The following is a 125,752-nucleotide window of genomic DNA, read 5'->3' as shown; positions in this document are numbered from 1 at the left end:
CACTTACTAAACATCAATTTAGTCTTAAATATTAATGGCATGATGATGAACACATCACCGTAGTTGTTTCTTCACATTCTGTTCATAATGTTAGTTCATAAAGTTTCAAACTAAAATTCAGGCTATACATTACAAATAGCCCCTGTAATTGCCAATTATAAACGTTACTAGCACGACTCTGTTGGTCTGTTTTGGGTTTTTTTTACCAGTGGGGAAGCATGCAGAGCACTTGCAAAATAGTGGTTACCTGAAGTAACTCCATCATAATGAGTATGCATCACCTTCTAACTGCATGCCTAACTGGCCCCTTGTTTTCATTTTGTTTGCTGAGTTTTATGTGAGCCAAGCGGCAGGCGTGCAACACTTACCACCACCTGATTGGACAGAGTGCATTGATCTGTCTCAGGGTGCTGAGGCCTTGGTAAGGTCTAACTAATTAAAGCCCATTCGATTCCTGTGCAGTACTCATAAACAACCAGGAGAGTGAGCGCACGCCCAAAAACCTTACTCTGGACAACCACTATTCTGTTGCAATGTGGCACACTTTACCATGTGAGGTTTCAGTGTTGTGTGTGTCCTTAAACTGCTGGATTCAGGTTGTAACAGTATGGTGTGAGTAAAGAAAACATGTTTGGATGTGACAAATTATGGAGTAAATCAAACCAGGATGCAGCCTCATTATGTTGAGATGAAATTCCATTTCACATATTCATGCTGATACATTTTGCAGCAAAGAGACATGCAAAAAATACAGATAACCCAAAGTCCAGCATATTTTCAAGGAACAATGGTATCCTTTTTTGCCAGCAGGGGTCCCTCTTGACTACAACCTAATCAAGCCTCAAGGAGAAAAGACATGATCCACACAGGATGTCTGTTCCTGCTTAAGTTTCATTGACAACATTAATTGGGGATTAACACACAGCTAAGTGGAGATTTAGATGTTACTCAGCCTGAAATCATGTAGGTTCAGTAAATACATCATGATTTCTTATTTATTGATGTCTTCATCTTTCCCCACTGACTCTTATACTCCCTCTGCTGCAACGGCCTAATTTTGTATCTGTTTTTATCTCATAAACTCTATATGCATTGATGTGTAGCTCAAGGCCCGTGTCTGATATCTAGTTATTACCCTGGCTCGGTCTGTCTTTGCAGATGTTGCACAATGTGAGGGTGTAGACTGCAGCAGTGTAATTGAAGCAATGAATCTAAGTCCTTGTTAAAGTCTCATTGCCTTTTCTTTTGTCACCCGCTCTCAGCTTTTGTTGAGATGTCTCATGTTGTGATGAATATAAGTTATGATTAGCCTGAATAAAGCCTTATTAAAGCCCTTAAATCACTCTCACAATACTGCATTATGTTTGCCCGCAGTGGCTGCTCTCACAATCAACAGAACAGTGGTGCCATGGGCTGTAAAATTTGTAAGAAAGTGTGGTCATGCTGACTTCTCTGGTTCTTGATACTTAGATGCAAATTTCCATTATTGAAAAGATTATCATCTCTTAATATACAGTATGTCTCATTGTATATAATACAGCTACTGTTTATGTAATACATACAATAACACAGCTCACATTGTGAAAAGCTGTTCAAAGTTAGTGGCATATGCTTTCAAGAATGCCATTTTAGTATTTAGAAAAACAAATGCAATGGAAACAAATGGGGAAATAATTATTAAAATAAATGCAAATATAAAATAAAAATGAATCAATTAAATGAGTCAGTATAGTTCAATACATAAATAAATAAATAAATAGGGTTTTTTTATATTAAAAAGAAAAATTTTCTAAGCATAACTCTTATTCATCTCACGTGTTCAATGCAAATTAAGTGGGCATGGTTATCTCATGACGTCCATGCCAACTACCTTAAAACTTTTTAAAAAAAAGATAAGAAGAAGACTTAAAATTTCTGGAGGGTGGAAGAAGAATAGGCTAACGTTCGCTACATGATTATCGTTCATTATTTATGATGTCAGACTCTGTGTGAAGCATTTCAGATTCATTGAGAGAGGCTGCATTCTGCCTTGATGGGATGGTTACGCAGCAGCCACCATCTTAAGATGCTAAAATGGGCACCCCAGACCCAAGAACCCCGTTCCAAGGTAGGGAACGTTAGCTTAGTTCAGATAATCCAAAGCAAGCTTACTGGTGGTTTAATGTAATGTATTATTCAGTATGGTTGACAAAATTTAAGAAATGAATCCGTGAAAACGTGATCCAGTTCTGTTACAAGAGAGTGGGAACATGTCCTGGCTAATCACCGAGTCATTGTGGTAGCATTAACACTACTTTAACTAGCGCCATGTTGAAGGTCACGTTACCCCAGAGACTTCCAGTGAGCTCACTCTGTCCATAGACACTAATGAAGTAAGGTTTAAAACAATTTAAAAAATAATTTCAATGGGGGTTTTGTGAAAATACACATATGCCTCTTAAGTAAATAATATGAATCAACAACAATAAAAGTTTGAGCAAATCCATTCACGGAGAAAGGGCAAAGGTTATAAATAATCTTTATTATAATCCTTGGAGCAGCGTTCAGTATACAGAACTTGCATTTTTTCAGTTGAGGAACCGTTAATTAAACTGTAAATGATAAACAAATTATATCAGACCAAAATGAAAAAAAAAGAACAATCCGTGTTAAACAGCCTTCAATTCCATTAATGATTTTCAGACATTTGTAGCTTTCTGTAGGGATAGCCTGATTACTATTGTTACCATGCATGATAGGGTGCATTGAAGTCAGGTGGCTTATCATTACAAACAGGTGAAATAGTGACACGATAAATGAAAGTGTCAAGGAGTGAAAAAACATTTGGATGCAAATGTAACGCTCATCAGCTGCATCCTGCACAATCACTTATTACACATGATTAGATTTGATTAAGGTTAAATTATTTAGTATCTCCACTGAGGCCAAATCCTATCAGCCGGTAGTGATCACTTTTCTGACCTTGAAGGGCTGCTGGAAAATTAATCTTAAGAAACATGATTGAAAATACATAATCAGGATTATCCAGCGGGTGGAATGTGTACAAACATGGTGGATGTCTTTTTCAGAGCTCTTTCTTTGGTCAGATTTTCTAAATTTGACACCACAATCTCACGGAAAAGCGCACCCACCATATTTCACATTTTGATGCAGAGAAGGATGATTTGTTTTGTTCTTTGGTACCACAGGCTGTTAGACCTCAGGCCTGGACTGGCTAATGACTTTGACGCTGCTAATTATCCCTGCTTTGTTCCAGGGTTGGAGCCGTTTCCTTTTCTGCAGTTAGGTTTTTTTTTTTGTTTTATAACCGTGGGCCTGCTACCAACGCATGGCTTTTGATATGATTTAGGGAAGGTTGCTGTGTTGGCGCTTAAACTGACTTTATGCAATATTTTCCCCATGCTACACATTTTCCTGCGCTAACTCGAGAACCAATTATCTTGACGGGGTCTGACTTTAAAAATGGCAACATCTGCCCAGTGGCTGTAGCTTATCCAGCACCCATCTACAGTACACTTTACTGGTAGTTTTCTGCTTCTGTCCCTCTAATTAGATCTTAAAGAGGGTCATCTCATAAACATGTCCACCAAAGTAGCCTGTGTTACAGAACAGAAGCAGCAACAGAAGATCTAAAATAAAAAATATTAAAAAAAACAAAAAAAAAGGAAGCAGCGTCACATTTTCTCTTCGTTAAAACCTTTGTATGGTTATTGCACATAATAAAACATGAAGACTTAAATCTCAATATAAAACATATAAACTGACTGATAATACAGCAGTGGGAGGTATAACAATTAAACATCACAATGTTGACTATTGCTATTAATGACAGAATCCAAACCTCCGTCAGTGATTATTGATCTGCTCTCTGATCCACTTTGTTCCTAAAGAGACCGTCAATCTCTTCAGCTACATTAGAATAATACATTTGGTTAACTGTTGCCTTCTTCCATCCGGCACATTTCGCACCTGTTACGCTTTCCCTCCTGATCCTTTCTTTTTTTATCTACACTGGTGACGCACTCGCTTCCAGATCGTCTAAAAATGTTCAGCAGAAAGCAGAGGATTTGCATCTCCTCAAACATGGCCGGATACATACACTTGGATGAGGAAACAAAAATCGTTACGCTTTACGCTGAAATTTAATATGTCATACATTTCATTCCTAAAGTGAACATGCAACATTCGGTTGCTGTTTTCCTGTTATACTTTCAGGCAGCGCTCATCACATAGATATAAAAAAATAAAATTAAATACAAATAAATAAAAAGAGGATAAACATACATTGAAAAGTGCAAATGTACATTTGTTTACAGCATGACATATTCACTGTACAATCATTGATTATATACTCACATTATTTTATGCATTATAATAAGGATTACTAAGTAGCATAGTTTGAGTAAGAAATATTTCATAGCAAGTCTATTGGAAAATATTTGCATTGCCCTGTGACAAGGAGAGGCTCTTCTATACATTGCCAAGGGGGAATGTGTGTGTTTGCTTGTGTGTGTGTTTGTGTGTGTATGTCTATGTGCACATGTACCTGTATGTGTGTGTGTGCGAACCAGCATTGACGTAAGGTGTATGTGCAAACAATTAAGCAGAAGAAAACTCAAATCATTCTAGTTCAGAGGCACAAAAACTGCCCAGCCTGCATTTCAAGTATCTAGCATTGTTTTAGAGAACACACATCTGTCAGACGTCAGCAAAGCAGAGAGAAAGAGAAGGAGAGAGAAAAAGGGATATTTCCTTTCGTAGCTCAGGGAGGAGGCAGCTAAAGAGTGGAAACGAGCAGTTCAAACGATTGTGTCAAAAGAGCGACACACCGATTAGACAAACATCCCTTTCTTCGAACCACAGAATGGGCTATTGCACTTTACCTAAAACACTCTTGTTGCAACCGGGATGATTAAGACAGCCCACAGCATCAGGCTGTAAACTGCAGTCATGCTTGCTTTAACACTGTGCTCCCTGTTCACTGAATGCTTCCTCGGTTATGGCAGAAACAAACAGTGTATAATTGGGAGCAAGTAAGGAGTCAAAGGCCCTAAGTCTTTGACACTCTGCTCGATATTTTACAAACATTTAAGTATTTTCTGAACCTTCTACCAGCTTCAATGTTCGGGCAGAGGGCCTGTGAAAGTGATCCACACTGCAGAGAGTCATCCGCTGGCAGTCGATTCGTTAAGGTCGTATTCCGTTAAGAAAAGCCATCGTGTTTAGCGTCTGTGTAAGAATACCTCATGAGATGATCCTACAGGAGAGCGAGCACAAACATTTTCTGCACTTTTTCTGATGGAAATAAGAGGGTATCCATCTTGAAATCTTGTTCCTGTGGCATCTTGATGGGTGATGTCCAATTCTGATGTGAACCTTTTTAGGCGCTGGATTGAGAAGCTACAAGTTATTGGACACTCCTGCACCAAGATGGTTATTATGGCTCCGCATAACCCGCGGAGACTTTCTTGAGGTTCTTGGAAATCAGTACAAATCCAAAGGTCTCACTTTAAAGAAACATGCTTTCTGTTACTGTTGGGTATTCTGTTTCTGTTTAGTGCAGATAAACAATCTTGTTGAAGGAAATGGTGATCTGAAAGAAACTACTAACCTGGAGGACAACTGATAAAGAGCAGGGGGTGGAACAACACTCCATAGTCTAAACTTTCCTTTTCAAAGATAATATTATACTGTACAGTTTGCGTAATGGTGCAGCACAGCTTTCTGATGATTTCACGTGCTGGCCTTGTGTATGTCTTTGTACATGTGTGTGAAGTGGAGACAGAGAAAGACAGAGAAAGAGAATGTTTGCTTACGATCTCACACTGCCGGGATATGTGCGAGCGTCCTGATCCATCAGTGGTTGCCTTCCGGACATCTTAACGCTCTGACTTGACTTTGTAGCGCAGGACTAGGTAGGTAGCCAGTCTGAGGATCAAGAAGAAGACGCCCAGCACCATGAAGTCCACGTAGAGCTTCGCATCTTCCACGTCCAGCAGCTGCAGGACCTCCTCTGGCTTTTGGAACTTACACACCAGGCCACTCACGCACTCCAGCTCCGACCGGTTCATCCCGTAGATAGAGAGGATCACCCCCTCAAAGCCGTATCTGAAAGGGGACACCTCATGAACCCAGGCTCATTTAAAGAGACTCTTTACAGATCAGAGACAGCCGACAAAGATCAATAGCCAAAGTTAATTTAGCAAAAGTCTAAAGTAGCTGAAAGTACCTGACATAGGAAACATAAGAGCTCCACTGCAGGTATTTGGGAATGGTGTCAAAGTTGACGAAGAAGCCAGAGAAGAGGAGCACAGGTATGGCTGTGACTGGACCCACGAAGGTTGCCACCTGTGAAACAAATGTACAGTATTCAATAAAAAAACCCAAAAAACTGGCTTAATGTCATACTTGCGATGAGAAAAAGTAAAAATAATCATATCTTCTTTTTTATTAATCGTTTTCATCCTCCTGGTGCCAACATGACTCTCAATGCAACTCCAACACGACTGATGTAGCCTCGAGCATTAGCTTCACGCCAAATTGAGGAGCGAGCTACTGATGTTCTGATAAGTTCACACCTTTCTCACACACAAGTGTTGGACAAGTTAGGGTCAGTACGTAAAAGTAGAATATAATCACTGGGATTAGTAATTGCATTCTAATTATTGATTTCAAAATCAAAATCTCTCACACTGCTTGTTCCTGATCACATTACTCTAACACATTACTAATTCCGCAGTATTTTAAAAACGTGAAGGTGTGAAAATAGGCGATTCCCTCCTTTGAGTGAAGGGAGACGGAGATGAGTTTGTCTTTTCTGTTTTTTTCCTGTTCAGCCCATCGGGAAGAGGCTCTGAGTGAGGAACACACTGGTCTCCCATAACTGGTCTTATTTCCGCACTTATTTCGCTGTGCCAGCCTGGGGAAAGGAGCACGCCAAACTGCATCTCCCAGTCAGCAATGTTTAAATTACAGGTAGCTGTGAAGTAAACTTCTGTTTGTGAGAGCTCTCGTTGTTATAATGTACTCGGGTTCACTGTAACGTTAAAAAAACAAAGTTTTTGGGTCCACGTCACACTGATTGGCAGCATATATCCAACCAGCAGGCACAGTTTGTCCCTCCGGCTAGCAGCAACATGATAGTTGGCTGCGAGCCACCCTCGGGCAAGGCAGCAGGGTGCTTGTTCTTCATCTGGTGCAACAGAACGCTACGGTACTTAACTAAACAGTAGCATTACATATTTTAACTTACATTTGATCACAGTGAGCTTCTTTTTGCGTGCTTCACTATTTACCTCAGACTGCTCTAGCAAAGCTGCTAGCAGACAGTGTGTCTATATGGCACAAATTAACTTATAGACCAACATGCATAACCGGTCAAAAATATTCTCTGTGGTTAACCCCTGACATCCCTAGCAGTAACACTTCTTAAACTCAGATGACGAGCAGAGAGAAACCTCTTCATATTTCAGCAGATGAATGTGAAAACTTCTGTCAAACTCTGCATGTACAGTATGGTTTTCTGCACAGTGAAGGTCACACGCTTAAGTGAAGTATCAAAAAGCAAAACACATTTTTTAAGAGGAGGGAGACTTTAAGGTTGCCTACCTGCAGAGACGTAGATGCAGCACCTATAAGCAGACCTAAGGATTGGGCCACCAGAGCCGTGGACGTGGACAAGGCCATAAAGAGCAGGTAGCGACCGGCTTCTGGAGGCTGTTCAGTCATCCAGTACACTATACTACAATACATGATTGGACAAATCACCTGTAAAAGAAATTTTGAGTTTGTTATTTGAAATAAATTGCATGCCTAAACCACTGTGTGCTCAATCATTTGCTCAATTATACCTGGAACGGTACGTCCGCCATGGTTTTGGCCAAATAATAAGCCTTCAGGCTGTACCAGTAGTTGAGATGTTCCCTTATAAACACAGCCATCTCCAGAGGAACTGTGAAACAACTGCAGCGTTAGAAAAAAGTTCCACTTCCACAGAAAAACAACACAGCAAATCAATGTTTCCAAACTCTCACTAGACATCTTACAGGTTAGGATGGTGGGCATCAGGGCAGCAAACATGAGGAACAACATGGAGAAAAAGAGGAAGCCAGTGTTGTTGAATACTTTGCTGGCATCATTTCCAATTTTGAGATAAAGCAGACCAATCAGCACTCCAATACACAGATGGGACATCACCCTGAGGTGGGTCAGCACCTTGAAAACAGACAAAACAAACATCAACACATCTCAAAAGCCATTAATTGCTACCAATAATCAAATTAAACCTATTTTTCACACTAGCTGGTGGCCATCACAGCAGGAATTGTTTGTAGGATTTTTTATTTTTTTTTACCGTGTCCCTGCATATCGTAACAAAGGTCCTTTTGAAGAGGATGCAGAACTGTGTGGTTGTACTGGTGGCAAAGCTGTGTTTCTCAAGTGTTCCTGTGTCCTGTGGAGATAATCAGTGAGGACAAGGACTCAGTCATAGATACCAATACAAGACGAGCAAAAACAAGAAATCACAACTCTTTCACTGGTCTAAACAGTGATTAGAACGTGTTTTGTGTGTGAGTTTATATTATATAATGTAAGAAATGAATTCAAATGTCCCCTGATCCTCAAGAGAACAATGGTGTCAGTATAGAAACATGTTTTATTGCCCATGCTATGCACAAAGTGGGTTTTTTGGCCAGTATGGAAGAGGTATGAGTGAGAAATAATTACATTTTTTAGTGGAAGCTGAGAAGTCAATGCAAAGTGTCAGGCAATATCCAATAATAATAGCAATAATAATGAAGACATGGACTTATATAAGAACAGAAAACACCATAATCTCTTCGTCTATGGTAAAGGTTACTGGCTGATGCCTACACAGATAAACCCAGAAGAGGATAGAAAGGGCAACAGAGAAAATCAATAAACTGATAAAATGTTTAAAGAGTATGAAGGGCAGAACTGCACCATGTAGGAGTAATGGTGGAGAGAGCGCCTGGTGGTTTACATTTACAGTTTTAGTATTTAGCTGATGCTCTTATCAAAAGCGGCTCATGAGGCTGAGAAAGAGAGAGTGAGAGGAAGCTGAGGAGACGGATCGATCGAGTGGAGGACAGGAGGAAGAGTTTGGGGGAAAAGAAGAAATAATGTGGACACTGGACAGGAAAGGGTAACACAAGTCACAAAATTTGGGGATTTTCTATGTACATTTGCTCAAAATGAACGCAACCAACAAGAAGAAGAACATTTCTATCACACTGTGGCACTGTAGTTTAGAAATATATCCCCTTTTTTTATATGTGAATGAGTAGGTCGCTTATTGTTTAGTGTGAGCAGTTAATAACCCAGAACCAATGCAGGGAACGAAGAAATCTTTGAGACCAGTAAGTATAGGTGTGGTGCTATAGTGAGAGAGGCTGTTATTACTCACACTGTGGCATTGAGAGGGACAGGAAGAGTCACTTTTATCTCTGGAGTTCTTCTTGCTCTCCTCTGAGCACAGTCCGCCCTGGACGGCCTCAAACAGCACTGGATTCAGATCCCCATACTCCCCTGACGCCACCTCAATGACTGGGGACAGAGAGGACAAGCGTGTAAGAACAAAAACACCAGACACACACATGCATTCCCTTGTACTAAAGGACTTGCGTGACTCACTGAAATCAGCAGGATTGTGATACGTCGGGCAGTGGAGGCCCAGGTTCTTCAGATAAGGGATGAGGTAAGGGACTGTGCCCTTGTATATACACTGACCCTGACTGAGGATGTACAGCTGGTGGAAGAACACAGGTACAGAGTAATCAACGTAGTTTCCAACACACCGGCTCTCTGAATTATATATGAACAACTGACAAAACAACAGGCCTGGGTATCGACTTGTCAGCTGGATAAAATGAATCATGCTAACCTGCAGCGCCCTGGCCTGAGCAGCGGCTAATGGAAGGCTGGACGTGTCCAGCACTTTAAGCACTCAAGTTACCTTATCAAACATCTCAAAGAGCTTGGCACTGGGCTGATGAATGGTGCAGATGATTGTCCGTCCTCCCTGAGCCAGAGACTTCATGAGGGAGACAACCTGGAAGCAGGACGCGCTGTCCAGACCACTGGAACGAGACAAAACCAGAGAGGCCGTTACACTATTTAATCCAAATGTCTGTTGGGATTACACCGATTCAATCTAGGTGAGACATATCCTACCTGGTGGGCTCATCAAAGAACATGACAGGAGGATTGTTGACCAGCTCGAGCGCGATGGCCAGTCTTTTACATTGACCTCCAGAGAGACAGCTGGTGCGTGTCTGAGCACATTCCAGGAGACCCAGAGCGGTCAGGATCTCATCCACCTGAGGAACAAACAGGGACGGATGATGACGCACGCCACCGACAATACAGTTGGAAGACATGAACCAAATCTTCTATCATGTGTGACCCCATATTTATATTTTGTATTGTGTTGTGATGTAGAATACTTCCAAGGAGGACCTGGCTGCAGACAAAATGGTGGCAACAATGATCCTGTGACATCATGTGCTCTGCTCTTATCTTTTTTTGTGCCGTCTGTTTTCTTCATGGTTAAAGTGGAGTGATATTTGGAACAGGTACAATTTAATCTCTAAAGTTAAATTTGTCTTAATTGTAAGAAGGTTTTAAAACTGTGGTTCTTTTCTATTTTTGTTAGTTCATGTAAATCAAAATCTAAAATATTTGTGTTTAAAAATGTAGCTTGGACTGGCATTAGACATCTTTTTACCTAATTTTGAAGTAAATACTGATTGCACAGTGTCATGGCTGTAGAAAAAAAATGGCACCATCCATGATTATACTGGTTCCCTGTAAGCCTCCCTTTGACTCCCAGAAAAACAAAGGTTGAATTACGGCACAAAGGGGTCATTGTTTTCCCAGGTTATGATGGAACAACTGGAATAACTGTTGAAACTCTCCCCGCTGATGGAGGAGGCAAAGAAGGTGACGAGGGAGAGTGATACAAACCGAAGTAAAATAAGAGTGAACGATGGAGAGCGCTCCGGTGTTGAGTCTATTCCCCCATGTGTGTTTCCCCGCACCAGCAGGACCAAAACCAGCATTCTTTCTACTAAATCAGTGAGTTACAAAACAAAACCTGCCTACTTGTTGATACAACAGGGATTTTTGCTCTGCCGTTTAACAGCGCCTAGATCAGGGTTACCTACTCTGTGAAGTGTGGTCTTTTTCGTTTTCTGGAGGCATTCAGCAATGACCCTTCCTTCATTTTTAAGTTCCCTGTATACGGTTAATCCCTGTGTTTGACATCCGCCATTTTGTCTGCAGCCTGCTTCTCTTGGAGTAGGTGAGAGGAGATAATGGTTATTTTTTGGAAGCCTTGATTTACCTAATCCAGTGAAGGTACATTATTACACTGATGCAAAAATATTCTAAATTCAATATTACCATCAAACAGTCCTGCTCATTAATATGCATTAATAACCCGATATGACTGATAAGATATTCAAAGGGTAATCACTGTGGTATACATATTGTAGTATGGAATATCTTTATCTCAAAATAAATGCAGCACATATCACCGTAATGTAGTCAATATATTCAGACTTACGAGTTCTTTTTTGACCTGAATGCTCTCATTTAGTTTCAAATTGGCAGAAACCTGAAAGGCAGACAGAAGTCAGCACATTATTATTGAACATTAGGATTTAATGAGGTTCTGAGTTTTTTTATTTTCTTTTAAAGGTGACCTCACCATCATGGCCTCCCTCGTAGTGAGGTGAGGCAGCAGCATGTCATCCTGCATGATGTAGCAGGACATCTTCCTGAAGGTCCTCAGATCCCTCGGTCGACCGTTGACCATGATCTGGCCCTTCATGCCCGTCTCCCTGTTTCCCAACAGAAAACGAAATTATACTACAGCAAGTGTGGTCTCATAAATAAGTAAGAGGATTAAGATGTTTAGGAACAAACATCTCACCTGTAACCTGCCAGAATATTCATCAGAGTGGATTTCCCGGCTCCAGAAGGCCCCATGATACCAATCAGCTCTCTGCTGTTGAATCTTCCCGACAGACACTTGAGGAGGGCTTTGTAACCTGACAGAGAGACAAAGCTTTTACTTGTACTGCTGTAATTGGTCTGGAAATGTTCTTATCGATCATTCTCATTTTACTGCAAAGTTTACTTTATGAAGGAGCTTTAATTTAATTTATAATGTTCACTATACTAGCCCATTTACAAGACTCACGTTAATCCTCATGCTGTCTGCAAAATATTTCAAACATGTATCCACTAGTAGTAATATTCAGTAACAGTAATCTTCTCATTTTCACATCAAGGAGACAAAGAGAGGGCATAACTGGTCAAAAGCAAAGTAAAAAAAGACAAAAACATGACAAACACATGGTTAAGGGAGGCTTAAAACATGTTTCTGTATGTTGTACCGCCCTCACACATAACAGGGGAGAACAGGTTATCAGTTGAGAGATGTTTATTTCTACACAGTGTTATTGCATAGATTTTTAAAATTAATTGCAGAAAAAGTCAGATATAAAAGCTTAATAGGGACTGCAACTAAAATGTGGGCTGACACAATGTGTTGTATTTTTAGTCCTGATCCGTCTGCTTAACAATTATGATTCTGCTAGCTTGTATCACACCTTTATAAACTCCTGACAGTGAGAAAGTGGAACAGGTTGTACAGCAGTTCTGGCTCACTTTAATGGCTGGTTTCACTGAGCCCTGAAGCTCAGTTCACTGACTCTCAAAGTGTTTCTATGGATGGTTCTACAGATAAAGAGCCTAATTTCACTCCAGCAGGGTAAATCACAGGCTACTGAATCTGAGCTGGCAGTATTGTGGATCAGAAGTGGCCAAGCAGATGTGTTGTTACATATATAAACATCATCCTTATTGGCAGGCTTCACTGACCACAGCCTCCATTTTAAAATGAAGAAGGTGAGGTTCGCCCAGGGCGTCATGCAAACTAGGACCTCCACTGACCACAGGCATTACTCCACTGCAGCAGTAGTGGTGTGGCCTGCTAATGAAGATGTCTCGGGTTTTTTCATGACGCATTCCCTAACCTTTGGAGGCACAGTGGAAACAGTGAAACAATAGCTTTTAGACCTGACGTAGATGCTGAAAGCTTCCAGTTATGGAAAGTTAAAGAGGTCTGTAAAGTCATGCCCTGTTGTCACCCAGGCTCCCTCGCCTCACCCATTTCTCCAGTGTCTTCAGGGATGCTGCTTCCTGTCTCAAGCTGTGTAAGCAGGGTCTCAGCAGACCCCTCACTCTAAGAGTAAAGGAGCTTAATGGCAGTGTTATTACACCAGACAGCCTCCACTCAGACAGAGGAGCAGCCTGCTGTCAGTAAAGCAACCCTGCTCGGCCATGTGGTGCATACTGATGAGCTAACCCGGTGCTGTAGGTCGCGCATAACAATAGTGTTATCTGTGCGAGGCTGCAGGCGCAGAGTATGTAGCTGACCACACTGTCACAAAGACACACTGACTTAAAAGGTTGGTTCTGGTTTTTGTGAAGGAGTGTTGTCTGAGTTACTCATTCATGCTCAGTGTATTACATACAGTAGATGGCGGTCAGCTTGTCCCCGGTGGAACATGGAGGAGCAGACAGGAGTACCGCCATGGAAGCGGTGTACTGCCGTGGATGGGGTCAGCGGCTACACATACTGTATTTTGACCACCTAAAATAGGGCCCACCTTAAAAAATCAATATCAGGTTAAGTGTACTCTATATTTAGAATACCTCGCCATCAGCCCTCTTCCACAGGGAACTAAGCTCTCTTCAAAGCCACCAGACTCCTTTCACAAAAACAGTGATTTTACCTCGCAGATCAGGGGAGCTGCTTGACTGCCTCGATCGGCTAGTTTGCCTGTGTTACTGCGTGACTTTGGTGTTTTAACACATTATTTCAGATCTGAACAAACCCTTTAACAGTATGTGATAGTATACACTCAGCGATTCCAACCTGATCTCAGAGGTAATTTCAAAGTAATTGTTGAATAAATTATTATGAGTCATGTTTGAGGTGGGGTCCTAACACGCCTCAGATTGGAGCCCATGGTACTAATGACAGCTGTGTTGTGACACCAGGAAACCAGTATCATCTGAAGAATAGTCCTCACACTTCACATCAGTGTTGCTGCTGTACTAAAATCTTATCTTTATTCTCTGATTTCATTCTCATCTTACAGTAGTTGACATCACAAACTCTGTATCTATCCTTAGTTAACTATATGTTAACATACATAGCCAGGCAGTGGCTGCACTGTTCAATGAAAAAATGTGTTTGACCAACAGAATACTGTTTATATTCAGTTTCATCATGTGCAAACTATAGATACAATTTATGTTTAGAAGGGTACTCTGCTGATGTAGCATTTCACTTCTATAACATCGGTTGACGTTATGTGATGTGTGTACAATGTAAACTGTAGTAAGAGAACGTCTTTTTTAATCCATGTATTCATGTTTCTAGTCAAAACCTGGTGCCTGCAGTACCCACAATGCAAGGTGACCACAGACAGTTTGGCAGGAGTTCTGGGTATGTTATGCTACTAGTGGCTAATGTAACCTCAAGCACAGATGAGGAGCGGACTACAGAGGTCAGGTAAGCTCATTTGTTTCTTACTCCACACCTGCAGATTTTCTTCATTTTTAAACTTTAAACATTTTTACTTCCATGTCAAAACCTGGTACCTACATTACCCACAATGCAACATGACCACAGACAGTTTGGCAGGAGATTTAGGTATGTTATGCTACCAGTGGCTAATGTCGCCTCAAGCAGAGATATGTGACGTCACTTGAGGGAATGTATTCAATTTGCTGCCTCGTCTGGGGCCACAAAAAGCTGTAGACAGCTTTTTCTCACATTTGCAGTATTACTCCCCGAGTCCTGTAAACAGATTTTTTAAGTTAATTTGAGCTAAATACAATCACTTTAATCAACTCTGTTCAAGCTTATTTGAGTTATTATCGCAAATGTTCCACAGCCTTTAAGAAAGAAACTAGTCTTTCTGTTGGCATATAATTAAGGTAATTTGGTCAAGCTGTGAAATTGCACACACTGAAAAATTTCAAATGAAGGAAACAAAATGAAGCAAAAAGATCTTTTTCTAATGGTCCACTCCCCTCACACCAGGACATTTAGTAGATAACATACTCAGAAACTGCTACCATTCTTCAGATGACAAACATGTAGTACATCACTTTCACTTTTGCTGTCTGACCATGTAGTCTCTCTGGATTAAAAAAAGGATAAATAAGCATTTACAAGACTGCTAAAGAAAATGACAAAATCTCAGTATCTCAGTCTAAGCAGCACAGAGACCATCAAGTAAAGGGTGTAATTTTATCCGTGAGATTATTATTGACACTCCTCGTTATCCTAACAAACTCACATCATCGATGCAGGTGCAAAGGCGCCATTGCAGTAAATAACAAAACACAGAGCAGAAAACACTTAGAGGCGTGTAAACATATTCCTGCTCTCCCTCCCTCCCTCCCTCTTCCTGTCCTTCCCCCTACGCAGCAGGTCTAGTGTTTCACCAGGAGAATACCTCAACAGGAGGAGAATACCCTCAACATGAAAGCAGGCCACAGCAGCATCATCCGAACAGGGATAAATGTCTGCCCCTGGCCCAGAAGAGCCTACGATAACAAACAGAGAGCAGCTCGTACATCAGCTAACCCTCCTGAACCCTTTTACAATAACAGAAACGACTCTACATTTATTGCATTCGCACTGTCTTTCTCTTAATCTCTTCCTGTTCGTTGCAGACATTTTAAGGAATGACTCATAAGTAGTGTGTCAGTGACTCAAACGCTAAAAAGACATTAAATTATAAATGACATCATGGGTTCAAGACTCATGGCTCATGCTGTACATCATCTTTTACCCCCTATCTCCTCTCTACCAGCTGTTTAATTGCATATAATTCAGCAAACATGACATGAAATGATGTGCTTTTTCTAAGGAGAAGTAATCACTGACTGCAAAACCACACATCTTAACAACAGCCCTGAGCTGTGTGTGATTACACCTGTTTTACAGCTTTGATCAGCTAGACAGGGACTGCAGAGAATCGTCTCTTAGCTTAGCTTGTTAAATGAGACGCAAACACGGACAAGCCCCTCAGCATATGTCAAATATGCACTGATATGAATTTAGGTGTGGCTGGTTTTTATGTGAGTGGCAGAGGCAGAGATGAATATGACGGTAGGTTCACTGGGACTAAAATGGCAGGTGAGCAATCTTTCTGAAATGCGCCGCTTAATTAGTAATAGCTGAGACACTTCCTGTTCACACATCATCAGCCTGATGAGCCAAGGCAGACACCCTGAAGAGACAACATACAAACAAAAGGAGAAACCACACGTTGATTTTGATTCGAGGCTACTAAAGGAGAAACGTGCGCGTCATCGGAGCAGCAAACAAAATCTCCTTTACTGACCGCCGCTCCTCAAGAACACTCTCCGTACATTTTCCAACGGAACAACAAACACTTCTCTGCCAGGCTTTCGTAATGCACATCAATATTACACAAGACGACCTGCAATGCATCATATAGGTCCTCTCCTAAGGATACTGTATGGAGAATGTAAATAAAAGATTCCTCTGTGGTCCCCTGCCCTGCTGAATATAAAGAACATGTAAAACAGATCGGTTTGCTGAAGGTGGTTCAGTTGACAAGCATGGATGACCAACGGTTGAGTTGGAGGCTGATCATTAATAAGGGTGCTGAGTTTAAACGCTGTCCATATTTCATGAGCAGATCAATCGTGGACCTGACTGACTCACTGCCACCGCCTATCGTCAGACAACACAGGGAAAAGAGAGGCGAGCAGTGTGCCAACCTGCGGGTGTAAATTATTTACTATGTCTAAACTCTGCTGAGCGCAGCAAAGCTTACAGTCACACTGCTCCCTATGACATGGTGGGAGTCTGCAAGTGTGTATGTGTGTGTGTCCGTGAGGGCCGGGCTCGGCTGGGCTACATGTGTCAGAACAATGGAGCAAAGCAAAAGAGGCAGCCTAACACTGAGGAGAAAAATGTTTTCCTTAAATGTCAACGAAGGCTTTTGAAGGCCTCCCTTGAAATTTCTGCACTCTAGATATTGATCGTCATGGGTGGTGCTGGCTCGCTCATCCATCACGGTTACTATGTGAACTGAGCGTGCAGTACCTCTCCTTCTCCACCAGGGACCCTCGCGAATGGTGTACGAGAGCTCATTGAACTCCAGGTCCACAGCAGAGCGGCGTGGGAGGTGGGAGAAGCGCTGAGCCTCAGTGATGTGGTTCTCCACTTTCTTCAAGTGGGTGAGCAGTGGGGCCTCCTGAGGCGCTCCGCCGGGGAGTTTGGTCTCCTCCATGGGGATGCTGACCGTGCCCTGCTCCAGTGTCCTCTCAGCCATGCTGAAAGGCTGCAAAGGAGGACAGAAATGTTAAGTTGTTCAGGTTTATCTCTTTTCTCTTGCTTCAAAGTAAGAAGGTGCACTCCTGCCTCAGATCAGTACATTTTCATATATGAAGAATCTCAGATTAAAGCAACATTATGTAACTTTTTACATTAAAATAACAGCTTCGAAATCATTTTGATGGTATAGTGTCTTGTAATAGGGTGAATGATGTCTCATCCACTTGTTTCTGCACTATGTAACTTCAGTAAGAGGGGAGGATCACAGTGTTACATACACGTTTACTTCAACATATGAGTTTTCAACACATAACATTGTTATGACGTGATGAGTTTGTTTGTAATGAGCACCTACACATTGTATTTACGACAGCGGTGTTGCACTCAGAGACCGTGAGGGCGCAAATTGCACAGAATGCCAGTTTCTACATAATGTTGCTTTAATTTTCACCTGAGAAGAAAAAAAACATTAAAGCAAAGTCAGGGATCCAGACTAACTTCTAACAGCTGGTAGCACTGGTGTGCCTCACCCTGTCATTGAGGTGCACCAGCACATAATTTAGGTGCCCCAATAAGCACATAACGCATAGATGACTGTGAACAGGAAGGTGTACATAAATGTTTTTCTTCATTTAAATCACAGCACGCGCAATAAGAAATTGCAATAACCTCAACTGTTTAAAAATAATAAAAAAGTGCTGATGTTTTAGGTGCTTGACAAACTCAAATAACTCTTATCGGGGTGTAATAAAAAACAATAACTGATTTAAAAAAGTTTATACTTTGTGTTAAGACTATAGTGTTTTCCCTTGTCTTACTGGGATCTATGTGTAGTCCTTGTGGATTTGCTTTTTGGATTTTATTTTGGTTTTATTGTTTTTTTCAGGCGCACCGGTGCAACCAATATTTATGTTTAGTTGCACCAGACAGATTCTGAGGCGCGTGTGCAACCAAAACTGTCGCACCCTGGAGCCCTGAAAGTAAATCATTTCTTCCCAGTTCTGAAACTAAAATTGGCCAATAAACAAGACAAATATGAATTGATTGGTTTTGATTCCTTTGTTTTCTAGTTGATTGACTGACTAATGGCCTCCATAAAAGAAAAATGTTGCCTCAGCAGATGCAGTCACCAGAATAAAATGTTGCCATTGTGCGTTTCCGCAAACTACAGATATGTTTCCATTTGCACTCTTCATATGTTTCATATCAACATCTGTGAGGTGATCAGATTACACGTATCTGAGCTGAGTTTCTCATCTGGAGGAGTGGGTGGCGATGGTAATTTTGTTTAACGAGATGACAAACCCAGGTATTTTAAGCCAAAACGTGAATTTTGTTTTTTCTTTAACCCAAACCGAGTGTTTTTTGTGCCTAAGCCTCACCAGACCTTAAAGGGTAACTCCACCAATTTTACACATTAAAGTGTGTTTAGAGATCTTGGGGAGTACTGCTGCATGTGTGGAAAAAAGGAGTATAAAGCCTTCTGTGGCTCCAGAGGAAGCTGCATGTAATCTGATAAATTGTCTTCATTGAAGTGAAGGCACCAGATTTTAAAAGGAAGACGAATGCGTGGGATGAAGAGGTGATGTCTCTGGTTCTGCTGTTCTGATTCTGATCATTTGTTTTTTAACTGTCCATAATGAGTCCAACAGTGTTGTAGGAGTACAATGCAGACCAGCGGACTGCTTTGTAAACCTGACGCCAACATTTCCCACAATGCACTTTAATCACTGATTGACATCACTGGAGGAAATTTCTCATATTACATGCAGCTTTACTCAGGCCATTGGTTGATTTTAGGATGGCTGCCGACACCATCCTAAAAACTAGGTGCTGCACATGATCTGATTACAGTTTATTGTATGGAGTGGCTGGTTGAGGGGAATGAGATTCTGAGTGTGAGGAGTCGGGATCTGGTTTCAGTCCTGCAGCGCGCTCATACTGCTGATTCACATAAATTTCCTCCGAGACTCAAGTGTCTGTTAAAACCATGTAGTGGCTGCTGATCCATTAGCTTTCCGATAATGTGAAAGTGAAGCAACACATTGTCTCCATGATATCATCATGCTGGACATGTCGGGACATCTTCAGAATCATGTTACTATTTCATTAGGGGTAAAAGTCAGCAGTTATTTGAGAAAACAGATCTAAATGAAGTGAATTAAGAGGATTATGAGATGAGATTCAAATGAGTTTCCATAAATGAATCAGGTGACCTACTTTAGATGTAATAATGAAGAGACATGTAATTATCAGCTCAGAGTTTATAGATGGTCATGATTAAATGCTGCAAGAAAACTAATGGGATGTGTATTTTAGTGTAAAAAAAACCCCAGCTAATTCTGTCAAAGCAGTAACAAGAAACTGCCTAGTTTATGTACATGCAGGCCTCAAATTGGCACAAAATTCACTGGGGCTGCTCAAGCGAAATAAAAGATGTAAGCAACACATGGCGACACACAAATATACACGCATAAACAGTCTGTTTGGCTCTCCTAATCATGAGTGGACACATAATCCCCGTATCAGAACATCCACTGCTGCCATGCAGTCCGGTAGGACTACTTCCCTGCTCCAGTCTACTGACCTATGGAGGATATTTCACTACATACTATAGTAAAATATCCTCATGTGAAGAGGACCAGTGAAGAACATTGAGCATGACTTCTATTGACCGTCCTCCCATTAGTGAATTTTCCATTACCAGCCTGCATATAAGCTCTGTGAAAACACTGACAGGCTTTAATGGCCTCTTAGTCAGATGAAGGCCTGCATGATCTGTCATAGGCAGGACACGTGAGCCACACACACAGAGAGAGGTAGTAAAAGTCTCCAGAAGGGATGAGATACGGTTATTAAATGTATTTGATGTGGCTTTGCAGTGGTGTGGTGGATCTGTGCTCTGCAGTGACTTGTTGTCAGTGCCAGCTCTCCAAAAAAAAAAAAAAAAGCACCTGTTACCAACAAACTGATGACAAGAGTGGAAACATGAGGAAAATGACAGAGCAGTGGTGAGACATGACCTTTTTTTTTTGTTTAAGGTAGGTGAGTCATAAATGAGCCTGCTCTGAGGACACATCAACACTAACTCTGGCTTTTAGCCTGTGATGCATTGCACACGCACACGCACACGCACACACGCATTGCACATACTTATTATGGTGTGTTGAAACGACCAGGTGAGCAGCCCTGGCTCTCCTCTCTGGGGGTGAGAGCAACAGTGCTCAGTTGATGCCTTCAGACGAGACAGCACAATCCCTCCACATCAGCAGCTCCCCCAGAAGAAAAAAAAGAAAAAGAACAGAAACAGAGAAAAAACACAAGATGCTCACTGTGCGCCACAGTCCTGGAAAAATCCGGATCGGTTGAGCCGCTGTGTCCTCCTCATCAATATCTCTCGGGGTGCGGCGCACATCGTCCCGCATTCACAACAGCAGCAACTCCTGAGATTAAAATCATGTCCGGCCTCAAACTATGACTGCATCCCGGTGAATCGTCAGGGGGACGAGGCGCCTGTCATGGTTTTTTTATTTTCCCTCCCTCCTCGGTGCGATTATCCCTTTTACGAAATCCATCCGTCCCCAAGTCGCATCGAAATACTCACACACATCCTCGACAGTGGTGTAGATGGTAATCGTTCAGTATCAGTGCTGCAGATGCTTCAGCAGCAGCAGCAGCAGCTCGATGTAGCAGCCTCCGCTCCCCTCTCACCGGTTGGTGCGTCTGTGTGGTACGCACGCCGGTCTGGGATGCAGGGCGTTGCTAGAAGGATGCTACTGGAGGAGAAAACAGACTGTTTTTGGTTCTGATTGTTTCCTCCTAATCCTCATCCTGACCTCATGTTTTAGATGAATCAAATCTCACGTGAATGTAGATCATTTTTTGTAACAGACGCCTTTTTTTAAGGCTTATTACAGTGATTTAAGGCTGGGGGCCTAAAAAGTTTAAATTGACTTCACACTTAATTAAATGTATTCACATCATATTGTCTGCCACATCCTGTTTCAGTAAATTAGCCTCTCAGGTGCCAATTATATAAACCTTTTAAGTATTCCAGTTTCTATTCCGGCTCCTCTTTGTCTCTGGGGACTGAGAGAAATGGGAATAACCCAATGAAATTAGGATAAAGCTCCGTTAGGCGAGCTTTTTGTCCCTCATGATGCCCGATACAGGTGATCCATACGGGGCTCCACAGCTGTCAGTGCACCTCTGCTGACCGTGTGTGTGCGTAAACATGAGAGGTTGTTGGTGAGATTTGAGGCCCCGCTGTCTCTTTAAAGGCCGCACCTGCGCAGCTGCCCGGTGCTGATGCTGCAGTGCCCGGGTTATTTTCGGTAAAACTGCCGGGGTTACTCGCGTTCAAGCGGGCCCTACATGCCTTACATCACCCATGAGAGGGAATCGGGACCATTTTTAGCCAATCGCACCTGCCTCTTAATCAGACCAATTTAAAACGAGCTCTCTCTCTCCCTCTCCCTCTCTCTCGCGCGTCGTCGCCACATGAGCGATTTCAGCACAGCCACCCACCTCTCTGTTTCTGTGATCTGCCTCCTTATGGCTGCTAGTATTACCAGCCGGGATCACATTCATAGGTGATGATGATTCCGGCACCGATTGCAAAAGCTCACACATGTGATCAGGCCTGTTAATCAGGCTCAGGTTCGCTCTTTGTTGACATGTCAGCGTCCAGAATAAAGATGAATTCTGTGTTATGCATGGGCATTTTCAAGGCTGCACACAGTGGCGCTGCTTCAATCTGCTATTGTACTTCAAAGGCCAAATCCTGATTGCATAATGTATTATTAGCCTCGAGGAATGAGTGATGACCTTTCTCACATCCTCTGTAGAATAGTCCTAAGTTTGCACAGGTAAAGTGTAAAACCAACTCACCATTCTCATTCATGCCTTCTGAGAAAACCAGGAGGCAGGCCATTAATCAACTACATGATCATTAGGTCACTCCAGAGATAATAGTGTTTCTCCATTCATAAACCACACATTAGCAAGTGACTGATTGTGGCATGCAAACACTGGTGCTTTAGTTTCAGTGTGTGACTGTGGATATTTTAAGTCAACAAAGACGTCTTTGCAAAGTGAAACGCTGACTGCAGGGGTGAAAGTGTTCAAGGGCTCACAAATGAGGGTTAGGCACACTATAAGTACTGAGGGAACATCTGATGGGGATGCATTGTACAGGATGGCACGAAGAACAGCTTCTCTCCTCTCTGTGGGCCTTCTTCTGTTGGTGACACAAGGAGCTCTCACAAAGACAGGTGAATATTCAAGAAAATTTAAATTTGCAAGCTTAAATGACTCACTTTTTTGTCCTTGTATCATGCACAGCATTATTATAACTGAATATATTATGGTGTACAGATCGAGGGACTCTTCCCGTCAGACTGTCTGTGGAGAGTGACCTGACCAACATGACCCCTGAGTCCTATTCCAGCTCTGTGGTGGAGGGAGGCGTGCTGCTGGGCGCTCTGAGGAGACTGCAGGAGACACAGCACGACTTCAAGTAAGACCACCCATGACAACCCTGTTAATTTCCCTTCAAGATCATCGTTTATTCTTCAGCGTTGCTCCTCTTTTCCTCCTACATATTTAAGTTTATGATATAGCATGTGACATTTCATGTGAAAAAAGCCAATCACTTGTTAAAAAATATCCAGTTCAGGTGTGAAATCCTTTTCTTTTCACATGTTAATTTTTTTGTTAACATGTGAAAATAGCCAGTCATATGTGAACATGTGGAATTCACATGTGCAGAAGCAAATTTAATGTGATTTCATGTGAAATGTTTTGTTTCCACATATGGAAATTCTAGTCCACATGTGAAATAAAGACAATCACATGAATATATGTAACCCACATGTGAAACTGTAAATTTCACATGTCAAAATGTTTAATCATATGTGAAAAAAGCCCATCGCTTGTGAAAATGTACAGTTCACATGTGAAATTGTGATTTATTTATCTTTTGTACATGTTCAAAGAAAAATTTCACATGTGACATTTTCTCACGGGCAGGTTCACAGTGAAGGAGGACCCAGACTTCGGTCTGTTGCTGGAGAGTGTGAATGGAGTAGCTGGAAATGAGCGCGAGCAAACGTACTGGGAGATCCTGTCGAAGCGCTCAGGAGAGTACAGAAGGCTGGATGTGGGTGAGTATCCTCCATAGAGTTTCAATACAGCATATCTGAGGAAGACTTAATGAGCTGTAATGAGGCAGGGGAATTGACTGTCCTCTCACTTATTGCCTCTGGATGTCCTTCAGTGTGATTATTCTAAAATCTTGTTGTTGTGATGATATTAGTCACCCTTATCTTAATTATATTTGGTGTGATTTCTGCTGCTCATGAGCAGGCTGTTCAACTGTACAACCATAGTCAGTAATTTGGATTATTTGAGTTTGGATTAAAGAGGATCTATTAATAGATAACTGTCCCTTTTCACAGGAATTGGCTGCTACACACCTAAAGCGGATGAACAAATCCTGCTAAGGTTCACCACCTGGCCTCGACAGTGAAGAAGAAGAAGCAGTAACTCCTCGTGATCAGATGTAGCAGAGAATCAACCTTGATTTCATTTTTTCTGATTTGTGCATTTATGGCTGTCTGTGAGGTTTTCAAGTTCATGTAAAGTGCAAAGTGGTGCTGAATGTTGTGACAATAAACAAAACAGCAACATCTAGTGGCTTTGAAGAGCAATGTCATTTATCAAATCAAAGCTAGTGAGTCTGTGCATCAAATTCTATCAAACATATGAGCAAATAATCACATAGTGGCACTGGTTGAAAAATATATGCAACATTTATTTACACTGAGTTAGTTATAATTATTTGACTCAAATATATAGGCTACCAGGAATTAAAATACAAGAAATATGAGACCATAAGAGAAGAAATGTCACTGCCCATCACAATTATTGAATGCAGGAAGACTGAATAACACTGGGAGGTGAGCTGCAGAGCAACTGTTGTGAGTGGCATCGTTTTGCAGCTCATGACTACTTAAAGACTCAAGTCTGTTTAAGGAGACTGCTGCATATTCAGGCTTTTAATTGAGCTGGGAATAAAGCATAGAACATGAAAAATTGGGTGTCTGCAATGAGATTAGAGTGTGGTTGTTATGCCTTCAGAGATGGCAGCATAATCCATTCTTACAAATGCACCAGACATCATAATCACATTAATACAATCCATCTTTATAAAGATAAAGACTTGATTTTACAATGATTTTTTCACAATAAATGCTACAAGGTGTCACTGGCAATGGCCTCCTGGATACCCTTCCAGTAGACAAAACGTGGTGAAATGCAGCAGTTATTATCACATAATACATTTAAAAAAAAATCAAAATCAGGGTTTGTAACTAGTTCACTATAAACGTTTCACGACTTTCTGAATGCTGGTTCCCATTTCATTTATTTCGCCCCGCCTCTCAAACATCCCGAGTCAGCCACTGCAGAATGTGCACAGTCTACCACCTTTAAGAACAAGGTCTTCAGCACTCCTCGTGTTAACTGTGCTCCCTGACCAAAGCTGCTCCTTTGTAACAAGATTAAGGTTTCATCTCCTTACGGGACAGATGGACGAGGCAGAGGTGCTAATCTCTGCGGTTTCACTTCCCTCTCTCCTTGTCTTTATCTTTATTTCTTCAGTTCTCTTAGAGACACAAACATGTTTACAGACACACAGATGGGAGATATTCCTGGTAGGTGTAGTCTCTGATGTGAAAGCACTAAGTCCTTTCAACCTAACAGAGAATGTTGTCTGAGCTTCCAGATACTACAATCATTTGCTCCCCAAAATTAGCCTCTTATTAAAAACAGACCTCAACCACCTGCAAATTCATGTTCGACTTTTTATTTGAAGTATTACAAATAATTATTTGACCCAAGTTGACACAGCCTCTCAGGCTGTTTTAACTGAGTAAAATTCACTTCGCTTTTCTTTTGTTGACCCTCTCACCACATCACACAGATTGACTGAATTTAGCTTTGCTTATAATTCACTGCTGACTCAGAGGGATTTGAACCTCAGGCACTGAAATCTTCATGTCATTGTGTAAAACCTATATATAGAAACCAGGAAGACATTGTTGGCTTCAGTGCGCCAGAGAGATTAAATAAATGTCTTCAAACATCCTGATTTTGGTCCTCTGATTGGTCCACGCAATTGGATGAAGCAGCAAAAACATGCTGCGGTGTGTCTCCTCTTCATCCTGTGTCTCACTGTACAGTCCACATTTTCTTCATGTGTTAGACTGCAGATGCTATAAATCAAAAGACAAAAGTGTTCTTTGCATCGGATTCCACAAAGAAAAACCAATAACTCATGTTTAAAGCAATCAGTAACCACATTTAAGTGTATTTGCACTGAGACAACATTGCAACATGCTCACATATCATCAGTTCAAGTCCTTTCAGTTATTTATTCTTTCTGGTGCGGCGGGGAAGCGACTCACGACATGATAAAGCGCAGTCACAAATGCAGGGGACACACTGTGAGAAGAACCGCTTCCAGCCAGTATCCTTCTTCCTACAGTTGTCTATCCGAGAGCATCCTTGCTTGGGTGGGCCGAAGTAGCTTTTATATGCGCAGGTGGAGTTACACGTCCCATTGAGTTCCCTCTCACTGACCTCAATCCGCCCCCGCTGACACATTCCTGAAACGCAGGTAGAGAGAAATCGTGAGATGAGCTTTGAGGGTTCATAAGCATGGGCTGATTATGAGTCAACGGGCCCCTGGGCACAGACATCTAAAGGGCCCCCAAACCCTCTTTTACAGGAGCAAACCAAAACTCTACAAGACTCTTTGTAGCCATTTTGTGTCTCTTTATGGTAGATGTTTTCAGCTTTGTAATTGTTTTATGTCTCTTCATAGTGGTTTTTGTCTCTTTGTGGTAAGTGTGTGTCCCTTTCTAGTTGTTTTGTCTTTCTGTAGCAGTGTATGTCCTTTTGTGGTTGTTTTTATCTCTTTGTGGTAGGTGTTTCCCACTGTAGTTGTTTTGTATCCCTTTGTAGTTTTTTTGTCTCTTTGTGGTAAGTGTGTGTCCCTTTGAAGTTCTCTTGTGTCTCTTTGTGGTAGGTGTGTGTCCTGCTGTAGTCGCCTTGTGTCTCTTTGTACATGTTTTGTATCCCTTTGTAGTTGTTTTATGTCTCTTTATGCAAGTTGTAAAAGTTGTTTTGTCTCTTAGGTGTGTGTCCCTTTGTAGCTGTCTTGTGTCTTTTTGTGGACATTTGTAGTTGAAAAATTGACCTTCACAAAGATTCGTTAAAGGCTACTTCAAACAGACGCTCTGCGCCCAGTAGGCCTGTTCAGTCATCCATCTATGCTCATAAGAGATCACCAAACGTTTGTGTGGTCGGTGTTTACTCACGGAGGCAGAAAGGTTTCGGGGTCCAGAGGCCATTCTGCTGGCAAGTTCTGGTAGGGCTTCCCACCAGCATGAAGCCAGGGCGACAGGTGTACCTCACCACAGAGCCCACCCACCAGTCGTTACCAAACACTGCTCCATTATAGTCCACATCTGGCCTCCCACAGTTCACTGCCATGCAAAGGGAAGCAGATGCAAAGGCAAAGCACGACACAAAGCTGCACAGCAGGCTGATCAGATAGGGTGGGTTGAGAAAAGTCTCCTCATTCTTTAAGATAAACTATTCAAAACCCTCTTGGGTTGCTCTTGTTGTGGATGAAACTACCAAACACTATATTAAGTAATAAAATGAGCTCAACCTTAAATAGCAGTAAAATGTAAAACATACATTAATGCAGCACTAATATTAATCCTTAAACTTTAAAAGTAATCGTTAAATACTGGCAGGGACCGTTTCACTGCAAAATGAGCACTTTTACTTTCATATTTTATGTACATTTTGCAGATAATACCTACATACTTTTAATTTGAATTCAGGACTTATGCTTGTAGTGAAATTTTCACAGTGTGGTATTAATACTTTTACTTAAGTAGAGGATCTAAATACTTCTTCCACCACTGGTCTTACCTCTGCACAGGGACTTGTAGCCGATCCAGCAGCAGCTCGAATCTCCACAGCGATCTCTCCTCAGCTCCTGGTGCTGCGCTGTACAGCCTCCCATGCAAAGGGGCGCTGACCCGGACCAATAGATGTCATCTATGAAATCTGGTTCAGGAAGCCATTCTGTCTCAACTACAGTGAAACATTTTTATTAGCTTTGACATTCACCAGAACGGGAAAAATCACTAACACTCATATATAAAGAAACTGGAAATGTTCTCAGGCTTTAAGGCCCAGACTAAGAAAGATGTTGTTGTTATAGGGATCCATAAGAACTGTACCCAGTGCAAGTAGACGTATTGTACAGTACATGATTGAAAAATAACATTACACTGACATTGTAAGAGGTCTTACCACTACCTTCCACCTCTTCAAGCCATTCAGGAAACTGGGAAATGGCTCTTTGGAAGCACCCAAACAGCAGCAGCAGCAGCAGCAGTGGATATAACGTCATGGTGCCCATCTTCTGATGCAATCAGTGTCTGTGAAGAACTCCAGATGGATCTGTGAACTGAGTCTTGCAGTCCAGACACATTGTATACGTCATCATATTTGCAACAGACATGAAGCCATTAGAAAGTGTCCCAGCAGAGTTCACTGACTGCAGAGTGAAGAGGCAGAGAGCGTTAAGTAACACTTACACTAAGCTGTGTGTGTGCTGCCTAATCTGCTACACAAAGCTAATGCCACTACGTGCTGTGAGTAGACACACTGCTTTCGCATAGGTGTGTTATGATTAAAGTCATGAGAGCTTGCTATAAGATCAAGGCAAAAAGAGGGATGGGATCACGTTGTATTTGCAGGTGTAGGGTTAAGGGAAGCAGTTATTTGGTTGACTACGATTTACACTCAAAGCACAGATATTGTGCCTTTGAACAGAAGAATTTTTGGGCAAAAAATTATGATTCAATGGAGGAAAGTCTGCCTACATTTATTAGCTGGAATAATGGGGAGACAATATTTTAGTTTGATAAGCTAAGAACAGTTTGTCTCCTAAGAGGTCTATCGACACATTTTAGATAATGTCTGTTCTAGGAGAGCCTGTTATTGAGCTGCAGTAGAGCACTTATGCACAGCAGGGGGTGCCATAATGAAAGTACAGATAGTAGATAGAGATAGATGAAAATAAAAAGAAACATATTTCTCTTTATTACTTGTTTATAGTAATGATGCTGAATTTTGTCCAGCATTAAAAAGGACATTTACTGTGCAACATTAGAGACAAAAAAATTATAATATGATTTTTGAAACATTTTGTCAGTTTGTTTATTCAAGCATCAAAAAACACACTCTGAGCTGATGAGGTAGAGCCCTCTATGCTGGATTTTTCACAAATATAGTAATTAGTGACTATAAATGTAACACACCATTGTGATGGCTTCATGCTGATGTACTTCCGAAACAGAGAATGATCACCCTCTCTGCAGTGCAGCATTATTATCTGTCCAGCTGTCTGAAGATTTTACAGTATGAGATTCAAAGGAATTAATTGAAAATTATTTAAAAATACTGGCCAACAGGGCTTCAACACACAAATAAAAACACATTAAAACAGGTTTATTACCTAATATAGGCTGAATACAGATCATGATGGAGTACACATCCCTTCAGTCAGACGTATCATTTGTAGTACCTTCATATGTTTGCCATGAATCTGAAACGCCACAGCTGGTTACAGAATGTCTTGTCATGTGTAATTCTTGTAAGCAGGACTGATGCGGCAGTCAAACCACCTGCTGCTGAGCAGTATCCTGGAGCTGCTGCATGACAGAGTCGTCCCCTGCTTGTGACAAACCTCCAGTGAGAACGTACAACATGCTCTCCTCCTGACTGCCCTCCTCAGCGCTGACGGCGGTCTCCTCTGCCCTTTGCTCCTCCAGCAGCACCCCTCTCAGTTCCACCTGCAGCTCTGAAGGAGCTGCGCCCGAGGACTCTTCCCCCATCTCCTGGCCTTCAGTCTGGTCCTCATCCTCCTCGTCCGCTTGCCTGTTTTGTCTTTCCCTCATCAGCTGCTCTGTCAGTTCCACGCTCTCGTAGCGGATCAGCTGCAGCCGCAAGAAGCCGTCCTCGTGCTCCTTGTACCTGACACAGTGGTGAAGAGGCCATCAGTGCTGCAGCAACCCACACATCTCATAATCAGCACCACTAGATTGTTCGAAACTTACCTGAACCTGGGGTGTCCAGAGGGCCATTTGAATTGGTGCTTTTTGTGCAGATGAACAGTGAGGCTGTTGCCCCTGGTGAAGCACTTATCGCACACGTGGCACTTGTAGCGAGCAACAAAATTCCCCTGGTTATGGAAAGGAAACATTAGAGAACTATAAATGACATTAAATGAGCAGTAATTTAAAAAGAGTTCCTCTTTCACCTCGTGTTCTTTTTGGTGGTGAATCTTCATGGTGCCGATGGTACGGGAGGTGAAGCTGCAGCCGGGAGTATCGCAGTGGAACGCCGGCTCGCTGCTGTGGGTATCCAGGTGTTTGCGCAAGTCGATCAGATTCTTACACCTGCAAATAGAAAATCAAATGTGGGAGTATGAAGTAAACAATAACATAAAAGTAATGTTTAGTTTGATCTTGTTTCGCACTACTGTAGCTTCAGAGGATGCGATACCTGTATTCACAGTATTCACAGCTGTATGGCTTCTCGTTACTGTGGCGAAACTTGATGTGGTTGCGCAGTGAAGACGGCGATGGACAAGTCATGTCACACAGCGGGCATTTGTAGTGGCTCACTGTACCGACAAGACAAAGACAAACCAGTGACAGATTAACTCATCTGATAATACTGCAGAGCTGGACACCAAAGTGTATCACATGGTCAACTGGTCAAAAATAGACAACTTTTATTCATGCTTGTGTCAAGTCAAGAAATCCTGGTGAAATAATTTATTCTAGAGCTTGTCACTGTTGCTATAACAACACAGACATCTAGCACAGAGATTTCTTTGCTATACGAGTTGCACAGGGATGCAGGGGTCAGAAAGTTGAAGTTTACTATGTTTAGTGATGTTTATGGGTACATAAACATACCGCTGCAGAAGCTCAACTGGCAGTGTGTGTGGGTGTGAAGTATTTAAGGATTTATGGAAACACCAGCAGAAAAAAAGAACAACAAAACACAAAAATGCAAACAAAAGGACTGATTATAATAATAGATAGGGATTATTGCAGCTCTAGTGTCTACCTGGCCGACAGAATCTGAAAATATAAAGGCGTGTTTTGGAAAATGGTTGTTTGTAATACAAACTGTGCCTGGTTTTAACTTATTTGGCTCAAACATGCAAAAAGTGCAGTATGGTCTTTATAGTCCTCCCCAGTTCATGGGAATTAAGACTACTAACAGTGATGATGGCGATGGGACTGACCGTGGGTTCTCATGTGGTCTCTCAGCAGTCTTTCTGTGGCGAAACGTTTGGAACAGTGAGAACACTGGAACCTCTGACCTACAGCACAAATTCACACAAAGCAAGAATTACTAGGTGATACAACACGAACTTCACCGAAAAGTCACCAACACTGTTAATATCTTTTATGTTTTCACATAATTCCGACAGGTCTTTACCTTCCATGGCGTTCTGCCGTATGATGTGGTCAAACAGCTTGGTGTTGTTGGCGTACATCCCCCCACAGCCCGGACACGCCACCACCTTCTCCTGGGTGTGGCTGCGCAGGTGCTCCCGCAGCTTAGGACGCCCTTTAGCAGTGGCTTCACAATCTGCAGAGTGACAGAACCTCGACTCAATAACAATTTTACATTCTTAAGTACGGAGCCAAAAATATAATCAGCATTTATACTTCTCTGACAATTAATCAGTTGTGTGATCTTTAGTTACATTGATATTCTGACCTATAATCTTAATGGAAAATCATGTTAAATGACGCACCTTTCCACCCACAGCGGATTGGGAATTCACAGTCTCCTGCTGGTATATCCATGCACTGGCTGTGCATCTCCACATGCCGATAAAACCACTCTGGGTTTTCAAAAGGTTGTTGCTTTAACAAATAAAAGAAGAAATACATTAGGACAAAGACAAAGTTTAAATTCTACTTCACAGACACTCAAAGGAAGAAATCTTCCCGTTTATCTCAACTGTGTGCACGTGAAGGTTTAGTAGGCGGCCCTGTGCCAAGATTACCTCACATTTGTCCCAAAGGCAGATAAAATTGTCAGGGATTTCTGGGATGGTATTGCGGTTGTGATAGCCGATGGAGCAGGTGCCTAACTCCGGCTGGGCGTTAAGCACCTGCTGACCCAACTGCTTCAGCTTCGTATGGTAACAGTGAAAGAACAGATGTCTCCGCAGCTCTTCAGGACCCTCCAGAGAACAGAAACCACAGTCTCTCCAAAGACAGTTTCTCTCCGCTTGGAACAAAAAGGGAAGAGTTTGCATTAGTAGGCATCATTGTTTTTAGAGTTTCGCAATGCATTAATATTTCTTGTTTATCATCACTTATACAAAACTTATCAAATTAAATTAAATCAAATTAATTCATTTTGCCTTCAGTCCGGTCTTCAGCAAGTTTAACAGATGCTCAATTAAATGGAGGTCAGGCAAGTGAAGAAAATACGACTGTGTAGCCATGAAAACTCTTTACCCTCGGCCATTGTTTTTTTGCTTCAATAGGGCTGCAATTTCTATTGTTGATTAACCCGCCGAATATTTTCCCAATTAATCAATTAGTATTTGGTCTATAAAATGGCAGAAAATGTCCATGTGCTTCTCAAAACCCACAATGTCATCTTCAAAAGTCTTGTTTTGTCCACAACCCAAACATATTCAATTTACTGTCATAGAGGAGTAGAGAAACCAGAAAATATTCACATTTAAGAAGCCGAAATAAGATGTTTGAAAAACTTTTATGCACATTTTAGTGGACATTATCTGCTAAAGGGTGTACTCCTTTATTCAGATAAAATAGGGGATGCGCGATATGAATTTTTTTCCGCTGACGCCAATATTTACCTGCTTCTCATGGTCCATACAGATGAGATAACCGATAATTTCACTTTTTTTTTTATTTCAAAAAGAACTTCTAAACCTGTTGTAAGAAAGGATGAGATGTACTGAGCAAAAATGGATGATTTAGTATTTCATAGCTCTAACAAGATCCGTTAGGAACTCGTAGACTTTTTCCCACATATGTTTCGATTACATGGATGCTTCCATCTTTTTTTCATCCATCATTTTCTGTTAAAAGGGTTGTTTTTTTCTCAATATGGCAAGTTTTTCCTCACTCGAATCGAGGGTCTAAGGACAGAGGATGTCATTCACAGTACAGATTGTAAAGCCCACTGAGGCGATGTGATTGTGATTTTTGGCTGTATGAATAAAACTGACTTGATTTGACTTGTTCTCTGTGTTTATTGGCCAACACAAACCAACTTTAAGGAACAAATTAAATAAGGCATATTATATCATTTGTTGTCTACTGGAGTGCACAGATGTATTTTCAGTCAAGGAAAAACTGTTGTAAAAAATGTTTGTAAAATCTGGATATAAGTATTTCTGACACCTCGTCTAGTCAACACACACACACACACACACACACGCGCACACACATAAAATCTTTTCTTCCCTGAGCCATTTTGAATTTATGAAGTCATATCTCAAACAGACCAAGACATAAAAAGATAATGATCAATTGAAAGATAATGATCAATTGAAAGTGTGGTCAGGACTCTGAAGAGTAATACTTCTCACCTTCTGCTTCTTCCTCGTCCTCTTCAGCCGTGTTCAGAGCATTAAGGTGACCCTCCGCATGCTTACAAAAGTTCTCCATCCGACTGAACGACTCCTGACACGAACTCCACTCACACTCCAGCTTCAGCGCCTTCTTATGGATCCGTTTGTTGGGCGGCATCTCTCTGAGTCAGAGCAGGGCTAGTGTAGTGTGTTTTAGACAGGCTGAGACGATAAACGTCGCCCAGGTGTGACCATCACTGACAAACGGGAGGTGTTAGCTAACGACCAGTGTCTGTAAAACATTCAGCAGCTCCGACAGAGCTTCAAAAAAACATGAAAAGCGTCAAATTCTCACATGAAGAGGAGATTTAGTATCAAAACGTGGCTTTTAAAAGCGCTGACACATTGTAAACATAGGTTGTTTTGGCCAGTCACTAGGAACGCGGGCTGTGTGTAGCGCAGACGGCTCCCCAGAAAACACGCGTACTTCAACAGTTCCGTGTGTCACATGTTCCGCTTTAAAATCTCATTTTTACTTCAAGTTTTTGCCATTTCATTTTGGGATAATTAAAGGTGCACTATGTAGTTTTGGGCACGAAATTGTAAACAGAAGAGAAAGATCGTCATTGACTGATTTTTTTTATGCCTAAACAAACTATATAGACAAACTCTCTTTGTTTTCATGACTGTATAAACCGAATAAACAAACTGACCTTAAAGGACAACACAATTTCACACTGTTTTACTTTGTTTATATGTGGCGGACCCCGCCACCTTTCTAGCTTCCAACAGTGTTCTGGAGATCTTATTTTGCTCTGAGCACAGCTTGTTTATTCAGTTATGGAAATCATAAGTATTTCATTCAGTGCCATTAATCTTGTAAATATTCAAATTCGACTTTGAATTTCTTCGCCTAAACTACACAGTTTTCCTTTAAAGTTAAGTAGTACAGTGCAATTCTGAAGTACTCTTACTTAACATCAATATTTTCATTTTGTGCTACTTTATACTTCTTTTCCACTACATCTCATTGGCAAATGTGGTACAATTTACTCCACAACAGTTAATTTGCAGTTATGGTTACAGTTTATAGATGCGGATTTTACATACATCTGTTTATGCAGTGTTACAGATTCAAACACTATATAATACATAGGATTTCTGAGCCCCATACTGATGTCTAAGCATTTTAAAATCTGATAACAATATAAACCAATATTCAGTTTTCTTCTTTTTTGATAAACAAACATACCGCCAAGAATTTCTGATAAAAATCCTCATTGACTTTGGTTATTAGAGAAATGTGATCAAGATGTTATAGGATAAGTTAACACAAAAATTAAAATTCAGTCATTATGTACTCACCCTCATGCCGATGGAAAGGTTCATAGTCCAAACAAACATTACTGGAGCTTCACAGCAGAACAGTGTTGCAGCATTCTGCTAAACAACTGAAGTAAATGGGGACTTGTTTTAAAATGTAAAGAAAACAACCGAAAAAGACATGAAATGGCTCCATGCAACTTGTCTGGTGTAATTCAAGTCTCTCAAAGCCCAGAGATTTCAAATCGATTTGAAAAGACCTTAACGTGCGATTGCTTTTACCTCAGCTGCAACAGAGAAGAGTTTGGGTGGAAAAAACCTTTTGTAAAATCAATTTTAGATCTCTGGTCTTCCGGAGTCTTGGATTACGCCCGACAAACTGTATGGAGCCATTTTATGTTGTTTTTAGTTGTCTTAGTTGTCATCTACTTCAGTGGTTTTACAGAATGCTACAGCGCTGTTTTACATTGCAGCTCCAGAAATCTTTTAACATCTTGATCACATTTGTGTAATAGCCAAAGTCAATAAAGATTTTTATCAGGAATTCTTGTTGATATGTTTGTTTATCAAAGAAGAAGAAAACAACATTAACATAATCATTTTGCTGATAATACCCAAATAAGATTGTGAATGGAAGATTCTTATTTAAGAAACCTAATACTTCTTAAACCACTGCAAATAATAACGATGGCACATTATTATATTTGAATTAGCTTTTATTTCTCAATTTGAGCCTCTCGTCTCAACAGTAAACAGTTTCCCACTTGTACTTACATTCCTACATAAAATAGTCCAGTGCCTGTTGAGTTTCACATTGTCACGTCTGCTGAACCCTTGGGGGGGGGAAAATGCTTCATAAAAATACAGCTATGCATCCAATAATACCAAAGTAGTAACTCATCCCGTCACCTTCCATAGACCTTAATTAACTTTTACAAAGATCCAGACACTATAATCTCACTTCATCTTTTCTAATTTCCCCTCTATTTACCTGTCTCCACATAATTCTCTGTGACAGCCTTAAGACTGAAGCAAGCCTCCTTATGTTTCACTGCTATTCTTCACAATCGGTATTCTGTGTGCGTTTGTTCGGAGGTACAAAAAACAGAGAACTTTCCCACCCATGTTGCATGGATTGATTGGTATGAGTGAGGATGAAGTGTGAGTGGGTACATTTTTGCTTCAACAGCTGATTCAAACCACTTTGTGAATGTTTTTTAGGGCACTTCTAGATCCTTAAATCTGATATCAAATGGTCACAATTTAGTAGCAGTCAGCCACTGGTGCTGGGTGACCAGAAGACTGAAAGTCATTCCCTCTTACTGCATTTTCCTTTAAAAAACCAAGTATAAAAATATACTTTCAGGTTGGACACACGAGAGAATTAAGACTCAGTCACGTTTTCCTGCTTGCAATCACTGAATCCAGGAGAATAACCAACACTACAGCTGTCCGATCGTTAGCCATCTAAGCTTGTATATGAACATGTTTAAAGTGAATTATAGCTTTAAACCTTGCACCGTGTCTTTACTGCAGGTACAGTCAGAGGCAGGAAAGTTACAGTGAGGTAATGGACTCAGATGAAACATGAGCCTGCAGAATAGTTCCATAACAATATCATATTCTCTCCGTCAGTCGTTCCCTCCTCCGTCCTGGAGAGCTGTCTAGACGTCGTAGAAGAGACGCACCAGATGATAACGAATCCCGAAAGCCACTGCGCTGCCCATCACCTTAGAGAGACGCAGACATGAGCAGTGAGTGAAAATTCATATTTCCTACATTATTCAGGGTGTTTGGATACAGCAGGTGTTTTTTATTATACCTGTATGATGAGCATTATGACTGTGAGGTTTCTCTCATGGGTGGGACCGAGCAATTTCAGTACCAGATTTATTAAGGTCATGTTGTTGCATTCAATAAATTCATCATCTCCCTCCTGGCCTCTCCGCACCTCGAGCAGCTTCAATAACTCTGCCACCTGTTGAGGATTAAAGGCGTTATTGTTATCAGCCAATAAACATAGTTGGAGGCCTGCCACTGGTGTGTTTACCCAGCTAGACCAATCCTCACTCCATGCACTCATTTAATAGCTGACTTGGTACTAGTTGTCTGAAATTGCTGCCAACACATCTATTGTTTCAGGGATTCAAATAGTAATATAGTGAAGTGAAACAAAATGGCAATTCTGTCTGATTATCAGGATAATTAACACGGGAATTCAAATTCATCTGGTAAGAGACTTGTCTGTGTTTAGTCAAGACACAGAGAATCAACTCACATGCTAATTTATATTCAATTATGTCGATCACTTAATGGTCCCATATTGTAAAAAAGATTTCCATGTCTGTTTTTTAATTATAAAGCAGGTCTAGGCGCTACATAAATACAGCAAAAGTATCAGAATGCTCAATCCGCCCATATTCAGAAGCTGTAACTATAGCAACTATACAGCCACGCCACCAGTACAATCGGCTAAAACAGAGCATTCAGACAGAGGATGAATAGAGGTGCTGCAGCAATGTACAGTATGAGAAAAATAATGTCTTTGTTTTTACAGTAACACTTTATTTTACAGGTTGCGAACTTTGATGCTAAGTAGATGGTAGTTTCCATGTAATATATTTGAAATATCTTTTAAATTACCCCCAATTGCCACAATAATAACCTCAAAATGTATGAATTTATTTATGAAACATGATCTGATAATATCTGCTCTTTAATACATTTCCAGGAAACTTCCAACTAGTTTCTGCCAAACTTCTGCAGGTCAGAAAATGACATGGACAACGGTAAAAAAAAAAAAAAAAGTACTTCACTGACCTGCAAAAGTTAAACAGAAACTAGATGGAAATCAAATTAAAGAAAATTGCTATTTATTAACTGCTTGTTGGAAATTATTAATATTGGGGTAATTCTTAATACATGTTAAAGTAGTTATTGTGTTAATTTGGGGGCACTTTTAAAGAAATTTCAAATATTTTGCTTGGTAATAACCACCTACTCAACATGAAATTTGTGGACCAGCCAAATGTGTTTTTCTAGCACATTTTCTACTGTACACCCAAAATAAAAGTATGAACCTGAAAATGAACATAATATGGGACCTTTAATTGTTTAAGTATATAAGCGAGTTGAATTGCCAAAATATGTATAGTTCAAGTTTCTCCAATGCTAGCCGTTTGCTGCTTTCTCTGTTTTATATCATTTTAATTAAATATCTTTGTGTTTTTAACTGTTGGTCTGACAGAACAAGACATCGGAGGACATTACTCTGGCCTATGGGAAAATGTGACGGGCATATTGCACCATTTCCTGAATCTTTTTAGACAAATTGGTTGAGCGATCAGCAAAAAAAGAATACATAAGTGCAGGAGCTTTACCGTCAGAATGAGGTTTCCTAATTTCGAGAGGTCCTTTCTTTTGAATTTCGAGTAGCTCATCCCCAGTTTGCCTGTGTCTTGATTCAGCCTTTCATTAGCAGTGACATTGGGAGAAAGACAAAAGGAACAAAGATATAAATCACTATAAATGATTAATGAAAGATATCGCAAACAAAATTGAAGTCCATCGGCAGCAGGTTACCTGGGGAGCCGGTGTCTGGGACAGGGGATGACATGAAAAAGCTGAGGCAATGAGTAGATAAAGTTAACCACTTGAGGAATGAAGAACAGCAGCATTGTTTTGCTGAAATGTCCCAGGATGCCGACTACGGCAAACGTCATCCCAGCAAAGTAGCAGAAAGTGTCGCCCACGAACACAGATGAAGGGTACCTGTGACAAAACAGGTGGCAAGTTGACAGAATGAAGGGGCAATGATATATCATTTTTCCTAAAACTGCCTCAGGTATTAGGCTTAACTTACCAGTTATGGTAAAAAAGTGCTAATGTTGTAAAGAAGAATGGTATCATGAAGTAGAGGGAGAAAACATGGTCGTCACGGTAATCTCCTGACGGATTAGAAAACACAACAAACCAAATGTCAGTGTGATACAATAACTCCAAACCCATATCCACAAGATTCAGGACTTGCAGTGCAGAGGGTGTGATCTATAGTGCAGAGGGTGAGAAAGGAAACAAAGCACACACCACTGAGCTCCAGCAGATTGAAGACGATGATGGAGCCGGATATAAACAGGGCTTGACCTGACTCGATGCCATTGATGCCCGCTAGGATGTTGATGGCGTTTGTGCAGAACACTGCGAGCATTCCCATGTAGACGTAGTAGAGAATACCTGCAGAAGATCAGAAATAACAACATTAACAGGATGACTGAACATGAATGGAACAGGAGTGCCATTATTTTTCATTTTATCTAAATGTTATAATATTTAATGTATTATTTATGCATCCATTGTGAGTAGCATAAAGGATCACAACATAACTGGTTGATTCTTATTCAAAACAAATAAGGGGCAACATTTCACCACAACAACTAACTGCTGCTAACTGTAGCTACCGTTAGCTCAGTTAGCTGTGCAGCTAGCAGTCCAGGCTGAGGTCTTGGAGTATCAGGGGAGGGTTGGTGTTTACTTGCGACCAGGTATTTTAAAAAGGTTTAATTTAAAGCAGAGTGCGACAGGTCACAGGGTCAGAGTTTAGGGCATTATGGGTCATGTTTTGATGCCATGTGACGATGTCATGGGCCAGGAGCATTATGGGTAAGAACCAACATGGCAGCAGAGGGAAAACATACAGCTCCAAAATGATGCCTTTCATTTGTTTTGTATTTATGCATAATGTTTGTTAGTGTGCCTTCTAACAAGGTGTGTTTAATGTATTTATTGTCAACAGATCTTTCTGTTATGCTAATGTATTTGGGACTGCTTATCAGAATCAGAAATACGTTATTGATCCCTGAGGGGAAATTGCTTGCGTTACAGCTGCTCCCATTCAAGTCTTAGAAAATATGCAGAAAAATGAAAACTATATATAAGCAACAAAAAAAAAATAGAATAAAAATATAAGAAATGTACATTCTACTAGAAATATATCTATATATACAGTGTAATAAATAATGCTACAGTTGAAATATGGGTTATTGCACATTATTTGGTTTGTCAACTCAATACAAAATACAAAAGAGAGAAACAAAGTGTCCAGAGTCCTCCTATTGACTCAGAGTGTCTGACACTCAGAGCGAGGAGTTGAACAGTTTGATGGCCACAGGCAGGAATGATTTCCTGTGGCGCTCTGTGGTGCATCTTGGTGGGATCAGTCTAGTACTGAATGTACTCCTGTGGCTGACCACCACGTCATGGAGTGGATGGGAGCCATTGTCCAAGATGACATGCAACTTGGACAACATCCTCCTCTCTGACACCATCGTCAGATTATCAATGAACACTAGCCTGAGAGACTTTAACAATGACTGTGAGAAGCATGTTTTATGTATTTTGGTGTCTGCTGAGGAAACACAGAGAGAGAGAGAGAGCTAAAATAATATTTCAAAAGACATCTGTATGATGTGTGGCCATTATTTCATGGGACCTCTGTAGCTACACTGGTTGTATCATGATAATTAAATTGGATCTCATGTGTTTTTCCAAAGTTGTTTATGCATGTCCGTTAGCATAATGGACAGAAAAGCTTTCTTGTCCATAATTTAAGAAGACTCATATTTCAACTGCAACTTCAGTGGCTCCTGATTAAAAAATAGTAGAGAGATAGCAGATGAAACTCGTGTTGGAGAGATTATATGTCCCATCTGGCTTGGGAACATCTTGGGATCTCCCAGGAGAAGCTGAAGGATGTGACTGAGGTAGACAGTAGACTCACCCAGATCCAAGTGCAGACCCAGCAGGGCTCTGAAGGGTTTGGGCACCACGATGACCGTGTTGCCAAAGTTGGTGAAATAGACCATGAGCAGCGGCAGGGAAGCCATGGTGGGAAGCAGGAGCTTGTGCCTCCACCGCAGATTCAGCACATCATCAGCAAAGCCCAGGAAGATCATGCAACAGATGGCCAGGAGAGCACCAATCAGCTGTACAAACTGATCAACAATGAAACAACAACACAGAGAGTTAGGGCTGCAGATTTGAGAGAAACACACAAGTTAACTTCACATCAATGGGCCCACCTCATCATGTGGGAAGCCCGTGCACTGATCTCCCATAAAGCAGCTAAGGAAAGGCACTGGGATGAAGCAGAAGAGGATGATGAGGAAGACCGTCCCACTGATGACTCCCTGGGACTCTGGGCTGCACAGACGGATGACCAGGAAGAGAAACATTAGAGCAGGAAAACAGCAACATCTGACTCCCAAACTGGACATATATCACCTGTCACCAAACTGAAGAGTGCAATCACTGGGCAGATAAGCAAACAACTCACACTTCCTTTTTGGTTGTTTTGTTTAGGTCCATTCCGTACAGCCTGGCTGAGATGAAATGGTCCTTGAAAGCAGGAATGAGTTTCAGTGTGGCCATGCAGCCGAGAGCCGACATGAGGCCGTTGATCACCAGCGGCAGGACGGGAACTGGTGACATGTTTTCAGGCAATTTGGTGGCTCCGTGTCAAACAGAGCAAATCAGGTTTCTAGCTAATCTGACGTTGCCCCTTGAGGCAATCGATGAACGAGCTGTGTCTGTCCTCACTGGGGTAAAAACATGTCATATCGCTGTTTTAGAGCAAAATACATCTCCGAGAGTCCGCTGTCAAAGACGAATGAGTCCACACTTCACAGTGGTAGTCCATATCATCTTTCATTACGGGCTGTCGATGCTATTATCTGTTCACTGCCTGGTTGTCTTAACTCCACGTCTGTTATCAGTTTACCTGTTAAGTCCCGAGTGCTACGAGGAGGGTACACTTCCGGTTAAACTCTTCAAAATAAAACATTATTTAAAAACGTCTGCGATGCTTGTTTTTTGTTGGCTGGAATCTGAAAAAAAGGTTTAAATATTTTTTGTGAATGCACACATGTTGCTGTCTTTTACATAATATCACAATATTTGCTCTGTTTTTTCTAGACCGGTCTTTACATCGTTACTACTCACTTGACACACCAGTAAACAAACACCAGCTTCCGGTCACGGCCAATCCAATCCGCTTTGACACGGAAGTGACATCTTCTTCTGTGGTGCAGCAGCATGTACAGCTGCAACTGACTCCACTTTCACTTCAGGGCATTTCAAATCCTGGATCAAAAAGGTTATAATTGTAATATAAGAAACTATATAAGAAAAATAAAAACAAACAAATAAAACAAAACACAATTCAATTAGCCTAATAGACTAAGAATTATGTATTCTAAATATTATATTAAATATTTTAATATTGATGATAATATGTAGCCTACTCATTTTGTAAAAATGATATTGAAACTAGATGAGATGAGATGAGATGAGATGATGAGATGAGATATTGAAACTACAGACCATATAGTTTGCTCTACAGATAATCTAACATTTATTATTGTTTTGCAAAACAAAAATGATGAACTCTGTTGTCATGAAATCATCCCCCAGTTTATTTTCTTTCTTGAATAAATTCAGTTGTATTTAAAATCTTTAAAAACAAAATTTGTATGATACATTTTCTAAATTAGAGAACTGAGATAAAACTGTACATCCCCTTGTATGTTGTATCCCCTTGATATTTTTATTTTTTGTAATATTACATCTTTGTTCAGAACTTATCATTAAAAGCACTGAAATCAAATTGTCAAATCCTGTGTTATAATAATCATTATTGTGTAATTAGTGTATATAACTCTGTATTTTCTTACAGGCCTACACATTGAATGTTAATTGTAATTATTTAAGATAAATAAAAAATAAAAACAGGTACTGCAAAAGTTAAATCTAAATCTAAATCGTTAATACAACAGACAATATAAAATTTAAAACATGAGAAATAAATCTGTTTTTACAAAAAAAAAATTATGACGATTTGTTACGTCTTAAATCTTCTGCTTTTATTTTGAAGGCTCCACATTTCACTTCCTCCTCGGCGCTGCGGTCCTCCCCTGCAGCGCCACCTGCAGGTCTCTGCTGTTGTTTGTCAGATCATCATTGCACAGAGAGGTTGCGGAGGCAGCAGGGTCCGACCAGCGCAGATTTGAAACCTCTGGCAGTGTGTGAGGCACCGTGAGCAGCGGAGGGCTGACTGTCCTCGGACGGACGGACGGACGGACGGATGGATGACAGCAGACCGTCGACACGCCGCGTGTGAGGACTCGGAGATGGGACACGCTCGTTTGTTGTTGGCACCGCTGCGCATCGCCACGAAGCCAGCTTCATGTTACCGATGCGTTGCTTTCGATTACCTGCAGCCTGCAGCTCGGAGCGCTTCATAAGTTGAACGGTAGGTTGGTGTGAAGCTACGATTGATTATTTTGGAGTTTGGTGCGTTAACCTGCGCCGCACCGTCCTCTCTGCTAATGCATGATTCATTCTCAGACATCTACGCAACGTTAACGCAGGTTTTTAGTGCGTGAGCTTCTGCTTTATATCAACACAAGTGGTGATTAAAAACAAGAAAATGAAAGTTAATGCGGTCATAGCCAGCTTATTCCTCAGTTATAACTTGAATCGAGATGACTGACGCTGACTGCCGCCACTCACAGGCTGAAGGCAGCTGACCTGCTCTCACTGACAGTCCTGATATTTCCATCCGGACCTGGTGATATGAGAGGCTCCAGGAGACGCTGATGGAGCTCCAGGAGTTGGGCTGGCTGTGTCTGGTGGCTCTCTTCCTCGCCTCCTTGCTCATCGTGCTGGGATGGCTGCTCCAGTACTCGCTGACCCTACTGCGGCTGCGGAGAGCCAGGACGACAGGAGGGGACGACCCAGCCTGGCAGCAGCAGCAGCAGCAGCAGCAGCCCCACCACAGCCTGGCTGGAGGTGTGTGGGGCTTCCTGTTGAAGATCCGCGCAGGCCGGGATGGAGGACGTGCATCTGAGGCCGGGGTTAAAGGCTTGCTGACCTCCCTGTTCTCCTTCAAGTCCTTCAGGGAGCACTGGCAGAGAAGCTGGGTCAAAGCCCTGAATGAGCAGGCGTGCAGACATGGGGTGAGTTGTTAATCTGAGATCTTGTGCAGGAGGAGGTGTAGCTCAAATCATACTGCAAATGAGGAGCTGGATGTGTAGAGGAGCACGCCTAAGGTTACTCCACTAAGCAGAGGCATGAATAGTTAAAGGGCGGATGGAGTTGGTGTGCCCATGTGCGCTGCAAGTGTGTGCGTGGGCATGGAGGTGGAGGTGTGGGAGTTGGAGTGTCTAATCTGTGAGAGGATGGGGGGCAGAGGCTTGCGTAACAGCTCTGAATCAATGCACAGAAGAGCAGGAGAGGCAAGACCAGCCAGCGTAGCCACGGCATGAACACCCACACAACATAAAAATAGTCTGGTGCCCCCCCCTCAAGCCTGCAGGGGGGGAAATGAATGTGTTGGATCACAGTGGGAAGAGAACAGAGGAGTGGTTGTCTCACCTTTTCTCTTCTTGAGTTAACCAAATTGTGTTAACATTCGTTTAGTTAGTGGATGCAGCGGACAGTCGGTAGCCTGGCACGCGTTCAAGGCTCATTGTGAGTTCCTAAAGGTCTGCCTCCTTTTTAATAGTTCCTTTGATCTGTGTGAATCAAAGTGTGCCACACAGTCAGATGTCTCCTATGAGCACTGGAAGAGGAGATGGATCCCTGACTCCCCCCCCCCATGTAGGAACAATGTGTGTGTGTGTGTGTGTGTGTGTGTGTGTGTGTGTGTGTGTTGAATGAGAGATGAGTTGGCGGAGAGTTTAAAGGGGTCAGATCAATCCACGGCGTGAACGTGCACAACAGGCAGCTCTCCATCCTGATTCATAAAGGGTCATCCCCACCATGGCTGATTGAAAGCTCCCTCTCAGATGTTCAACACTTTTGGAGAAATACTCATTCAGGGGTGGTGCAAATAAATCTGTAACTCTGCCAACAAATAGACACAGACAGGAGTGAAATATGACATTAGAATAGCGGTTAATCATTAATCATTAATGTTCAGGGTTATTGTGTTGTGCAGCTCTCCGAATTAACGATTCCAAGCAACTGCGATTTAAAAATGATGTTTTCTGTTTTATCTGTTCATCAGTGGAACATAGGCCGCAGCATAACATCTTAGTTTGATTGTTTTACTCGTGATGCATGTAAAAATAGTTATTATCATAATTACGATTTCAACCATGCAACCCAGCTCCAAAAGTTAAAGGAGCAATTTGTAAAATATTATGAACTAACTTTATAAACAGAATGTGACGAAACAACAGTGTTGACGTTGCAGAGATGTCTACTGAAGTTAGCATGCTAATGAGCTAGAGGCGATGGTTTGTTCGCTATTTAGGCAAATAAGTAAACTAACAGACTCAAAAAATGTTAAGAAAGGAGATTTACACCTACTTTTCTTACTAAAAAGAAAAAGCCATGGCCAGCTGAGCTACTTGCTAACTGCAGCTAATTGCTATACAGCCAAAGATAGCTACATAGCAACGGCAAAGTCGAGCACAGTCTGACTTAATGGATGTAGACTGTTGGTATAAAGTGTCATTGGATGCCTATTTCCCCCTTCCTTCCGCTATCTGCGTGTACCATTGTCAAAATCCCCATTGCTACATGAAACAACAACAACAACAACCTCCAAGCTAGCAGGGCAAGTTGCTCTACAATAACCTGGTTGCTCACAACATGAACCAGCTAGCAGCTTTTACCTTTTCTTCTGCGGGGATTTAGCCATTTTTGGAGATATGTCTGGCTATGTGAGAGTAACTCCAGTGGATTTTACCCTTTGACAGAGCCAGGCTAGCTGTTTCCCTCTGTTTCCAGTCTTCATGCTAAGCTAAGCTAACTGTCTGCCATTCACTGAGTGTCTTATCTTAGTCTCTGCAGGAAAACAAGTAAGCGTATTTCCCCAACTGTCAAACTCTTCCTTTAAAGTTTGACAGTGTTCGTTCTTATTAAGAAGATACCTTCCATAGGAAAGGATAAGTGACAGGCTGAAAACATCACTGTCATGTATAGACTTTAATATATTCTGTATACAGCACTGACTGCTATTATTGGGGAGAACAAACTCACAGAGCTGTGAAGACTGTGGTTGCTTCATGTTCATGTTTCTTAATGTGAATCCTTCACGGTCTGAATTTCTGTACGTATGATCTGTGCATACCGCATGTGTTTTGGTATGCAGCGTTAAGCCCGCTGAGCCTCGATCTGTTTTCATCAAAGTCTTCATAGTTTTTTGTGCAGATAATAAGAGGTCAGAGAACAGAGCGGCGTGATTCCCTTGACCGACTTCTCTTTGATATGTGGTGGTGAATTGGAGTGTGCCAGCTTAGTTATCTTACAATGGCCTAATTAGTTGATCCATTGTGACCTTCGTGGCTCTCAGTTACCGAGAAAAACATTGGAGTGAACCTTGGGTGAACTTTGGAGTTATTTCAGTGGAGTTTCAAGTTAATTTGTATTTTGAAAAGCACAATGCAGAGCGGCTGCTATGGATACGAAACCTCGTACCTTAGTGGTTCTCTTTGGGTTTGATCTGTGATGACTGTGTGACCTTAAGGCGAGTACGAAGCTTCATGCCCAGCAGTGAGAAGGCATGTTTGTTGTAAGATCATTCTCCCGACTGAGTAATTGCGTCAGTGGAGGAGGAGATGGATACGAGCTGTCCGTGTCTGTGTGTCCATGTGGTGTTTAGTTTGTGAACGGAGAGCGTGAGCCAAAGCTTCCCGCACTCACCCATCACAATGAAATATCTGCTAGTCATTGTGTCTGCGTGCGGAGCAATCTGTTATTCCCGATGTGTCTGGGCCGCATGCAAATCACCCGTGAGTTTGTTAATGAAACTTTGGATGTGATCCTGAGATAACAAATCACAGGCATGTTTGTTTTAATAGATATACCTCGAGTACTCTGTCCGGGAGTGATTAAAGACACAGCGTCCTTGTCTTGTAATTTAAAGGGACACTATGTAGTTTTGGAGAAGAAATTCAAACTTGGTCTCCATATTGTCATTTTAATACCAGACAGATGCATCAAAAGCGAAAGGAAGTGTCAGTAACATGTTATCTAGTTCAACATATTTTCTGTCTTTTCCACTCCTCCCTGAAAACCTGACTGGAAAAACCTGCTGTGGCGAGTATTAAGTGACCACAGGCGAGTCACTTCGCCTTCGTTTCCTCTCACATACAGTAAGCACCTGCCACCTGCCAGGCATGTTGCTGTGGAAAACAGACACTAGAGCCACCGTCAAGACTACGTTCCCGAAGACTCACATTCTCCTCTAACCCGCATTTCATTAATTATGTTTCTGCATCAGGCCAAACATGAGCTTCCCTGGAGGAACGCCGGGCGATGGAGATACGGCTTCAGTGTCATCATGTGGGGATTAGCACCAATCCTTTATAGCATTAACCTAAGTACTTCTGTGGCATTTAAGATAGATGCTGACAGAGGTCTTTAAATAATTATGTTGAAATTTATCCAAATAAAGGCGAGTTGAATGAGCCCGCATGGAAAGTTGGAGCAGGATTCAGTACAACCTTTTTCCACTGCAGGGCCCATTATGTTATGCTTTTATAATGTTTATATTATGATGTTTTTCAGGAGCAACTGCAGCCAAACTGTTTTCCCCTTTGCCAAACCTGCCAGTCACGTCTCGTATGTATATAGAACGGAACAGCTTTGATTATCAATTAATTGTTTGAGTAATTTTCCAAGCAAAAATGGCAAAACAGATCAAAAAATTGAAATATGTTCCCTTCTGTCCCTTCTAAAACTAATTGATTAAAAGGCTGGTTTTAGGAAATACTCTTATTTAAATATTAAAGGGGCTCTATGTAAAATTTTCTAGCGATTTACATGTATAAATCACCTTTTGTATTGGCCATATGTGAGTGGATTGTAACGTGACATGAAAAAAATGAGACTTTCTCCGTCTCTCTCAGTTGCCTATACAACTCAGATTTTCCGAGACGGAGTAACACTAGCTAAAGTTAGTTTAGAAATGGAGTCCGCTAACATAAACTAGTGACTTCCAGCACAACACAGAAGTTTCACAGAGCCCCTTTAACCTTGAGCCTGAAACCAATCGGCTTAGCTTAGCATAAATAAATGGAAGCAGGAGGAAACAGCCAGCCTGGCTCTGTCCTTATAGGATGGTCAGTAGGACCATATACTGTGTCCTGTGAGGAGATGTGAATGTGTCAACAGTCAGAGATGCTGGTGATTTGCCGTGTTTACCATCATACTGGTAGTTATAACATTCATATCTCTAAGAAACAGACCATTATAGGCAATATTGTAAATCAATAAGCAGGGAAGTTTCATGGTTGTTTTATTATAACACAACATCATCATAAAATTAAGATCATTTTATCCATATCAAAGATCAATTTGAAGTGTTTTTGGCCTTCGTGGCTTTCCATAGAGTAGGCAACACTCATGTCAGACATCTGACATCTGGGTTAAGGAGTAGGCAGTGAAGAAGGTAGCACTTCACCGTGGATTTCCTGGTTCTTCTCTCATTTACTCAATGTTATCTGTAACATTATATCCACACCAGCAAACAGTACACCCTCGCGACTCGCTCTACCTTGAAATTAGAACGTGTAAGAAGAGCATCATCATAACCTCTTCGATGCTTTTGCTCCCACGAGAACTAAATCATTTCAGAAAGTCTTGCTAGGTTCTCCGTTTGCCAGTTTGCTGCAGCATCTTACTCAGACAGTTGACTCTTAATGAACAAGTGATGTGGGAAAGGAGCCAATGTGACATGCAGACTGCTGGCATTTCCTGTCACATACAGTAAAGGGTTTTTTTTAAGACTCGGTTGCTCTTAAGATCACTGTCAAACACAAAATAATAATTACAGGACATCTGTTTCCGGCATGAATGACACATTAGAGAATGTAGCTGCTCACAGTAATATGTGAGTCGTCACAAGACAAAAAGTGTTGAGCTCCCTAAAGCAGGGCTCTAACTCTGCTTGGTGAAATATAGCAATTTTGATCAGTATTATTATGATGATAAGTGGTTACTGTCTGCACTTTATAATAGCACTCATTTCAAAGAGCCTCGTTCAGCTGCCCTCGTCGATATCCAGTTCACTTCTGCAGACAGTGACATAAGCCAGGAGCCCTCCAATACTGATCTGGGACTCTGAACACTGCTGGCTTACAGCTCATGCTGTCTCACTGATTTTGAGTGTCGTCAGTATGCTGCACCCATGCAGCAGAGGGAGACCCCGAGGGCAGACCTGACCCTGACCCCCGAAGTCCAGCATTCAAAATGACAAGACGAGACTAAAAAAATGCTTCGGGGGGATGAATCCTGACAGGGAGGCTGGGAGTTGTTACATAAATACGACGAACGGCAGCAAATCACACAAGCTGAAGCAACAATGTAGAGACAAGAGACAAGGTGTCAGTGACGGTGACACATTCAGCTCCTTTTTTGAGGATATTTAGTCAAAATATTTTTATTTTCATCTCCGCGGCTTTGTGTCCAATCGGGCTGAGGAGATGACGAGCGCCTCTCTTGAGATACAGATTAGAGGAGACAATTCCAACCTCAGGGTGAAAAGCAGAGTGGTCGAGCGCCGGCCATGTGTTGCAGCTGGGTTCACAATTCTGAAGACATGTCAAGTCCACCTCTAGTCTGATAGTGTTGACTTATGGCTTTGCTTAACCAGGGTTTTGGCCTGAGGCTTCATCACAGCTGCAGCAATGTCAACAGAAGGACATCCTTGTGTGTGACAAGATTTACTTTAAGCCCATAACATTTTATTAATGATAGAAAGACATTAAATGTGCCAGAAGCGTTGGTTTGCTCTGGCGTGAGCCGGTTAAACAGAGAAACTGAAGACACATGAATCTGTTCAACAGCATAAAAGGCACCTCCTGCACCTTTGAACAGTAATCCCATGATGCAGCTCATTTCATGACTCAGTTGTTTATCCAGAGAAAACGTCTGAAGAATTACAGCGGAAGCCCCTGGATATAATCTCGCCTTGGCAGGAGGACTTGATATGGAGCTATTCAGATGTCTCTGGCTGGATTAGTTTGTGGAGGAGGCTTGAAGGACTGGAAGTGGTTGGCTTTCGTCAGACCTGCAGATCATAGCAGCATCGTCAAGACTGTGTTGCGCATCTGCAGCTGACACATGATGCCAAGCCATCGTCGCTGGGTTCAGTGGGTTGAAGAGGGAGACTGATAGAAACATACGAGTGTGCATCTGCAGGGAAGCGAGCTCCCTGTCCATTCAAGAAGTGCAATTGTAAAGAGTCTGGTGATTAGCTGAGGCCACAGTTCACTTCTTCTCTCTCTGACTGCGAGCTGCCGGTAGATGATTAATGCCCTGCGATTATGCTCAAATAGATTTCCTCCTAACAGCCGGGGACGTTAAGCACTCAGCGCTCATTTGCTGTGATTGTGTAAGAAACTAACCTCAGTCACAGCAGTTGATGAAATTCTAATTCACCAGCCTGTTTTAACTTTAACGACCGATAATTTTAAATCGAATTTACAATCTGTGTCTGTGTAGGGAATTAATTCACGAGGCTCAGCAGTGAAAGTGGAGACACAAATGAGGCATTATTGTAATATTACAAAGTACCTGAACTATGAAATGCTACTACTGAAATGCGGAATACACAAGTCTCACAATCTTGTTCCATATTGTTACAGTTTTAATGCCCTATATGTGGCAGATCACATTTAGTAGTTTTAAAAAATGAAACTGAAAATATAAACTGAAATCCACAGATGCACTCAAATGGCTGATGGGATTAGTTTATAGATTTACATCTACAGTGATTCTACAGGCTATGTGCTAACCTTAGCATGCTAACATGCTCCCAATGGCACTGCTCCCTTACTGAAATTTACAAGTAATGTTAACTGTGTTCACCTGTGTTCACCATCGTATGTTAGCATTCCAACATTTGCTTTATGTTAGCAGTGTTAGCATGCTAAAAAAAACACTGCCATCCCTCCAGCCACACCGCTAGCATGGGTGAGAAACCTAATTGCTGTTTTACTTTGGCTTTCCAAGTTATCAAACCAGTATGCTCGTGTGTGTAGGCTAAAATGTTTTCTATTTAAATTCAAATTCCAAAACATGAATACAAGACGCTGTTGTTCCCTAAAAGAAAGAAAATGTTAATCTTGTTCAGCATTCTACTGTAGCATGTTAGCTTGCTAAAATTTGCTTATTTCGTTAGCGTGTTAGCCAGCTAACGCTAAAAATTGCCATCCCTCTAGCCACGCTGTTAGCATAAGTAAGGAAACAGAAGCTAATGTGTTTTACCTCGTCACTCCTCATGTCTGTGAACATAATTTAATTTAAATTTCACAACATGTTTTGTTGTTTAATAAAAGAAAAACAAAGCTATCGAGGTTAAACGCTAACGTCAACATGCTTACATGCTCACAATGTCACTGCTCCCTTGCTGAAATTTGGCAAGTAATGTTTTAACATTAACCATTTTACTTTAGTGTGTTAGCTCGCTTTGCTAGGAACAAATATTTCCATCCTTCCAGCCATTGTTTTACTTTGTCGTACCGAGTTATATCAAACCAGTTTAAATTCATCAATGTGGGCTTTAATGTTTCCCATTTTAATTTAAATTCCAAGACATGAATGTTAGATGTGTCATTATTTTCTTAAAGTAAAATCAATATAACATTAGAAATAGCTTTTTTACACCACAAAGTGTGCACCTTGTTGTAGCCTGAACCTCAGATACTCACTATTAAAGGAAAAGGCAGGAAAGGGTCAAAAAAAGCCACAGGGGGAGTGTATTTCTGGTTGACCCACATGCTTTTCAGAGGCGTTCAGCCAGCCGGACCCAAAGGGGGCGACGCTGACAAACCTGAAGTGACACCATTGATGTCCTCAGGAACTGTCTCTCTCCAGAAATACTCTACACACACACACACACACACACACAGTTGATCAGCGGTGGTTCACAAGGACAAATCCGTGGTTATGCTCCTAGCTTTGCCCTCTCTATGACAAAATGAGCTCTGTAGCCTCTGCCAGGAGGATACACAACACCACAGAGCACCAGATGGCTACCTAAGAAGCCAATGGATGCAAAACGTCTGAGTGAATTCCCCTTGAACAAATAGAAAACCATGAACATACCGATATCCTAGGCTTTACCTTAAATCATTTCAGACCTAAAAACTGGGTGATGGCTGTACCATCCTTGCTAAACCTCCGAGCACGTACGCATCTTGCACTGTATTGAAGCTCCAATCATACGATACTGGGACTATAGGAAGTGACTCTTAAATGATATCAGCACCGCTGGCAGAGTCTAAAAATGTAATGACCCAACCTTCCTTCAGGCATGCGAGGCTTTGACTGACCTATAATGGTAAGCCTTTGATGTTGTGTGTCCTCAAGCAATTTGCAAAAACATTAAGTCGTCTTATGTTTTTTTTTAGGTTGTCACTTTCTATTTGTCATGGATTAGAATGTTTGAGATAAAAGAAAACACAAATCTGCGCTGTAAATGTGCCATAGCTTAAATAAACCGAGGCCTACTCCACATGTCAATTAAAAGCATTTACATGTCTTTAAAAAGGCTAACAAGTGAGTAAAAATCCCGGCAGCTTTTTTCAAAGTTACTGCTTCGAGAGCCTTTTTAAAACGCTATACAACTACCTACTCACTGATATGCATTTTTCAGTATTTAGTGTTACAAACTGAACGCAGGGATGTCACGAGCCAGTGTAATCAGTGTTGGAGTATTTGCTCACAACGTTTTACTGACTCTGATTAGCCTCATTACAAAAAATGCCAGTGGTGTTTGACTGCAGTGACACAAACCTTCAGCAGTGCACATCGATGAGCCACACACAATCAGAAGCTTGTGATTTATGGGTTTATCTAAATCTGAAATGCGTGACGTCGTATTTGTCCTGCACTTTGGATGTAATGAGCGGCTGGGTGACTGAGCAGTTTTAGAGGCTCCAGTCAACCGAAGTAAACACAGACGGTTGTACGCTGTAGTCATGTGACTGCAGAATTGGTCCAGGGAAACTACGTAAGCTTGCAGCATTGCACTTGGCTTCTTGCCCTCCTGGTTGGAACACTGACACACACACACACACACACACACACACACACACACACACACACACACACACACACACCAGAAACTTTGTTATATCATCCTCCCACCTCTGCCCCGCCTCCTCTGTTGTGTTTGATAGAGATTGGACTTGGACCTAGAGGAACATATGCCCTGACAATAGGGGATTTGTTTTCTCTCGCTTGCATCTCCGGAGCCAAGTTAAGCCGTCTATTGAAACAGATCCTCTGGCACACTCATGCTATGATAGTAGGCCACTGGTGTTGTTCTGGTGAATCTTTTCCTACAACCGAGACACTAATTCCTCTTGTTAGGGGTATCTTCCAAGTCCGACACTCATACAGTAAAAGCTGCTGAGCTGTAAGCATGACTAAGCATTGACTGATGCAGCCTCGATAATGGAGGCTGTTATGCGGCCGAGGCGCAGAGTGCTCTGAGCAGGCTGACCGACCGAGAGAGGAAATCCACCACTACTGCATTATAATAGAGGCCCATGTTAACTTGAACATACTCCTTTTCCACCCTTTGGTTAAACATATGTTGTCATTTGTTTGCCAGTATCTTCAGGCGCTATTCATCTGAGTGCACAAATCCACTGAGCTGCCTGGTATTAACCTTCTGTTTGTGGGCAGTAGCATGCTAACAGCCATACACATTTAAGAGAGTCTGTTTATCGGTTCATATTCTGCATCAGTGTGTAAAGTGTCAGTAAAGTGTCACCATGTAGTGGTGAACCTTTATCATTACAAACTAATCACACATTAAAGGGCCCATATTATGCTCAATTTCAGGTGTATAGTTTTATTTTGGACTACTAGAACGGGTTTGTTCAGAAAACACCATCGCTACAGCACTTCCCTTAACCATTCTATGAAGACTTTGCTTTAGTGCCTGTCTCTTTAAGGCCCCCCTCCCGAAAAGCCCAGTGAGCTCTGATTGGTCAGCCCTCACAGGGCTGAGCAGGCACCACCATGTTTCTGCATCAGTCTGTCAGTGTCGTCATAACCTGATCTGATTAGCTGCCCGATCTGAGAAGTGCATGCGCTAATGTGTCCGCCATCTTGGACAGCTAGGTACGGCAACATGACTAGGACAAACCACATGAAGAACAGCAGGCAAACGATGCTGCCTGTAGAAGCATAGCGTATATTTTTCGATATGATATTGTTATTATTGTGTGCTGTGAACAAATTTGACTTCCGTGCATTGGTATTATTGTTCTTACAAATTCTCTGTCGATAAAGCCCCTTAGAGTAGAATTGGATTAAAATAATGCTATGCTATGACAGGCACCCACATGCCACCATCCAAAATAATCATTAGCAAATGTTATATCAGAAAGGATTACTTTGTACGATCGGCATGCGAACAATAAGATCTGTACCATGTTCGAGTGAACGTCCAATCACTGAGCAGAGATCAGTGACGGTGTTCAATGTCTGATACCAAACATGGTAAGAATTAATGGCACGCTAATGGACTAAAGACCCAGAAAAAATATGACTAACTGCTAACCAGCTGCATTACAGGCTACATCACTGCAGTACAGAACCTTTCATGTTATCCCCAAGTGTCTCTCCTCTTTCTCTTATGTAATATTTAGGACATTTGTTGTCCTCCTCTCTCTCTCTCTCTCTCTCTCTCTCTCTCTCTCTCAGAGCTCCATCCAGATCACTTTTGACAGCAGTCTCCAGTTAACTGCTGCCTCTGCAATTGATAGCGTGACCTGCACTGACCAATCGGCACACCGAATGGTAGGTAATCTTTGTTGTTGTCCATGCTCTTTATAGCTGCAACGCATGCAGGGATTAACTTCTGAGGACCACATCTTTCACCCAGTACATTTTAATTGGAGCAAGACATGAAAAGAACAAAACAAAACAAAAATCTGGACCAAATTTCTGTGTCAAATCAAGTGAGATGCTGCTGAAAACGTGGATTTTAACAGGCAAAGCTGATTTTCTCCCATTTCAGTACTGTCAACCTCTTCCTGTTTTACAGGTTCTACATTGTAAATGTTGGGTGGACACAGTGACATTTCCAGTGACGGTCACCCAGCAGTCACACGCTGCTGTTTCCATGGACACCTATCAGATCACTATAGCACCTATGGTGACAAAGGTACAAAAGCACACCTGGGTTTTCTGTCATGAACATCATTTGCATTGTCTGTTCCAAAAATCACATGTGGTCCCTCTGCTGTAGTACATTTCACTAGTCATGACACACAATAGCTTCTGTCTTTAAGAGGATGATTGTGTTGAAGTGATCTACTTCCCTTATCTAGCGTTATGAGAAATCTGTTTTCCTGCCAAATAGTACCAGATGTTTCATAATGTAAAATACAATAAATGGGGCTCCTGACTAATTTTTCACACTGGTTGCACTGGTGCCCAACACTTTTTCATTTAGGTGCACCAGCACATAATTTAGGTGCACCAAATAATTTTAGCTCAATTATTTAAATGTGCAATGTGTGAGAATTGGCCTCCTGTTGAATTCATACTCCAAACAAGTACAGAGTAACGGCTAACTGCTGCTGACTGTAGCTGCCATTAGCTCAGTTAGCTGGTCAGCCAGCAGTCCTATTAGCTTCATCTGTGTAGAGCTCACAGGACCAGGGGAGTGTTGGTGTTGTTTACACCGCTAGCACAGGAGCTATGGACCACTGAGAGGAGGAGGTTTTCAGGCCCGGGGTGGAGGGACCCAGTGGGGAATGCTGGCGGGGAGCAGCACCGGGACCAGGATTAGCAGCATGCAACTAGACTGGGACCAATTACAGCCTCCACGAGAGAGAGGCCAGTTTGACGACAGGGAAAACACCGAGGTGATTTAGGCTACAGCGGCTAAAGTGGCACGAGACAGAACAGGCCAGGATTTGCATGGCTAGCCTGGTTAGCCTGGTTAGCATGCTAACTTCAGTAGATACTGCAACAATACAATAGATGTCTGTAAATAACGTCAAAACTGTTATTTCTTTACATTCTGTTGATAACTTCACTTCATTTTTGAATGTTTTAAGCTGAAATTACATATAGCACATTTAACACATTACGAATAATGATTGTAAACAGGAATAAAGGTGCAAATAAATTTTTTTCTTCATTTAAATTATACTCAACAAGAAATTGTGATAACCTCAACTGTTTAAAAACTAAACTGCTAAATTTGAGGCACACCCGTGCAACCATTGCAAATGTTTAGTTGCACTTTTGGGTGCATGTCCAACCAAAATCGTCACACCTTTGAGCTCTGATTAACAGAATTAAACAATGAATAAAATCTTTCTATATTATAAACTTGTGTAACTGCATGCCTCTATGTCTAAAGTGTTTTCTGTCTGTCTCCGTCAGGTGGTGGTAGGTCTGGAGGAGGTCGAGGACGAGGGCCTGCTGATCTCCTGGACTCTCTCCAAGCATCCATCATTTACTCTGACCGTGTCCCCGTGCAAGCTGCAGAGAAAGGTGAGAACATCTGATATTGATACCATTAATATGATATGTCTGTCTCAGGCAGCCAGCAGAGCCCTCAGACCTGAGAGTGTTTAAAAGTCTCAAACTGAGAGGCTGCATACGCTCCAATAAAGGAAACACACATTATGCAAATTGTTTCTGAGACCGACTTCATAAATCTCAGTGAACAAACAAATGTTTTGCATGTGAGTCACTTTCCAACCCATTAATCTCATCGTGAGTCATGGAGGAAATGCTGTTCCTGAATGTCGTTGCATAAATGTGCATGGCATTTAATGCCTTTTGTCGGAGACGGCAACAAAGTCAATAAATTAAGGAAAAAAACTAATACTGAATGCTGAAGAGAGCTCTCAGGGATGCCCACTCAATTTGATAGTCATGGCAAATCTAAGTATGAAATATTGGGATTGCTTCCATCCCCCAAAGGTGCAATGCTTTTTGAACGAACTAAAAGGCTTTTAGATTAAAGCAGCAGTAAACAATTATGTTGTATTTGTTCCGCTTGGACTGAGATTTTAGTCTGAGTCAATAATTCAGTTTGCTACAATAAATATTGGTTTATAATCATTTGCTTCTTTTTCTGCCCAGGGCACTGAGGGTGTGGCGGACCTGGACATGATTAAGGGACTGATAGAGGACACTCTGTTCAGCACTCAGCCAGCCATGGTCCTCAATCTCAAGGCTTGTGCGTCCAGTCCTTTGGTGAGACATAACCAGTGTTTTTCTCTACCTCTGCAGCAATAAGACAAACAAAAAGGATCTGTTTTCTGAAATAAATACATTTCTATGATGTACGATAGATCCTGACCGTTTTTCTGCACACTCCCAGGTCCCCATGGATCATCTATCGGTGGGATTAAACTCTGTCCCCCAGAGTGTCTTGGTGAGACGACTCCTGCTCCGGCAGCTCAGGGCGACCTTAAGTAAAGGTCAGATATTTTCCCTCAGCGCTGGATCATTTCCGTCCTGCTTCCTGCTGATAGCTGAAGCCTTGCTGTGTCGCTGTGTGTTTGCAGGTCAGTGGTCTAGGTCAGGGGAGCTGTGCTGTGTCCTGAGCCTGGACCAACCCTCCACAGAGAGGACAACCCGCTTCCTGTCTGTGCCCAGCAATGCCAACGCCCCACTGGAATGGAGTGAAGAAATGACTCTGTAAGATGGCATCTGGAGTGTTGAAACTGTTCATGTGTCCTGTTTGTGTACATCTGTGCCAACATAAAAGGCCCTGAAGATGTAGTTTCTCAATCAGTTTCAGGTGCTCATTTCCGCCAAGAGATTTAGAGTCTATATTAATTTCTGGTTACATTATTTTACTTACAAAAGTCACATTTTGTCATACGTCATCAGACTGATTTGCCTAATCTTCGTGGGTTGCATACAGCAATGGGCTGAAAGAACCATTTAGTACTTTCAAAAGTAGTTCCTGGTATTAAAAGTCCAGATACATGAGGTGGAAACATGGCTTAAGTTAGTAAAAGTGATTGATGTGGGTGATGTCATAACTTCTGTCCACTAATCAGGATTTAGCAACATTTGAATCGGAATCTGATGACTGTTGGTGGGTTGTTAATCTTATTAGACCACAACCGCACAGTCATGATTAAACAGAGGAGCTGTCAAACTGAATAAATAATATCAAACATTTTTTTTACTTTATTTCCTCTATCGTCCTTAATATTAATGTTTCACGGGCTTTAAAGGAAAATACAGCTTAAGGAGGAAGTCATATCACTCCATAATTAAAATATATATATATACATCTGTATTTAAGGATAAGTTCACCAAAAAATGAACCCCAATGTCGATAAAAAAGTTTGTAGTCCACAAAACATTTCTGGAGCTTCACAGCAAATAATTCACAGTAAATAATAGGATCTCTAATATAGGAGAATACTGCAAAACTGTGAAGCTCCAGAAATGTTTTTTTATCTGCGCATGGGGTGAGCAGATAAAGACTGAATTATCATTTATGGGTGAAATGTTCCTTTAAAAAAATGGATGTAATTTTGCATGCAGTGGTTAAACTTTGCGTGTAACATGGTTGTTTCCTGTGTGTTGAAGGGATCTGGGCCTAGAAACCAAGGAGCTGAAAGTGAGGCTTCTGGAGCGGAACGGCAAAAGGGAACGTAAGGCTTATCTCGATAGCAATTTACTATTGGCTGCTGTTCAGAAACCTGATCAGCAGGAATGTTTCAACTGCTTAAGCAAAATCATCTCTGTCTAAAATGCACTGTTGGCAGGCTCACTGGACTCGTCTTTGTTAGCATATTTGGGATGTATAACATGTCAGGAGGAGATGCTCCTTTTATAGCCTCAGAACCACATGTAAGAAGCAGCTTTCATGCTGTTTGTACAGATATGTGAAGATTTTCTTTTTGTTTTACATCTGGATAGAATTCCTGCCGGGCCATGCCTCCATCACCTTGGACCCCCGGTGCAAAGTTCCTACTGGACAGCACATACTGTCAATAGGGCCCGGACACGGCTTGGCACCAAACGCTACAGTCACAGCGGAGGTGAGCAACGAGATGCAGTATATTTTGTAAAATTACGAAGAAAAAATCTTCTAAAACCATTGTCATGCTTTGAATGTGCAGTTACATCACAGTTTCTTATCTAACATCAAGCAAGCTGGAGTGAAACAAAGATTCACTACAAAGGGAGGAGTGTTGAGTAACCGCTGATACAGAGTACACTGTCTGTGCTTGTTTTCAGCAAACTTGCCTTTATTCCTTTTTGCCCTCGACATATTTCTTCAAAGCGTAAACATCTGTATCTCTGCAGGCTAACATTTTATATTGATTCACTCCCCGTTGTCGTGTAACTCTCCTGCAACCTCTTAGACCGTCTCTGATTAGTCATCTGAAATTGTCCCTGCTGGTCCAGATGTCAGTTTAAATAAAGTGCCTTCCTCTTTATTAAAATGCACTCCTTCTAATGAAGTGTCCATCCCCTCCACGCATTTGCTAAATGAAAAGTTCAGTTGTTGTGTTTTTTCTGACTCCTCCAGCTGCTGTATGTGGAAACAGAGGAGCCTCGAAGCGCCCACAATGCTCTGCCACTACGCTCCTCGCTCACCCCCACCAAGAAGGTCGACGTGGACCGAACCATCATGCCAGACGGAACCATCGTCACCACTGTCACGACCGTCCAGTCTCGACTCAAACTGGACCGCAGTCCAGGTAAATTTACAGAACAAAGTATCAGTGTGTGCCAGGTCAGGCTTGAACCAAGATATGAAGAAATGCTGTGATAATATTAACAGTAACATGTTGTGACGCCTTTCAGGTGATTCACCTTTGCGTTCGCCATCCAAAGTGGAGGTGACTGAGAAGAAACCCACCATCCTGTCAGATGGCAGAGGCAGCCCCAACTCCAGCAGTGAGTTCTCGGCTGAAAGGCCAGACGTTGTTTTACATAACAGATGCAAAGTAGGATAAGCAGCAAGCTGAAGTGTAACTCGAGATGAGAGGAATGCACTTTTCAGTACACATCATGCACTCCGTGCGCAGGTACTCCTGTTCAAAAACCTCAACAGAGTTTTGTAACAGGTTTACACAGCGATACGACTTATACAAAGAACAGAAAAGATCTGAAAAACCTCGGCAATGTTTGACAGATGTAATTAGATATAAATTATTTCTCTTAGACATTTTAATATGTTTCTATAGTATAGTTCTGAGCTACATATTTGTGTTTTTGTTGCTCAGAGAGCAGCCGCCTCTCTAATGGCCTGGATCCTGTTGCAGAGACGGCCATCCGGCAGCTAACGGAGTCCGCCGCCAAAGTGGCTCGGAAGACTCCAACAAAGAGGAGCACACTGATCATCTCGGGCGTGTCAAAGGTCAGAGAACGAAAACTGTGTCCAATGTAGTGGTTTGTTGAATTCATGCCTTCACTGGTAGAAAAAAGCAGAGGTAGTGAACCAATTGTTTGCCAGTAAATTGTATTTTTAAGTGCTTTTGTTCAGATTTGAAACCTGCATTTTCACTATGTGTGCACTCATCAGTGGGATGTGAGGCACCTGCACAGCTATTTGTGCAAATGAAAAAGATATTTCAACTTTTTTTATGATGATTTGCATACGTGAACCTAATCTACTTTTAAGGAATCTAAAGTACAATGTAGTGGAACCAGACCAAATGACTGTGATCTAAATTTAGTCACAGCCATCTTCTGACCTGATTTTGGCCTAAAAGCCTTTAGAAATGTGTTCAGTGTAGGAGGCTGCACCTGAAACCTGACACGAAAGTCACAGGCATGAGCAGCTACCAAGTTGAAAGTGTGAAATACAGAAAAGTGATTCTAATAAGCACTTACACACTTTGATTTTTCTCCGTGTCCAATATAACCCCTTAATTAATTGGACATAATTTGATTTGATATCTATAACTCATCAGGTTCCGCTCTCAGAAGATGACTGTGCGCTATCGAGCGGCTATGCTGCAGCCATGGACGCAGCCATGCATGGCAACCATTACAGCACGGGGCATCACCAGGACCCAGATGAGACCACACCCTCGGACGTGTCTGAGCGTCCGTCTGTGGATGATGTGGAATCGGATACTGGTTCAACTGGTGCCTTGGAAACACGCAGCCTCAAGGACCATAAAGGTAAGGCAGAGGTCGTAGTCTTAGTCAACGTCTTAAACTTATTATAAACACAAAATTCAACTTTTCAAATATTGTTTTTTGCAAATTGTTTGATTGTGAATCATTGATGGATACATTAAAGCATGTAAAATAAGTTTAAATTCACAATTTCATAACTTTCATAACAACTGCTATTAATTTAAACAGTAAACGTTTCACATGGTAGCAAATCTTTTGTAGCCTTACATAACATCACAACTTCAATAGAGCAATGACTAATATCCAGGCAATATAACATGACTGACTCTGAAGTGCTGCTACTGCCACCTGGAGGCCGTGCGGCAGCGCACATCCAAAGGTCTAGAGTGGTTTGAATGAATCAGGGCTAAATTCAGTTTGCATATCAGTTTGATAAGAGAGCAATCTCCTGAAACCACTGAATCAATTCAAAAAACTGGTGTTTGGTTGAGAGCTTTTCAACTTGGACATAATTGCCGCCGAAATACGCTGATGTATTCTGTCTGCTTCCTCTAGTGAGCTTTCTACAGAGCGGGTCGAAGCTATTGTTCCGCAGAAGACATCGAGAGAAGGAGCCCTGCCTCAGCCAATCCCACGAAGACATCTCCAACATGGGCAATAACTTTGCTGCGGTAGCGACCAGCAGCCGCAAGAAGTCTGGCAGCTTCTCCCGACGTCTCATCAAGCGCTTCTCTTTCCGCTCGTCAGGCAAATCAAAAGGCAAAGCCCCCGCTACCAACGGAGGAGCGAGCTCACTGGATAACTGATTATTACTGTCAGGGTAGGACATTGGCTCATTCTGACTTTAAGAGGATTGTTCTATGGATTCTGATATTACTAAACCTTGTAAGAGTCCAGTGTTTGACAGGCTGAACACCCCAGGAGGGTTGTCACCTGTACATCTTGAAAGGACCTCTGAGAGGGTTTTTCCTCTGGAAAGAAATTATTGCACCTTCAGGACACACTTCATGTTTAAATCACATCAATGAAGTGAAAATGTGATCATGAAATCTTTTTCTTTGGAGGGAATCTGCTGCTCAGCGAGGTTACAATGAAATGTCTTGTGCCCTGTTTGAACACACACAAGAGCGTACCCGCTGGTGTAAATGCTCTCAAACTATTTAATGATATAAGATGCCAGTAAGATGCTATTGGTTTGCACTTTGGACTTTGTTTTTTTAATTCTTGGGTTGTATAAAGGTAATTTATTATTATGTGGTTCTCATGAAACAAGTGCTATTTATTTTACCCCCAACAAAAAAACTATTCATCATGGTTGCATTACACTGTAAAATAGAGACATTGCTGTGTGTTTTCCCATGAAAATGTAATTTTAAGAACATAGTTTAAGCGAGTTGACGAATTCAGTCGTAATCCAGCTGTAATGTCCATTCATTATTGCTTCTACATTGGTTTTAGAATGTTGTTCAATGTTGTATCTCCTGTAAGACGCAAAAAAGATAATATATTTATTGTACATTTTATTTTATAATGGTACTTTCTGTGGAATGATGCATTTACAGTTTACTTTTGGGATTTTTACCAGCCAGGATCTCTAGCAGACACTACAAGCCAGGCAGTGATTCTAATTGTTTTTAATATCTGACCTTTTTCTGTCAGTTACAGAAAAAAAAGTCATTTCCTGCTTTCCTCTTGGCTGCTGTTGGCTCAATTTAAGTCAAACGTGCATTTAAACACATTATAGAGACTAAGTTGACACTCATGGACTTTTCATTATTGCAATAACTGATATTACTGTGCAGCAAGATTTCATTTTGTGTGAAATGCCTCACATGGGTTGCAGTAAACTCTGACATGTGATCAGCTCATAATCACAAACTTAACATAGCAAAAAATATCCTGTATGAACCATTAGGAGCATTATCATACTCTATTTCTTTTTAAATAAATGTAAGTCTCACATGAGTGTCAATACCGCAGCAATCCTGCAGTCTGGTTTTAAAAAAAATGGAACTTGGAGGGAGTGTTCAGAGGTGTTTTGCTGAGTGATCGTGAGCAACAGGACGACGAGGCGATGGATTAAGAGGACACACTCAGGGCTAGGAGTAAAACTGCTACTAGCAATTAGAAATATGAGGAAACCTGCTGCATCCTTCAAAGCAAAAACAGCACCCATATGTAAAAATGTACATACATTTTTGGACATTTCTGTTTTGTCAGAGAGAAAAACGAAATATCTTTGAACTGACTGCATTAATTATGGGACTTCATAAAAACCAAACTAAATGATTAAGATTAAAATGTCAGGTTTATTTGCAAGGCTAATAAAGGGATCACAGAGCTGGAGACACTGCTTCCAAAACGACTCTGGACAAATGTGCTTTATAAAACTAAACCAAGTCAAAATGCTGAAGAAATGAACAAAGCCACTTTGTCGAAGGCACATTGTGAATCTACATGGCTGGAATGTGAAACAGAAAGCGGCTGCAAAATTGAAGATATGTATGATTTCTGCTATATTTGAAACGTTTAAATTTATTGCAAATAAATTATTTTTGAAACATCACTTAAAGTCTGTTCTTGACCCTGTTACTTATTATAGTTTTCTATCTGATGCCAACTATAGTCAGGAGATATACAAAATGTTACAATGATCTCACAATGATTTAACCAGACCTGTTTTAACTGATATCACCATCAATATTAATAAATCCTGCATTTAATTTGCTTTACTTTTACTTTTTTCTTGGTTAAAGCGCCAAAAACTTGAAGCCGGAGGGAAGACACGCGATTGGTCGTCTGTATCCGCCCCTTTTAGTTATTACCCACTCACAAAGAGCACGGAAGACAACAGCCAATCACCTTGGTTTCTTCTATAGAGCCGATCACGATTGGTTGACACTAGAACAGTTACACCAATAGTCACTGACTTCCGGTGCCCTTTGACTTCTGAGAGCCAATCACACTCGGCAATTTTCTGCCCAAGAGCCAATCGCGTGTGAGGGCGGGACAAAGCTGGGGGTTTATATCCAGGTCGTGTGTCTTTTTTTCCTCACTGCTTACAACCTTACGATTCAAGAAGCTCTATTAACAAGATAAACTCAACAACCTACAATGTCTGGAAGAGGAAAGACCGGAGCAAAGGCCCGCGCCAAGGCCAAGACCCGCAGCTCCCGTGCCGGTCTGCAGTTCCCTGTTGGCCGTGTCCACCGTCTCCTCCGCAAGGGTAACTACGCTGAGAGAGTCGGCGCCGGAGCCCCCGTGTACCTGGCTGCCGTCCTGGAGTACCTCACCGCTGAGATCCTGGAGCTGGCTGGCAACGCCGCCAGGGACAACAAGAAGACCCGTATCATCCCCCGCCACCTCCAGCTCGCTGTCCGCAACGACGAGGAGCTGAACAAACTGCTCGGCGGCGTGACCATCGCTCAGGGCGGTGTCCTGCCCAACATCCAGGCCGTCCTGCTGCCCAAGAAGACCGGCCAGTCTGCGCCGAGCTCCGGCAAGGCGGGAAAGAAGGCCTCATCTCAATCTCAGGAGTATTAGCTTGCTGGCTAATAACTTTAAGCCCAAAGGCCCTTTTAAGGGCCACCCACATCCCACTGAATGAGCAACGTTCCTTGTTTATCGCTGTCTTGTTCCAGTTTTCGCATTTTTAATTTAATAAACGCTTGTTTTTTGTAAACGTGGTCCATCACTATTTGTTATTAGCTCAGGCTATGTTAAGCTAGGTTTGGATATTTTTATGAAAGGAGTTTGGTAGTCATTAGCTGATGTGTAAATGTAGTTGGCTAGCTGATCTTGCAGCATTCCCCAGACTTGAATAGCTCATACACTCAGCTCTTACAACGTGGCAAGGTTGCTTTTTACAGTAGCTACAGATTCAGCAGGCCATTACAGATTAAGGAGACATGATGGCCCCCTGCTGACACCATGAACCTGCAGCAGGACCTGCAGGTTACTCTTCATGTGGCTCCCTGTAGCATGACCATGCAGCTTTTGTCCAAGCTAGGTGTTGAGTTACTTAAGATTGTGCACATGTACTAATTCATGACATGTCAGCTCAAATTCAAGCTGAAGATCAACATTGGCCGAAATCATATGGGTTTGGTTGAGCATGATGGGCCTAGTTACTGGTTTAAATAAACCAAACTAGAACTAATTCAGTCCAATTCCATATATCATGCTTTCAATGTTCAGTTTTTAAACATTACATGGGATGATTTAGTGATTTTGGTGGCTGGTGTGATCCTAAGATGATTTCACTAATAACTGAAGGTCTCTGCAGGCTGCATAGTCAGCTTTTTTTGTCCACTGGGTTAAAAGCCACTAGTAAATGCTCAAATATTTCTAGCCCCTCCACAGAGACTACCATGGTTCTCTACCAGCCACCTGCATATTTTAGCAGCATCTAACTGGTGCTAATTTGTGCCCTGCCTCCATGAAGATAGGATTTATTACAACACTCCTGTGTGAGGCTGAATTTGTTTTATTTACCTTATACGCACAGCTTAATGAACGTTGATCTGTATAGACCATGTATAAAGCCATGTCGAACACCCACCGTCTGTGTGATTTTACCCGTTGAAACAGCTGTGTTCAGGTAAAAGTGCCCTAAATAGAGTATTTGTGCATATGTGTGGTTAACGCCCACATAACATACTAACGGTTCTTTGAGCTCCAGGTGTTTCCTCTGCACACATGAAGAAACAAACAACTGCAGCCAGTTTGTTAGCATGAACAAAGTGATGTGTGGCTCGCGTGCAGAGGGCGTACCTTTGTGAATGAATTCAATCCTCAATCAATCAATCAAACTTCAGCCATATAGCACCTTTTCAAACAAATCAAAATGCAATTTGAAAAAAACCCAGCATATTAAGAAAACAAAAATGGTTTTAGAGACTAATGCACACCAATTGCAATAACTCCACTCCTCCTAATTATAGTACCATCAACCACATGTATGTGCTAGCAGATCAATAGTTCAAGCAAGAGTCAATGCTTTACATGAGACAGGCTGTCAGCCTATATTGGCTTCATGTAAGTCATTTATTGTATTAAGATGCACATGTTCATAATCACTCCCTTCTTTATAAAATGTTACTAACAGTTTACTTTTATAATGTTGGACAGGAATAAGTGTTGCAGAGATAAAGTGTTTGGTCCAGTCCGAAAGGGATGTGGTCTAATAATACAAGGATCAATAGAGCACATTAGGTTGCATAGAAGAGAGTCATGACTTCTGACACAGTTCAGTAATCGGACTTCAAGTACGTGTTGGAGAGAAGCAATGAAACAGCCGTTTGATAGAAAGAAAAACAGTTTATCTATATTGCAATTATGGCATATAGCATGAATGACTCAGATAGTTTAAGACATGTCAGAACAATCATGGTGATCATTATGATGAAGGTGCACTTCACCGACTTCTCCACCAGGGGTCAATTGTTTCATGTCTAAAAATCGGTGACATGTTGATGCCTGTGTAAGACAGATATTCATCTTCACCATAATACCAAGAAAAGATTGATGAAAATACTGGAGATTAAAGACTTAGAGTCATCACAGTAACATGATTAGAAATAGTAAAATATCTGAAAAACTACCATGGGTATCAGTCAGTCCTTCCTTCTCTAAGTGGCGTCCATAAGAGATGTGATTACATGTTTCAGACACGTGTGACTAAAATCAACCATAACCTTTCCATCACAGGAGGAGAGCACGCAGATATTTCTGTCTGCTCCGACTGTTTTATTAGTGGCAAAAGCAGCATGACGCACCGGGTTTGAACCGAGCCCAGGACAGGCTGAACCAATTACTCGGGCCTTGACAACGTGTCCAACAGCAACAGCCAGGCTAAAAATTCCAGCCTGAGAGGAAAAAAAGCTGAATATCCATTGGCTGTGATAACTATAATTTCCTGTCAAAGGCTCCAAATTCACCATTGATGTTCTTCTCAGCTGTTTGTGGCAAAAGTGAAGCAAAGTACTCTGTGAAAGTGAGTTTTTCTTAGTTTACTTCTGATTTTTTTCTGTGGCTGTACAGTGTGTGTCATTTTATGCATGAAGCAGAGATGCCTTTAGGGAAAGTTTGTATATAAAATGTCTCTTATGTTTCTCTTGAAGGGCAAACAAGCAATTAAAGCTCTGTCGAAGAATAAATAGAACAAAAAATGGGATACTGAAGGGAACGATTCTTCATGTTACTATATGCACTGGGTTTTGTCGGTACATGTAGCAAAATCTAGAGAACATATCTGCCTGAGCAGTGATGGGATGCAGAGATACAGATGGGGAAAAGGAATGATAAGTAGGAAGAGAAAAAGGGCCGGAAAGAGGGGTGGACCCAGCTGAGAGATGCATGTGGATGGACCGAATGTTTCACTTTGAAACCAACCCAACGGCAGTAAACGACTGACTGGTTGTTTCCATCCTGGAGGAGAGAACTGGGAGACTTTTCTCATGAGGAGATGGGAAGATGTTTTTAATCTTTGGGCTGAATCATTCTGCAGACAAGAAGATGTTCCTCGCCAGCTCTGGTAATGAGAAACAAAAATGTTTGCTTCATCATGCGTGTTGAGAGAGAGAGAGACTAAGGTGGAGATAATGGGGCTATTGTGGCTGCTTACAATCACAGTTTACAGCCTGACATGACCCAGTTATTTCTCACTGACCGGGCACCGTGTGTGAGTGAGTTCACACGCTTTTATGATCGTTTTTGCCAGTTTATATCTTAAATAAGACAGAGCAGGTGGAAGTCATCTGTTTCTGAGAAAGAGTCTTTGAATGGACACTTGTTTGTGTGTATGTGTGAGATCAGGCTGCCTCTGGGGCTCATGCGGCTAGTAATGCACTTTAGTGGAATTACAGGCTAATGAAGTACTTCCCCGACACGAGCGTGAGGTGCACAAGGGCCTGAGTGAGTATATTTTTAACATTGAACTGCCAAAAACGTTCCAGTGTTATGCATTTCTGTGTGACAGGAGAAAACAGGTAAAATATACTTCAAACTGCACAGAGGCTGCAAAGGAAACAGCACATCTGTTTGGTGGGAGACTCAAAGGAATGGTTTTGGGAATTTCAGCAGCTTCCTGTTGTTCTTTTTCATTCTTTTTCGGTCCGTCTGGGGTCGTGCCTTATCGGAGTAGCATTTGGCCAGTCACATGATGTGAGCTGGTACTTTCTGTGATGACTGTTGCAATGTATGAGAACGTGGGTGTTTAACCAGATGATTCAAATGGCATTCAAGTGTGCACGGGTTGATTTGTGTAACAGACAATGCTGCAAAAATGAAAGACTGTGTTGTACCAAAATATAACTGCAACTGTCTGAGTGCTCACAGATGATGATAATCTGCATCAAGCATCTGTGAATCAGTCTTTTATCACGATGAAGGTCTGTCTTGTCCTGAGCTGAGTGTCTCATGCAGCATTCCTCCCACGTCAACCACTCAAATGGTTGCGTCTAAGGTCGAGGTGAGGGCAAAGGTCAAGTTGGGGCCTGTCACACTTCGCAGGAGAAGCAGTATTTGCGCACAGCCTGCGAGGAAGTGTTGACCGGGGTCAGCGCCTGAATTCGAAGGAAGGTGAAAGCTGTTTCTCATCAGACCCCCACGCACCCTTCTACCTTTCCGCCTCTCGAGCATTTTGTACATGATTGCACTTTTGCATTCATCCACCTGTCTGCTGTCACGTCAGGTCCTGACGTCCTGCGGAGATCTGCAGACATCTGCTCCACATGCCAGGTTAGAGGGAACAGAGTGTATCTACAGGGAGCACATACTGTACGATCTGAACCATCCACCAGACATAATTCATGATTCACCAGCTGACAAATCTCCCAGTAGTGGTGAACTTTTATCATCCTCCCACAGTGCTCGCAACCTGTTTGACTGCTGAAGCATCTCTTGCATTAGGGATTCAAAGACTTAATTGTCATACGCAGAAATAAACAAGGTATTATTATGTCTCTACCAAGGGCTGAAACTAACCTATTTACAAAGATATACTAGAAACACATTTTTAAACTAAAGGAGGACAGAAAAATGTAAAGTCACATTCATGTACACTCACTGCTCACATACACTCATACTACAGAGGTCAACAATTATACAGACAGTGTGAACAGATGTGCATGTGTACAGTCATAGTATTGCCAAGTAATCAACATCAGAAGGAAAACAGACATAAATATTGATCATTAATCCCTTTGGTTCATAATGCATAATTTAACTAGCAGTTAAACTGTCCAGACCAGTGGCCAAATAAAGACCTTCTTCTAATAGCCTGAGCGGTCTCAGCTGATTAAAGAGTGCGTCCCCTCGTTATATTAAACAACATCTTTTCAATTCTTAAATAACCTTGAAAGTCACAATCTTAATGATAATGCTACCTATTTTTTTTAGCCATGCTCTAATTTAGAAGACAAGATGTGATACAACAAAGGAAATGCCAGTTTGTTGAATTGTACCCTTTTTAAAAAATCAAATATCGCGATATTTTTGAGCAAATAACTTGATATCAGCATCACAACAATATTGTAGGTATGAATATTGGTACTTTCACCGAACAACACAATGAGATTTTTGATAAATAATCATCAGTAATGTGGATAAAATGAGTTTGTGAAGTATTCAAACGAGTACAACAGTCTGGTAGCTCAAGAAGGTACATCACGTTTCTGTTATGCAGCCTTTAAAACCTAGAAAACACTCATACAATAGTTGCTGAACGCCTTTTAAATGGTGCTGGAGTCGATCACCATTTAAAGGACGTTCAGCACTTCTCACCCCCATCAGCTGTACCTTCCACATCATCACTGAGAGGACAACTTGACTCACAACATCAACCCTCTCTGCAGACTTTGCCTCGAGTCCATCTGGTTACTTAGCTGCCTCTGTTTGTTTGTTTTCATTTTCCTTAGTGACTCATCATCTGCTTCATTTCCTCCATCTCATCCCTGGCCCCCGACCATGGGAAAAGCCTTGAGAGATCAATAGTGGAGGTTTTCTCCCACTCTCTCTGACTGTGGGCCAGATCGTTCCTGAGGGACGTCTGAAACGATGGCTCACATGTGTTCTCCCTCTTCCTGTGGAGCGTCCTCGATCCCGTCATCATTGATGTATCGAGCACAGTGGGCGCATTATATTCCACCGTGTTTTGTCATATAATCATAATTTTGAAAACAGTTTCCCAGAGTGGAAATACCCTCTCCACAGTTTGTTACATCAGTGGCACAGAGCTCAGAGCAGGAAGTTCCACCTCCACCTCCTACTCCTACGCCACCTTTTTATTTCCTCCCAGGATCAGACTGTTAACACCTGCTTTACTTTATTACACAATGCTGCAGCCTCCTCTGATCATCTGGTGCAGTCCATCTGAGTCAATGGAAACCCTGTAAGAGTGAAAACATCTTGGGGACTCTCTGAGGAGGATCTGAACTTTGACTCAAGTCCTCTACTAACAGAGTTTATTTGCAAAAAAAAGAGAAAGGAAGTCAGTAAAAAAGGCGTCCTCAAGAAGAGAGAGCACATTTTGGAGGGCAGGACTGATGCCGGGTCCCCCCTCTGCTGCGATGTAACTCTGCACCGGGATGGGGAGGAGAAGGGGTTGGGAGGAGGGAAATAGCAGAGGAGCCCAGTGAGTGAATGAAAAAAGCTAGGAGCAAGACATAAACAACCATGTGGACACTGCTCTATGGATTAACAAACTTTAGACAAACTCACGGATGTAGCTGCTGCCTGGACTCTGTGAGAGTAGAGTAATGGTAAGAGCTGCGTGTCTGTCAGTGAAGTGACAAAACTGCTGAATATGTTTGCAAATGCTTTACACAATAACACTTTTTTTTATTGTTTTAATTTTAAGTATGTCTTTTATTTCATGTATCATTTTAAATCTTGATTTTCCGTGTCTTTTCTGTTTTGCCAGCGCTCACTCTCAGCAGATTTCTCTTTAAAAGTAGCAGCCCAGACTGTGTGGCTGGTGGTGTCTATTTTCAGAAGCTCATGGCAACTCTGAAGGGCATAACTGCCCCCATAATGACAGGTTACAGTGGAAGGCCCTGCATTTGCGAGCATTTAAAACTATTCTCCGGCCTGGGTGTGTACGCTAAATCACTGAGGCTTGTGGGAGCAGGGAGCATGTGTGTGTGCATATGTGTGTGTGAGTCAGACAGCAAGAGACACATTACCCTGCCCACTCTCCTGTCCTGTGTCTGAGTGCGTGGCTCACAGAGGGCCAGTGTTGACAGGCAGTGGGCTGACAGCAGAGGCGTGAGGGGTCCAGTGTCAGAGCTGAAACAGAGGGGACGCTCTGTTCTCCGTGTCACTGGGTCCTCTGCGATGCATACACTGGATGGGATTGTCAGATATGTGTGGTTTCACCCGTCTGGAGTGACATCAGACGCGGAGAGAACGGCCTGTTGTCTCAACCGGGGCTAAACTCAGCTGTGGAGGTTTTTGGGCTATTTTGGCAAGAATTTTAAATGATCAGTGATGTCAGTGAAGAGTAACAAAGAGCTCAAGCCTTTATCTATGATGCAACGGTCATGTGTTGGTGTGTGAGCAAAGTCTCCGTATCTCAACCCAGTTGATCAGCTATCAGAATCGGACTCAGCCTTATTGACCCCAGTTTTAGATTGCTCTCAGTGTACTTGGAGTTCAACCAATATGTTTTTTTCAGGGCAGATACCAATTATTAGTAATCAAGGAGACTGATAACCGAAATACATTTGCAATAAAAATAAAAATCTTAGTGTCAACATTTAGAATAACCAGTGTTGGAATGTAACTAACTACAATTTACTCAAGTACTGTATTTAAAGGCGTCATTGATAACATTCAACCAATCAATGTAGCCCTCCATCTCCCTCCTTCCACTACATTTACATTACAACACTGCTGTTGTTCAATAATCTGCCTCCTCAAGTGGTTGCTAACGGTAGCTAACATTGCTAACATCAGCTAGGACACGTTAGGTAACATTGCTAATGTTAGCTAGAAAACATTAGCTAACATTGCTAGCGTTAATGTTGCTAACGCCAGCTAGCCAACATTAGGACAGTATGCTGGGCGCTCAAGGTAGAACTCCGCCATCCACAAATTAGCAGCTACCAAGACTGTTGATCGCTAAAGAAACACAAATAACTTATGATACAAACCGTGTTACACTATTGGCTGACAAACCTTGCTGGAAACTGGAACCAACAGTCAGAATCTTTACACAGACATAAACAAAACAATCATTTTGGACCTGACAAACATTTTTAAATTATTGATTCACAATCATAATAATGTTTTTAAGGAAAATAGATACTTTTATTCTTTATTCTTCACCTTTCTACAAACTCTGTAGATGCATTATTTATTAAAAAAAAATAATTTGTCTTCATTAAAATGTTATCAATATGACCTTTGAGTACATTTTTGAGGTACTTTGAGGTACTTTACTTGAGTATCAGTTTTCTGCTACTTAATACTTCCTGTTCACCACATTTATTTCATAACTTTAGTTACCAGTTACTCTAATGATTCATGTTATTAAGTGCTGATAGGCTATTACTTGTGACGTGTAACCAATCAGATAGTGTTGTGGGCCGGACAGTGACTGCAGACAGAGAAAGAATGCAGCATCAGAGCCAACGTAGCGCATTCTTTATATTAATTTATTTTATCTGCAATCGGACACACACACAAAAAAACAAAGGCAGCCCAGTAGCTTAGCTAGTGCAGCATGTGTTTCCTGTACAGAGTCTGTCCTCGAATGCAGCCTTGGTTTTGAATCCGAGCTGTGGCTCTTTGCTGCATGTCATCCCCATTTCATTTAAGTCTCCCTTCAGTCAGAAATTAGTTTTCCTTCTTGTTCCTACAGTTGAATGTTTGAGCTTCACTGTGTGAAGTGATGTACGTGCCGAGTTTGACACCAGTCGCCTGTTTTCACATTCATCCGCTCACAACTTAAATGTTCTCTGTGCCCATTGAAAATCTGATCTTAAGAGGCGGGCCTAGGAGCATGATTTGTGACATCACAAATAGTTTGGAAGCCAGTCCTGGTCCAATATTCACACAAGTGTGGTGTGGAAACCTGAAGCCTCCAGTGCACAAACGCAGAGAGTGGATTTAAAAGTAATCTAAGGAGGAGTAGGTGCCATTTTCAGGATTTTGATGTTGTAATTATACTTTTACTTGCACACATTAGATTTTTTTAATGTGCCGTTATACAAGTGTGAAGGGGATTTTTAAATAAAGAGATCTACTTTTAAACATACATGTCAACAGTTAAACATGACAGTAATTTATGTCTGGTCTGTGGTAGACACAACATACACCAGATAATAGATAGTTGTGTCTATTTGGGTTTTGCCTGGAATGCTGAGCTGATACTAAATTGCTGCCAGGACAGGCAGCTCATGTGGGAGATAGTGAAAGACGCGGATGCCAGCTTTTTAGCAGAAAAATATGGTGAGTCATCTGTGCTGCTTATGCGTCTGTGTGTGATTGTCTGAGGTCTGTCTGGTGCTCATGGGTTTGTTGTTTCCCTCTCGTCTGATGTGAGCGCCGATGAGCACACAGCTGGATCTAATCTACAGCATCTGTCTGCAAACACGGAGTGTGTGTCTGTGTGTGTTTGCGTTTGTAAGATCTCTATATGAGTCACGGTGACTCATCATGGGTCCGAGGACGCAGTGATCTGACCCCTGGTGTGTACGACACCTGCAGAGCTCACTCACACCTTCCACTCTTCCTTGCGATGACAAATGCTTGTTGTCAGATTTGTAAAATCAGTCATCGTCCTTAGATTGAGGCATAAATCAATGCCAGCTCTCTTATGGATCGTTTTGTCTCCGTGGTTCTGCAGAGACAATTACCCAGTATAATGGTTTGGTCACATGGGCTTATAAGTGGGGCAGAAGGTTTCTAAGGAAAGCACTGTTCTCATTGTAGTACAACTGTAGTAGCAGTATTCCCAGCGCTCCCATTCATGCCCTGCTGCTCTCTCCCTCTCTCTCCCTCTCTCTGTATGCGTGTGTGTTTGCCTCAGGATCTTCATGTGTCAGATAATTCTGACGGTCCAGCCGACATGGAGCGCATGAGCAGGAATAAAGTGGAACATGGGCGGCAGACGCACCAGGTCTTACAGGTGAGTCATTTCTTCCTTCAGGTCCAGGGACCATTTACTGCTGATATAACTGGGATGTTAATTCATGTGTAACTGACTTTATTACTATCACCATCTGCTCTGATTATTGTAATGATCTGTCTCAATGATATGGACTCCCATTGTTGTATTCTTCTTTATTTAACAAGAAAGTCTGGTTTTTAATCAAATGCTGAACAAACATTAAAATCATGGCGTGTTCAGTCTTCCAGATGCAGACAAACATCTGGAATTTACAGGGGGCTATTTTAACGATCGTGTAGCTGGTGTAGCTGGTGAAAAGCAACTTTATTTACTAGCACATGGTCAAGCACCTCGTATACTGCTGTAATAGAATTGATAATTTCCTAACCAGCCTCAGATGAGTTTGAATCAATTGCATCCTGTCAACTGGACTTCCTGTTTGAGCATTTAAATATTTATGCTTTGCAGTTTATCTCTTCATACATGTAGTATTATTAGTATTTAACTTCTGATTTCACAGACTTTCAGGTGTGTAACTTCATAGTCTTAGTAACTCAATGGTCTCAGGATCATGTAATCATGTTTTCCAATGTATGTATTTTTTTGACAGAGCACTCCTTTAGACCTGTTTGAGACAGGCAAGTCCCTGAAAGTCCAGGCAGAGCGCCCCCACCTGGTTAGTCTGGGAAGTGGACGCTTGAGCACGGCCATCACCTTGCTGCCCCTGTCTGAAGGTGAAGACCTGTGTGTGTGTGTGTGTGCGTCCTTGTACTTGCTACATTGTGAGGACTGGAACAAGTTTTGAACCAGCAGGATGAGGACATTTTGGAAAGTGAGGACATTTTAGCCGGTCCTCACAACTTCAAAGGGCTGTTTCTAATTTTAGACTTGGTTTTAAGGGTTAGGTTCAAGTTAGGTATTGGTTAGGGTTAGGGTGATGGATAAGGATGGGGTAGGGGCCTGTTTAACAGCTTGTTAAATGTGCAGTCCTGCCTTATCATGGTGCACCATTTCTTTTGACTTTAAAGCTGCTGTGATATTCTGTTATTAAAGTTGATGTTAAATAGCTCTAAATAGACCATATTCACACGGCGGCCATTTTCCCCTGACGTCACACTCGGGGTAGGAAGCTTGAATTCTGGGATTATGTTAGCTGCTGTGTCGAGCTTGCAAGTTGTATAAATGTAGAGAATCTGACAAATTATCATTTTACCACGTCCTGGTTGACAGGCAACTGAAAAGATAATAACAAAAGACAAAGACAAAACAAAGACAAAATCTAGAGGGATCTAGGCCATATTTTAAGGTAAAAAAACATATTTGTAACCTAATAGCTAACGCTAGACAATGGCTAACTTCCCAGCTAACATTACTGTTTTATTACATCCAGAGTTTTACTTCCAGGCTTAAATAAATGTGTCCAAGGTAGGCTTTGCACTAATATTTTCAAATTAAATTGTGCTTTTCCTATCATACTGTGTAACACTATCAAAGAGCAATGTTAGCTAGGAAGTGTTTAATTGCTAACATTAGCTGTTGTCTAGTGGAAGTTATTATCAAATATGCTGTTGTACCTTGATATATGTTCTGATGTATATGTGACAACTTTTTTTTCATTTTTTTCTGTTGACATGTAAAGATATGTAGTTAAACATCTTGGTCTGACACTATCTGATGTTCCTACAGTGCTTACTTTATGTACTTCATTGTTTGGCTGACATCTTTGATATCTACCCAGCAGCAACATCTAAGACTAATGGCTAGTTTGGGGTAAACTCAAGCTGTCATTTTGTTTAGTCTGGGGCCCAACAGGTAAATTAAGTCTCCAACATAACGTTAGTGTTTTTATTAATGAGATATAAGCATCAAACGTGTTTTAGATTAATTAGATGTTTACACTTTGAAATAACACCATGAAAAAAGAAAGTAGTATGTAACCTAATGCTTGATGGAGGGGTTTACTAACGGAAGTTATTGTAAACAAACAGTGATTTGGTCTATTGTTTCCATATACACTCCCATAAGCCCATTATTCAAAATATGTCAGTTGTTCTGTAATAAGAAAGAGGCACAACTTGCCAGGAGTAACACATTGACAGACACTGATGACACATAACCTTCTAACTATGTTGTTGTTACTCATACTGCACCACAGTTGCCTTGTCTGTGATTTTCTTGCACCATTTGTCTTTCACTGAGCCCAGACACCACAGAGGATGAGAGGGTGTGACAGTAGCGCCCCAGAGAAAAGCCTTCTGGGATCTTCTTTGTGCTCCATCTCCTCCGTGCTATCACATAAGAATGAATCGTGCATGAGTGTTTGTGTTGGGTTAAATCTCTTGCCCTCAGACAGCAATATAAATATAACAGATTATCAAATTACAATGCATTTAATAGAAGATGACTTTATTAATTCCCTCTGTCAAGGTCTCTTGAGACTCACACCTGTTGTTTAGCATTCAGTCGCATGCTTACTCCATTTGCGACTCCGCCCATGTGGCCTTGACCTCTGAGATGACACCCGTCACCTCCGGCCCTTAAACCTGCAGTCTAAGAATACTTCACCAAAGTATTCACACATGAATCCCCTGTAACGAGCACTGAGAAAATGTTTTCTCTTGTTGCAGGGAGAACCACGCTGGGCAGTGATGGGACAGATATCCCTCTGCAAGGCCACGGCATCGCAGCCCAGCACTGCTACATTGAAAACAAAGCAGGCAGCATCACCTTGTACCCATGTGGAAACCAGTGCTCTGTGGATGGGCTTCCCATCACCAAACCCTTTCGCCTGACACAAGGTACAATTGTTGATGTGAAAGCTTTTTCTCCTATCTTATTTCAAATAACTTTTATGACTTATATGATATTTGGCAATGTCAGTCTGTCAGATAGTTAGTCCGCCACTTTTTCACATTTGTGGTGGCCAGAGGATGAGTCCTCATGAATCTGGTTTCAAAGTCTTTCATCTTGCGCCGTCAGCAGGTCAAAGTTGTCTCCCATCCAGTGAAATATTCTACATCTACGAAATGGATTGGCAAAATTTGGTACTTTCGCTTTTTTGCCCCTCAAATATCCTGAGCACACCACTGTTACAGTATACAGTCAGAAAAAAAGGTAGGCTGAAGTAATGTGTTTCATTTAGCTAGATCGCGGTAAATTAATTATGCAAGATTAGCTGAGGTTTTGTTAACATAACATTAGCTAACCCTTACTCTGTCATTAGCTAACTTCAATTTTTGCATATATCGCTCCTTTGTCTCTGTTGAGAGCCTCTCTCACATCTGCGTTTGTCTTTTGCACAGACTTTATACATCTTTATACATGATGATTAACTACTGACAGATGAAAAAATGACCCTTGACAGTGACAGATAATGACAGCTAGTAGGCCTAAGCTACCCTCCAAAAATGGCGGCACCATTACAGAATGCTCACCATACCCTATTGGGTGGATCGCCATAAATTTACCCCTAACGCTTTCCCCTTTGCTAATTTAGTTTTAATTAGAAAATGTTAGCATGCTAGAACAATCAAACTAAAATGGTGATCATGGTAAACATTACACTTGCTGGGCATCAGCATGTTAGCATGTCGACATTACCATTTAGCTCAAAGTACTGATGTACATTGATGAGGCACTAGCATGACTCTCAGTCTTGTTTAACCCCCCCTTATCTGTGAAATCACATTCATGTACATTCAGACAAATGATAAAAAATGGTAAATGTACACACACAAACATAAACTGGCTTCTGCTTATTATCAAGCTGATTGGAGGCAAAGTGGACTTTGCACAACAATAACACTGTCAAGCTTTACCAAAAACAAAATGGTCAGAACAGTCCCGTGTCCTTCCAGTAACAAACATGCTTGCCATAAAATAGGCATAACAGTCCCGCCCCCCTCAGTCCCCTCTCCATGGGATCCATGCCAGCAGCAGCTACACCAGAATGTCATTTGAAGCCCGGTGATCAGCCAGCGTGTGTGGAGGCAGCAGCTGCTGAACAAGAATACTTCAGGCTATGCTTCATTCAAAGGACATGTCATGAAATCCTGATTAAAACAACTCAGGAATGGAGGAAACGGCTTCATTTGTATCACAAGGAACAATGCTGCAGCCACGCGGACCTTTGACTTTATCTTGAAGGATGAAATAAACATTAAACTCCCCGTGGAATATCTATTACTGGAAACAAAACTTCAGGGAACATAGCAGGCATTCTCGAAAGCCCCTGGACATGCAGGGAAAGGAGAAAGAGTTGAATTCACTTACTGTTTAATTACACGTGAGTTAAAGTTATTTATGTCAAGCTGAAACGTTGTTTACATTCACGGCATGTTAAAAGAAATCTCTCAGAAAAATTGTACCACACACTCACACCTCCTATTGTATTGATTATTTAATGCTTTTAAGCGGGACAACATCAAGACACTGTTGACTCATGACTACTGAACCAGTTAAGCCATTGAAAGAGAGCTTTGGGGTCCCATTTCAACCAGAATTAGTTGAATGATTGAAGTAACTGAAAGTAATTCATTCTTAAATATGAACAAAACAACACTAAACCACCAATAATATATTGTTAGAATCAATCATTCATGGTGTTGCTAAGACTTTGCCTCTGAAGATGCTAACTAACACATCACTGACAGCTTCCCACCCACACTGTTGTGTCTCCTGGCAGGGTGCATGCTGTGTTTTGGCCAGTCTGCCTTTTTTCGCTTCAACCATCCAGAGGAGGCCCTGCGGATGAAGAGCATGCTGCCTGGAGGACTGAGCACCGCAAGAACTCATCCTACTGGTAAAGACCCCGCTTTGATAATGATATAACTCTCCAGATGGAACAATTGCTGTGATCCAGTCATGGTTTGTGTTCATACAGTTAGAAAGGATACAGGAATAAAGACGTCGAGTGTCAACTGTGTGTACGAAGGTTTTACTGTTTCCTCAGGAGCTATTCTGGGCAGAGCAAACGCTTTGAGCTGATAGGTATTTATTCACAGTTGGACTCCCACTACCTTAGTGTAAAAATCAAGATGCTGCAAAGGTTCCTGAACAAGGATCGTACATGTGCGAGAGAGAATTACAAGACTTTGGCCTCTGGGTAGGATGACGTATTGTGATCAAGCTGTACATGATTAGTTGATTAGACCATCCATGTTTTAGGGCTTACGTCTGAACAAATGGTCACTGAGATGTAGTAAACATGATGAAAGACAACTGTTAACACTTCATTGGTTAGAAATGTTGATGTAAAGCTCAGAACTGAATGAATTTTGTAGTTGACAGGATGTTTTTGTTTTGTTCTCCTGTGTGATTTGTGATTTTTGACATTTACTGCACAATTGGTCCCGAAGTTTGACTCAAAAATTGGCCGTTATCTGACCGAAAGCAGAAATAACTTGTTCAGGACTAATTATCTGTGGCCTACATTGTGATCTAGTTCATTTCAATCTGTGGTTTTCGCTCAAGGTGTGACCCCATTGTGACACAGGATTGTTGTAATCTTTCTTTATGCAGTTACATTCAGGTGATGTTATATTATTCTGGCCCCTCGTGCTGCCGATGATATTTAGAGTCCATTCTCCTCTGACCTTACTGGTTTGGCTGTCCGAACAGTACAGTAAGAGACGCCACACCCTGCCCAGTGTGTATGGCCCACTCTTTCCTGACCAGCCCCTGATTTCATCAGCTCTGAATGAGGTACACGGCTGCAGCTTTTATATTTAGCAGCTCCAGATCCCTGTAGGATTACAACACAACTGAGGAGCACAACATCCCTCATACAGGAGACATTTATCACTATGTAAAGTGAGCCACAGAGACACTTTGTGTTTAGGTGTGTGTAACAACATGTTCAGGCATGTGTGTTTTTCCTTTTATGTCCCACAGCACTGACCTGAGGTGTGCTGGATGTCAGTAGGACAAAGACAACAAAAGACGGATTCCTTCCACTGTGTTTGTTTATGTGTGTTTGTGCAACTGTCTCTCCAAGTGTCTGCCTCCTTTATTCAGCAGGAGTGTTTCTGTCTCCCTTCGCAGACTCCCACAGTGTCCTCAACGGGAACCATCAGTCCTTTTCGAGCAACGGAGACTCCAGATCCAACAACCTAGCAAAGAACCTCCAGGACTCTTTGGTTCTGAAGGTCTCATCATCAGGGCCGGGTAAACAGCCCTCTCCAACAAATATGCTCAATGGGAGAAATGGCTCCATGAAAGAGGAATCCATTTATGAAAACAGCAGCACCTTTCTGATCCATAACCTTGGCAACAAAACCCCTCCAGTACCCGCCAGGTCCGCTCATAACAACCACACTCCCGTCCCCCATCCGAGGACCTCCCTCTCTGTGGCCCCGAGTGGTACCAGTGGCGGTCAGAGGGCCCAGGAGAGCCCAAAGATTCTTAGGAGTGTAAAAGGTGAGGCCACGTCAAGGTCAGGACAGGGCACAGAAAACTCTAGTCACAAACCATCATCTGTCAGATTCTCCCCAACAGCTCCACCCAGTCCTCGAACAAGAGGCCCCTCCCTGCAGAAGAGATCCCCCAGTCCTATGAGAGATCAGCCCCTGTCTCACTCAGAGGTCCCTCAAAGACTCAGGACTCCAGAGCTAACTGGGTCCACCAAAGATCGTCCTCCTGTCAGCCCTTACATGTCCCACAGAGGGACTCCAGGATCGCAGGGCTTCGCTGCCAAACCTGTCCCCGACAGCCCCCAGGGCCCCCGTAAACTTGTAGGTCCTTCCAAAGCAGAAGCCATGAGGGCACTGTATGCCCAGAGTCCATCGTCAATGTCTGGGCTGGAGAAGGAGCCTGGAGGCAGGCAGTTGAGGCCTGGTTGTGGCATCAAGTCAGGCCTGGGTTCTCTGTCTGCTTCGTCTCCTCTTGGCAGCCCTCATAGCCAAAGAAAGACCCCCTGCATGACCATGAGTGGATCTTCCAGCAAGGAGCAGAGTCTTGTGAAACCATACACCCGGGAACGCAAAAACAGCATCTCTGAGATCAACGACAATGAGGACGACTTGTTGGAATACCACCGCTGGCAGAGAGAGGAGAGGCTGCGTGAGCAGGAAATGGAGAAAATGGTAAGTGATCAGCACATCAAGGTGTATACTATAACCATATGCTATCACTTCACAATAGATATGAGAGGAACAAATAATTTCAGTATGATAGCTGCGGTTCAAATCTGCAGATGCTGATGTGAGCGTCTCTCAGGAAGTCACGAAGAAAACATTTGCTGCTCTGGTTTTGACTTTTTGTTTAGTCTATATTCTGTTTATGCAAGGATGGAATTTGTATATACTTTAAATCTGCAATAATCAATTAGGAGCGAAACATCGAAACAAGCTGACAGGTGCAGAGCCACAGAAATATCCAGGCGTATGTTGTATACTATAGCACAAAACATCGTAAACATTTCTTAAGCATCCAGCACACACAGAGCAACGTTAGCATTAATCTGGAGTGGTGTTTCTGGTGACCTGACAACTGTAAGTCAATGTTTACTGTTTTTATTATAGCTGTGTTCTGATCTCCACCACATCTGGATAAATAACTCTAACTTTACCCGGCTAGATATGCAATCATGTTCACCACCGACTTGGTGGTGGGAAACAGGAGAAACGGCTAGCGTGGCTTAGTCTGAAGATTTTTTTTTTTTTTTTTTTGTCTTTATGCCAAGTGACATCTCCTTTTGCTTTAAGTGAAACATAATCATTTTCACACAAAGCAAACAAGCCAGAAATGTGTTAATAATGAGCTTGTAGGCAGACTTTTTAGTTTTGGACAGAGTCAAGCTAGCTGTTACCCCCCTGTTTCTAGTCTTTATGCTTGACTAAGCTAATCATCTCCACTAGCGTCATATTTAAGTTTAGTTTGGTAATTTTTACACAATTTAAACAAGCGAGAATCATGTTAATCGATGATCTTTAGAGGTGCTGGTAGGCAGATGCTTTAGCTTCAGACAGAGACAGGCTAGCTGTTTTTCCTTGTTTCTAGTCTTTACACTAAGATAAGCTAATTGTTTCCCTTAGCTTCATATTTAAGTGTATATTTTGATGTTTTTACACAGATTAAACCGATTTTATTGAGAAACAACATCATATGTGAGCTTTAGAGGGTCCCTGTAGGAAGACCTTTTTTTTTAACCTTTGTACAGAGCCAGGCTTGTTTCTATTGTTTATGCTATGCTAAGCTAATCATCTCCTTAAACTTCATAGTTTTTTCATTTTTTGTTTTAGCTTTGGACAGTGCCAGGCTAATTGTTTACCCCTTCTTTAGTCTTTACACCAAGCTAAACTAGGCTAGGCTAAGCTAAGCTAAATGTTTCTTGGCTGTAGCATCATATTAATGCACAGATGTGAGAGTGGTATTAAACTCTCTCCAAAAAAAAACAAATAAAAGTATTCCTGAAATGTCGAACTATAAAAACTGTAAAAAAACATATTCATTATTTCACATTTAAACATAGGCATAGTCTTTACGTTTATTTGTGTAGTTAGCTCGTTGGTTAGTAAGGAACACAATGTGAAAAAGTGTCTGGCTTCAGATTTAAAAACAACACAGGACAAACACTACAGGGTCGATAAACACCATCATTTTTAAAGGACATGAATACAGTTGAGTGGAGAAGGCGCTGAGACTGTTGGCACGGCAGACATCATGTCTGCATTCAGATATCTTGTCTAAATCTCCTGGCACACAGCCACCAGCTCATCTCCCCAGAGCATTACTGGCACCGTCAGCCCATGTGGCCCGAGTAACGCGGGGTGAACATTCCTCCACATGTCTTGAGGTCCAGAGCAGAGGGCGCGGCTGGTTATTGCTCAACACTATATTTATCAAAAGGACGAGTGGCTTTTACTTTCAGGGCTGCCTCTGCTTGACGGACTGGGCTCTTTCTTATTCGTACCCACGCACGATCATATAGACAGCATACTTGTTATCCATCCTCAGCCCACACCCTCCAGCCCCCCACCCCGGCTTGCCTCTGACAGCTGAAAGGACCATAGGAGGAGGAGGGGTGGAGTAATTCCCGGCCCTCCTTATCCACAGACTATTTCAGGAACCAAAGGGTTTCTGGTAACAAATAAGAGTTACAGACAACATGTGTCTGAGTTGGACTGCTGTGGATACAGTATGTGCATGCTTTTTGCAGACAATGTACGCCTTTACATATACATAAACAGATGAGAAAATGAGAGATATGTTCAGTGTCGGCTGAGTTTTTTAGGTTTTGTTGTGCTTCTTTTGTGCTGTAGCTTTTACTCAGCAAATATTGAATGATGATGATGAGGTTTTTTGCTTGTGTTTATACAGTAAATTATGTCCATACACATAGAAAACACACATGCTGAATTTAGATGAACACGTTGTGAGAAAGTTAATGACCACAGTAGTGTCCCAGGGGACCATGTTTAGGTGAATGGAGGTTCAAGACTAGGCTATATAATAATGCTGGACGCCTGTTAAAGGAATAGTTACACAGAGTTAAATGAGAAGAAAATAATCTTCATTATGACGTCTATGTATTGTGTTGCAGAGATATCTCCTACAGTTAGCATGCTAACCAGCTAGCCATGGCCTGTTTGGGTCGAGTCCTAGTGGTGTGAACATCAACACTCCTCTGGTGCTCTGAGCTTCACGGCTAACTGAGCTAACTAGCTATAATAATGGCAGCCACAGTTAGCAGCAGTTAGCTGATACTCTGGTAAAATGCTGATCCCTGTTTGTTTACCTTCAACAGCCGGCCACTTCTTATATATTGTATCTTTAAGTATAAAGGTATGGGGCCAGGAGATAATTAGCTTAGCTTGGCTGAAAAAGAAAGACTGGAAACATGGGTAAACAACAAGCTTGACTCTGCTAATTAGCCTTATATTTAGCCATAGCCATATCTCATTTGTTTAATTTATACACAAGCTAAAATGTAAAAAAAAAAAGACAGATGTTACTATGAAGTCATGAGGGTGAGCTGTTTAGCTTAGTACGAAGAGAGGGCAAAATCAAACAGACACTGAGGTGTAAAATTTGAACTATTGATGAAACAAACGAGATGCATTGTGTTGTTTCATGAGCATCAGAGGTGCTAGCTGTCTTCTCCCAGTTTAGCCTACAGTCTATGCTAAGATGCTAATGTCTCCTGGCAGTGAAGTTAGCTTCTTATTATCATACAGACATAAGAGTGGTATAATGGTGCATATTCCCTCACAAAATACATTTAATGCTAAACCTGCCACCTTGTGTTTTACTATGTTTTGGGTCCTGGACTAGGTTCTTGACTTTTTGGTATCACAGCCTTGAAAGAAGCACACAAAAATGATAAAGTGCAGACCTATAGATGAGAGAGACAAAGGGAGGATTTCCTGCCAGTGAAATGAAGGCCCTACAGCTGGCACACTGCTCTTTTGGCACAGTTGGCAAACACTTTACTGAACCCAACCTACATACGTGGATATTTCTGTACTTCGAAAAGCCATGCTGCGTGTTATCTCTCATCAAAAGTAAAGGGCATAGCATGAGCGGAAGAGGTGTAATAGAAAAGTTAATTTTAGCATCAGTTCCACTGGGACGGGTCCAAACTGCTGGTTTGTAACAGAGCACAAAAATGTCTATTTCTGAATGTGTTACTATGGTAAATTTAGAGGATTTCTATGGTGATAAACGAAGCAAAAATATTATTATTGCAATTGCACCTCAACTTTTCAGGAATAATAAGGTAGAGGAGTTTGTTTCAGTGTTACACTGTGTTGCTTTACTATTTTCAAGTTAAAGCAAAAGTTCACCATTTTAAGAAATAATGCTTAATTAGCTTCTTGCGGACTGATGACGGTAGATATTACCCTCATACTTGGTACAATATCTGCCTCATATAACATACCATAATATCATATAACATGTTAATTAGTGAGCTTTAGATGTGCTGACGGAGAGACTTTATAACCTTTGCAGGGAGCCAGGGTGCCTGTTTCCCCCTGCTTCCAGTCTCTTCCAGCTAAGCTAGGCTAAGCGGCTAATGGTTGTAGCCTTAAATGAACCAGTCAAACAGCATAAACAACTGTCAAAGGTATAATTCTTGCACTTGAAGTCAATCCTCATGATTGACTTGGTGTATAATTTACTGTGAATGCCAGACAAAAGTGGTTGTAGAGGCAACAATACTGCTGCAAGATGCACATCAGGCACAATTGTTGCTCGTCTTGCCAGATTCCTAATTATCATTCCACATTCTGCGCTGCTTTTTTCTGTTTTAGCAGATTAAAGCAAGAATCCCATTGTTTGGAGTTCGGAGACATAACAGATCAAGCAGAAACTAGAACCATGTGGGATATCAAACAAATGCATAACACAGAGGAACATTAAAAGCAGCTCTGTTCAGACAGTAAAAAACAGATGACAACTGCTGAGCAGCAAACAAATCTCAATCACGTCTTACATTTATTCTTCTTAACTTTATAACAGTCAGTTATTTCTGAGGGGTTTTACTATGAACCCCTCCTGAGAGACGAACTGCATCAGCTCCGGCCCTCCTGCTATCAGGTTACAGTTGTCCCGTGCCAGTGGCTGAGGGACAGCTGCCTATAAATGGGACAATGTCACACAAGGACACTCGAAGCTGATTTGCAATACAATCTATAATGTGTGCTCACGGCTTGCTTACATCTTCTACAGGAGCGTCAGAGGCTGGAGACCATCCTCAATCTGTGTGCAGAGTATAATCATGAGGACAGTGCTGTGGAGCTGGCTGAGGTGGTGAGGAGCGGGCTGCTGGGGGGCGCTGGAGGAGCCGGCTCAGACGCAGGAGGGGGGACGTCCCTTCAGAGGGCCCAGAGAGAGAACGATGAGGAGACCCAGAGAGAGGAGTCCAGCAGCACAGAGAGCACACACCAAGAGGTAACACACACATTCATGCAGACATGCAAGTGTGCAGAGAAAGAAGTGTCGGATTATTTGTGCTTGCCTCTGAAATCTAAATCTAATTTTATGTCTTATTTAATGTTTTATTGAACTTTTCACAAGATAAATCAGACATTTAAATCACAAAAGTTAAATTTCACATTTTAAATATGGTCATGCAGAATGAGGCATGAATAAGTGCTTCATAAGTGTTATTTAAATCTGCCCTCAGTGTGAAGAGCTGTTAGCCGGTCAGGAGCAGGTCTATCTTGAGGAGGAGAGGAGCAGGGTCTTGGCCAGGGTTGATGACTTGAAGCACAGAGTCAGTGAACTGGAGCAGCAGTTACAAGAGACCAAACAGGAGGTCAACACACACACACACACACACACACACACACACACACACACACACACACACACTCAGCAGACACTCTTCATTTGTATGCTCTCTCTGTTTCACCTTTCGGTATTTATGTAGCTTGACGGCATTTGGTGGCCTGCAGACTGTGACTCCATGCTTGTCTCTAGGCGGAGATGGAGCAGGCCCTGCTGCAGGCGGAGAGGCGGGCTGAGCAGGAGCAGGTGGAGGCTGAGAATGAAATCATCTCTCAGCTGCAGCTCAAACTCAGCCAGCTGGACAAGGCCACCCAGAAGGAGAAGGAGAAGGTGGGCACCCAGGAATCCAAAACTATGTCATGTCAGTTTGCTCAAAGCTACTGCACGTGAATGTTTGGAAATGTTCCTATGTTTGATTATTTAAGAACTCACTCATTCTTGAATGTACACAGCTGTCTAGATATACAATATCTACAGATCTTCAACTGACCTGCACTGCCTGTTTATTAGCTGTTTTTCCTAAAACACAAAACACAAACTGTCCTCTCTCTGGGATGTCCGTTAGCGACTTTTAGCTGGATGTGACCAACATTAAAATGTAGATTCAAACATGCACAAACCTTTTGATTTTTCTCCCAGATGTATGTAACCGAGCACTCTAACCTCTAACTCTCCTGCCAGCCTAACCTCTGCTTCAATCCTCTAATAACCACCTCGGCCTGTCAGCTTTAAAGCTTGGCTGCATGGATTTGAGTTGTCTGTGATTTTTTTTTTGTTTCTCCCTGGGTTGGTCTGTGTGTGTGTGTATGTGTGTGTGAATGCATACCCAATTGTGCGTATGTGTGTGTGTGTTTCTATGTGTTTTTAGGGGAGGGCTAATGTGTCGGCTGAGCGGAAGGTCCTGGAAAAGCAGAAGAATGAGTACAATGAGCTGAAGAGGCAGTTTGATAAGTGCCCCTTGTCTCTAAGGGAACAGTTACAGGAGCAGCTCAGCAGGGTCAGTGTTCTCACGCAGCCCACTGGCTGGCAACAGTGAGTTATAATATATCAAACACCACAGTACTGTAGTATGACCTGCACAGAACCGGCCGCAGACGTAACACTGACTCTGTTTTGAAGCACTTAGAGCTACTCGTAGATCTGCAGTGAGCTTTTCCTCTTTTTCTGCTGTCACTCTTTATTATCTAAACATATAAGGTTACAACATTGCCATTCGTAAGTGTGACCAAACAGTAAGCAACGCTTCTGCTGTTCCCTCATTTTGGATGCTTGATAAGTAATAATTAATAATGTTCATTAACAGCTTTGCTCTAAAAGTTTGCATGCATTTTACCATGAATGATTCAAGGCTGCCCACTTCATCATAGACATTAAAGGCAAAGGCTGGTGTCTATTTTTCTTATTATGAACAAATTTCATGAAAACACCTAAACAAAAACAATATATTAGTCCATGTCTCAGTACTTCACTTTCCTTTCCCTCCTTTACCTCTCCACCCCTGTATGTGCACAACCCAGTCGCCAGAATAAGTTTTGGCAATATACGTTTCTGCATGTTGCAACTTTTCATTTCTGTTGGTCAAATTTTGAGATTTGTGATGATGCTGTGCGTATCGCCTGGTTAGGTTTAGGCAGAACAACCACTTGGTTAGGGTCAGAACAAGATTAAAATTTTGGCTTTTCACATGAAAGTGTATTTACAAGTCTTTGGGAGAATGACTACATAAAAGTAGTATTAAGCCTTTTGTGACTCCATAAATTGCCTACAATACACACAATGCGTCATAGCCAGTGAGTGACATCACTGGAAGCAATTTATTACATTAAATTCAGCCACAAAAGGCATTATACTACTTTTTCACATAGGCAGTAATAGACCTGTAAACACACTTTAATGTGTAAAATTGCTGGAGTTACCCTTTAAAAATATCCAGCGGTTTCACGCTTACAAATGGAATCGCTGTCTCAAACCGTGGTCTCTTCGCTTGCCACTTGTTTCTCTACCGTGCCACCACCATCCCCACCTCCTCCTTGAAAGTCTGCTCATATACATGAAATCTGAACGTGATACTGACTCATATTGTAAAATGTTGATATGAGACATATGAAATGTTCAAATTTAATGTATCCGTGGTTTGCAGAAATGTATAATGTTAACATTTTGTTCTGGCGACTGGGCTGATGTGAACCAGGACCTCAATCGGGTCACAATTGCATGGCTTCATATCAAAAAACAGCAAAAGTTACTCAAACGGGAGTAAACAGTCTATAGTTGGGGACTATTTGCAACTGAGGACTGATACATACAAGGAAGTATTTACAGCAGCTGTGCCAGTATTCATCATGAGGAAGGAACATGTCATTAAGATGTATCAAGTTTGGGTCTTTTCATGGAGTTTTATTAATAATAGTAAAAATATGCCAGCTTTATCCTTTAATATCTCAGTTCAAATGATTTCAAACGGTGTGAATAACCTGCATGTATATCTGGACAGAAAACTGAAGCTCTGGAAGTCGGGACCAAGCAGTTTGAGGAGCTGGAGTTCTGCCAGCTCGAGGAGGAGAGCAGTCTGGAGGAGAAGAAGGAGGCTCAGAGCTCGCAGCTCCTACAAGAGCGAGCTGAGTATCACTGCAGCGTGGCCCAGAGGAAGGTGGGGACAGCAGAAAACACATATATGTGTGTGTAAAACATGATCATCAACATAAGATTGTATGTAACTGGACATGTTGGTTCACAGGAGAGGATGGGCACTCTGGAGGCTCAGGTGAAGCAGCTGGGGTTACAGGCAGCTCAGGAGTGTGAGAGGATGGTTAAAGACAGGACACTGACTCTGCAGCTGCTACAGAAGGTCAGTATTTCTGCCTATACAGGAGGCATATATTTAAAAGTGGTGGAAGAAGTATGCAGATCATTTACTAAAGAAAAAGTTCTAATATCTCATTGTACGTACTAGCGTTGCATGGCGTGCTGGTTATTAAAAGTACATACATACTGGTTTCTGCCTTTCAGGAGCAGGAGAGGTTGTGTCACCTGGAGAAGAGGTACCACATCCTGACAGGTGGGAGGAGCTTCCCAAAGCCCAACAGCAGCATGAAAGAGGTGAGCAGGAACATGTGAGACATGAAATCCCAACTTGAGGAGAAGTACTCAAAAATAAATTCCTTCCAAGCAATTTTTTAAAATTTAGATGAACTTTTCAAACAGGACTGTCTCCACATCAGCGAACCTGACCTTGTTAATGCGGACGGTCCTCCTCATAGCCCCTGTCCCTCCTCTGCCTCCTTGTCCTCCTCCCCTCACATCCCCTCCCCTGAGCTCTGTCCTGTTAGGCTACAAGAGGTAAATCCCATTAAAATCCTCTTTGTGACAAAACCTAACAAATCCTAAATGCCTGTGCTACAGTTCCCACGATAAAAAACAAACAGGGCATGATGGTGTGATAGCAAATACTGACAAACAACAAGCTTGCAGTGTTTCTGCCTTTTGTCTACGTATAAAGTTTGTTTGAGGTTTGTACATTATCCGAATTATCTGGTTTTAAAAGCCTTTTAAGAGAATTGCTAACTACGACATAAATAGATGATGCAAAAAATAAATAAAAACTCGGAAGAAACTGTAAAATGACTTTATTTATTTTAAAGATACAGACACATTAAGATGTGTTGCCTACATGTTTGCTTTGTGCATCATTGCATGACTTTTATGAGTGTTGATTATTGCCAGTGTTGTAAAACGTACTCAAAAGTCATTATTAAAGACATCGTGTTAAAATATTACTTTGGTCGTAAATAATAGTTGAGTAACAGTCTTAAAGTATCTGATATTAAATGCACTTAAAAAGTATATTAACATGTATATACTTTATACTAAGAGTCGACCGATTATCCACCTGGTTGATTACTGGATCCAATATTTAGCATTTTTCGGATTTTCAGAGTCAGTGTTTTTTCTTTATCATATTGCCAGTAAAATATATTGAATGTAAAGGAGACTTTACATGAATGTTCTTGTGCATTTGAAAGGTCTTGAAAAGGTCAAAGTCCGCACCAACAGAAGCTCCTCTCTCCCACAGAAAACACTGCTCCTTAACGCCTCGTCAGTAGTCTCGCCTATAATTCTGTGATTTCGTGACGTCACACTACGTCACCATGTCACACATTTGCTCTGTCTTTGTTAGCGGTACTGGGTCAGGCATGTGTGAGCTGACCAATCAGAGCAGACTGGGTATTCAGGAGGGGGCCTTAAAGAGACAGAAGCTAAAACAGTTTCAGACAGAGAGGGTAGCACTGGACAGTATGAGAGACCTGATGCGTTTTTTGAGCATTAAAGCATAACACAAAATAAATTGATGAACCTAAAAATGTGCTATTTTGGCTCTGATGCCACATGCAATCTGCAAAGTAATAAGTTACTAAAGTTACCAAAAACATTAGCGGAAAATGGAAATAGTGGAAGTATGGTAGTTTAGCGAATGTACTTAGTTTCACTGGTTTGAGGCCTGTACATTCTTCATGTATGGATGTAATATCTCAAGCTGAAGCATTTTAAGAGAATCGTTCCTTCGACATAAATAGATGATTATGCAAAAACAAAAAACTCGGAAGAAACTGTAAAGTGACACAGTGAGTTGTGTTTGCTTTGTGCATCCTTGCATGACTTTTCTAAGTGTTGACTCTTGCTGTCTTCAGCCTCCTTATCCCTGTGTTCTGGCTGTCGATGCAGGAGTACCTCAGGCTCTCTGATGTCTATAAGATGTATGGAAGTGCTTCTATGCAACCTCGCTCCTCTTCCCCTGCTGCTCTCCACTGCCTCTCCCTCGCTGTCGCTCCAGCTCTGCCGTGTGAGGTAGACACTCTGCCTGCTCTCTGCCATATACTCTCTGACATGTTTCTCTGATGGCTTCTCAACCGTTTCCACTCTCTTCTCTCTCCCTGTTCTGTGAATGTACCTTTATCTGTGTATCTGTATTGTCTGTGTGAAGGAGTACATCACAGTCAGTCAGTTAAGCCGGATCTTTGGGATGCAGAGAGTCGATCCCTCCTCTTCCTCTGCCTCTGCCTCTATTGCATCATTCCAACTGGCCTCCTCTGAAGCCGCCTTCTCGTGCCACTCAGCTGCATGTGGTCCTTCCTCCTTTCTCTCTGCACAGGTTTGTTATTCTTTCCTGAATGCTGGGGTCCCACGTTGGTACCATCTCAGTGTTTTGCTCCAACTATCCTAGCTTGAGATTGCTACACGAATGTTTATCTTTATCTGCTTGATGTTCTGTCACTGATGCTGATCCTGCACTGCCCCCCCCCCCCACACACCTCTCCTTTGGCTGGATGCTTGTCATCATCACCTCAGAGCCAGCCTGAGCTGAGCAGGAACGCAATGCCTCCTATTAACCTCGAGCGCTGGTACCAGGACATCATGGCGGCCGGAGAGCCTCGGCCATGTCCTCCACCGCTGCCTGCAAAGTCTTTTTCCACACGCAGACAGGGGCAGGTAAACTCTCCACTCTTTCTCCCTCACTGCAATGCCAGCACATTGCCTTGAACTCCCTGAACTTTCTCACCAGCCACTCAGCTATCCATATTCTTATGACTTGGTGGCCCTCTAGTGGTCAAAACAAGGGCTATCTGTGAAACTTCCTACTGCTAAAAAAAAAATAGGACACATTTGAAGACACTGAGACATGTGAGGCTAAATAAGAGACTTTTAAAAAGTTTAAAAAGTCTCTAGTTTTGTTCTGCCTGCTATCACTTATAAACGCACTCTGAGCTGGAATAAGAATTCATAGCCAAAAGTTTTACACGTGCTGACTGTGAGATGAAAGATCATTTTTGACAAGGAGACACATCAAATGTCACCGCTTACATGAAAATATAACTCGAGTCCCTATTTTGATGACTTACAACTTGACTTAACAGGAAATAAATGACGTGAGACCCGACTTAGACTTACAAGTTCAAAACTCATCACATGGCTTGACTTGACTTGAGGCATGAATTACTTGTCTACTTTATGTTTTCAGTTTATTTTTATTTTTTTAGTCTGGCTGTCAGTATTTCACTGTTTGAAATTGATGAGGAGGGAATATTTTCATTAAGAAGAAAGTAAGAAACAAATAAGCTTTAATAAAGCTATTTATTAATGATATCATTATTAGACAGGTACTACTTTCTAGAGCACTTTTCTAGTCTACTGACCGCTCGTCACCTTCACCCATTCACAACACATTCATACACTGATGGCAGAGGCTGCCATGCAAGGTGCCGGCCTGCTCATTAGGAGCAATTTTGGGTTCAGTATCTTACTCAAGAATACATCGACATGCAGCCTGGGGATTCGAGGACGACCCGCTGTACCTTCTGAGCCACAGCCACCCAAGTACTTTTACTTCTACAGTATTTTGGGGAGAGAAAAGTGACTTGACTTAGGACTTGACTTGAGGCTGGAGTGAAGTACTCAGACTTTCTACTTAAGTCTTAAGTCTTACGTCAAAAGAGGGGATGTGATACGGCACACATCCACGCCTGGTCAGGGGTCAAATCACATCGCTTTCTTCAAGCAAATTAAACTCGATGTAAAGCAGGTAGTAACTAAAATTATCAAATAAATGTTGTGGGGAAGAAGTACAAAGTAGCACAAAATGGGAAGTACCTCAAAAGTGCACTTAAGTACAGTGTTTGAGAAAAGAGTCTTTAACCACAAACTATAATCAAATACAAAGTTTCTATGACTTCAAGTCTTTTGAAAGAATCCTCCAGAATAAGAAAATAATATAAAAGAGGTGAGGAGTATATATCCACTTCCTCTTCTAATGTGACAAAATAAGTAACTATATGTCTTTCTTCTCTTAGCTTTTAAAGTCCAAATCAGATGGTGAGGTCGGACAGGCTGCAGCCCTGCCACACTCCAGCGGCGCTGCTCATGAGAGAAATGCATCCACCAAGGTGAGCATCAGTTTAAAACATGGAAATATAAAAAACAAAATCTAATAAGTAGTTAAATGTGTGATGCTTCCAATGTGTTTTCAGGGGCTACAGTTAATGCTGTCAAACCCATTAGACATGGACCCCAGGAGGCAGTTTGCTCTGCAGAACAAAGGTACTTTAGTCCTACAGTCCCATCCTCTCCTGTTTAACACACTGCACGGTTTCACCTGGCTGCCACTCATAACTAGCTTGGAGTCTACAGATTCAGAGCATCTTTCTGTGTCAGCTCTACTTGTTTTAACATGCTCTGGATCTGATTATAATCAAAGAGTAGCTATGACTCGGCACCATCAGTAGAGGGCACTGTAAGTCTGTGACAGCTGTCTCCCTGCACAGATCTGTCTCCCACAGTCCATCACTCCATCCTGCACCATCAGCCGCCACCGGGCGGCAGCCAGGCGTACGACACCCTGAGCCTGGAGAGCTCAGACAGCATGGAGACCAGCGTCTCCACCGGCAACTCCGCCTGTACCCCAGAAAGGTGAGAGACTGGCTCTGTTTCCATGGGAACACTCAAGTCTGCCCCGACTTCTCCCAGGAGAAGGGTCACTGAACTCAGTTTACTGCTGTTCATGAGGAAACCTTTGTCTCCATCTCCTTTTTGCTATCAGTGTTTGGTTCCCAGGCTGCATGTCTGTTTACTTTTTTCATCCTTGCCGTAGTCGTGTCATCACACACTCCTTTCCTCTGTGTGTTGTAGTGCCTGTGGGTTGGAGGCCCAGAGGATAGAAGAGATGGAGAAGATGCTGAAGGAGGCGCAGCAGGAGAAAGCCAGGCTGATTGAGAACAGAGTGAGTTCTCAACAGTAGCGCTGCAGAGTTTTGACCCAACTGGACATCACTTATCACCAGTTATCCCATCACTTTATTTAAGGTTTCAACCAGAGTTACACCGATAAACCAGGTTGACAGAAAATTAATCAAACAACATTGCACCCAAATTTGACAATGCCCCCTTTTTAAATGTGAAGAATTGCTGCATTTCTGTCTCATATATGATAATAATCTTAATATCTTTAGGTTTTGGGCTGTTAGTCGAATAAAACAACAATCTGTGTGGTTGTGGGATAATATGACCAGCCCTTTTTTTGCTGTTGCCTAACATTTTATAAGCAAAATTAATTATAAAATTAATCGATAATGGAAAAAAGGTAACACTTAATAACAACCATTATCAATAAATGGTAAATTTATAGTTAATTAAAATGTAGTTAGTAGTATAGATCTACTACACAGTATTTAAGTATTTAAGTGTTATAAACACCAGTTTCAACATTACAATTAACAATTGCTTATTGATGTCTTATAAAGCACTTCATTTCAACAGCAAAGTAACTAATGTTTCATTAACTATTCATTTACCCTTTCTTGATGTTGATGTTGGTTGTTACAGAGTGTTACAGAAAGTAATTATTAGTTGCCGCCCCTTACACCTCCAGAGTAATGACTGCTTTCTATTAGAACATATGTAAACAGTTTTCAGTGCTCAGAATACCAAGAGCGTCACCAAGTTTTGGGGACATAAGGACTCAGATGAAGAGACATTTTTTTATTGGTCTTCAATATTTATGATTTTAGGCAGTGCAATGCCGGGATCAGTATTAGAAGTAGATCAACAGTATGAAAATACTAAAATGCAAAATAACGAGAGCAGCAGTGCATGTTAGTCTGCCACTTTCATTTGTTAAGTAACATTTCATGGTGCTCGCTACTTTTCAGGACACTTTTAAGAAAATATGCTTTTAAAAACACAAAGTCAGCCAATAAAAAAATGCGGTGGGGACTAGGGCTGTCACAATGTCAGATTTTCACGACACAATTATCATATCCCAACAGCTATCTATAGAAATTTGAGGGAAAACATCTGTAACCATAAATAGATAAAAAAGTGTAACAATTACACTCAATTATTAGTGAAAAGGCAACCAGATGAACTCATGAACAAAAGATGCACAATGACAACATGTCATTATACTGTATGACTTGATGTGGCGAATGTATGCAAATCACCTATGAAATAATCAAATGCATGTTCATTGCAACACACTTTTATAAGTTTCACTGTTCAGCATTTCATCAGAATAAAAACTCTACACACAAAAAATTATTTAATGACCCAATTTTATAGTTTTTTAGCAACATTTTGTGTAAAAATCATTCGTTTCTGTACCACAGATTTAGTAAAGCAATAATATGACGTGATCCTATCATCATCGAACATAAATCTGAGAGTTGATGAACAATAACCTTTGAATTATCACAAGAGTCTCATGTCTCTCTTGTCTAACTCTCTCAAAGTGATCCCTGAGCTCAAGGTGTGGTGAAACGAGGTAGTTTATTTACCTTTGTATTATTTCGACATGTTGAAACAAAGTCAGCCTGTGTGTAAGTGTCTGAAAGCTGCAAAGGATCATTTTACATCAGCAAAGCTTCCCCCTCTATATACAGACTTAAGGGATATATTTTACAAAACCCTGGATTGGGACTTGTATCCTCACGAGCCTCTTCTGACAGTCGTTCACTTTGTATTGCAATATTTGCCTAAAATTTACATATTGTCCCCGTCTCTGTTTCCCCCCCCCCCCTGTTATTTTCTCCTCTCTCCTCTCCATCTGTTCCTCTGTCTCCTCTCCCGACGCTCCCAGGAGAGGGAGGTGCAGGCTCGGCGGCAGATGTTGGAGGAGGAGAGGAGGAGGCGAGAGGAGGCCGAGAGGAGGCTTCTGGATGAGACGGCCCACAGGCAGAGGCTGGTGGAGGAGGAGGTGAAGATGAGAGAGAAACACTTCTCCCAGGTCAGTGGAGCAGCGGGAGGAGACGGGCGGCGGGAAGGAGAAGAGAGAGGAGGGAAGGGGAGGGAGGGAGACTTGGGGGAGAGAGGATGAGAGGCGAGACAGTAAAGTGGGTGTAGGGGGGAGATCAAAGATTGTTAGGGAAGGGAGAGAAAGGGGAGAGAATGGAGAGGAGGGCGGAGAGGAAGAACACAGAGAGAAATGGAGGGGGGGTGCACAAAGAAATATAATGTACACATAATTAAAGCTTTAATCCTGACTGATTGTATTTAATTACCAGTCATCTGTGGCACGAGCACTGTGTGCAAACAAACACTCTGAGATCACTTATTATCAGAGCTGTCTTTGTTCTTAAAGCTGCTATAATCAGTTTTTTTAATTTTTTTTAATTTTACCAACGATCAAATTAGTATGTATAACAAGAAAGGTGTCATTATCATTATTGTCACTCAACTCTACAGTTCCCCTCAGGTCACAGAGCCTTTTTTAAGGCAGACACATGGTCCATATGACAACACCTGGCACAGCTGTTACAAATGCGAGTCCCCAGCAAACATATTAAACGTGCCCTCTGAAGCACAGGTGGAGGTAACAAACCTAAATCTTCAAAATGGCGATAAAGAGCTAATGAGAACGATTCCATGACCACAGTTGTAAACAAAGAGAAGAGGTGACTAAGTGTCATAACGTGCAGATGCACACGGACATGTTCAGCTAGAGCTTCGTCAAACTGCTCAGCCATGGTTGTTTTGGTGGACTCAAACAGATGGACTCTGCTTCTGTTTTTTGTTTCATGCTAAAATGCCCAGACTGCGTTACGATTTTCAGGTGACACACTCCAGAACACAACAACACCTGAAAATCTGCGTAGCTTAAAATGCCTGCATCACATTTGCGTTCTTGCGAAGACCATGTTTCTGCCCTTAGAGTTTTTTAGGTAATTGTTTTGGCTATAACAGATGTAATTTTACCATTTATTTTTTCAGCCTCGTCGCTCAGCAGGCAGCTGTTTTCTGCTAATAAGCTCAGATAAACCCACAGTACACCTGCTAATCATGAAACAGAAGACAGACAAATGCAGCAACTAGCTGATGAACACATTTTATTTATTTATCAGTTTATTTGACGGGGATATACATGTAGGCATTGTTACATCTAATTAAAATACTGGAGGATTGAAGTATTTTGTAGCCAAAGAGGTGGACATGGACAGGGGGCGGTGGAGACCAAAAAAGAGCTAAAAGTCGAGTGAAAATTGGGCTCACATTCATCAGGTGGACAGAACCATGACTCCAGATAAATACTAATGTTGGTCTGTATCAGGATTTAAACAAATGTTTACTAACAAGTTCAACATATGGATTTAATATGTCTGTGCTGTGTTTAAAACGTGTCCTCTACTTGTGTCTACTGCCCCCAAGTGGCCAAAAAATTGTAAATAAATGCAGATTTAAAGTTCAAGTGTGGGATTTAGTGATGAAGTTGCTAAAAATACATAAAACACGAAAGCTCCTTTCTTGAGCGAGTGTTTGGTTTGTCTGTTCTGGGCTACTGTAGAAACATAGTAGAGTCTGTGGAGGAGGACCTGCTCCCTCTGTAGAGACTAAAGACTCGCTGAAACACAACAATTCTTAGTTTCATATGATTATGCATTAATGAAAACATAAAAATTATTATTATATTTCATTTCTGCCAAGAGATTGATTTGATAAAAAGCAGATGTCTCATGTTTTGAGAATATTAAAGAATAAATAAGACATATCACATATTTATTTATTAAAAGGACTCCATGCAGAAAACAGCTCTGAAAGAAAATGCCGTTTTGATGGCTAGCACTGAGACATGAAACATGAACATGAAAAATGAAATATTTGCATCTTGGCTTGACTTATGAACACTTGAGACTTAAAACAGCTCCCATATCTTCACCCCCTCACACCACTTGGTTCACAGTGTTAAACAATGTGATACTTTCCTCACAGGCCCGTCCAATGACGCGCTACCTGCCAAACCGCAAGGAGGAGTTTGACCTGCGCGCCCACGTGGAGTCGTCAGGCCACAGCATAGACACCTGCCCCTTCGTCATCCTCACAGAGAAGATGTGCAAGGGCCACCTGGTGAAGATGGGTGGCAAGATCAAATCGTGGAAGAAACGCTGGTTCGTTTTCGACCGTCTCAAGAGGAACTTCGCTTATTACGTTGGTGAGGACACAGTGACTCTTCAGCTGCGATATGAGGGGATATCTGTTCATTTGTTAACTGAGCTTTCTTTACTCAGAGACCTATATAACTTCCAGTTGTGTTACAATTCATTTCAGTGAGAAAGAGAAACCAGCCTTCCTCAGTTCAGAGTCGGTATTGATGCCTTTTAAAGCAAACCTATCTCATGATCTGGTGCCCCTGTGAACTCTTATTTACTTGATGATTTAATTGTTGTGTCACTATAGAAACACACACTGAGGCGAGCACCTGGAGAGGAAAAAATTTCAAAATGTCCAAATATTAACAAAAAGTGCTCGCTCTGTTGTAGATGCAGTAAGTCCAGAGGGAACTTAAAGATGAAAAACCTGATCAGAGAAAAGAAAACGTTCTTCAGAACAAGGAGAAGAGTTATATTGTGCCAGTGCCAACAGGTCGACATCAGGGTGACATAGCAAAGACACTGTACATACACCTGGTACTCCATAAACAATAATGAATCACATGATAAAGTAACCTGAAAACACAGAAAACGCAGACATCACAATGGCATCTCAATATTGATATCCCAGAAATAAAAAAAATCATAAAATGACTACACAAATCATTTCACTCAGAATGATGGAGCCCCATTGAAATGTACTTACGTTTATTAGATTATGGTTATGTTTATAAAAAGGGGGACATTTTTTCCCCCTCATTTTAATTTGGAGAAAGCATCGATCACTCAGCCTGTCTTTCAGCTGTCCTTCGCTGCGTCCAATATAAAACATTTACAGGGACACGTGAGGCGATACACTTTATATGTAATGTTACAGTAATGGATTGTTTTTTGTATGTTGTCCCTCTTTAGTTTGAGAAACGCTTCTTCTTCAGTATGATCAGGCCATTCTACCAAAAGCAAAATCTGAGTAAGATGCCTCACATCACAGGAATGTATGCTTGTTTTTTGAGGATATTTCTTCTTACCAGGCAGTTATTGTATTAGAGCATTTCAGTTGTTTCAAGCTCTTAATTATCTTAAAATGATGTTAAAACTTGTTAATGAGATTTCTTTACTGGTTCATGCTTGAAACTAGATTTCCCAAAATAACAAAGCAGAGCGATCAACACAGACAAGCTTAAAACCACTGAGCCCAAATCAGAATTTCTTATTTCAAGCTTATTTCATATTCTTTTTATTTCTTCACGTTAGGAACAGAACTTTGTGTACTGACTGATCCGATAGTCAATCCAATAATCCTTAATAAACTGTCAGGGTGTTTGTTGTCTATTATTAGAACTTTATTAAATTACTGTTACATTTAATGTTATTTGTTAATATTTGTGTAGCTGTACTGGTTTAAAAATTTAATTCCTAAACGTATAACCTTATTTCAAGACAATGTCATGAGCTTTGTTAAATCTTTTCTTTATATCTTAACAAATGAATTTGTTTTAAGTGTAGCTGCACCCGTTTTTTAAGACGTCTCTGGGTTCTTTGAGACCAGTTATTTTTTACTTGTTTTAAAAAATCTTGCCAAGTGATATTTTCCTGTTCTGTTGGCACATCATTTAGCTTTTTATTCTTGTTGCTGACCTTTTGCAGTTACATGCAGCATTCATTCATCTACATGAACCTGCAGGTTTTCTTTTTGACTGTTCCCTTTCTCTACCAGCTCGTCTCTAACAGAAGGGCCACGTCTGTAGGAACAGTTTGTCACCCTGAGAACATCACTCATGATATTATTAATGTGTTGAGACTGATAAAGATCAGACACATCACTACATAAAGCGAGTACCAGATGTGTTGTTAGTATGTTTTGTAGTTTTTTGAGCAGCTGACTGCACTTCTGGCTTGTAATATTTTGAGATTGCCTACCAAAGTCCATTTCAGAATCTGCAAATTTACAAACTCTATTTTAGATAAAGAAAACTTCCACGGTGCCTTTGAGGTGTCAAAGTCACAGCCTCTACTCGGTGTCCTCTGCACCAACAGGACTTCACAGGATAAAGGACTGAAAGCATCACTTATATTAACTTCTTTGGATCCACTATAAAGGAATCTATTGTGTTCAAAGTTCTGCTTGGCTCGTCCAAATCAGGCGTTGTCCTTCAGGGGCTTCAGATTAAAGCAAACCAATTTGCTCACATAAGAAACCACTCATATATAGTATTCATAAACTCAGAACTTTATGTAGAGAAGTTGGTGTACACGAGGCCCGGACCTGATTTATTCATTTCAGCCGACAGCAGTGCTGAGGCCCCTCTGAAGAATGAACACGTCGCTCTCTTTGCTGTGTTTTTCAATAAAACCCGACTTCTGTCCCACGTAGCGTTTATTCATCTGGAACCAAACACTAATTAAAGCTGCACTAAGTGGAATTTTCCGCCTTGTTCTTGTGTGTTAAGGCCGAAGTCAGTTTGTAATTCGCGTCTATCAGACTGTCCCCCGACTTTGAAACGAGCACAGTTAGTTTTCTGAATAATTCACGAGCTCATATTTGAGACATTATTTTACAATCAAGTTCAAAATAGAATCCAGGGATATTTTCATTACTGTCGCCCCTGTTCTCCCTGCTCCCCCCCTCTCTCTCCACTCACTTGCCTAGCCTTTTCACCCTCTTACTCCTGACGAAGATGATGGTGATGATGGTGATGAAATAAGATGCAATACTTTCTCTGGATGTGTTTTTCTTGGGGAGGAGGCTAGCTCCTGGCTTGTTCGTGACTAATAAAACGAAACTCACATTTCAAAAACATTTATCTCATTACTAAGCAGATTTGACTTATGGGAAAAGGGGAAAGCAGGAGAAAGTGTCAGACGTATTTCAGAAGATTGCCTTTAATTGTTGCTGGATGTTTGTTTCTTCTCCAGTGTGGAGGGAAGAGACGCAGAGACCACTGTTTGTTTGAACAAGAGCGGAATTCAGAAACTCTTTAAATTGATTTTATTTGAAGACAACATGTGAGAAAAGTCTCTTTCACACTTTAATGCCTTTAGTTTAGCCCCAAACTAGAGAATCAGCCCAGCGAGTGCGTCCGCTGAGTTTTCATCCTCAGGTTTCCTTGAATCATAACGACCGAACGCCTCAGCACAGAGTGACTTTAAGATGCTTCAAGATATGCTGTGAATAGAGAAGAGCAGTCCAAAGGACCGGACAGAAGGTCTGACCTGCTTAAAGGGAAATCAGATCAAATGTGATATACGTACAAAAAAAAAAAAGGGCTTTTCTTTTTATGATTTACAAAAGATCTCAGGAAGTGAACCTCGCCGGCAGGGAAAAGGCTACAAAAACCACAGAGACAAAGTAGGAGTGAAGAAAACAAGTCAAATTAATAGGATGGTAAAGACTTGAGGCATAGCTTGAAATAGACTCCCACTTTTAATTAACTTTTACTGTGACACAGTGCTGCTCATACCTATTCATGGGGTATGTGTTGCTGGGAAAAAGACTTAACACCTTTCTCCTTGTTTTTGTGTCGGCTTTCTTTCTCCATCTAGATTTGAGTTTTGTTCCTCCTTACTCTACAACAGCAGTGGAAGAAGTACACAGATCTTGTTCTTTAATAAAAATGAGTAACACCACAGTGTAGAAATACTCTGTTACAAGTAAATTACGTCACGTTTTAAGTATTATAAGTACAAAAGTGTAAGGATCAAATATACTTTAAAAGCATTTATTATGCAGAATAATATATGAATTATTGTTTTATAATTATTGATGCATTAGTGTGTTCATCACTTTAATGTTGAAGCTGGTAAATGCGGTTGAACTACCTTGTACTTTGCTGGGTAGCTCGTGAATCTCTTCTCATGGATCAATAACATTTATATTTTCATCTACAATATTACATCATCATTTAACTGAAGTTGTCAAATAAATGTAGAGAAGTAAATGGTATAATATTTGCCTCTGAATTGTGGTGGAGTACTAGTATAAAATAATAACCATCATTAATAAATGGTAAATGCATAGTTTTTTAGTAAATAGTTATTTCACAGTTAACAAACTATTAAATTCTTTCTAAAGTATTTCATTGTTTGTTAACAGTCATAACTATTAACTAAAGGTTAATTAACTTTACACTTACCATCTATTAATGATAGTTATTATAATGTGTTATTTCAATAAAAAATAGTAATTCCCTCACACATTTTTTTTTTTATCTCTGCATTGATTTATTAAAAACATTCCACAATTATCAGACACTCCACAGCTGTGCTGGAGATTTGTCCACAGTCACATGCAACAGGTCACCAAATCAAGATCACCATGAGCGAGCAAAGTAATACAATATCTATAATATCTGACACCACATCTGATTCCCGATCCACTCAAATATATCTGCTTCTCACTTTAAAATTGTTCCGACCCTCAGACGATTACAGGCTTACTGAATTGTTTTATTCAATTTATCGCTCACAGAAGGAAGAGGAACATTTGTCCAAAAGCAAAAAATATTTATTTATTTATTTTAGCCAGCTTCGTTGACATCAGTCTTTCCTTGTACAACTTTTACTTCCCTCCTGATGCTTTATCCATCTGGATTTACTACGACTCACCCACATCATCCACAACACTCTATCTGTCAGGGGTGGGTTTCCATTTTCTATGAGCATTCGTGAAACATTTATCGCTAAACAGATATTTTAGGGGCAGACAGAATTGTGCATCTTATTTTGACATTTCAGATTATTCTTTGTTGGCCCCAGGATAAAAAAGCTTAAATGTAATTGAAAATGTAAGGCCACATGTCCATCTAGAATACTTCTCCACAGGTGTGACCCTGGGTCCAAGAATAATAAGAAATATTTGTTTGAATAAAACAGTCTATCATTATTTGACCGAAAACAAACATCAAATGTTTCCCCACATCGCCTGATGATTGTACCGTCTCCTGCCAGGGCTGACAGAGGTCTTGCATCAGTGCGAGACATAATGTAATGTATCTTAATATGTTTCTTTTTTCTTTTCTCTCCGCTCAGACAAGCATGAGACCAAGCTGAAAGGGCTCATTTACTTTCAGGCGATTGAAGAGGTTTATTACGATCACCTCCGCAGTGCCACTAAGGTAACCCACGCTCTCTTTTTTCTGTTACTTACAATTCAGAACTTCATCTGTGATTTTATACTTTTTTGCATGGATGTTTTACTTTATTAAAAACCATAATGGGATAAAATCTGAAGGGTTAAATTCCACAATACTACTTATTTATGCTGGGCAAAATGTAAATACTGATTCTGTCCTAAGAAGCATCATTTATAGGTAAAGATCTTGAACTTGTTTCATGTATAATTTTGTATTGAAATGGCAGATATGCTTATTTAAAAAAAAGGCAACATTTCTAGTCACTCATAATTTATATTCACTGTGAAAATATTGTCAGAGGTTCTGCTGTTTGTCCGCAGCAAAAAAAAAAGAAGAATGTTTTCAATTCGGAGCTCATTTTAGAGGCATGGATGGGTCTATATATTTTGTTCTTTTTTTCTTAATTTTACACACTGTTATATATTCAGTTGTTTTGACTAATGTCTCTGAGGAGAAACATGCAACAGGTGCAGCCTTCGGTCTAAAAAGTCTCCCCTCTCTCCTTCTGCGATCCTCCAGAGCCCGAACCCGTCTTTGACCTTCTGTGTGAAAACCCACGACCGCCTCTACTACATGGTGGCCCCGTCCCCGGAGGCCATGAGGATCTGGATGGATGTCATAGTAACGGGTGCCGAGGGCTACACGCAGTTCATGAGCTGAGGGACCACTGGGTGACAGATTTTGACTGAGCGAGCACCCAGACACCTGCGAGCCAACCTGATGAGCTGCTCCCTGCCGGAGCCGCAGCTGGAGTCGACAACACACAACCTGATGTGTGACGGATGGACATTTGAAGAGATGAATAATCTGGGGCTCTTATAAAAAGCCTGATGCCTTTGTGCAAATGAGGGCTTAGTAATGACTAAAGAATTTTAAGAGTTGTATTTATGTTTCAGCCGCTGTGAGAAGGACAATAGATTGAGCAAGCTGCCAATGGATCCCAGTTAGATCAATCACTTCTGTTACCAAAATGTTAATATTGATTATATGATTTTTGAGGCTTCAGGAGGAACACTTACTTCATATAAGCTCAAACCGGTGAAGCTGATCTATGCATGCAGTGTTATCACTCTAACCGATGCCTCTTTTTTTCTCCTTTTTGATACATTTGTACTTTTTCTCTTGAGTTTGTTAACTTTTCTCAGGTGATAAAGTCACCTCTCAATATTTAAAAACGCTAAACAGTAAACACATTTTAGTAGAAAATATTCTAAAATATTTTAAAGGAGTCATGTGTTACTTATTCAGTGAACATTACCTGGTGCCAAATACTTTTATGTGATGTTTTGTCAGATTTTTACAATACAAATGTTAAAGGTGCACTTTGTAGTTTTGGAAAAGAAATTCAAATTCAGAAATAAAACATTTAAAATTTTGAGGTCATAATAATACAAACTCAGAAATAGTTCTTTGATATATTTCCATAACTGAATAAACAAGATGTCCTCAGAGGGGAATAAGGTGTCCACAATGCTGTGTGAAGCTAGAAGGGTCCTGCAAATATAAGTAACATATTGTTTGTTTATTCTGTTAATCAGTATATGAAGATTTTTCTCTTCTGATTAAAAGTTATTCCCCAACATTACATAGTGCACCTTTAATATCACTCTACATATTGTTCCAAGGGCAGATTAAACAGCATTTATGTTTGTATTTTATATAAATATGCTAAGAAAAACTTTATTTGCATTTTAACAAAATTCATAAATAATAGCCCTGTAATGATATTGTAAAACTACCATCTAATAAATATATATATATATGTATATATATATATGAAGCATCTGTGGCTTTGTTTGTCTGATAAATTCATTTGTTGCTGACAAACTGGCTAAACTGAGGACATTCAGCTACAAACAAGTTCTTGCTTCCTTAATTACCGTTTCTGGCAAAACAAGTCACTAATTACCAGCTTTCTTTAAATAATCTCCTAATGAGCTGCTAGCAGTTCCTTTTAAACAAGAGCACACAATAGGTGTTCCCTTTAAGACTCTTCCCTATTTACATAACTACAGTCAGGTGGTTTAGTTAGTTAATTGGCTCGTTAACTCTGGTTATCTACTGATGTTTCTATTGAAATCAAACCCTGTGTATGTATTTCTGGCACGCTGTAATTAATTATATGGCTCGCTCCGAACTAGGTGGTCCACATGAAAATAAAAAAACATGAAGTGAAATTACATACGAGTTAACATGCATGATTCAACATTGGGAAATTTTAAATCATGTACAAAAAAAAAAAACACATCTCAAGGAGAAGAAGTCCCCATAAACAAGTTCCTACATAAAAACATTCACACAGTGTGTCTCCTCTCATGCTCCCGGTTCGGCACACATGCAGATAGATGATGATATATGACTAATAATTTATGCAGGGATCAGTGAGAATGTTTAACAGACATGTAGGTAATCATATAAACACACCTTACCCCTGACAGGTACCGATTAGATTCAGCACTTTTAATTTCACAGTTTGAAGAGAAAAATGTGATGTTTTGCGATATTTATTGAAATGAACCTCCACTTCACCCTCTGTCAGGTAAAGGTTCCTTCTTATAGCTCGAGAGACGACTCTGTCTGTCTCCCTGCAGCTTCATTGACAACATTCACAACATTTGCGCGTCTCTGACCTTGGGAGAGATTTTCACACATCGTGCCATTCAGTATCTTTGAGTCTCTGGCGCGCCCGGCTGCATAATAAACAGATCTTTAAGAGGGCAGTGTGAGCTCATTACCGTAGTGATGATGAGCGTGAGTGACACCCAGCCTTATTGTTGGTGAAATATTAATGAGCCGAGGGTGATCTCCCCTCACTCTCACACACACAGGCCGGCCTTTGGAGCACAAATAAGACAGTTGGGGTGTGAATTAATTACTACATGTCTCACATGTGTTTTGTCAATATTAATGGGGGATATTAACCTTGTCTGAAAACAACCTTAGAAAATTTCTGATGAAATGGAGATGTGTCTCAGCTCAGAGGGAGAGATTATAGCATCAGCTGTCAGACACTTCCACTCGCACATCCTTCATAACATCTCAGCGCTAGACATTTGAAATTTATAAGTTTTCGTATCCACATGTGAGTTCAGCGTAATTTAGGAGATTAAAGAGAAATATCTCCTGCCCAGCCCCAAACATGCCCACACACACACGCGCACACACACACACGCACACACACACGCACACACACACACGGCAGATGAAAGAAGCTTTCACTAAATGCATCTGATCCACTTGTGAAATTCACTCTTAATGTTTGCACGCTTTGAACAAATCATCGTCGCTCCCTTTGAAGGCGATTTAATATGACAGCCGTTAATTCAAAATAGGGTTCTCACAATGCATACAAATCATTAAATTACAATACACGAAACATGTTTTTGCGGATTTCATGGCAAGCACAACAATGCTATCTGAAAAATATCCAGAGGGGAAAATAAGGATAAGCACCAGCGCTGACCTAATGAGGCCAACAAAAACATAGATTGTGGATGCCACAACTGCACCCCAGAGTGGAATATTGTTCTTTTTATCAGCCATCAAAGGGGAGTACTTTCCAATATCATTGCAGTGTGAAAACTTGATGCTTCTGCAAGTATCATACTGTATGTGTTCAGTCCTAGTATAGAGTAAAATACATATTAAAGAAAGTGCATCAGAAAGGATTGGTCATTATTAAAGGGATTCTGTGCAATACTTTGTATCAATGTAAATGTATTAATCACTTTTTTATTGGCCATTATGTGAGCTGATTGTTACGTGATAAGTGAGCGCTCCGCCATCTCTCCCTGTTGCCTACATAAGCAAGGTGGATGATTTGTTTAAGTTGTTTTTTGCCGCTGGACTGTGGATTTCTTTGTGAAGAACTCGGGTCAGATTTTCTGTGACAGTCCAAAGGATGTGACTTCATGCTTGTTCTTGAGTGCCTCGTCTCAGTGCCTCTCTCCGCTCCGCTAAGAGAGAGCAACAGTAGCTAACGCTAGTTTAGAAATGGTGTCCGCAGACATAAACTAACACCTGACTTCCAGCACTACACAGAAGTTCCACAGAGCCACTAAACCTCATCTTCAACTTGGCTATTTTGAGGAACACTGTTAGGGTACTATGGTGTTGATCTTTGCCCTAAGTTAAGTTTATTTGTTTGCTTGTAAGTTGGGTGACGTGGGACCTATATGTGCATTTGAATTGATATTAAGTCACTCTAAATAAAAGGCTCACCTGTATGGCTAAAACGAAATGGAATATAAAAAAATCATGCTTTTGTACTAAAAACACAATGCAGTACATAAATGGAAACTGCATCTGCCCCCTTAGTTCCTACTGGGACCCAAGGCAGGTTCACGGCCCGGTGGTTGGGAACCCCTCATAAAGAAGCATTACTTTTGAAAGGAGACTGGTAAATAACCATAATAAACCACATTTAAAGTTTAAATATGAAATAAAGTTGAGCAGCTGTTACGTTAATCTCTGTTGAGTGAACAGTATAAATTGTGTTATGAGCATGAACCATATGGCCTGAAAGACTATCGGCTGTGTAAAGCTCAGAAGTGATAGACGCTGAGTCTCTGGAGGTTACATGGCTCTGCAGGGCAGCATGACACAGGCTGAGTGCTGCGAATGACACTGAGGAACCATTTGGGACTTGTTTGCTTAAAGAGCTACGATTTTGCAAAGGACAAGTGATGCACGAAGTAAGTTTGAGTACAAATCTGCAACCCTCGATTAGTATTTTACACTCTTGATTATTCTGCTGTTATTTTTGTTAACTCCATCAACAATATCTTACAATCTACTGACCTGTTGATACTAAAGTAAACTTTTACAACAGGGAGTTCAGTTTTTTTTCATGCCAGGTCTATGTATGCCGAGCTTTGTATGGCCTTCATTCAAGACACCTTTAGGACTTAGAGCTAGTTAGGAGTGATGTCCTATACAAGCTGTCACATCCCAAAGGAGGACAAAGCCGACGCTGTGGTCCTTTATATCAAACACCTCTAATTTACCATGAAGTCCTTGAGGAATAGTGAATAAACACCCTGCGACTGACAGGTTCAGATCTGTCATGGCTGAATGCAGATTAACTCAGCCTAGATAACATGCATGAATGAAATTTTTATTATGCTCGTCACCTTTTTTGAGACTCGATTAACTGTTTTTGTGCCAAACATGGAAACAAATGGGAGTGATTTGCAGGCTGAACACACACAAACACAATCCGCAAATCCCCTCCGAGAGGCTCCCATTCACAAGTTGTAACTGAATTCCATGTTTTCATCGCATGTTCAAAGAGGGGCAAAAGTTGAGGACAATAAATTCTGAGAGAGATGATGATGAAATGATGGTGTAACCCCTACTAACGTGCCATACGTGCACTTGGCATGCAGCATCCACTTTTCTGACTTCTGGGCTCGTACACAATATTCAGACAATGATTGTGGGTATCAACTGGTGGACAGCCTTACGTACCGTATTTATAAAGTACAATTTAATTATATAATAATAATAAAGATCTGAAATCCAGTTACATCCCAAGTTTAATGGCTTTCCCTTCACTCCCTGATGTTTTAACAACCTGAGAAATTTAGATCAACCGGGTTTTGCTCTAAGACACTAAGCCCATTGGATTATCTAATGCAAGAGGGAGAATTAAAGGTATTTTGAAGCTTCATTTGCACATTTTACATCTTTTCCCAAATAATGACAAAGGAAATTGTACTTAATAGTGGAGACAAGGGGGAAATGCAGCGGTGCTGTCATGAACACCTTGGATTTCTCTCATGATGCGCAAACAGGAAGCCCTCAGTGGACCAATTAATACAGACAGAGAGAGCAGTCAGCGATTTCCTGGGAGACCCTCCAACTTCTCCAGCTACTATCTCAATCTGGTCTCCATTACAACCACATTTATCTAGATTGCATCAGGTTGCCTTTCTACACATCTCTCAAAGCTCCACTCACGGTAGCTACCACTCAGTGGGCATTTTGCTGAATGGCTCCTCTGTGACAGGGCTATCCCTTTATGACTCAGATTAACACAGATGGACTTGTGTGTGTCACAGTATACAAAACGTTTTACTCAAATTCAATATTATCTACAAAGAGTTTGTGTAGATTAACGTTATTCAAAGGACATGTTTCCCTTTGTCTGGAAACAACTCCTGGATAAAGTGATTATGTACAATCAATGCAAGTTGGATGTTTCCCGACTTTCAGTCAATACACAGACATGTTGCTCTGTGGAATCTAACAGAGGCTAGACGCTAGTGTCAATATGCAAATTCAGCAGAAGTGGAAATAAGCCCATTGGTTTTGGCAAAATGATATTGTCACAGAGATGCAACTCAGCAAATCAGATGGAGGAATGGTAAGACAAGGAGGGGTGCAGGATCCAGGGAGCGGAGGTGAGGTGGTAGGATAACAGCAGGTATGGAGGGAGAGAGGGAGAGAGAGAGAGAGAGAGAGAGATGCAAATCCCATGGCAACAGCAACCAGAAAACAAGTCTAAAATAGGGGGCAGTGTCCGCTATTACTATAGCAACAGGAGAACAGCACTTTCACTCAGCGTCGGGATTTGCTGAAAGGATAAAAACAAAGCTTTTATTCCTCACTTAATTGATATTGACAGTCTTTGCGAGTAAATTAATTTGCTTCCGACAGCTGTGTCTGACTGAATTAGCCCGGAAAATAAGGATTGGATAACAGTCACAGGGTGGATAATTTATCTACCTTTATTCACTAACTCTGAGGTGTCTCATTGAATAATAGTAAAGTTGGTTCCCACAGGAGCTGACAGCTATTGATTACAAAAGTTAAAAAGAAAAGAAAAGAGAAAATTAAATCATGATTTGACATAATTATAATTGAATAACTGCACAGTAATAATAAAAGAGATTGTATGCCTATGATGACAATATTGACTTCTATTATAGAGTTGTTTTTTGAAGTACACCCTCATTTGTTTTTTCAACTGTCTGATCAGTCAGACAGACTTTTTCCTCAAAACACTTAGACAACCACAAGCTGAAACACAACATGTCTAAGCTTTTCTCTGCTCTCAACACTGCAGCACTGGTACCCACGCCCGGTTTGTTTACCTGAAACATGTGCACAGTCTGCACTGCAGGAAAAAAAAAAAAAAAAAAAGATAACAACACAGTGATGCTTTGCCTTGCCTACCATCCACCAATCAAATTTCACCTGTAGCGGATTCCAACCAATGACGGAAGGGCAGTCAGAGCACGCACAGCCAATCGCAGTGAGCGCGGACCACTGATGCAACGGAGATGCAACAGACTGCCTCTCCTGAACAACAAAGTGCGCTGTGAATCAAATAGTCCCCGTCCAAAACAAAACCGCCACGCCACATAGTAAAGTACAGTCCCCGAACTGTAATGGAGTGTTTTGGAGGGCTGTGTTCACGTTAATTAAGCTTTCATATTATTATAACGGATAGTTATGTGAAGGAGAAGTCTTCACCATCGAGCTTATAAACTAGTGACACTGCCCCGTTACTGTAGCAACAGATGGCTATGGGGAAAACAATGACGTCACGTAACGCGTTACAGTTTGTGATTACTTCTCAGATTACTACTGAGATAATAACACTACATGTAGCAGGAACCACTTGTTGTATCCCTTCAGCTTTGAAATCCCCATTGAATTATTTACCCACTGTTAGTAAAGTTTGGGCTATTTAGTTCAAAATTTAAGATAAAATAACGTAAAATCCGTCATCTCCCCTTGTCCTATTTCAAAAGATAGTTACTTATTATACGTTAAAAGTTTTTTTTTTAAACTCATTTATACTTCAGTTTAATTTTGTAAATAAAGCTACATTCGCTTCCTTTCTGTTTACTTTTTCCCCAGTAGTTTTGAATTTGAACGGCGTCACCATTTCGTGGCTGTAAAAGAACAAATTAGATTAATCACATTGATTGCTTTTACTATTTTTGAGAGGGGCACTAATGAGCGAGTAACTACTTTCTCACCGGAGCCCAGCAGTAGTGAGTTTGTGGGCTGTCCTTCGGTGGGGACGCGGCGGGTGGGGGCGGAGGGATCTACACTCAGCACCACGGTTCCTCCTGGTGACGCAGTTGGTTGCTAGGTGTGAATGAACTGATGCTCTCTCGCAATAAGCGGCTCCTCAGTTTACAGGTCGACCACAACAAAGCAACAACTCGTCCTTTTTTTTGTTGTTGCGCTGCCCCGGATATTCCGAGCTCAAACATGGCTCTTTAAACTCGTGAAGTTGTTGGACCCGAGAAGAAGTCGTGCTTTGCTTTAGCAACGCACCCCCAAGTGCTCTACATATTTCTCTGCAATAATGGAGTAAGTGAAACTCTCTCTGTCCATACAGCTGCGTCAAGTTTGTTTGTTGTTGTTGTTGGCAGTGTGTTGTTGCTGCTCGTGTGTTACAAGTGCGGAGTTGTTTGTTATGTGGCTGTTTTCTCTGCTTTATACAGTTTCTTCTATTTTAATATCTCTATGTAGACTATTTGCCTAAATATCATATTTTCCCTCTGAGGTTTGGTAAAGGAACCTATAAAGTTATTCATAGGTTCCTTGGGTTTAGGTTGTTTTTGTTTGTTGTGATGATGAGTGCGTGGCTGGGTTAATATCAGAGCTGTGTTACCTACTATGTGATAGTATGATGGTGTATGTAAATGTATAGCTTTCAGCCCATGTACTGTAAACTGGAGATTACAGTATCACATTTCTGTCACTTTCAGCTGCCAGGTTTTCATTCAGACACCTCATTACCGTCACCTAAACTGCTTAAGTGATCTAACAGAGGTGATTACTTTAAAAGGAACATGCAATTGGAAGCAGTTGATCTGCACTAATCCGATTTAATGATCAGGGTGTCAGGAGAGTTGCTCTGTGGTGCTTCTTGACAACAGTTGGGCCACTGACAGCATCACTGGGTCCCACGTGTGTTGAGGATGTTAAGTGCATTTTGCTTTGAGGCTGGTCAAAGCTCAAAGGACACAGCTCTCAAACCTGTATCACTGATGTGCCAGTTCTGTTTTGAATGAGTTGACTTTTCATGCTATTTTAAATAACTGATATTTATGTTGTATGCTGATAGATTGTAAAAGATGCATGTTCAGGAGTTAATTGCTCAAAATGATCTTTTATGATGACTTGCAGATGATTTCTGACTCACGTTGAGAAACTTGCTGAGGGAAGCATGGGCAATATTCCTGGTCCCAAGTTTCACATTTTCTGATCCCTGTTTCTGTTGTTCACCCTCTAGGTTTCATTATGCTCACCCAGCCCTGCTCTCTGTGGCCCATCTGTCAGACCCCGCTTGCTCCCAGCATATGTTTGGACTTGGACTGAATCAAAGCACCAACAGACAAAATGATGGCAACATCAGCTCCTGTTTGGAAGACTCTTCGTGTCTGCCCGGCAGACCCCCTCGCTCTCTCTCACCCACAGGCTAACCACAGCCAATCACAGGGGTGCAGGGGGGAGGTGTCAGAGGAGAGTCAGCACTTAATTGGTGAGTTGCAGCGAGTACGCTTTTTTATATTTTTCCCCATTTCAGGTGGGCTCGGCACTGCAGCACATTCGTCCTTCTTGAACAGTAAGTAATAAACTAGCTACGACTGATATGCTGCAACTTTTTTTTAACAAATCTTGCGTTGCATTTACTACCGTCGATCAGATTATGCCGTTAGAAAACGTCTGATGTTGAATGACTGATATATTTTTTTGCATGAATGTTATTCAGCTGTAATGTTTTCGTCTACCGAACAGCATGTAACGACTGCATTTATTTTCTCTCCTCAATAGGTGATGGTCTCACTGACTGGATGACGGAAGAAGTGGATTTCTCCTCGTACCTCCCAAACCCTCCTTCCCCTCCCTCCTCCACCAATGCCTCCCTTCCCCCTTCACCCCTTCAGAATGATATCCAGGTGCCCTCTGACTTGGAGGTCATGACCTCTCTGCTGCAAGAGGAACTCGCCCAACTGGAGGACTACTTCCTGTCTGAGCCACTGCCAGAGAAAGGGCCGAGGCTGGGAAAATGCGACAGGGGTCCACTGCCGGCGGGTCCTCAGCCGTTCACTCAGCTGCCATACGCATCATACTCTACATCTAACCAATCGGAATCCAGCCCACTTCTTGTTACCCTAGCAACGGGAGAACTGGACCTGCTGAGTATCTGTGGTGGGCCCATTGGGCGATCCAAAATTCCAAGACACGCCCCGTACAGCTGCAGTCGCCCCAGTGGGTGTGTTAGGAAAAGAGTTGCTGATGGCGTAAGGTTCAGTGAAGGCTATGATAACAGTTTGTTGAGTTCCAAAGGATGTAACTCAGGTAACTCAGCGGTGACCCTCACCGGTAACTATGGCTGCGTAGAGGACGATCAGCTGGTAGGGAAGAGCTACTGTCTGGGTAGTGCAGTCGAGGTCAGAAGATGTGCCGTTCTACCAAAAGACGAGAAGAATTGCTGTTTCAGTCAAGATGTCATAGGTGGTGCGAAGGTTGTTGGTGGTGGATTTGGCTTTGGTGGATCACTTGATGCCTCACATAAGAAAGAGGATCTGCTGATGTATAGCATGAGAGAGGTCAGTGGAGGCACTAGTAACAATGAGGTGCTGAATAGTATCAAAACTAGTGTGGAGGTGACAAAAGCCAGCGTTTCTTGGAAATCAGAGATCAGCGAAGGTTGTTATCTTCCAGCAACACCGCAGTCTGAGGCCTATCATAGCTTCTTAGGCAACATCAACGAGCAGGTGAAATCAGAGAGTTTGCAGATAGCGCAACATGATTTACACTGCAATTTCCTGGAGGATCAGGGCCCAGAGTGTCTTTTAATGTCGAGGGAGAGTCTGACCTTGGAGTCTTCAGGGCGCAGACAAGCATGCAGGCTGAAGGATGATCACTGTGCTTTGAAATACGAAGTGGACGACATTCCAGCTGTAGGTGGCGAGCGCAAACAGAAGAAGAGAGATCAGAACAAAACTGCCGCTCACAGGTATGTTTGAGTTTCAACTTGATGATATGTAACGTCTGATTTGGTGTGACAGATAAAGATCTTCATTTGTTTAATGTTTGTTTGCTTGACGCAGGTATCGCCAGCGAAAAAGGGCGGAGCTAGATTCTTTGGAGGAACAGTTGCACTGCCTTGAAGGGAGGAACCGGGAGCTCCGGGACAAAGCAGAGTCGGTAGAACGTGAAATCCAGTACGTCAAAGACCTGCTGATCGAAGTTTACAAGGCCCGCAGCCAAAGGCACAAGCAGGACACGACAGCGTAACACCGAGCTCCTGCAAGTACAATTAAAGAGGGTGTAACAGGGAAAATGTTTGTGTCTTTAAGATTTTTTTTTTTTAATGGCGGGCAGGATATACATGCATGCTTTGCTAATGTGAATTATTTTTTACATTTTAAATCAACACTATCAAATGCTTCCATTGCTTCCGCACTCTGATCTCTTGAGCCTGCACTGTGGCATTGCAATGCTTTAAATGACAATCATTTTTGATAGATCTCGCACTGCGTGAATCTACTAATTGATCTGGGGTGATTTCCGAAGAAGTGATGTTATATTCATTATGCAGGTTTAATATTTTAAATAGCCTTACATTGGAATTGATGTCAGCAATAGAATTAAATGTTTTATGTTTTTTTTCTATTTTTTATTTTTATTTTCCATCACTGTCTCTGTAGTCAAATATGTTGTCAACATGTGAAACAGCGTCATTACGTTTTTAACACATCTTTCAAACCAAATACTTTTCTAGAATAATTTACAGCGCCCTTGATCAGCGAATTATATTTCAAGCGCTATGAATATTTTACATCATTAGAACTGCGGTTGAAGTTGACTTTTACAACTGCGGATAGAGCCGCTGATGTAAACAAGAACAAAAAGCTTTTTTTAACACCAATTTTATAATTTTAATATTGTGACTTTTTTTTGACAAAGCGTTTGATTGACTTCAGGTTTAATACAGCACTACATATTCATCAGTTAAGCTGTATGTTTAGAGCATTGGTTTCCTTTTTTCTCCTTGTTCACATCTACATTTTACTGTGCTTTGTTTAAAACATTACTTTATCTGCTGTATTTACATTTGCTTTATTCCTGTTATTTGCATTACTTTTTATGTAACAAATCACTTGTTTTTTATGTCCAATGTCCAAATTATACATTCTGTGACCAAAAGAGAATTGATTTATCATTTGCACTGTTTTTGGCAATTTGTAATTTTATTTTATTTTTTTTAAAGTCTTCTTTTGCATATATATTGCAAATAATACAATCTATTTTGCAGCTCAGGATATGCAACTTGTCCCCCAGTCCTACAAATAATAATGGATGATTTATGGCAGGAGACTACAGACTTCTCTTTCCTTTAACATGGTAAAGATTTTACTGCTCTTTAAAAAATAAAAAAAGTTTTCCTGAGGCTATTGTACAAAGACTGTAAGTAGTGGAGTTTTAGCAGCCTCCATCTGCATGTTTTCCCATCTCTCTTCTCTCTCTTGGAATAGAAAATGTAGGATTTCAGAAACGAGTCGGGTATTCTTTCTCTAAACTGCTTATAAAGGCAATAAGTTTTCTAGGCCTCTGGCTGATCTGCACTAATTTGTAACAACTTTTGTATGTTCAGGGAGGTGGAGTGTGTTCGCCTTTTCTTTGTAGAAAATCAACTGAAAAAAAAATCTCATTAGATTATTTGTTGAGGCTTTTGCAGTGTTGGCTTTGGTGGAAGGAGATAGGCTCTAAATTATTTTTCACGTCACTTGTCGCTGAGCAGATAACCACTACTGTAACTTTTAAAAAAATACCGATAGATTTTTTTTCTATGCATATTTATTTGAAGACAATCTCGGATGTGAGCGCCGACTTATAGACATTTATTTATGATGTTTGTTCAGTTTTTGGAAAAAAAAATCCATGTGACATGTTTGAGCCCCTGCGGTGTACTATCAACTGCGATTGTTAAAACCAAAAATGTGTGCTATGACAGAACATTAAACGCTTTGTAATTTCAAGTTAATTTGATCATAAACGCGTATTTCCTCTGTGTGAAATCAACTTACCTTTTCCTTTAAATAAAGTGTGTCATCAACTCAGATCAACTCCGTTGTGGTTTCTTTTCTTTAAACTTTTCCCCTCCGAGTTGCGGAGTTGACTCATTTTTTTCCCTGCACCGACTGTTATGATAATAACCATAAATTACCATGTGTTGTCCGGAAAAAAAATCCTGCCTGTTTTAATGTAATAAATTTAGTTTTTTTACAACGCAAAGTTCAAACCTTCAGGGCCTGACGGAAGCCGACGCGGCGGCCCGGACACTGGCAGGACTGACGACTTTCATTAATGTCTTCTTTCTATTGAGCCTCCTTGTTCCGTCGATGCAACGCTGCCAAGTGAACCACTTGAAAATGATTGAATTAATTCAAAGTCCAACCATCTGAAACAGATGTTTGCAGTGGCCAGACAGTTGAATTAATCACGTCAATTTCATTTATGTGGTTCAAAAACTCAAACTTGCCTCGAAAAGCTGTAAATCCGCACAACATAAAGACACTGATTGTTACACGGTCGATTCGGATCAGGAAACACAAAAGCTAAAATCAATGACATGAGCTACGCCTGAACACAAAATGTACAAAAACAACAACCTGATAAATCCTCCACCTTTTCGTTGCTCTCCTGATTATTATTGTTGAGTCTTTACTAAATAAAACGAAGAATGTCGATTACATGTTTTTAACATCTGGCGTCATCAAATCAAACATCACATATCAGACAAAATGTATTATTTCAACACACAACCACAAAATGAATGATGCCAACATACATCTTCATTAAGAAAAGTGATTTTCTTTTTATTTGAACAGTTTCATTTTGTTTCAGACAAACTTCAGACAGAAAATAAAAATGTCTGCAGTCCTCTTACCACACTGCTTAAGACAGGATGAAGTAGAACTTTAAAGTAAAAAGGCAAAAAATGATTTACACAAGACATTTAATCTGCTTCAGTCCTGGTGAACTGGACCCACTCACAGCTGTCCTATGAGCTGATGATAGTCACACTGTGGAGATGCGTGTTGTGAAGCTTGAAGAAGTTTCTCACTGGCGTCCAGGGATATCAGGACCTTCAGATAAATTACAAGAGAGATGAAAAAACAAGATTATAATTGTGTTAGAAGTGCCAACACCTGTACAGAGGTATAAATATTAGACTAATCATAACAGAATATGTAATGAAATATGACCAGTAAATAAATTCAGATAAAAGGAAAGACACAGCTTAAGGCAACACTACTGATTAAGAGTTAAGTTTTAAAGGCATTAGAAGGAAAAAGTGTGAATTGTTTCTTCCATGACGAAACTTAATATACTCTTGTATCATATATGTTGTATGAAAACATGTAACAATTACAAAAAGGTCTTTTTAACCATTTTCTGAAAACACAAACAGACTCAATGTGAAGTCGACATCTGCCCTCCTGTCACCTGTTCATTTCATTACCTGACGTATTGCGTCCTGCCCGCTGTACAGGCGCAGGGTTGCTATGGCAGCTTGTCTCACTGCATTATGGGAATCTGTGCACGCAGCTCTCAGAAGCAAGCTGGACACGTCTTCTTCCAGCAACAGGGACACAGCGCCGTCGACATTTACCAGGTTTCCCAGGGCTGCGCAACAGTGGCGACGTGTGAGGGCGTCGGGGTCAGTGGTCAGAGACGCCAGCGCGGCCGCCGTTCGCCTGGCTTCCTCGATCCACCTGCGTCCCTCCTCATTGTCCACTCCCTGTTCTCTCATAGTAGCAAAATCTCCTGTAGCCTCGCTGTATGAACACTTGTGTTTATTTTCTTTTCCTTTGCCCCACCCTGTGGTGTCACTGCCCTTTCCATTGGACCTACACATTTTAAACCCTGCCCCTGCTGCAATATATCCCAACCAGTTACCGACTGCCCTGCAAGACATCCGCCGGACAGGCACGCAGGAGTCACGAAGACAGTTTATCATGCTTTTGAAAGTGTCAGGTTGCAGTGTAGGAGGCCTGAATGGATCTAAATGTCCTAAAAGTCTACATGTAGCAGCCCTGATCTGGTCATGAGAGTGAGCCAGCGCCTGGCGCAGCACTGAAGCATCCAGGTGAAGCTGAAGGCGGGATTGCCGAGGGGAACAACGGGCTTCGTGGGACAATAGATTCAGGAGCTCGACAGCTGAATCCCACAGCACATCCAGCTGCAGCAGCTCAGAGAGCAAAGAGCTGGCAGTTCTGGCGAGCGGAGTCTGTTGCTCGTTCCTGGGTGGCGCGAAAAAACCACAAGCAGCTGCTCTGAGGCGGGAAACGGAGCGCCCGGGGTCACACAGGAGCAAACGGCTCAGCAGGGAGAGAGGCAGCTCCAGCAGAGGAGGAGGAAAAGTTTGGATTACCTGTCAAAAAAATCAAAATCATCCAGACAACTTGTCACAGATCAAACAGCTGACAACAAACAACACAATGCTCTCACGAGAGACATTAAGATGTACAGTTGTGTGTGCCTGATGAGAGCCGATCGCAAGAGTTATCCTGTGTTGCATCAGAGACTTGTGTTTGTCAGTGAGGTCTTAATCGGAGCACGGTAAGGCCCTAACCTGCATCAGGCTTGTAACGATGCGACAACTGTCATACAGCTGGATGATCGTTGACATGGTGTGCGACGGCACGTCCAGGGCAAACGGAAAGCACAACAAGTGGCAGCTCAACACGGACACGCTGTCATGACTCACATCCACCTCGAGTCTCTCAGGACCGCCCGCAGCAAACAAGTGGAGACTGTAGGGTATAAAAGATGTTGTTGTTAGCTCCAGGCGTAGAAGCAGCGTCGCTCTGAAATTAAACAGTGAGTTAATGAGGAAACACCAACCTTTCGGTGCCCAGCAGGTGGCCGAGAGTGTACACACTTTTTGATTCGTGGTTAGAAAACAGAGGAATGCACGAGTACGGATCCTTGGTGAAGAAAATCAGAGCGGCAGAGAGAAGGGAATACAGCCCTGATGTGAAAAGAAAATGAGGGAGTAAGGTTAAAAAACTTGTAAAAGAGTGTTTTTTTTATATATAAAGGGCATCACAGGATATGCACATTTACCATTTGCTGAACAGAAGACTGTGTCTGGTGTTGTCTTTGTTAGTGAAACACCAATTCTTTTCCAAAGATCCAGAAACATTTCTGAATCTAAATGTGATGATCCAGAGCCATTTTCATGCTATTAAAAGAAAAGAAAAAAACATGTAAAACATTGCAATTTAATCTCCGGTGTCCACCGAGTCAAACATATTTCTTATCACATTTTAGTCTGACCTCAGAGAGTGTGTGTAGGAGTAAAGACAGGACACCATCACAGAGTCCCCAGCCAGAAGGAAGAGAAAACTGGGGCTGACGAGACAGAGAAGACAAGGGTGAATAACTTTTGACTTGTATCAAACACAGTCAAATTATCGCCAAATATACAAAACACTTCCCACAGATTCAGTACCTCATGTGTGTCCAAAAGCAGGTTTTTCAGCAAGGACGTGAGATTACTCATATCAACCTCGACATCGACATTGTGTTGTGTGAAGAGAGACAAAACAGAGGCAGCCAGGTGCTAAAAATGAAATCACAAAATCAACTGCGTCACATAACTGGCAGGCTAACTGTAAAACTGTATATATAAACTAGCTTAAGTGAGCACTTACAGCCAAAGCGATGAGGTTTGGTTGATCGAGAATTGCGATGAAGGGCTTGCTGAACTCTTCCAGTCTACAGTGAGAGAACAGATGATGAGCTGCAACTGTACAACAAACCATCAAAATCAGATTCAGTGAAGAAAAGGCACAATCAAACCTTTGCTCTTCTTCTTCTTCCACCCAGTCACAGTGCTTCTCCCAGTAGATTATCAGCACAACAATAATTTCTGCAAGTGTCTGCACACTCCTTGATTGCTGAGCGGAAGTACAAAAAAAGTCAGCTGCAGGAATAATGCAATCTTTAATAGGATTCAATTCCCGAGCACTAACCTTGATGAAATTTGAGTTTTCGACAGTTCCATGGACAAGCTCAAAGAGGACATGGGGCAGTCCAAGCTCCCGGCCGATGTGGTACGACTTCTCAGGGTCAGAGGTCAGAATCAGGTTGCGTAGGACCTTCAGCGGTTGGTGAATCTGCCACGCTTCTTGAACCACGCCACCCGTCAGCTGACCAAACAAATAAAGAAACTAATTGCAATAAAACTTACGAGGTAGGATCAATAAATGCTAAGTTGAAAATGGAACCTAATTACCTGAGCTTTAAATGCCAGGATCTTGGATTTAAGTTGAGGTATGATGGTACTGTGGTTTAGATCTGATTCCTGTGACAGTTTCTCCCAGTAATCCTCACTGTCACCATCCTGAAAGAACAAGAAATTATCCATACTGTCGAACACATTCACCTTTAAGAAGGCAACCGGTTTCTTTATTGTCAGGACACATCAACTGAAAGACAAGATATACACTCCATGTCATGGATCTAGACACATTTTCTGAGCCCTGTTCAAATTTGGCATCAACATGTATCCTGATTGATCCGAACACAAGTGGACAGCTCTGAGTACAGCTGTGAACGACCCCAGGACGCTATGAGGATGCTTTTGAGATCCGATCATTCAGACCACATTCAGAGGTGGTCTGGGGCACATGTGACCACATTCTTTTGGCAGTGTGTATGCACATGTGTCCTGGACCAGACTGATATAATGCCTACTTACCTGACGTCCTCTGCAAAAACAACAGGAAGAATGGATTACACACAGTCTGATTTCCATGTAGTTCACTGTAATGTAAGTTACGCATTTGGGCTCTCTAACCTGCCAGTGTTAGTAGGAGATGTCTCATGTTTGAGTCTGTTTCTATTAAACCATGAACTTGTAACCACAATGTCCCCAGACACCCTTACAGATCGTGTGATTTTAAGAGAGCAAAAAATGAAACTTGGTAAAATAGCTACTTTAAATTCTGTATCATTCAGGCCTTTTTGTAAATTTGGCACTCAATGCATTACATAAAGTTGTTTCTTTCCTTGTCAAATCAATCACTGAACAAGCCTGTCTGTTTTCATGTCTAAAGTACATCTTACCTCCCGACAGCCGTTTGAACAAACTGTTGCAACTGATTTCGTCATTTACACTAAGTTTATAAAAAAAGACAACATTTTTCGACAGTGAAGGTGTCAAATTTTACAGAGACATTATATAGCAACTAATAAAGGCTACTTGTTTGTCGTCCAGGGAGAAAGTCCCCAGACTCCCTTAAAAAAACACTCAATTTCAAGACTTGTTCTGTAAGGAGAAACATTATAAGCTTTTTGAAACGCTTTCTACAACACGTTAGCAACTATTTGGGCCTACTTGTTAATTCAGCAAACATTATACATGAATGATATTTATTTCTTCATATAAAAAACGTTGTCTCTGTTTGTTCCAGTGATGTAGGGGTATATTTGCATATAGAGCGGGAAACTGAGATCTGATCACAAGAGGTCACTCGAGATGCATTTAATGCCAGGTGTGAACTGACGGGCTTAAAGCTATCAAATTGTGATTGCATGACTCAGGACAGATGCAAATACCAAATGTGAACAGCCTTTAAGTGGAAAATGTCTTTATTACTAGAAAAAGTAGTCGACACTGACCTGCCTGTGCAGTGTGGTCTGTCTGTCCTCACTGTATCTCTGCACTAGTCGTGGTCCAACCTCTACAGAGGGGAACTCCTGTTCATAGTCCCTGCTGATCTGACCCCTGCAGAGGACATACAGATAACTGTGAACACACACATCAGTCTGTTTGAGTAGTGTATTGCTTGTTCTTTCTGAACTTCCATAAACACCTGTGTTTTGGTCTCATGTGGGCTTGCTTCTTCGGACTGAGGCTTTGATTGTCAGCTGTCACGACCGACGGACCTGAGGTAATAGACACATCACTGGAGGCGGGCTTGGCTCTCTGGGAAGCCGCTGCCGTCGGAGCCTTTTCATTTCCCACTGCATCCTTTTTCTGTTAATATGCACAGAACAGCTTAACACTCCTCTGTGAATTTACACATGAATTTAAGAATGAGAAATCAATTTTTGGCTCACTTTCACGCCGTCACTGCCTACTGGTTTCCCTCTGCTGTCCTTCTGTTCCCTGGCCTTACGCAGTAATATGCTCTCTCCAGACATCGGCACCGTCTTTGCCGCCACTTGCTGAAGTTTCAGCGCCAGCATGTCTGGGCTGGGTGGGACTGTCAGAGGGCTGAAAACACCTGTGTCGGAGAGCACTGTGTCAACACAAAAAAACAGTTAAAATCAGACATCAGAATCATTTAAAAAACAAACAACAGACATGCATGTTTGGACATTTTCGATTATGATTAAGAGTTTCACCTAGAACACCATCAGCAACAAAGGGATGGTGCAGGAGGTCCGGCCATGACAGCCGCTTCTGAGGGTCTTTGGTCAACAAACCTTTAAGGAAACTCTGTAAGGGAATTATCAGATAAGCACTGTGTTTATAGCAATATTTTCTGTTTGACATACATCAAAAAACATAATGCCTCATGTCCACAGCTGCTTCAATAAGATGTAGAATCGATTAGTTGATTGAAAGAATATTTTTGCCAACTATTTTGATAATCGATTCATCATTTCAGTCCCTTTTTTGAGCAAAAATGTCAAACATTTGCTGTTTTCAGCTTTTTAAATTTGAGGATTTAATTTGGGTTTTTGGACTGTTGGTTGGAATAAAGAAACAATTTGAAGACCTAACTTGAGACTCCTCAAAATTGTGACAAGCATTTTTCCCATTTTATAGACTAGACTATAGAGAAAATTGGCAGAATAATCAATAATAAATAGTCCCCTAAGGTGTCGTTTATGCTCTGTAGTGGACGGTTACACATGATGACTTCTTTAAGATCAAAAGGATGTAAATGTGAGCATTCTGTGGAAGATGTTCACTTTGACCCAAACACGACAGCCCGACTAGACTGTAGCTGTACTGTACCGTGCAGGCGTCGCTCATAGTGTCTGGCCATTTGACGGGGTCTCTCACTATAAGCTGCACCAGGTGGAAGATGGAGTTAGTGTAGAACGGAGGCGCCCCCGTGTGGAGCTCATAAAGGATGCAGCCCAGAGACCAGAGATCAGCAGTGTGGTCGTATGGCTTCTCCTCCACCAGCTCAGGAGACATGTACAGTGGTGTTCCCTTGATAGAAGTCAGCACTAAGGTGGAGACGCTCATGGCCCGCGCAAACCTGCAGCAAGATTGCATCACATGAGTTTATTTTAGTGGAAATTATTGATACAGCTAGCTTTTTCTTTAAAATAATCAGCATCTACTTACCCAAAGTCACACAGTTTCACCACTCCACTCTTCCCCAGCAGTATATTTTGTGGCTTCATGTCACGATGGAGAATACGATGAGAGTGCAAATAAAAGAGAGCTGAGACCAGCTGGCAGGCAATCTCACGGACCTTGGAGGACAGGAAGAAGAGAAGAGCAAATAGTGATAATGTGAAACCATAAGTCTAATGTCTGGCATTGTAAACAGTGTTGTTTCAAGTACCCAAAAGCCATACTTGAGTAAAACTAAAGATATTGTGTCAAAATATTACTTTGGTTAAAGTGAAAGTCACTTATATGAATAGTACTTGAGTAAAAGTCTTAAAGTATCTTATGTTAAATGTACTTAAGTATCAAAACTACTACTTTTACTTGTACTTTTGATACTTAAGTACATTTAATATCAGATACTTTAAGACTTTTTCGCAAGTACTACTTGTTGTATGAGTGACTTTCACTTTTACCAAAGTAATATCTTAACACGATATCTTTACTTTTGCTCAAGTATGACTTTAGGCTACTTTATACAACTCTGTACTATGGGTCAACCGATTATCAGCCAGGCCGATTATCGAATGCCTTTTCGGATTCGATTACAAATAGTATTAATTTAAAACTGTGCTCTGATGCAGTGTTAAATATGCAATGTAACTAGTAACTAACAAAAATTATCAAATACATATGGAAGAGTAAAAGTACAATATTGCCTCCAAAATGTAGTGAAAGTATAAAGTAGCGGACAATTAATATACTCAAGTATAGTACCAGTACCTCAAAATTGTACTTAAGTACAATGCTTGAGTAAATGTACTTAGTTACATTCCAACTGACTGTAGGTACACATACCTGGCTCTCTGGTAAATTCCCATCATCCTCAAGAATCTGGAACAACTGACCCTCTGCATACTCAGTTACAACCGCAACCTGTTACAAACATTATTATAAAATGATTATATGTTAACAGAATTAGTTTGGTAAGTGATGGAAACTTTTTGTGAACTAGTTTTAGATGCTTTCTGTGACTCCTGGTTACACACCTCAGTTTCAGTCTCAAAGCTGTCATAGAGTTGGACAATATTTGGATGTTGAAGACCTCTCATGATCTCAATCTCCCTCTTGAGGCTTCGCAGCTCCTTCTCAGAACGACCCACTTTAGGCATGAACTTCAGAGCCACCACCTGGAGACACAGATGGGCGAGACGGTGAAACAAGCTGAACAAACCATACTATTCCAACACTAGCTGGTTACTTACTTGGCCAGTAAATCTTTTCCTTCCCTTGTAAACTCGACCGAACGAGCCCTCTCCCACCAGCTCCAAAACGTGATACGAGTTCATGTCGACGGGGGACAGCAGGAGGAGGCTAACGTTCACTTACACCTGACAGAGGGTAACTTCTCTGTTCGACTTGTGAACACACACTGTCATTTCCTGCGTTCAATTACACAAACGTGTTCACTTGGAGTCAATACGGTTAATCTTACCAGCCGAAAGTTATGACTAGAAGCCTCGTAAAGATGCTAATGTTGGTTAAGTTAGCGGTACTGTTGTGTCCCACTACTTTTTGGACCTGGTGACAGCAGATATGATAAACGCCAGAGAGCAGGTCTAACTAATTGCCGTTTCACAAAAGTCACAAGGTAAGTTTGACTTGCCACACACACACACACACACAGAATTCATGTACGTGGCATTTTAATGGCTTATTTAACAACCAGCTGTTATTTTAATTATTTCTTTACGTGTTTTGTGTACATGTATTATGAAAGTTAAAACTGGCTTTTCTGTGGGCAACACGTAAGGCGGGGTCCTTAGCCTAGCAACCACTGCTGCGTTCCAGGCAACGGGCTGAGAGGGGAAAACAAAGCAGGCGGCGAGGTGGAGGAGAGTGCGCTCATCTGAGGAGCAGAGGGCGCCACACCCTGGATCATCTGCTCGATTTAATACACATGTTGCACTACACTGATAAAGATGTCCCTAGTTCTCATGTGCTGGTTGAACTGCCCTACACATCGCAGAGAGGCAGCCTTTATTCTTTAAGCTACATCTCTTTCAAAGGGTCTGCCTGAAAACTTTCCTCCTACTCCAGTGATGTAAAAAGATAGCCACCAAAAATCAGAAGTTACTTGAGTGAAATTAAAGATATTGTGTTACAATGTTGGCCTATTCTGATAAAAGTTACACATAGGAATGAGTAAAAGTCTGATATTAAATGTACGTAAGTATCAAAAGTAGCAAGTAAAAGTAAATTATAGCTATGTATAATTTAAACTGTATAGGCTACTATGGGTCGACCAATTATCATCCTGATCAATTATCAGATCCAATTTAGATTTTTTCTGATTATTTTATTTCATTTTTTAAAGCAATTAAATAAATGTTGTAGATTAAAAGATACAATATTTGCACCCAACACGTAGTGAAA

General features: G+C 41.4%; 8 protein-coding genes and 1 long non-coding RNA gene across 12 annotated transcripts; 4 read left to right on the top strand and 5 right to left on the bottom strand.

Annotated features, from left to right (window-relative positions):
- Positions 1–5,879: 5,879 nt before the first annotated feature.
- On the bottom strand, positions 5,880–17,417 carry abcg4a (ATP-binding cassette, sub-family G (WHITE), member 4a). Its single transcript, XM_073479512.1, has 14 exons — positions 17,189–17,417; positions 11,957–12,074; positions 11,732–11,864; positions 11,588–11,638; positions 10,195–10,340; positions 9,977–10,100; positions 9,655–9,769; positions 9,428–9,567; positions 8,354–8,452; positions 8,046–8,214; positions 7,851–7,951; positions 7,609–7,767; positions 6,230–6,348; positions 5,880–6,108 (listed from the first exon to the last, which is right to left on the bottom strand). The coding sequence occupies exons 1-14, from the start codon at positions 17,415–17,417 to the stop codon at positions 5,880–5,882; spliced, it is 1,932 nt and encodes a 643-aa protein (XP_073335613.1).
- A 7,853-nt stretch (positions 17,418–25,270) lies between these two features.
- On the bottom strand, positions 25,271–27,171 carry LOC141007548 (uncharacterized). The gene is made up of 2 exons (XR_012180019.1): positions 26,803–27,171; positions 25,271–26,088 (listed from the first exon to the last, which is right to left on the bottom strand). It is a non-coding gene; the product is annotated as an uncharacterized lncRNA (long non-coding RNA).
- A 1,530-nt stretch (positions 27,172–28,701) lies between these two features.
- Positions 28,702–34,750, bottom strand: hinfp (histone H4 transcription factor). The gene is made up of 10 exons (XM_073479367.1): positions 34,515–34,750; positions 33,168–33,406; positions 31,602–31,828; positions 31,347–31,458; positions 31,025–31,177; positions 30,828–30,905; positions 30,074–30,194; positions 29,829–29,967; positions 29,626–29,750; positions 28,702–29,542 (listed from the first exon to the last, which is right to left on the bottom strand). Exons 2-10 carry the CDS (start codon positions 33,325–33,327, stop codon positions 29,185–29,187), a joined length of 1,473 nt encoding a protein of 490 aa, XP_073335468.1. The 5' UTR covers positions 33,328–33,406; positions 34,515–34,750; the 3' UTR covers positions 28,702–29,184.
- A 417-nt stretch (positions 34,751–35,167) lies between these two features.
- On the bottom strand, positions 35,168–41,263 carry dpagt1 (dolichyl-phosphate (UDP-N-acetylglucosamine) N-acetylglucosaminephosphotransferase 1 (GlcNAc-1-P transferase)). Its single transcript, XM_073479574.1, has 9 exons — positions 40,804–41,263; positions 40,550–40,670; positions 40,249–40,462; positions 38,559–38,705; positions 38,335–38,419; positions 38,055–38,243; positions 37,853–37,940; positions 36,295–36,450; positions 35,168–36,202 (listed from the first exon to the last, which is right to left on the bottom strand). Exons 1-9 carry the CDS (start codon positions 40,956–40,958, stop codon positions 36,137–36,139), a joined length of 1,221 nt encoding a protein of 406 aa, XP_073335675.1. The 5' UTR covers positions 40,959–41,263; the 3' UTR covers positions 35,168–36,136.
- A 1,213-nt stretch (positions 41,264–42,476) lies between these two features.
- Positions 42,477–63,150, top strand: c2cd2l (c2cd2 like). Its single transcript, XM_073479855.1, has 15 exons — positions 42,477–42,777; positions 43,040–43,483; positions 54,201–54,296; positions 54,544–54,663; positions 55,896–56,006; positions 56,604–56,717; positions 56,845–56,944; positions 57,032–57,164; positions 58,074–58,138; positions 58,407–58,528; positions 59,023–59,194; positions 59,301–59,393; positions 59,723–59,856; positions 60,413–60,626; positions 61,140–63,150. The coding sequence occupies exons 2-15, from the start codon at positions 43,124–43,126 to the stop codon at positions 61,388–61,390; spliced, it is 2,085 nt and encodes a 694-aa protein (XP_073335956.1). The 5' UTR covers positions 42,477–42,777; positions 43,040–43,123; the 3' UTR covers positions 61,391–63,150.
- A 470-nt stretch (positions 63,151–63,620) lies between these two features.
- h2ax (H2A.X variant histone) lies at positions 63,621–64,266 on the top strand. Its single transcript, XM_073479426.1, has one exon. It carries the CDS (start codon positions 63,699–63,701, stop codon positions 64,125–64,127), a length of 429 nt encoding a protein of 142 aa, XP_073335527.1. The 5' UTR covers positions 63,621–63,698; the 3' UTR covers positions 64,128–64,266.
- A 9,357-nt stretch (positions 64,267–73,623) lies between these two features.
- Positions 73,624–104,699, top strand: phldb1a (pleckstrin homology-like domain, family B, member 1a). 4 transcript variants are annotated; one of them, XM_073478772.1, is made up of 24 exons: positions 73,624–73,716; positions 74,309–74,432; positions 76,326–76,496; positions 78,383–78,499; positions 79,741–80,780; positions 85,369–85,590; positions 85,826–85,957; positions 86,122–86,259; positions 86,798–86,926; positions 88,424–88,579; positions 88,667–88,777; positions 88,939–89,028; positions 89,134–89,268; positions 90,652–90,774; positions 90,911–91,078; positions 91,276–91,416; positions 92,775–92,867; positions 92,952–93,021; positions 93,246–93,390; positions 93,610–93,700; positions 95,554–95,700; positions 97,680–97,899; positions 102,866–102,951; positions 103,489–104,699. In XM_073478772.1, the coding sequence occupies exons 1-24, from the start codon at positions 73,657–73,659 to the stop codon at positions 103,627–103,629; spliced, it is 4,050 nt and encodes a 1,349-aa protein (XP_073334873.1). In that variant the 5' UTR covers positions 73,624–73,656; the 3' UTR covers positions 103,630–104,699. The 4 variants fall into 4 exon arrangements, with proteins under 4 accessions (XP_073334873.1, XP_073334874.1, XP_073334875.1 ...); XM_073478773.1 differs by lacking the exon at positions 86,798–86,926; XM_073478774.1 differs by lacking the exon at positions 89,134–89,268.
- Positions 104,700–112,228: 7,529 nt separating this feature from the next.
- Positions 112,229–116,064, top strand: atf5a (activating transcription factor 5a). Its single transcript, XM_073478968.1, has 3 exons — positions 112,229–112,477; positions 112,771–113,959; positions 114,054–116,064. Exons 1-3 carry the CDS (start codon positions 112,336–112,338, stop codon positions 114,238–114,240), a joined length of 1,518 nt encoding a protein of 505 aa, XP_073335069.1. The 5' UTR covers positions 112,229–112,335; the 3' UTR covers positions 114,241–116,064.
- Positions 116,065–116,819: 755 nt separating this feature from the next.
- Positions 116,820–124,862, bottom strand: stk36 (serine/threonine kinase 36 (fused homolog, Drosophila)). The gene is made up of 20 exons (XM_073479575.1): positions 124,582–124,862; positions 124,366–124,506; positions 124,175–124,252; positions 123,329–123,459; positions 122,990–123,239; positions 122,371–122,464; positions 122,083–122,264; positions 121,836–121,999; positions 121,642–121,747; positions 120,254–120,361; positions 119,991–120,167; positions 119,818–119,915; positions 119,670–119,733; positions 119,468–119,578; positions 119,293–119,367; positions 119,080–119,197; positions 118,858–118,984; positions 118,586–118,766; positions 117,473–118,384; positions 116,820–117,095 (listed from the first exon to the last, which is right to left on the bottom strand). The coding sequence occupies exons 1-20, from the start codon at positions 124,663–124,665 to the stop codon at positions 117,000–117,002; spliced, it is 3,297 nt and encodes a 1,098-aa protein (XP_073335676.1). The 5' UTR covers positions 124,666–124,862; the 3' UTR covers positions 116,820–116,999.
- Between the last annotated feature and the right edge of the window lie 890 nt (positions 124,863–125,752).

The sequence above is a fragment of the Pagrus major genome, chromosome 13 (assembly GCF_040436345.1).
Source record: "Pagrus major chromosome 13, Pma_NU_1.0".
Lineage (NCBI taxonomy): Eukaryota > Metazoa > Chordata > Actinopteri > Spariformes > Sparidae > Pagrus > Pagrus major.
Note: the sequence above shows the minus strand (reverse complement) of the source record. Positions and strands in the feature narration are given on the sequence as shown.

What these genes read in the sequence shown, in the direction of transcription:
- abcg4a (XM_073479512.1), bottom strand. Translation starts at nt 17,417, where the DNA reads ATGGCTGAGAGGACACTGGAGCAGGGCACGGTCAGCATCCCCATGGAG. An exon ending in CTACGAGGGAGGCCATGATG is followed by an intron (nt 11,639 to 11,731) that starts GTGAGGTCACCT and finishes TCTGCCTTTCAG; the next exon opens with GTTTCTGCCAATTTGAAACT. An exon ending in TCACAATCCTGCTGATTTCA is followed by an intron (nt 9,568 to 9,654) that starts GTGAGTCACGCA and finishes CTCTGTCCCCAG; the next exon opens with TCATTGAGGTGGCGTCAGGG.
- hinfp (XM_073479367.1), bottom strand. Translation starts at nt 33,327, where the DNA reads ATGCCGCCCAACAAACGGATCCATAAGAAGGCGCTGAAGCTGGAGTGT. An exon ending in TGTGAATACTGTGAATACAG is followed by an intron (nt 29,968 to 30,073) that starts GTATCGCATCCT and finishes TTCTATTTGCAG; the next exon opens with GTGTAAGAATCTGATCGACT. An exon ending in TCTGGACACCCCAGGTTCAG is followed by an intron (nt 29,543 to 29,625) that starts GTAAGTTTCGAA and finishes CCACTGTGTCAG; the next exon opens with GTACAAGGAGCACGAGGACG.
- dpagt1 (XM_073479574.1), bottom strand. Translation starts at nt 40,958, where the DNA reads ATGTCACCAGTTCCCGTCCTGCCGCTGGTGATCAACGGCCTCATGTCG. An exon ending in GCACTTTTTTACCATAACTG is followed by an intron (nt 38,244 to 38,334) that starts GTAAGTTAAGCC and finishes GTTTTGTCACAG; the next exon opens with GTACCCTTCATCTGTGTTCG. An exon ending in CCCAGACACCGGCTCCCCAG is followed by an intron (nt 37,941 to 38,054) that starts GTAACCTGCTGC and finishes TGCTAATGAAAG; the next exon opens with GCTGAATCAAGACACAGGCA.
- c2cd2l (XM_073479855.1), top strand. Translation starts at nt 43,124, where the DNA reads ATGGAGCTCCAGGAGTTGGGCTGGCTGTGTCTGGTGGCTCTCTTCCTC. An exon ending in CAGGGCGACCTTAAGTAAAG is followed by an intron (nt 56,945 to 57,031) that starts GTCAGATATTTT and finishes GTGTGTTTGCAG; the next exon opens with GTCAGTGGTCTAGGTCAGGG. An exon ending in TGGAGTGAAGAAATGACTCT is followed by an intron (nt 57,165 to 58,073) that starts GTAAGATGGCAT and finishes TGTGTGTTGAAG; the next exon opens with GGATCTGGGCCTAGAAACCA.
- h2ax (XM_073479426.1), top strand. Translation starts at nt 63,699, where the DNA reads ATGTCTGGAAGAGGAAAGACCGGAGCAAAGGCCCGCGCCAAGGCCAAG.
- phldb1a (XM_073478772.1), top strand. Translation starts at nt 73,657, where the DNA reads ATGGAGCGCATGAGCAGGAATAAAGTGGAACATGGGCGGCAGACGCAC. An exon ending in ACCCTTTCGCCTGACACAAG is followed by an intron (nt 76,497 to 78,382) that starts GTACAATTGTTG and finishes GTCTCCTGGCAG; the next exon opens with GGTGCATGCTGTGTTTTGGC. An exon ending in CCACACGCAGACAGGGGCAG is followed by an intron (nt 91,417 to 92,774) that starts GTAAACTCTCCA and finishes TTCTTCTCTTAG; the next exon opens with CTTTTAAAGTCCAAATCAGA.
- atf5a (XM_073478968.1), top strand. Translation starts at nt 112,336, where the DNA reads ATGATGGCAACATCAGCTCCTGTTTGGAAGACTCTTCGTGTCTGCCCG. An exon ending in GGAGAGTCAGCACTTAATTG is followed by an intron (nt 112,478 to 112,770) that starts GTGAGTTGCAGC and finishes TCTCCTCAATAG; the next exon opens with GTGATGGTCTCACTGACTGG. An exon ending in AACAAAACTGCCGCTCACAG is followed by an intron (nt 113,960 to 114,053) that starts GTATGTTTGAGT and finishes TGCTTGACGCAG; the next exon opens with GTATCGCCAGCGAAAAAGGG.
- stk36 (XM_073479575.1), bottom strand. Translation starts at nt 124,665, where the DNA reads ATGAACTCGTATCACGTTTTGGAGCTGGTGGGAGAGGGCTCGTTCGGT. An exon ending in GTGAAACTGTGTGACTTTGG is followed by an intron (nt 123,240 to 123,328) that starts GTAAGTAGATGC and finishes ATCTTGCTGCAG; the next exon opens with GTTTGCGCGGGCCATGAGCG. An exon ending in AGACCACACTGCACAGGCAG is followed by an intron (nt 120,362 to 121,641) that starts GTCAGTGTCGAC and finishes TTGTTCTTTCAG; the next exon opens with GATGGTGACAGTGAGGATTA.